Source organism: Trachypithecus francoisi, unplaced genomic scaffold (genome assembly GCF_009764315.1).
Source record: "Trachypithecus francoisi isolate TF-2019V2 unplaced genomic scaffold, Tfra_2.0 Lachesis_group9, whole genome shotgun sequence".
Classification (NCBI taxonomy): Eukaryota; Metazoa; Chordata; class Mammalia; order Primates; family Cercopithecidae; genus Trachypithecus; species Trachypithecus francoisi.
Genome location: NW_022681474.1, coordinates 63,587,618 through 63,716,388, shown reverse-complemented (window position 1 = coordinate 63,716,388; position 128,771 = coordinate 63,587,618). Strand labels below are relative to the sequence as shown.

At 41.0% G+C, this 128,771-nt stretch overlaps 1 protein-coding gene and 1 pseudogene across 1 annotated transcript; both read right to left on the bottom strand.

Annotated features, from left to right (window-relative positions):
* Nucleotides 1–29,466: 29,466 nt before the first annotated feature.
* KIF5B (kinesin family member 5B) lies at nt 29,467–78,254 on the bottom strand. The gene is made up of 26 exons (XM_033209705.1): nt 77,669–78,254; nt 70,147–70,234; nt 61,339–61,412; nt 60,283–60,387; nt 59,726–59,774; nt 59,122–59,177; nt 58,441–58,528; nt 58,168–58,292; nt 56,858–56,962; nt 56,409–56,554; nt 55,590–55,738; nt 54,712–54,905; nt 52,974–53,042; nt 51,100–51,306; nt 48,465–48,608; nt 43,702–43,890; nt 42,993–43,110; nt 42,065–42,126; nt 41,861–41,970; nt 40,060–40,161; nt 38,736–38,796; nt 38,548–38,619; nt 38,275–38,379; nt 37,363–37,579; nt 35,773–35,923; nt 29,467–31,754 (listed from the first exon to the last, which is right to left on the bottom strand). The coding sequence occupies exons 1-25, from the start codon at nt 77,792–77,794 to the stop codon at nt 35,793–35,795; spliced, it is 2,892 nt and encodes a 963-aa protein (XP_033065596.1). The 5' UTR covers nt 77,795–78,254; the 3' UTR covers nt 29,467–31,754; nt 35,773–35,792.
* Nucleotides 78,255–126,573: 48,319 nt separating this feature from the next.
* LOC117082434 lies at nt 126,574–127,365 on the bottom strand (annotated as a pseudogene).
* Between the last annotated feature and the right edge of the window lie 1,406 nt (nt 127,366–128,771).

The window sequence follows — 128,771 nt, the reverse complement described above, 5'->3', positions numbered from 1 at the left end:
CCAGCCACCATGTGAGTCAGTCCTGTAGAGAGGCCCACGTAAGTGAGCTTGGAAGTATATTTGCTGACACTGAAAATAACCAGGTATGTGAGCTTGGGAGTGGACCCTTCCCCAGTGTAGTCTTCAGATGAGACCGCAGACCTGGCTGACAGCTTCAGTGCAGACTCATGAGAGACTTAAGAGCCTGAGACACCTGGGAAAGCTGTTCCCAGAGTCCTGACCCAAAAACTAAGAGATCATATACATTTTTTAAAATAAGAGATAGGATCTTGCTCTGTCACCCAGGCTGAAGGACTGTAGCCCAATCATAGCTCACTGCAGGCTTGAGCTCCTGGGCTTGAGCAATCCTCCTGCCTCAGCCTCTTAAGTAGCTGGGACTATAGGTGCCTGCTGCCACACTGAGCTAATTTTAAAATTTTTTGTAGAGACAGGGTCTCACCACTTTTTGCCCAGGCTGGTCTCAAACTCCTGGCCTCAAGCCATCCTCCTGCCTCAGCCTTCCAAAGTGCTGGGATTACAGGTGTAAGCCACCACGCCTGGCCTCTAATTGTTTAAAGATCTGAAATGTATCACCGTGAAGTAAAGGTTCATATAAGGACCACGTGACTTGTCTCTGAGCTCTGTTTGTGCCTTTATGTGTGTGGGTTACCTAAGTACCTTTCTTGATGGAAAGGAAAATATCTCCAAGGGAAAAACAAAGTGGACTACATCCAATATGAAAAAAAAAAAAAAAAGTCACCAGGTGCGGTGGCTCACACCTGTAATCCCAGCACTTTGGGAGGCTGAGGCAGGCAGATCACGAAGTCAGGAGATCGAGACTATCCTGGCTAACATGGTGAAACCCCATCTCTACTAAATGTACAAAAAATTAGCCGGGCTGGTGGCGGGTGCCTGTGGTCCCAGCTACTCGGGAGGCTGAAGCAGGAGAATGGCGTGAACCCGGGAGGCGGAGCTTGCAGTGAGCCAAGATCGCACCACTGCACTCCAGCCTGGGCAACAGAGCGAGACTCCATCTCAAAAAAAAAAAATTGTTTACTAAAGCAAATTTTATTTAAAACCTGTTTTCTCCTTGACAGCAGCTTTACAATAAAATGAGATGTTTTAAAATTTATTAATCACATAATCTGGGTATAAATACCAGACTGATGTTGCACTATTAAAAATATAAAATTGTAACTTCTAGAAACCGAATAGGTAATAGAAATGTTGATTAACTTCAGCTGAAGTGCTCATACCTGCTGCTATTTTCAGAAATTAATAGCTACCCTGGGGCATTTTTAACTTACATACAACATTGAGTGGGATTTTCCTATGATGATTACCCTAATGTTTCAGAAAGTTCTAATTAACAACTAATTACCATTCCACCTTGTCATCACACGCCCTCAAGCTGCCGTTGTAACTTTATGTCTTCTTCTAATATGACAGAGCGAGGCGGCAATAAGTTCTGAAGGTGCTTTCAATAACTATGTAGCACAGGGAACAATATTCCATTCACTGTTACTTCTGTAAGATATAACTGTATCTAGACCATTCCTGAGCTCAATGTAGAACCAAAATAAAGGCCTTTAAAATGCCATCCTCCCTCTTGTAGGCTCCATGTTTTCTCACAAGGGACTGAAAGCAGGGCCCTTTACTTGGAATTCATTGGAATTCAATAAATACTTAGAATTCATTACTGCTCATTACTGGTTAAGTCATTTGCATGTAGTCAATTCCTTCATCTTCACTAATTCTCACTCATATACATAGAAAATTCTGGGTTTTGACCTATAATGACATTTGGTTTAGTTTAATGTTCGTTTCCATCCTTATTTAATTTTCTACTACTGTAGGAGACTGTTTTGAAGCTGTTTGGTTTTTGTTATTGTCCAGTCCTTTGAAGTCTTACGAGGAAAATTGTATGAATGAATATACACATGTTAATACAGCACAAACACACATCCTTATTACCTATAGGATTAGGTAAAACCCAACATTTTAACCCCAAGGTCTGCCACAGTGTTTGTGGTGGATGCTTTGCAGAGAGTATAGCACCAGCCTGTAGGACCTGGAGAAGAAATGGAACTGATACTCCCATATCCTCACCCAGAGTCCAGCACCTTGGCACCCCAGGCCTGGGCGGTTGAGATCGCCTTAGAGCAGTGCCAAAGCTCATTTGGTGCTCTTACGTGAAAAGGGAGTCCTTCTGTGCACCGCCTCCTTGATTTTACATTGGAAAGCCACGGTTTGTATTCCAACTCCAGGGAATTCCACAGAGAAATGGTTACTATGTGTGGTTTAAGGTAGAAAAGTCAATTTAAGGTAGAAAAGTCTTCTATGTACAACAGCAAAGAAGCCATAAAGGAGCAACTGATAGATTTTACTACCAGAAAAGGTAAAACATCTGCAAGTTAAAACAAAACACCATAAACAGAATTAAAAAGCAAATGAAAATAATGGAAGACATTTGCCAAATACATAAAAAAGGATTATGGCTAATGTTTTTAATACATAGAGCTCTTTCCAATCTCAGTACATATAATTAATTTTCTGATTCCTTTTCCTTTTCTAGAAGCATTCAAAATGGTCCAGCATTTGATATGTAGGCTATTCTATGATATAGCTGTAGGCTATCCTATGTAGGCTATCCTATGATATAGCTGCCAGTAAGACTAGAGTAGGCCATGTGAGGTGGCTCACACCTGTAATCCCAGCACTCTGGGAGGCCGAGGCGGGAAGATCACTTGAGCCCAAGAATTCAAGACCAGGCTGAGCAGCATAGTGAGACCTCGTCTCTACAAAAAATCAAAAAACTAGCCGGATGTGGTGGCATCACTTGAAATCTCACCTACTCGAGAGGTGGAGGTGAGAGGATCACGTGAGCCTGGAAGGTAGATGCAGTAAGCCAAGATTGTGCCACTGCACTCCAGCCTGGGCCACAGAGCAAGAACCTGTCTCAAACAAAACAAAACAAAAACAAAAACAAAAAAGACCAGGCTGGCCTGAGCCTCTGGTAATGGAATTGTTTAGCTTTATACCAAGAGGAGTGAGACAGCACCAAAATCTGGGTGTGGGATGTGCTCAGGCCGACCAGGAGAGGTTTATGCCGACCAGGAGAGGTTCGTGCCATGAGACCTAAAATTCTTAGCATGTTGTCTAAAACAAAAGCATGTTAGCAGGGCCCGTGGTGCTCCCATGGGCACTAAATGTATCTGTGACAAGATCAGTATGCTTTTCTTAGTGAGGAGCAGAAAATCACTGTGAAAGCATTGAAAGCTTGAGCACAGAGGCACAAAGCTAAATTTTTTTTTTTTTTTTGAGATGGAGTCTCACTGTGTTGCCCAGGCTGGAGTGCAGTGGCATGATCTTGGCTCACTGTAACCTCTGCCTCCCAGATTCAAGCGATTCTCCTGTCTCAGCCTCCCGAGTAGCTGGGATTACAGGCGCGTGCCACCACGCCTGGCTAATTTTTTGTATTTTTAGTAGAGACGAGTTTCACCGTGTTAGCCAAGAGGGTCTCAATCTCTTGACCTCGTGATCCACCCACCTCTGCCTCCCAAAGTGCTGAGATTACAGGCGTGAGCCACTGCGCCCGGCCCACAAAGCTAAATTTTAAATTAAAGTTTTTTTTGAATAATTAAAAGGTTTATAAAACAATTGTTTCTGGGCATATTTTCACCAAATGTAGATACATATTGGGGTGATCTGACTTGAAATATAGATTATATGTTGTACAAAGAGTACATTTTGGCCAGGTGCCGTGGCTCGTCACTGTAATCTCAGCACTTTGGGAGGCCGAGAGGAAAGGATCACTTGAGCCCAACAATTTGAGACCAGCCTGGGCAACACAGTGAGACTCCATCTCTACAAAAATTTTAAAAATTAAAAATTGAAAATGAATTCATTTTGGGGCATTATAGGGAAATAAAGGGAGACAGGCAATCCTCCTTTGGAGCAGCTGAACCTGAGGGTCAAGGTGAGGCCCTTAGGGTGCCCATTGGGTCAGAAGGGACTGCACACATGATATGAATACTAGCTCAGGCACTAATGACATTATCTGTGTAAAGTGCTGACCTCAGTGACCAGCACATTCACTTATTCAATTATTTATCAAATTTTATTCAGTAGCTACTGTGTACCAGATACTCTGCCAGGTGCCGGGGATACTGCAGTGAGCAAAACAGCAATCTCAAACCTCTCAGGGTTTACATTCTCCTAACACACAGTAAACAATCATAAAAGATAGCCAGCATTATACTCTAATACAAAATATGCAAAAACTAAAAGCCATGATAGCTTTTTTCACCAGGTAGATTGGCAAAGGTTCTCTGATGAAGATAATCACTAGCAGGTATGGGCCAAGAGTATAGGCACTTTGTTTTTTTGTTGTTTGTTTTTTTTTTTTTAATTTCTGTTTGAGACAGGGTCTTGCTTTGTCATCCAGGCCGAGTGCAGTGGCGTGATCACGGCTCACTGTAGACTTGACCTCCCAGGCTCAAGCAATCTCCCCACCCCCTCCTTCCAAGTAGCTGGGACTACAGGTGCATACCACCATGCCCGGCTAATTTTTTAGTTTTTGTAGAAACAGGTTTTTGCCATATTGCCCAGGCTAATGTCAAACTTCCTGGGCTCAAGCGATCCTCCAGCTTCACCCTCCCAAAGTGCTGGGATTATAGACATGAGCCACCATGCCCAGGAAAAAATAGGCACTTTATTTCTGGGGGCAGTGTAAATTGGTGCAAACTTTCCGGAGGGCAGGTTGACAGCATGTATTAGATGCTTTTACTCCCTCAATTCCACTTCTGACTTACTGTAAGGAAATATTCATGGATTACTCAATAGCACCTACTTGAGAAGGAAGTGAAGATGCCCAGAGCTCCCCGGTCAGACAGGTCTGAGTTCACACTAAAGCTGGTTCTGCCGTCTGCTTGCAGCGTGACCCTCAGATGAATTAGGGCATCAGCGCTGTGTGATCTTAGGCGAATTACTCCCAGCCTCCATGCAGCACGCTCCTCATCCTTAACACAGACATGGTAATAGCGTTTACCTTACAGGGCGGCGAATTATTCCCAGCCTCCATGCAGCACGCTCCTCATCCATAGCACGGACATGATAATAGCATTTACCTTACAGGGCTACTGTGAGAAGTAAATGAGATAATGCAGAAAACACTTTAGCATAGTGCCTGATGCATAGTAAGACTTCAGTATACTTAAGCAAAAGAAAAAAAAAGTATATGTTCATCCCAGCAGTATTTACAGTGATAAAAAGTAAAACAGAGGCCGGGCACAGTGGCTCACACCTGTAATCCCAGCACTTTGGGAGGCCAAGACGGGTGGATCAGGAGGTCAGGCGATCGAGACCATCTTGACTAATATGGTGAATCCCCGTCTCTACTAAAAATACAAAAAAAAATTAGCTGGGCATGGTGTCAGGCACCTGCAGTCCCAGCTACTTGGGAGGCTGAGGCAGGAGAATGGCGTGAACCCGTGAGGCAGAGCTTGCAGTGAGCCGAGATCGTGCCACTGCACTCTAGCCTGGGCGACAGAGCCAGACTCCATCTCAAAAAAAAAAAAAAAGTAAAATAGAAAGTACCTGAGTGATTTAAAATGAATACAGAGAAAAAGTTCCATACCACCACTAAAAATCATGTTGCAGTCCGTACCACCACTAAAAATCATGTTGCATATGAATAGTTAATGATATGGAAAATGATCACAATATATTGTTAGGTGAAAAAAAATTGGTTATAGCCTGGGCACAGTGGCTCATGCCTGTATTCCCAGCACTTTGGGAGGCCAAAGTGGGAGAATTGCTTGAATCCATGAGTTTAAGACCAGCCTGGGCAACACAGGGAGACCCCCCATCTCTACAAAAAAAAGTTTTTTTAAATTAGCCAGGCATGGTGGCACATGCCTGTAGTCCCAGCTACTTTGACACAGGAGGATTGCTTGAGCTGGGGAGGTAGAGGGTGCAGTGAGCCATGATCACACCACTACACTCCAGCCTGGGCAATAGAGCAAGACTCCATCTCAAAACAAAATAACATTTTAAAAGGTGGTTATAAAAAATATGTATAAAACAAGGAAAGTGAAGGACTTCTTCCAGTAGAACTACAATCCACTGCTCAAGGAAACAAACAAATGGAAAAACATTCCATGCTCATGGATATGAAGAATCAATATGGTGAAAAAAGCCATACTGCCCAAAGTAATCTACAGATTCAATGCTATTCCCATCAAACTACCATTAATATTCTTCACAGAATTAGGAAAAAAAAAACTTTGAATTTCATATGAAACCAAAAAAGGGCCTGTATAGCCAAGACAATCCTAAGCAAAAAGAACAAAGATGGAGGCATCATGCTACCTGACTTCAAGCTATACTACAAGGCTACAGTAACCAAAACAGCATGGTACTGACTGGTACAGAAACAGACACATAGGCCAATGGAACAGAATCTACAACCACCGGATCTTCAACAAACCTGACAAAAATAAGCAGTGAGGAAAGGATTCCCTGTTTAATAAATGGTGCTGGGAAAACTGGCTAACCATATGCAGAAAATTGACACTGGACCCCTTTCCTACACCTTATACACAAATAAACTCAAGATGGATTAAAGACTTAAATATAAAACCCAAAACTATAAAACCCTAAAAGAAAATCTAGGCAATACCATTCAGGACATAGGCACAGGCAAAGATTTCATGACAAAAACATCAAAAGCAATTGAAATAAAAGCAAAAATTGACAAATGGGATCTAATTAAACTAAAGGGCTTCTACACAGCAAAAGAAAGTACCATCCGAGGGAACAAACATCCTAAAGAATGGGAGAAAAATTTTGCAATCTGTCCAACTGACAAAAGTCTAATATCCAGAATCTATAAGGAACTTAAATAAATGTACAAGTAAAAACCAAACCAAACGACCCCATTAAAAAGTGGTCAAAGGACATAAACAGACACTTCTCAAAAGAAGACATTTATGTGGCCAACAAACATTAAAAAAAAGCTCAGTATCACTGATCATTAGAGAAATGCAAATCAAAACCACAATAAGATAGCATCTCACATCAGTCAGAATGGTGATTATTAAAAAGTCAAGAAACAACAGATGCTGGTGAAGCTGTGGAGAAATAGGAATGCTTTTACATTGTTGGTGGGAATGTAAATTCCCATTTTGGAAATTCAGTGTGGCATTTTGGAATACAGTGTGGCAATTCCTCAAAGACCTAGAACCAGAAATACTATTTGACCTGACAATCCCATTACTGGGTATATACCTAAAGGAATATAAATCATTCTATTATAAAGATACATGTTCACATATGTTCATTGCAGTACTATTCACAATAGCAAAGACCCAAATACCCATCAGTGACAGACTGGATAAAGAAAATGTGATACATATACACCATGGAATACTATACAGCCATAAAAAGAAACGAGATTATGTCCTTTGCAGGGACATGGATGAAGCCGGAAGCCATTATCCTCAGCAAACTAACACAGCAACAGAAAACCAAACACCGCATGTTCTCACTTATAAGTAGGAGCTGAACAATGAGAACACATGGACCCAGGGGGAACAACAGACACTGGGTCCTGTTGGCGGAGTGAGAAGGGAGAGCATCAGGATAAATAGCTAATGATGCATGTGGGGCTTAATAGCTAGGTGATGGGTGCAGCAAACCACCATGGCACACATTTAACCTATGTAACAAACCTGCATGTCCTGCACATGTATACCAGAACTTTAAATTAAATTTTAAAAAAGAATATGGCCAGGCACAGTGGCTCACGCCTGTAATCCCAACACTTTGGGAGGCCAAGGTGGGTGAATCACCTGAGGTCAGGAGATTGAGACCAGCCTGGCCAACATGGTGAAACCCCATCTCTACTAGAAATACAAAAATTAGCTGGGTGTGGTGGCAGGCGCCTATAATCCCAGCTACTCAGGAGGCTGAGGTAGGAGAATCGCTTGACCCTGGGAGGCAGAGGTTGCAATGAGCCGAGATAGCACCACTGCACTTCAACCTAGGCAACAGAATGAGACCCTGTCTCAAAAAAAAAAAAAAAAAAAAAGAATGTGTACAATATCCCAATTTTAGAAAAAAATATAGGAAGGCTATACTACGTATTTTCCACAATAAGCATGCATTATTTTGTGCTTTATACAAAGCCTACATATTATTTATAGCAGACATACATTGGGTTTTGCACGTCTGGCATTAGCCCACTTCCTTCTAACATCCTGGTTTTCTTATGTAGACTAATCCCTTCCCCTCTGCCAGAAAGGCGATTTTTGGCTCCCACATCTCATATCCACCTCTCACTTACGGAAGCCACAAGGCTTTGATCCCAGAGGCAGTGCTACAAGAATGGTGGATATTTTGGAGGGCATTGTGAGTGTCCTGGCAGCACTGTGGGTGGGGAGTGGGTGGGGTTGGTAATGTGACTCTGCTGACAGTGTCTCATCCTCTGGGACTTCCTTGGTCCTTGCCCTTTCCCAAGCCTGGTCATTCTCCTCCCACTGTTTTCATGAGCCCCTCTTAGCCTGTCAATAAATCCTTTCCTGCTCAAGTTACCCAGAATCTCTTTCTGTTGCTCACAACCAAAAATATTTACTAACAAGCTACTTTTAAAAACTGGAAAATTAATAAAGCAAGCTGTAGCAGCTATGGAGCCGTTCTTTGCAGGAATAGTCTAAACCCAGATGAGCCTGAGATGGCTCAGAGGAAATGCTAAATGACTGGGCTGCAAAACATCTGGTGGGAAACTAGAAAAATGCATTACATAACTTAAAAACTAATTGATGAAATTAATTCACTTATTTTTTTGACCATTTTAGAGGTTCCTAGATATCCAGTTGTTCAACATGATGTGACAGCTGATGATTGGATTTTTTTTGTTGCTTTTTGGAGACAGAGTTTCACTGAGTTGTCCAGGCTGGAGTGCAGTGGCGTGATCTCAGCTCACTGCAACCTCCACCTCTCTGGTTCAAATGATTCTCCTGCCTCAGATGCCCGAGTAGCTGGGATTACTGGCATGCACCACCAAGCTCGACTAATTTTTTTGTATTTTTAGTGGAGATGGGGTTTGACTATGTCAGCCGGGCTAGTCTCAAACTCCTGACCTCAAGTGATCCACACACCTCAGCCTCCCAAAGTGCTGGTATTACAGGCATGAGCCACCTCACCCAGCCATGATGATTGTTATTCTTTGATCTTTGTGATTTGAACTTATTTAGAATTTAGAATACAATGAGGGAAATGCTAAACTGAAATGGACAAAGACCTTCAGTATAGGCTAATGAACCACACACATACTAACTAGTGGGTACCAAAGCTACCCAATGTATTGCAATATGAGACAGTGGACTTTTAGCTATTTACTGTTAAAGCATGACCCCAGGAGAGCAATATGAAGTGTAGCTTTGTTGTTATGCCTTAACAATAGCAGACACCTGCACATATTCATCTGCCCTTAACTTGGGTAGCATGACATCATTTGTTTTCAAAAGCTTTTTTTGTGCCATCTGTTATTAAAATGATGACTGCTTTTGATACAAGGTTTGCAAGATGTCAGTCACCCATCCTCAGTCCTCGTCTTTATATTCAGGAGCGTCAGCTTCGGAAATCTTTTTTTTTTTTTTTTTGAGGTGGAGTCTCGCTCTGTCGCCCGGACTGGAGTGCAGTGGCCAGATCTCAGCTCACTGCAAGCTCCGCCTCCCGGGTTTTACGCCATTCTCCTGCCTCAGCCTCCCGAGTAGCTGGGACTACAGGCGCCGCCACCTCGCCCAGCTAGTTTTTTGTATTTTTTTAGTAGAGACGGGGTTTCACCGTGTTAGCCAGGATGGTCTCGATCTCCTGACCTCGTGATCCGCCCGTCTCGGCCTCCCAAAGTGCTGGGATTACAGGCTTGAGCCACCGCGCCCGGCGGAAATCTTGTAGTTTACCTTCTCAATTACTTTGCACATTTTATTCTGACTCTCGTGGCGATGATACTCTCCAAATGTGAGTCTGCCCCAAGACTTGGCCCAGTCTTGACACCTGGAGAACACCGCGCATTTAACAGGCGGTTATAATGCAGCTTTCTGGAAACAATGACCTTAAATATGATTTTCACTCATTATGCAGCCTTTCATAATTTGCCATCAATGTTGTTAAGAGCTATATGAAAATGAAATGTTACACAATTTTACTTTATATCAGTGCTGGCCAGGGGCAAGTGGCTCATATCTGTAATCTCAGTACTTTCAGAGGCCAAGGCAAGAGGATCATTTGAGACCAGGAGTTGCTCATCCTGGGCAACATAGTGAGACCCCATCTCTACAAAAAAGTACAGAAAAAAAATTAGCCAGCCATGGTGGCACAGGCCTGTAGTCCCAGCTACTTGAGAGGCCGAGGCAGGAGGATCCTTTGAGCCCAGGAGTTCAAGGTTATAGTGAGTTCAAGGTTACAGTGATTTCACTGCACTCCAGCCTGGGCAACAGAGCGAGACCCTCTCTCTAAAAAATAAATGAATAAAATCAACACTTCTCACATTTTTATGTGCATGTGAGTCACTGAGGATCTTGATGAAATGCAAATCATAACTGAGTAGGTGTTCTGGATGTCTGTTGCTATATAGCGGATATACCCAAACAAGTGCCTTAAAACAGCCATTCAATGATTAATCATTTATTTTGCTCACAAATCTGGAATTTGGGCAGGGCTTGGTGGGGTTATCTTGTCCTCACCTATGGTTAAACAGGAAAGTTTGATTCGGAGGGTGACTTGATGGCTGGGAACGGAAATCACCTGGAGGCTTGTGAACTCTCACTGTGGTTGATGCTGGTTGTTGACTGAGACCCAGGTGCGGCTCTTGACCACAAAACCCACAGGTATCCTCCCCATGGGGATGCTCGGCTTCTTTACAGCATGGTGCCAGGTTCTACCAAGTATCCCAACAGAGCAAGGTGGCAGTTGCATGGCATTTTTATGACCTCGCCTCAGAAGTCACATAACATCATTTCTGCCATACCCTATTGGGCAAGGCAGTCATAAAGGTCTGCCTTCCTAGGTTTAAGGGGAAGGGGTGTTGACCTCATCATTTAACAGGGGAGTGTCGACTTCACAGTGAAAGAAGAGCATGTGGGGAGGAACATATTGTGGCTATTTGGAAAGTATCGTCTGCCACCGTAGGTCTGGTGGAGCCTGAGACGTCTGAGGCTCTTCATTCACTTCTAACTTCCAGGTGACACCAGTGCTGCTCAGAGCCCTTTGAGCAGCAAAGGTCTAGATCACATAATGAAGTCAAATCTTATTACAAAGATTATTTTGGATTGTTTTGGAAGTGGTTAGAATACACATGCATGTATACATGAATATTATACATCTTCCTGAAAGATGCCATGTAAATTTTTCTCATTTTTTGTTTTCATCTTTTTAAAAATCACAACATTCCTTTAGTCTAATCTCATTTACTCTTCTTTCTCCATAATACTGTAGCCACTTTTTTTTTTTCTTGCTATGTTGTCCAAGCTGGAGTATAGTGGCTATTCACAGGCACAATCCCACTACTGATTAGCACAAGGGTTTTGATCTGCTTCATTATAGACCTGAGCCAGTTCACCCCTCCTGTGGCAACCTGGTGGTCCCCTACTGCCAGGAGGTCACTATATTGATACTGAACTTAGTGCAGATACCTGATTGGCACAGCTCTCTACAGTCCGTAACTCCTGGGCTCAAGTGATCCTCTGGCCTCAGCCTCCCAGGTAGCTGGGACTACAGCCATGTCATTGCACCCAGCAATACTGTACCCTTAAAGAAAGAGAACTACTTCATGTATCTTTGGTTAGATAAACTTGTTTCCAACATATAGCATTTTATACTGCGGATTTCATAAAATGTATTGACATTGGATTGTAATATTGTATTGAATGATTATTGAAATAAATATTGGTAATTGAAAATCACAATCTGTTTCTGAAGGGCAAAATTTGATGATTTTGTAGCCAGTTAGTGTTAAGTGAATTTATCTATATGACATTGATTTTTAAAACCTGGGGAAATTGGTTGATGTAGTATCAACATCATATAGAACCATTAACCACCTCCATGAAATAACAGGATGACTTCACAGGACACCCCTTGGAGAATCACAGAGGTTCATTCATTGAACTCATGATTATTGTATACCCTCAATGAGCTATATCTTGCGGTAAGTACAGGGGTTACCAAATAAACAAGATTCCTGCTCCTTCTAAAAGCTTACTTCTAGAGGGTAGAGTTGGAAGAAGCCAACTATGACCAAGTAAACCAATCGATCATCATTTGTCAAAGTATGGTCCATGGACCTTTGGAGGTTCTAAGACCCTTTCAGGGGGATCTGCAAGATCAGTATTATTCATGGGCAAAAGATTCAGCAAGAGTACAAATGAACAATGGAATTTAAGGGAATACATAGAGTTCACTGATTTGGTCTCAGATTCTACATTGCAACTAGCCTTTCAGAAAATACTACTGTCAGGTTTTGGTGTAATATCAAAGAAGAATATCCAGTTATTTGAAAAAGCCATGTCTCTCATTTCCAACCACACGTTGGTATAAGGCTAAATTATTCGGATATGTAAACCAAAACAAGATATTGCAACAGACAATACCAAAGCAGATGAGAATTGAGATCTCTGTTAAACCAGATATTAAAGAGATTTGCCAAAGGATAAAACAATACTATTCTTTTTGCTTAATTTTGTTTTGGAAAATTTATTTTTTATAAAATATGTCACTTGTGTTAGCAAATAATGACTTTTTATTATTTAAAAATCAATTAATACTTTTAAATTTTCTCAACTTTAATTTTGAATATGATCCACATGGAGAGATATAAACCACATCAAGAAAAGCTTTTTCAAGCTGGGCCTAGTAGCATGCACCTGGTTACTCAGGAGGCCGAGGTGGAAGTGACACAGGAGTTAAGAAGAAATCACTTAGGCAGATAGTAAGGGTATGGGAGACCTCGGTAAGGCTTTCTTTGTCATGAAAGGCAGCCCCGAATCGTTTTGTAACAAAGAGCAGCCTGTAAAGTTGAGCTGCAGACAGAGACAAGCAAGCTGGGAGCTTGCACAGGTGAATGCCAGCAGGAACTAGGGGACCAGACAAGTTCAAGATGGCGGCTCCATCTTCCCTTCTCTGCCCATGAGTTCTAGTCCAGCCTGGGCAACATAGTGAGACCCCCATCTCTTAAAAAGAAAAGAAAAGGAATCTTTTTTAAGATCTCAATAATTTTGAAAAGCAAAAATTTCCCATGGAGTGTTAACCATTCAAGCTCCTAAGTTGCATTACCCATACTCTTGGGTAGATGTTTAGGATGTCAGATCCCACGTCCAGCTGTGTGGTTTTATCCAAGTCCAGAAGTAGGAGGAGGAGGTAGAAACTCTGGGCATCTGGTTGGCCTGGCTTTGTAGTGGTAGCAAGAGGTGACGGGCTTTCTCTCCCAGAGCAACTGGGCTCAAATGGTAGAACTATACGTTAAGCAGGAACAAGAGGCTGAGGGTCTAGGAGGTGGTGGTGCTAAGCGGACCAAGAAGGAATATATCCTTATGTCCGATACAAGTATATCTTGGTTTCCTAATATGGCTTTACATTATAAGGCTTTATATTATTACTCTGGTGTTTTATTAAGGATGAGCTATATTTTTATATTTCATTTTGTGTTATTACTATGGCTTTGTATAAGGATGAACTATAAATTTTAAAAACTAACCTCTAATATTCTGCCTTTGGGCTATTTCCAACTCTTTTGCTTTATAAACACTGCTGAAATGACCAGCCAGTGCAACAAATATTAGGAAAATGAAAAAGATAATTGTAGTCGTGATTATGCACTGAAGACCATCATTAGAATGTAAGCTGCATCGAAGTATGGATTTTAGCCTGTTTTGTTCACTGCTGTATCCCCAGCACCTAGCATAGGGCCTGTCGTAGAATGTATGCTCAAAAAATATTTGTCAAACGTTGAAAGCAAGGTGATGTGATAGTGATTGTTGGGGGAGTGTTCGGGAAGTCCCTGCATTGAAGCTGAGAATTGAGTAAGGAAAAGTGGGAAGCTGTAGATGGAGGTTTCCAGGCAGAGGGAAGAGGATGTGCAAAGGCTGTGAGATGGAAGTCCGTTGGCATGTTCGAAAAACAGAAAGGTTTCTGTGCTGGAGGACAGTGAGCAAAGGAGAGAATAAGGGATGAGGGTGGAGGGGAGGGCAGAGTCAGAACAATAGGGCCTTGCCAGTCCTAATTATCATGAACTTCAAGTTTACAAGGCAGCTAAAAGCCGTGGTAGAATTTTACCAGGAAAATGACATTATCAATTTACGCTTACTCTGACCACCTCACACCTATTAGGATGGCTGCTATCAAAAAAACAAACAAAAAAGAATAAGTGTTAGCAAGGATGCGGAGAAATTGGAACCCTATCCCCCGCCAGCGGGAATGTGAAATGATGCAGTCTCTGTGGAAAACAGTATGGCAGTTGCTCAAAAAAGCAAAAAGAGAACCACCATATGATCCTGCAATTCCACATCTGTGTGTATCCCCAAAAGAATAGAAAGCAAGGACTCAAATAGCTATTTGCACTCATAGCAGCATTATTCACAATAGCCAGAAGGTGTAAACAACCCAATGTCCGTTGACAGATGAATACATAAACAAAATGTCGTCTCTCCACACAATGGAACATTACTGAGCCTTAAGAAGAAGAGAATAATTCTGATGTGTGCTACGACATATATGAAATTGGAGGACACTGTGCAAAGCGAAATAAAGCAGTCACAAAAAGACAAATACTGTATGATTCCACTTACATGAGGTACTTGGAATAGTCAGACTCACAGAGACAGACAGTAGAACTCTGTGCCAAACTCATAGAGACCAGGGCTGGAAGAGGCTGTGGAGTTATTGTTTAGTGGGTATAGAGTTTCAGTTTTGCAAAATGGAAATGTTCTTGGATGGATGGTGGTGATGGTAGCACAACAATGAAACGCACTTAATGCCACTGAACTGTGCATTAAAAATGGCTGGGAAGGCCTGGCACAGTGGCTCACACCTGTAATCCCAACACTTTGGGAGGCCAAGGTGGGCGGATCACCTGAGGTCAGGAGTTTGAGACCAGCCTGGCCAACATGGCGAAATCCTGTCTGTATTAAAAATACAAAAATTAGCTGGGTGTGGTGGCAGGGGCCTGTAGTTCCAGCTACTTGGAAGGCTGAGGTAAGAGAATCACTTGAACCCTTGAGGCAGAGGTTGCAATGAGCCGAGATTGCACCACTGCACTCCAGCCTAGGTGACAGAACAAGACTCTGTCTCAAAACAAAAACAAAAACAAACAAACAAAAAAAGGGTTAGGAAGGTAAATTGTATGTTAGGTGTATTTTGTCACAGTGAAAATTTAAAAACAAAAAAGCTTACTCTGAGAATGTTCGAGAGAAAAGTTTGGAAAGGGGTATAGCTGCTTATCAGTCATTATCTGCCCTTCTTCCTAACAGTATCCATTTACTCCTCTTTCCTAGCAGAGTGGGAAGTTCAAGCATCCAACCATTCCCCAAATGGCCTTGTGGCCTTTGTGCTCCAGGAAAGGATGATTCCAACCTCTTCAAGGGAGGTCTCACTGGCCTAGAGCAGTGGTTCTTAAAATGTGGCTGAGGGCCAAGCACAGTGGCTCACGCCTATAATCCCAACACTTGGAAAGGCTGAGAGGGGAGGATCTGTTGAGCCCAGGATCTTGAGACCAGCTTGGGCAACATAGTGAGACCCTCTCTCTACAAAATATACAAAAATTAGCTGGGCATGGTGGCACATGGCTGTAGTCCCAGCTACTTGGGAGGCTGAGGTGGGAGGACTGCTTGAGCCCAGGAGGTCAAGGCTGCAGTGAGCCGTGATTGTGCCACTGCACTCCAGCCTGAATGACACAGTGAGACTCTGTCTCAAGGGGAAAAAAAAAAAAAACCTTGGCTAAACATTCCTGGGATCTCTGAGATTCATTTAGGGGTCTGTGAGTTTCTGTTTTCCAACTACATATCCTAATGAGGCTGGGTTTTAAAAATGTGTATCTACTTCCACTGAGAGATTGGAGCAGATTAAATGCCAAAGCAGATATGAGAATCCAGCTGTCTTACATTAAGCCCAATATTAAAGTGATCTGTAAAAGGTAAAGCAAGGCTACTCTTCTTAAATGTTTTAATTTTGGAGTATATTACTATTTTTCATGAAAATGTTACTTATGTGAATATGTAACAGATTTCTTTCTTTCTTTTCTTTTCTTTTTTTTTTTTTTGAGATGGAGTCTCACACTGTCACCTGGGCTTAAGTGCAGTGGCACAATCTCACTGCAACCTCCACCTCCCGGGTTCAAGCAATTCTCCTGCCTCGACCTCCCAAGTAGCTGGGATTACAGGTGCCTACCATCATGCCCAGCTAATTTTTTGTATTTTTAGTAGAGACGGGGTTTCACCATGTTGGCCAGGCTTGTCTGAAACTCCTGACCTCATGATTTGCCCGTGTTGGCCTCCCAAAGTGCTAGAATTACAGGTGTGAGCGACCGCACCCGGCCTAGATTTCTTATTTTTAAATTAATAAATATTTCAAAAATTTAGTGATAGATATAACTCAGAAAAGCAAAGATTTTGGGGAATCCTCAATAATTTTTTTTTTAGGGTCTTGCTGTCACCCAGGCTGGAGCGTAGTAGGTAATCATAGCTTACTACAGCCCAGCCTTGACCTCCTGGCATCAAGCAATCCTCCTGTCTTGGCCTCCCAAAGTTTTGGAATTACAGGCATGAGCCACCACACCTGGCCCTAATTTTTGAGTCCAAATGGGTCCTGAGATAAAAATGTTTGAGGACCACTAGCCTAGAATAATCCTATCCCCTTGTCGGGTATTGGTCTGGGAACTTTCTTGTGGTCCAGTTCTGTCTACTGAGACAGGAGAGGGAATCTGATGGGAAGCTTCTGGAAAAAGTTTTTCCACTCCTAAGAGCTACAAAAAGAGAGACACTCTCTCTCCATCCTCTGGTTACCGATGCATCTGAATGTGATGAGGCCATCTTTCCACTGGCCTGAGAAAAAACACAGCACAAGCACTGGCAGTGCTGTTTTCAGATTTCATTATCAAAGTGATTCAGTGAACGTCTTTCCACGCAATTGAGCCTGCACATCTGTGTAGTTTTGGTAGAATAAATTCTTAGAATTGGAAGTGTTGGATGATGGGATATACACATTAAAAATTTTAATAAATATTGGCCAGGCACGGTGGCTCACGCCTGTAATCCCAGCATTTTGGGAGGCCGAGGTGGGCAGGTCACCTGAGCCTGGGCACAGAGGCAACCTTCAAACATGGAGAAAGCCTGTCTCTACTAAAAATACAAAAATCAGCTGGTCATGGTGGTGCATGCCTGTAATCCCAGCTATTTAGGAGGCCAAGGCAGGAGAATCACTTGAACCCAGGAGGTGAAGGTTGCAGTGAGCCAAGATCGCGCCATTGCACTCCAGCCTGGGCAACAAGAGCAAAACTCTGTCTCAAAAAAAAAATGTAATAGATATTGATACTGATAAGTTGTCCTCCCAAAAGTTCGTACCACTATAAACTTCCACCAAGTTACTTAACAAGCACTTATATAAAGCTTACTATGTGCTTACTAGACAACTGTTTTAAGCTTTTTACAAACATTTACTAATAGTGTAAGTGCCTATTTCCCTATACTTTAGCCAACTTAGTTTTTATCCCTGCTCATCTGATAAACAGAAAATACCTTACTATTTCGAGGTGCTTTTTTTTTTTTTTTTTACAATAAGATTGAACATTTAAAACATATTTTCTTTAAATTGTCTATTCATGTCCTTGGTCCATTTTCCTGTGGAGTTTTCATCTTTTTTTTATTTCTAAGAGCCCTGTGTGTATTAAGGATACTAGCCCTTTAATGTCGTACGTGTGACAAGTAAAGTTTAATAGTCACTTTTTCACAATTCCAGTATCTAAAAAGTTCTGAAAAGTTTTTTTTTTTTTTTTGTAAATTTGGTACAAACTCACTTGATAGCATGACCTCAATTGACATTAGGCCGTTTGTATTCTTTGTATATTTCACTTCATATAAAGAGCTGGAAGAAAAAACTTTTGCTGAAGAAAAACTTGTGTTTGATATACATAAATAACTGGTGGTGGTATATACTGTGTATTACCTTTTCTAAATTCTGAAAATTTACAATTTCATAAAACATTTGTCCCAAGGTTTTAGGTAAGAGATTGTGGATTTTATTCACCCACACGTGTGTCTTTGTTGGTTCACTTTTGGATACGCTGAGTTGTAGATGCCTGTGGAGGCTTCACCTGGATATGCCCTGCATGCAGTTGGATATATGAGTTAGAAATTTAAGGGGGAAATTGGGGTTGGAGAAGCAGATTTTAGATTTATATTTATCAGCATATAGATGAGAGTTAAAATCACGTGCGTGTATGTCAGAAAGCACGTGTTGCCAAAAGAATGGTGAGAACATGAGCGTTTAAGGGGTGAATGAGAGTCTATGATGAAGTAGGAAGTGAGGAAGGCTAATTGTGGAGCAGAAAAGTTGAATCAGACAGAGCAGAGGGGTGATCGATCATTCTGGACTGTGAACAATGACTATAGCTGAAGACAACACGGTAGAGGTTTGCTGGCTATGAATTCTCCATGGAGCTATTGTCAGGTATTAGAGTGAACTTAGCATTGTGGGGTGTTGGGAAGGAGTCAGGGAAGGGAGATGGAAGGGGATTTGAAGGTTGCCTCTGTGCCCAGGCTCAGGGATCTGGACCTCAACATTCCTTAATAATTAGGCACCAGCCCTCTTAAGACCTTTCAACAAAAAGGTCTTAAGACAACAAAAGAGAATCCTTTTACAGGATTCTCTCCTGTAAAAGTTCTGTTGAAGGGTCTTGGGCAGTTTCCCAGCCCCATAGATAGATCTCTGTAGGTCCAACTCTCTAGCAAGTGGTCCAGACCTTGAAATGAACCAGATACTATAATGAGTGTGAGAAGCAGTTGGTCCTTTGTGCAGATACTGGGCCAGAGGAGACAGGAAAGTGGTTTTGACTTCTTCCTGTTTATCCCTCCTGATGGGCCATGTGAGGACCCTTGATGGGAGCATTCAGGAAGTGTTAGTACTTGCCAATAGCCAGCCACTTTCAAAGGAGACAACTCTGGGACCTCAGGTCTGCCTTAGCCTGCTGGCTGCAAAACATTTACATTTGCTCTTCTGTCTAATAGAAGAAAAATCCATTTTTCATTTTCAGCTGAATGTTCTCAGCCTTAAAATGTGGGCCTTTGTTCATTCTAATTCGCCTACATCTGCATAAAACAGAAGTTCATTTTCAGAGCAATGTGGAGGGGGACCATGCACAATTCCAGTTATTGTATAGCAAAGCTATGCGCCTAACTTTTTATTCAGAGAGCAAATAATATATCCAAGATGTTATTGTGGGTGTTCTTCTGTCACTCATACTGGTGATGTCTTGTCTATCTCTGAAGAAACAATGGGCATTTATTTGGGATTGCTTAGATTTAGTAACATTCCTTTATTTTTCATTTCAAATGGCTCTTAACTGTGAAGTGGGGGGAAAATGAGTTAATTTCTTGACTATTTTAAATAGTTGTAATAGGTTCAAATTTTACCTCCAGTGGAAACAATTGAAAGTTTTTATGTTTATATTATTCTGGCAAGTTAATATGAACTAAAGAACATTAAACAAATATTTCAGTGCAGCTCATGAAACAAACACAGCACAAGATAGTAGCACTTCCAGTCCTGAACTGATTTCTGTGTATATTTCCTTTTACAAAATTGCTTCTTTTCCAACACTACTGAACTGTACCCTTAAAAGTGGTCAAGGCCGGGCGCAGTGGCTCACACCTGTAGTCCCAGCACTTCAGGAGGCCGAGGTGGGCAGATTGCCTGAGCTCAGGAGTCTGAAACCACCCTGGCCAACATGGTGAAACTCTGTCTCTACTAAAATAAAAAATTAGCCAGGCATGGTGGCCTGCGCCTGTAATCCCAGCTACTCAGGAGGCTGAGGCGGGAGAATCGCTTGAACCCAGGAGGCAGAGGTTGCAGTGAGCTCAGAGATTGCGCTGCTGCACTCCAGCTTGGGCAACAGAGTGAGATTCTGTCAGGAAGAAAAAAAAAAAAAAGTGGTCACAGTGGTAAATTTTATGTTAAGTGTATTTTACATTTTTTAAAAAAAGCTTCTCTTCCAAATCTTCAAACTTTGGAAGCATTTATTTGGTGAAGTAGTACAGTTGGCCAGGTGTGGTGACTTCATGCCAGCACTTCAGGAGGCCAAGGCAGGAGGATTGCTCGAGCCCAGCAGTCCAAGACCAACATGGACAACATAGCAAGACCCTGTCTCTACAAAAAATACAAAAATTAGCCAGGAATGGTGGCACACACCTGTAGTTCCAGCTACTTGGGAGGCTGAGGTGGCAGGCTCACTTGAGCCTGGGGAGGTCGAGGCCGTAGTGAGATGTGATGGCACCACTGCACTACTGCCTGGGTGAGATCCCATCTCAGAAAAAAAAAAGAAAAAGAAGTACAGTTGTCTCTCTATCTGAGGGGGATTGGTTCCAGGACTGCCCTACAGATACCCAATCCGCACATGCTCAAGTCTCTGATATAAAACAGCATAGCATTTGCATATAACCTACACACATCCACCTGTGTACTTTAGATCATCTCTAGATTACTTATAACAACTACTGCAATGTAATGCTAGGTAAATAATTATTTATTATATTATTTTAAAAATTGTATTATTTTTATTGTTCCCCTCCCCCAAAATATTTTTTCTTTTTTCTCTTTCAAGACTTTTTTTTTTTTTTTGAGACAGGGTCTTGTTCTGTCACCCAGGCTGGAGTGCAGTGACACAATCACAGCTCACTGCAGCCTCGACCTCCCAGTCTCAAGTGATTCTCCCACCTTAGCCTCCCAAAGTGCTGGGATTACAAGTGTGAGCCACTGCACCCAGCCTTTCCCTCCTGGAATATTTTCATCTGTGGTTGGTTGAATCCACAGATGTGGAACTCATGGATATGGCGGGCTGACTGTACTTCCCATAGCTGCTTACCATATTCAAAGGGGAGCTTGATGGCAAAATATAATCTGAGGCCCAAAAAGTCAAACAAGCTCTAGAAAACATCCTTAAAAAACCAGCAGTTCCTTTCCCACTTCACATTCTTTGCACTCGCCGGAAGTAACCACTTTCTCTGTTCTCATCTCCAGATCTCCAGTACTTCCAAATTATTCATGTTTAAGCATTATCGTCCCATCACTATGGGAGATGAGGACTAACTCTTTCACTACCATCAACACACACACACACCCCTCAACTCCTCCTCTTCCCAATAAAGGCGTATCGTGAATTTCGTTAATAATCCTTGTTTACATTTTTATGATGATGACATGTCAATCACAGCTGAGCCATGTAATTAGACTATTACTTTCCCTTTCTTGCTTATATGATTCTTTTGTGAATAGTAATTTTTCCTTAGTGTTCTTTGCACCAGTCATTTATTCCACCCTAAACTCTCTAGTTTTATAAATCTCCTCTCAAAAAGTTCAAATATATCAATTACTCTCCATTTTGTCTTGGAAGCGTCTCTGACTGGCTCCTGTCTGGACTGGTTGCTGTGTATGCCATCACCTTGGGGGTCCCGTTCTTTTGTATGCCCTGCATCTTCCTTAGTTTAGTCCCTTATGATGGTTGAGGAACAGCTTCCCGATAAAAGGTACGTAAGAAGTGACATGTTTGCTGGCCAGCACGGTGGCTCATGCCTGTAATCCCAGCAATTTGGGAGGCCGAGGCGGGTGGATCACTTGAGGACAGGAGTTTGAGACCAGCTTGGCCAACATGGTGAAACCCCCACCTCTACCAAAAATAAAAAATTAGCCAGGCATAGTGGTGCATGCCTGTAGTCCTAGCTACTTGGGAGGCTATGGCATGAGAATCGCTTGCACCTGGGAGGCGGAAGTTGCAGTGAGCTGAGATCACACCACTGCACCACTGCAACCTGTCTTAAAAAATAAGAAGTAACATTTTTGGGAACTAGTGTGCCTGGAAACCTTTTTATTCCACCTACCCTTACACTAATTGAGGGTGGAGATAACGTTCCCTTGGAATTTTAAAGATATCAAGCTACTTTTTTTTTTTTTTTTGCTATTTCAAGAAATTTTATTTATTTTTATTTTTTTATTATACTTTAAGTTCTAGGGTACATGTGCATAATGTGTAGGTTTGTTACATATGTATACTTGTGCCATGTTGGTGTGCTGCACCCATCAACTCGTCAACACCCATCAACTTGTCATTTACATCAGGTATAACTCCCAATGCCATCCCTCCCTCCTCCCCCCTACTTTCTTCTAATATCTGATGTTATTTGAGGCATTCAGATTCTCAGTCATTTGTATGACACTTTTAAAATTTTTTCTAGTTCAGGTATTCTTTGTAGTGAAATTCACAATGGCATGCCCTAGTGTGGGTCTGTTTTTAATATATTGTGCTGGGCATTGGAAAGCCATGGCTTTCAGTTTCACTAATGATTTCCTCTGCTGTTTCTTCTGTTCTCTTTATGGCATGCTTATTTTCAGACCTGAGGCCTTTTGTTCTGGTCTTTTCTTTCCTACTTTCTAGCTGTTCTTTTTGTACTACTTTGTGGGAGATTTCCTCAACTTCATCTTCTAACCCTTCTACTGAGTTTTTAATTTCTATTTTCAGGATTTGTTTTCTGAATATTCTTTTTTTCTTAGATGGCGAAAAACCTTACAATTTGAAAACCTGAGGATATTAGTGGCAGTTCCTTAAAAATATTTTCTTCTCCCTTCACAGTCCCACTTTGCTCAATTTTGGGTTGTGGGTTTTGATTCTACCTTTCACCCTAGAGGCATCCCTCAAATGGCTGGTGATCCTTGCCTGTCTGCGCATATTGAAGAGGAGGACAATAAACTGACTGGAAGCAATTGGCTCACAGGAGTAGGATTTGTTGACTGTGGCATTCCTGAAATTGCTGCTTCCTTAGAGACCCCCGATATCAGCTGCCAAATTTTGCACAGAATCTTCTCATCTCCTGGCTGGAAGCGTAAGCCTGGCTACCAGCATTCAGACGGCCAAGTAGGGGAAAGGGCTAAGCATTAAATATTCTGAATATAGGCTGGGCACGGTGGCTCACACCTGTAATCCCAGGACTTTGGGAGGCCGAGGCGGGTGGATCACCTGTGGTCAGGAGTTCGAGACTAGCCTGGCCAACATGGTGAAATCTCGTCGCTACTAAAAATATAAAAAGTAGCTGGGCTGGGCGCGGTGGCTCATGCCTGTAATCCCAGCACTTTGGGAGGCCGAGGCGGGCAGATCACGAGGTCAGGAGATCAAGACCATCCTGGCCAACATGGTGAAACCTCATCTCTACTAAAAATACAAAAAATTAGCCGGCCGTGGAGGCACGCATCTGTAGTCCCAGCTACTCAGAAGGCTGAGGCAGGAGAATTGCTTGAATTCAGGAGGCGGAGGCTGCAGTGAGTCAAGATTGTGCCACTGCACTCCAGCATGGCAACAGAGCAAGACTCCGTCTAAAAATTAAAAAAAAAAAAAAAAATTAGCTGGGTGTGGTGGTGGCTGCCTGCAGTCCCAGCTACTTGGGAGGCTGAGGCAGGAAATCACTTGAACCTGGGAGGTGGAAGTTGCAGTGAGCTAAGATCATGCCACTGTACTCCAGCCTGGGCGACAAGAGCAGAACTCCATCTCAAAATCAAATCAATCAATCAATCAATCATTCTGAGTATAAACTTACATATCTCCCTTTGTATCAACCAAGGTCCGAGGGAATTGCCTTACAAATGGATACAGAAAACTTTATAGGATACCCTAGGGTTAAGGAAAAGTACCCAAGGAAGGAACAAACTTGGATAGGGATGTCCCTCCCCAAGTTTGGGATTCAGATCTTGTGGAGGTGTGGCTGCAGCTCACTGTATGGCAGGGACATTTGCTGGATTGCCCTGGGTGACAGCCGAGTCAGTTACCAGAAACTTTCCTTTGAGGTGCATTCAGGCTGCCACTGGCAAGCAGGGAATCATGGCCAGGACGGGCAAGAAGGAAACACATCATGGGGGTACACATGGGCTGAGGCTGGCACACTCCTCCAGAGTACAAGGGGACAGAAAACTGCAGCCGCAAGCAGCGAGTGCCTCTCCAGGCTATGTGTGAACTGAGGCTGAAGGACAGGCTCAGAGGGAGCCACCTGCCAGCTAGCGAGGTAGTCACAGGGCCAAGGCCAGAGCTGCAAGCTGGCTAAGTGACTGCATACTCGGGTCACAGCTGGGGCTGAGCCATGCCTGACAACAGGATGGTAATAAGCAGCCAGGGGAAGCATGCCAGACCTGAGAAAAGTAGCCCCTTTCTCTCGTACTGACAAAGCTCAACTGTACAAAGCTTATGCTGACCATGCTATGGAGAAATGCTTAGAGGGTCCTGCTGAATTATCAGAGCAGGCTATTGTGTTAGTTTGCTAGGGCTGTTGTTAAATATCACAAACTGGGTGGCTTAAACAACAGAAATGTATTGTCTTATGGTTCTGGAGGTTACAAGTCCAAAATTAAGGTGTTGGCAGGATGGATTCCTTCTGAGGTCTGTGAGGGAAGAAACTGTTCAAAACCTCTTTCCTTAGCCTGTAGATGCCATATCTACCCATCATCTCCCCTCTATGCATTCCCTTTCAGTCATATTGGAAAATGATGACTGTATTTTAACCTGATTACCTCTGCAGTAATGAGGTTCAGTCCCCAGGAAGAAGGACCTTGCAGCAACCTGGTACAATTCCCCAGTCCTGCCCTCAAAAGAATGATGGCCATTTGTTCAGGTTACTGGACACTAGATAAAAGGGAACGCCCAAATATTTTGAAGGCTGTTGGATACAGGGTCTAAGCTGACATTGTACCTAGAAACCTAAAACATCATCATGGGGGGAACACATGGAGGTATGGAGTGCCAACTAAGTTCTACTTAGGCAACATATAGTGCTCACATACAAGCGGCATGTGCTCTGTGGATCCCCCTGCTGGTCATTTCCTTGTCTCTGATGTGTAACTAGAATTGACACACTTAGTAACTGGCATGATCCCTACATTAGATCTTTGGCCTGTTGGATACACGTTATCCTGTATAGTGACAAAGGCCAAACAGAAGTCTCAAGCTGCTGTGCCTGCCCTTCCCATAGACATAGACAGGGGTAGGTATGAGCAAAGGATGTGAGGATCTTGTGTGACATGTTAATGCCTACCAGACAGTATCTACTAGGGAAGAGGAATTTAACCAATGGTTGACATCAGCCAGTCTGTCATCCATCGCTGCAGTGCTGGTATAGTGAGTACAGGAATGGTGTGGTCAGTGGGAGATGAAAGCTATGCACGTCCAGTAGCAAGGGCTCCCACTTACAAAGCCTGATCGAATTACTGCTTCTGACTAACGTCCTACCAGCAATATTGAGTTCAATTGTTCCTTGAAGAAACCAACTATCAACTTGGTGGTGAGTACATTGAGTCTCCTGTCCCAGGAGGGTCTGCAATTTGTTCTAACAAAAATGTGAGTTTGCCTTTCTTGACCACAGGGCCTCAAGCAGCCACTGAGTTTTGTATGATCCATCAGCATGGGATCCCAAGTAGACTGACTGCACCACTGCACTCCATCCTGGGTGACAGGGTAAGACCCCATCTTTTAAAAAAGCTGACCAGGCATGGGGGCTCACACCTGTAATGCCAGCACTTTCAGAGGCCGAAGTGGATCACTTGAGCTCAGGAGTTTGAGACAGGCTGGGCAACATGGTGGAACTCTGTCTCTACAAAAATTAGCCAGGCATGATGGCACATGCCTGTAGTCCCAGCTACTTGGGAACCTGAGGCAGGAGAACAGCTTGAGCCTGGGGGACAGAGGTAGCTGTGAGACAAGATCACACTACTGCCCTCCAGCCTGGGCAATGGAGCCAGACTCTCTCAAGAAAAATTTTAAAAGCACTGGGCCAGGCACGGTGGCTCACGCCTGTAATCCCAGCACTTTAGGAAGCCGAGGTAAGTGGATCACCTGAGGTCGGGAGTTCAACACCAGCCTGACCAACATGGAGAAACCCTGTCTCTACTAAATAATACAAAATCAGCTGGGCGTGGTGGCGCATGCCTATAATAGCAGCTACTTGGGAGGCTGAGGGGAGAATTGCTTGAACCCAGGAGGCAGAGGTTGCGGTAAACCAAGACTGCACCAAGCCAAGATTGCGCCATTGCACTCCAGCCACGGCAACGAGGGAAACTCAGTCTATGTATTACCAAAAAAAAAAAAAAAAAAAAAGCATTGGAGGCCAGGTGCAGTGGCTCACACCTATAATCCTAGCACTTTGGGAGGTCAAGGTGAGTGGATCGCCTGAGCTCAGGAGTTCAAGACTAGCTTGGGAAACATGGCAAAACCCCATCTCTACCAAAAAACAAAACAAAACAAAAAAACAGCCAGGCGTAGTGGTGCATGCTTGTGATCCCAAGTACTCAGGAAGCTAAGGTAAGAAAATCACTTGGGCTGGGAAGACAGAGGTTGCAGTGCACTGAGATCGCACCACTGCACCACTGTACTCCAGCCTGGGTGACAAGACCCCGCCTCAAAAAAAAGAAAAAAGAAAAAAAAGAGAGACCCCATCTCAATTCAAAAATAATTTTAAAAATCTAATTCTCCAGCCATCAGTTGTGATAACTGTATTAATTATCCACCCCCATCCTAGTTTGCCTGCATGAGTGTATAAATTTTCTCACTAATTTCTATCACTCCTATATGCCCTTTTGCATCCCATTCCTTAGATGTGCTGTGATTTTTTTTTTTTTTTTTTTTTTTTGAGACGGAGTCTCACTCTGTCGCCTGGGCTGGAGTGCAGTGGCTGGATCTCAGCTCACTGCAAGCTCCGCCTCCCGGGTTCACGCCATTCTCCTGCCTCAGCCTCCCGAGTAGCTGGGACTACAGGCGCCCGCCACCTCGCCCGGCTAGTTTCTTGTATTTTTTAGTAGAGACGGGGTTTCACAGTGTTAGCCAGGATGGTCTCGATCTCCTGACCTCGTGATCCGCCCGTCTCGGCCTCCCAAAAGTGCTGGGATTACAGGCTTGAGCCACCGCGCCCGGCCGATTTTTTTTTTTTTAATTTGGAAAAAAAACTGTTTTCAGATTTCTCCAGGAAAGGAAAAAAATTAATACGAAGGCTCAGAGAGCACAGCTAAAAAATAAAATAAAATAAAAGCCAAAAAGGAAAAATTACAAAACTAGTCACTACTGGAAGATCGTAGTGATGCAGCTCATTTTGAAGCTTACAAATAAAGGGAAAGAAGCATTTACCTTATCTTTCCTATACAACCTACACACACACACACACACACACACACACACCCACCCACCCCCACTAGATGAACCAAGTAAGAGACCAAGTTTCTCTACTGCAGCCAACAAATGAAAAAAAATACTGTAATTCTGTATCCCCTATTTAATTGATGGATCTAGGCACTGACCAATAGTGACTAACAGTTCAAGAATAGACAAGTACACATTATGTGTCACCTGATGGAAGAATACCACCACCTATACTGTCCTCATCCAACAAAACAACTATCTGAATCTGATTATGTCTGTGGATCCGAAACAAATTTATAGGAAATATAAAGGCCACAGAAATTTGTTAAATGATATGAAAGGGATGCAACTGCAGTATCTAGGAAACTACAGGGCAAAAAAGTTATTTTCTTCATACATTGCAATGAAAAAAGATAAGAGTGGGACTCTTCATTAATATAAGAACTTCCATTGGATCTTGACTCAAACTGTTTACAAAAACTAAATATTTGAATATCAGAAAATTATAAATTTTTTGATGTGATAATGGTATTCATTGGGTATGTTTTAAGGAGTACTTATCTTTTACAAATACATACTGAAATACTTATTAAAGCAGCAAATGCCAGGCGCGCTGGCTCATGCCTGTAATCCCAGCACTTTCGGGGGCCGAGGTGGGCAGATCACGAGGTCAGGAGATAGAGATCATCCTGGCTAACACTGTGAAACCCCGTCTCTGCTAAAATAAATAAATAAATAAATAAATTAAATAAATAAATAAATAAATAAAATCAGCCGGGCATGGTGCAGGCACCTGTAGTCCCATCTACTTGGGAGGCTGAGGCAGGAAAATGGCTTGAACCAGGGAGGCAAAGCCTGCAGTGAGCTGAGATCGCACAACTGCACTCCAGCCTGGGCAACAGAGCAAGACTCCGTCTCAAAAAAAAAAAAAAAAAAAAAAGCATGTTTTCTAGGATTGCTTCAAAATAATGTGGGGGGGTTGTTGGGGGAAGATGAGTAGATTATGGATGAAACAAGATTAGCTACAGTTGATCATTGTTGACACTGAGTAACTGGTACTTGGGGTTTATTACTGTCTGATTTCGTATCTGCTTAAAATTTTCCACAATAGTGTAAAAACATATAAAGCCCAATGTACCCCAAAACAAGAAAAAAAAATTGCCACTTGAATTTAGGGACAATCTTTTTAAAGTTATTCTCCAGCTAGACCTGAAAGATCATTGAGGAAGTATCTAAAAAACAAACGTTAACAGGTGTTCTTATCCTAGTTAATAAAACCACCAGACTCAGATGAACAATGGGGACTAATCAAAGTAAAATATAGGTGACACTGGAAGGGCGCAGTGGCTCATGCCTGTAATCCCAGCACTTTTGGAGGCCGAGGCGGGAGGATCACATGAGGTCAGGAGTTCGAGACCAGCCTGGCCAACATGGTGAAACCCCATCTCTACTACAAATACAAAAATTAGCTGGGCATGGTGGCGCATGCATGTAATCCCAGCTACTTGGAGACTGAGGCAGGAGTCCTTGAATCCAGGAGTCCCTGAATCTGCACTTGAATCCAGGCGGTGAGGGTTGCAGTGAGCTGAGATCACACAACTGCACTCCAGCCTGGGGGACAGAGCAAGACTCCATCTCAAAAAAAAAAAGTTTTATATGTGAGACTGGTCATTCATTTCTAGCTCTACACATTTAATACCTGCTGTCCAAAAGACTGCAAGACCTTAGGAAACAAAATATACATAAATAGAATGATGTATCAGTCACTATTCTGTCAAGATATGCCTGAACTCAGTCATGTAAAATCAATCTAACACTTAAGTTTTAAGAAAGTCATTACATTTCAAAAAATCTTCCTCTTTATTTAAACATAAAACGCATTTACAGCATGCAAGTTAACTTAAAATTAAACGGTGTCTTCCCAAACCAAGTATTTGTGAATGTATCTTCAAGTACTGAAAATAAACCAACATATTCTACAGGTAGACTCAGACTCTTCTGTCACCTCATGTTAAGTGGAGTTAAGCACAAACTGAGAGTTAAGCACAGTAGTTAGTTTGCTTAAGTTAGGCAAATAATTTAATTAATCGCCATGAATAAATATTATTCTCTTTATTTCACTGAGTTTCTCTTCTGAACCATCTGTCAATGCCATTCAGAGGAACGTTAATATGTCCAGTCAAAAAGACACTGCAAATTGAAATGTGTCAATATCCTAGACGATCAGAAATTTTCATTTTTAAGAGTAAGTGCTGTGTTTAATGACCTACCATAGCAAAAAGCAGTTCACTGAAAACAAATTTATGAAATTCTTGGTACACTTTATGAAAGTCTGAAATTATAAATAGAAAAGAACCATCAAGATATTTTTAAAAACCTAACATTGTATATTCTGAACCACATGCTAATTAAAATTCATTGTTCATTACACAGCACCAATACCCATGATACATCTTACAAGAACGAAACTAACATATTCGGAAAAAAGAGAAAAAAAAATTCTGCTTCATTTACGAATATTGCCAAAGGAGGCAAGTTTTCAACTGAAAACAAAACATACAGATCTATGTGAACGCAGCCAAATGTTTCTTCATTTAGAAAACGATCATAAAGAGGTGGCAGCACTCTTTTTGCTTGTTAACTGTATTACTTATATCTGGCTGCACCAACATTTCATTTCGATTTTTGGAGTGTTTCTTCTGATCAATCCTAAAAGCAACACAATCATTTTAGAGGTTGCAGACTACAACAGCAAAGATTTTTGACTATTAAAAAAATAAATAAATAAATTTGTATTTTAAATCAAAATTATTATAAAAGTGGAAATTACAATAGTTAAGGAAATAGAAAAATAAGCCAATTATGATCTGAGTCTTCTGACTATGGCTCCAAATTTAATACAAATATCTGTGTATAAAACTTTTGCAAAAAGTTAATTCTGCCAGCCAGATCCTAACACAGAACTTTCCAAGTTTCTCTACTGACTAACCTTAAATCCTCATTCTCTGTGAATTTCTGCTAACACAGTTGCAGTCACCGCCCCCTACCATTGATGAAGCAAATAGTGAAATCTCTTTCCCTATTATTTTATAGTTTCCTAAAATAAGCTGTTGACTTACTTTAATCATCTGAGGAAAAACTGGCAAAAATACATATACACTTAGTACTAATTACAAAATTATGGGCTATGGCCAACAAAATAATTTATTTAATGATTATTAGTGACTTGCAAACAAATTACTATTTTTAGACTAAACAAGAAATAAATTAGTGTACAAATTAGTGTAGCAGGTTAAAAACGCCTCAGGGATTTCAGAACAAAATTGACCTATATATATTTTTAATTCATCATATATGTGTCCTGTTTCTTCATTTTTCTCAATTTCCACAGGCTATAAATTTAGGTCAGCCAATAAAGTACTAACAGTATAAAATTATGTTTAATCCTATAATATCTTAATTCATTTTACTAATATTAAAGATGACAAATTATTACCTGTCCAATACTTATATTAGCTAGCAGGCTCACCAGAATAAAGCGGAGTATTTTCATTCCATCAAGACTTGTTGAGTACAGAATCAGGAAAAAGAGAAATATAATTCCTTTTCCAAACTCTCTTAAACTAAGATCTGTTTTTGATACTTTAAAATATTTCTATTCAAAATAACTCGGCAACAGGCATTTCATGAGATAACAAGTAGCCTTGCTCAGTCTCAAATGCCTAGTTAGGCATTTGTAAGGTTTCAGTGCTCAAACAGTGGTTTTCAGGAGCAAACTTCAGAAACAAGTAATTTTAACCCTAATAATATCATTTCAAGGGATTTTAAAATACAGTACTGACTGGATATATTTTATGGGCATGTAGTGTTGTAAGTGGTAAAATTTAAAGACATTTAACCTAAATGTTCCATTTTCTCTTAAAAAAAAAAAAAGGAAGACGTTTTAATAGGAAAAGAAAAGAAGCAGTAGCAACTAGGTAATTTAAACTGAGATTAAAAAATAAACATAGACAAAAAACAAATACCAAAAGTACAGTCCTATAAGGTACAGTTAGCTTGGCACAGAGAAGACTAAATTTAAGACATGATAGACAAACTGTGTAATAAATAGGGCCACAGTTGTAAACTGTCCTTTTTCCCTCCTAAGATGCCAAAATTGCACTCTAGTTGTGTTGGGAAGCAGCAGAGTTTACAAGAAGAGTAGGTAGGAAACAGCTGTACAGGCCAGGTATAATTTATACATTTTTTTAAAAGTTATAATTCTACAATCCCAAGGGAGTAGAGGTTATAGTCATTGAATGACTGCTTGATACCATGTCCTCTTCATACTTCGATTACTTTTTAATACCTAAAAATGGGAGAAAGCACAGAGAGTAAATATGTTTAGTTTTACAAAACTTGTGTTTGAGATAATCATGAAGAATAAAACAAGAAAATAAAATATGCCAATAGTTTACAAACATTTTAGCCAACAGCTGTGGCTACTTTCCCCAAAATTACAAAGATGGCAAAATTAAATGAGTTGGTTTCCTTTTATTTACTGCCTAAGTAGAACTGTTTAGAAGCAGTAATGTTTAAAAGGAGGTCAGCCCTCCCTTTGTTTTTATTCTCCCCAATAAAGCTATGGGTAAGCTGATTTATGAATTATATTTGTTTAAAAAAGAAAAAGATGGCTAATCTTTTAACCAGCAGACAGTGGTCAGTGACATCCTTAAACCAAGCAACACTAACCAGCAACTACTAGTTATGTATACAGAAGCTTTAAAAAAAAAGAGGGGGAGAGGTGTAGAGGAACAGGGATAAACAAGAGGTGTATACAGTAGGAAAAGTAACAGCAAAATAATTCTAGTAGTATTAAACATCTTTGTATTAAACTGCCTACTTACCTATGCATTTAGAAAAACTCAACCTATTTAAAGTGCCATGCAAGGCAGAAGACCAGCCATGTAAAACTGGTTAGCTAAAAGTATTAGTATTACAAATGTCATCCTTTCCAAAAATAAACACAGTGACTTGAAATGTTTTTCTTAACATTAAAAAAATTTCTCGCCAGGCACGATGGCTCATGCCTGCAGTCCCAGCACTTTGGGAAGTCGAGGGGGGGCAGATCACCTGAGGTCAGGAGTTCAAGACCAGCCTGGCCAACATGGCAAAACCCCATCTCTAGTAAAAATACAAAAAACTTAGCCGGGCGTGGTAGTGGGCGCCTGTAATCCCAGCTACTCGGGAGGCTGAGGCAGGGAGAACTGCTTCAAAGCAGGAAGCAGAGGTCACAGTGAGCTGAGATCCTGCCACTGCACTCCAGCCTGGGCGACAGAGCAAGACTCTGTCTCAAAACAAACAAACAAACAAACCTCTGCAAATTATTTAACATTTAAACAATTTATCACTTAAGTGAATCATATACTTCCCAATCATGGTTTAAGATAGATTACAAGAGTTTGAAAAGTAAGAACCACTATCCTTGGACCAGCATCAAAACAAACCTGTAAATAACTGTATTTTTACATCATAACTTTCAAGTCTTGAAAACCTAGTTTGGCTGAGTTAGCCATCTCCCTTATGTGCTAACCTGGTGTCACTATACATGGATCAGCTATAGTTAATAAAAGTATGGTCTATCCTCTCTACAATGAGGTAAGTTTAAAGTTGACATATGAATTTTAATGTGAGGACAATATTCAAAAAGGGTAAACTTTATATCTATGCTTTGAAATCCCCTTGCCCAGCTCCCACTTCCAGAAAGGTAGGAAAAGGCTTGCATCTACTGAATACTGTGTGATGGGTAACATTTTAACTCGTGTAATTCTTTTTTTTTTTCCTTCTGAGACAGAATTTCGCTCTTGTTGCCCAGGCTGGAGTGCAATGCCATGATCTCGGATCACTGGAACCTCCACCTCCCAGGTTCAAGTGATTCTCCTGTCTCAGCCTCCCGAGTGGCTGCAATTACAGGTATGTGCCACCATGCCCAGCTAATTTTGTCTTTTTAGCAGAGGCAGGGTTTCTCCATGTTGGTCAGGCTGGTCTTGAACTCCTGACCTCAGGTGACCCACCCACCTCAGCCTCCCAAAGTGCTGGGATTACAGGTGTGAGCCACCGCGCCCCGCCAACTCATGTAATTCTTAAGAATGACTTCCATCTTACTAATAAAACAGAGTTATTGTCCAAAGGGGAAGAACACAGGAGCTATCTCTAATTATCAGGAAAACCAGCTATTGTATGTCTACTGATATTAAGTACTTATTATCTATGACATAACCTTGTCAAAAATGTTTATGCTGAGTCTAATCAGTGCTTTTGCATAGAAATAGAGGGGAGAGAGAACAAGGTGACTACACATAAGAACAATCAGACACAACATCCAGAAGGTGTTATACCCTCAAGACAACTGGGTCTACTCTTCATTAAGTCAATATCACTAAACAGGGTGCTCATTCAAGATCAGAAGAGATTTAAGGGATAAAACCAAATGCAAACAGCAGTCCTGAATTGTACTCTGGTTTAGACAAACCAGTTGTACAGGATAGTAAAAAAAAATTGGAAAAATGTGAATACGGAATGGCATTAAATAATATTAAAAATATAATCTTACTGGGTGTGATAATATTGTGGCTATGTAGAAAAATGTTGTTTTAGAGATTCATTAAATAGTCAGGCAATAAATCCATAATTTATTTTTATGCTGAAGTACTGTAAAACAAGTCAAAATGAGAAAGAAACTATTAAAAAGTTTATCTGCTCAAGTTCATAAAAGGAGTCAGGATTCCAACTTGGATGGAACTCCATAGTCCATGTTCTTTTCACTCTACCACTGTTTTAAATTCTACATTGTGTGAACGCATGTTTAAAATTGTTAGAAATGTGAATCCTTCAGAATATGTCTTAATTTTCTACTCAAATTTAGAGCCAGTATTATGCAAAATGTCCAAGTATAAACAAGCAACATTAAAATAAAGTTGCTTTAGTACTTGTCAGAAACAACTAATCATTTTGTAATTATCTACTATATTTTATTTCCAAAGCATATACACACATCAGGGACTTTCTGAAGAGTTAGAGTTCCTGCTATATGATGAATTATTAGGCAACCACTAACTAATTCAATCATGTTGTAGAAGAACGTGTTCTGAATATATTGCTAAGTTTAAAAAGCAGGCTATGAAATACAAAATTAGCCGGGCGTGGTGGTGCATGCCTGTAATCCCAGCTACTTGGAAGGCTGAGGCAGGAGAATCGCTTGAACCCGGAAGGTGGAGGTTGCGGTGAGCCAAGATTGCGCCATTGCACTTCAGCCTGGGCAACAAGAACGAGACTCCATCTTGGAGCGGGTGGGGGGAATGCAGGCTACGAAGCAGCATATGTAGTTAAATAGGTGGAGTGTATTAGAATAGTTATCAACAGTTTAAGCTTTTAAATTGAAAAACTAATACAGAAAGTTCCAGAAAGAGAGATATAGTACTCTAGACTTTTTTTCTAATTTGTGATTGTTTTATGCCCTATAAAGAACAGATATTACTCATACAATTATAAATAAAACTCAGAAATTTGTTAGTAAGCTTTGCTCATATGCAATTTGGTGCAGTCTTTCTAGAAACCAATGTGTTAGTATGTAGCGAGAGCCTTAAAATGTTCACATTTCCTTGTAACTGCATTTCTGGGAACCTCCTGGAAATAATCTCTAACAGGTTAGGGAATACAAGATGTTTCAGGCCGGGCGCAGTGGCTCACACCTGTAATCCCAGTGCTTTGGGAGGCCAAGGCAGGCGGATCACCTGAAGTCAGGAGTTTGAGACCAGCCTGGCCAACATGGTAAAACCTCGTCTCTACTAAAAATACAAAAATTAGCCGGGCATGGTGGCGGGAGCAGGTAATCCCAGCTATTCGGGAGGCTGAGGCAGGTGGATTACTTGAACCCAGGAGCCAGAGGTTGCAGTGAGCTGAGATCATGCCATTGCACTCAAGGCTGGGTGACAAGAGTGAGACTCCATCTCACCAAAAAAAAAAAAAAGTTTCAAATTTCATATATGAAAATTTTGGTTTTTGAAAATTTCAATTATGGAAAAAATTATATAATTACATGTCCAGCAAAAAGGAATGTTTATAAATCATAGTACATCCATTAGACTGAATATCAAGAGCTATTACAAATGGTCCAATGCTAGATTTCAAAACAATTAAGACCACAAATTTGAATATACAGTATGATCTAAACTATACAAAAAGATCAAGCTAAATTACCTTTATAATTGCTTAAGTTAAAAAAAAAAACATAACACTAATGTGAGAATTTTTTTAAAAATCAAAAAACCTATTTGACAACCAATTTTCCACAAACAGATATGAAAAGCCAGATATAAATAACAAACCTGTGGGTATGTATAAATGTTTACACTTGTTTGCCTCCTCCACCTCGCACTGCCACTGGCTGGCTGTTCTGAACAAATGCACCTCCTCCACGAATTGCACTTGGGTGAGTTGGAGAAGCTGCTGGATGTTGCCCGGGACGAATAGGTTTAGCTAATATGAAAAACAAAGACAGACTTTAGAATAAAGCTTAAGATGTGACTGCAATGACTGTTAAGGTTTCTTCTCCTATTCACGACAAATTCCCAAATGTTTTGTTTTTCTTTGCCTTTTTGTTTCTCCATCACTTTTTCTTTTCTGTAGCATCCTTTTCTCTAGGACCTATATAATTCTTAGCCTTTAAAAAAAATCTTTCTGGCCAGGCATAATGGCTCATGCCTGTGTAATCCCAGCATTTTGAGAGGCTGAGGTGGGTGGATCACTTGGGTCCAGGAGTTGAAGATCAGACTAGACAATTAAGGCAAAATCCTGTCTCCACAGAAAATAAAAAAATTAGCTGGGTGTGGTGGCATGCACCTGTAGTCCCGGCTCCTTGGAAGGCTGAGGTAGGAGGATCGCCTGAGCCTGGGAGGTTGGGGCTGCAGTGAGCCGTAACTGCACTACTGCAGTCCAGCATGGGTGACAAGCAAGACCATGTCATAAAAAAAAAAAAAAAAAAAAAAAGGCTAGGCACAGTGGCTCACGCCTGTAATCCCAACATTTTGGGAGGCCGAGGCAGGTGGATCATCTGAGGTCAGGAGTTCGAGACCAGCCTGACCAACAAGGAAAAACCCTGTCTCTACTAAAAATACAAAATTAGCTGGGCATGGTGGCTTGCACCTACAATTCCAGCTACTAGGGAGACTGAGGCAGGAGAATCACTTAAACCCGGGAGGCAGAGGTTGCAGTGAGCCAAGATCATGCCATTGCACTCCAGCCTGAGCAACAACAGTGAAACTCTGTCTCAAAAAACAAACAAAGTAAAAATAAAAAACAACAAAAAAACACTTCCTGCACCATTTTTTTTTTTTTTTTTTTGAGATGGAGTCTCGCTTGTCACCCAGGCCAGAGTGCAATGGTGCCACCTTGGCAACCTCCACTTCCTGGGTTCCAGCGATTCTCCTGCCTCAGCCTCCCAAGTTGCTGGGTTACAGGTGTTCACCACCATGCCTGGCTAATTTTTCTGTATTTAGTAGAGACAGGATTTCATGATGTTAGGCTGGTCTTGAACTTCTGACCTCAGGTGATCACCTGCCTTGGCCTCCCAAAGTGTTGGGATTACAGGCGTGAGCCACCGCGCCTGGCCACTAATGATTATTCTTAAACATTAAATCATTGCTGATGGCTTATTTTCTTGCAATTCTCTTGGCTTTAATAATATTGCTCTATATAGTTTCTCCATTCCATGACCATTCTTGCTTGCTTCTCTAGTTCTCATTTATCTTCTTGTTCTGCTAATGTGGTTATTCCTCTCTCCCAACAGTGCCACTCTTTGCTAAGTTAGAAAATAAAGACAGATGCACCATGACAACACATAAAATTCGGATTATGTTTTCAGCTAAATGAGCATTCAAATTGAGCAAGGTTTACAGATTTTAATGTGTTCTACTAACCAATCTGTGCAGAATGCCCTCTTCTGGCCATATTCTTTGACCTGACTGCTTCCTTTATGCGATCTACTTCTTGCTGATAACGTTTGCGATCACGAGATGCATTTTCTTTAGCTTCTTTCAGTGCTGATTCCAAAGCTTTCACTCTCTCAGCTGTAGCTCGAAGTCGCTTTTCCAACTTAGGAAGTTCACAGCGGAGATCTGCATTATCACGTACCAACTAAACGTACACAAAAAAAACAAGGATTCCAGATTTAACAGGATGATTTGAGAGAGTACCAGCATTTCATAATTGCTCTTTAGAAAAGAAGTAAAACAGCATTTTATATTGTTTCCCATTTATCTAATTTAGGCAGAAACACGCAGGGAATACATCCATCTCTACATATCATACACACATCTATTTATTGACAAAGGTATAGTTTCCTTTAATTTTTTAGGGGAAGAGTTGTTCTCTCCCTCTACTAAGCAAAGATAATACATTACAAGATAGTGCTATGTTTCTTCAGTAAGACAACTAATCTGGTGAAATGAAAACTGCTTCATTATATTTGACACACTGGGGTATTAGATATAAAAAGACCACTCTCCCCAAAAGACTATGCAGTATTTTAACTACAGTCTTGTTGTGTAGTAGAGATTTCAAAATTACCATGAATAAATTATGAAAATCCAGTCTTAAAATCCTAAAGAGAAAATGAGAATACATGTTTTCACTGCCTCTTTTGATAATAAGGTTGTTAAAAATACTAACTCCTCTAAAAGTTACTTGTGGTTTCTTTATATAATTTCTGATAAAATGGCTCAGGGTATAAACATTCCTGAGGACTCTGAAAGATTGAAATACTGACTTGCCAATCCTCGATTTTTTATTTTTACTATCTTGCAACTACCAGAAAATATACTCTTTAGTACCTGTTTGTGTACTTTAGTCAGCTGTTCAAGATTATTTTCAAGAAAGGAGATTTTCTGCTTCTGAGCAGCGCTGCCTCCGGTGTCATCAGAATCAATCTCGGCACTCTGAGGAAAGAGGTCAGTAAGTATTATGAAAATTTAAAAAATAAAAAAAATCTAAGCTTAAAATACAAAAATTGACATGACTATAAAGTTATTTCACTTTGAATACAAAGAATTACCTAGAAGCAAGCACCATTTATGCAAACACCCACCTCAGCATAGTTACGTTACCTTTTTAACTCTGGTAGCCAGGTCCTGAACAAAGAGTTTGCGTAGGTTGTGTAAAGTCTGAAGTTCTTTTGCCTTGGATTAAGAACAGTGATATTTTTGGAGTTCAGACTTTAAATTTAGAATAATGATGGTAGAAAAAAAACACACAAAATATTCCCAAATCCTATTTATTTTCATGTTTTTCTTACCACTGTCTCTTCCAAACCCTTCAAGTCTTGTCTTGCTTGTTCTCGTCTATCTTGCATAACCCTAACAGTAGAACAAAAATATATTTTCAAATTTTATTCTGTAAAATTGTACTTAGCATGAGAGTTGAATAAAATCTTTTGTATCTGAAAGGATAAATTCTTAAATAAATACAAGATGCCTATTTTAAACAATTTATCCATGCTGTCTTTTTTTTTTTGGACACAGGGTTTCTGTCCCAAACACTGCTCACTGCAACCTCAACCTCCTGGGCTCAAGTGATCCTCCTCACCTGTCTCCCAAGTAGCTGGGACCATAGACATGTACAACCAGGGCTGTCTGAAAATTTTTTGTAGAGACAGGGTCTCACTATATTGCCCAGGCTGATTCTCAAACACTGGGCTCAACTGATTCTCCTGCCTTGGCCTCCCAAAGTGCTGAGATTATGAGTGTGAGCCACTGCACCTGGGCGATTTCAAAAAATTTTCATATGCCTTCTAAAACAACAGTTTATTGTTATACATTCCATATATAGCAATGGAAGAGATGAAATAAAATGTGGCAGAATTCAAAGAATAAGGAATGGTTCTAATTTATATTTTAAAATATGCCACATATATTATACTGCTATTTATCCAAAATGATACTGACTCATTATAAACTGTCAAAGACTAAAATATTTTACATTGAAAGTATTCTAAACAAAATCACAGCTGCAAGTTAGCAGAATCTTCATAAAATCCACTCTGAACTGGTCCTGATGTTCCAACTATCCTAATAATATCACAGTTCATTTGCAAATTATCTCACAAACTCAAGGTATGTGAAAAATTATAATCATGAATTTTCTACCTAAGATTCTAGAAAACTGAGTTTTGAGAAAATAAGAAAAGGTAAACTATGAAAACCTCTGTTCAAAATGGCAAGGCTAAAAACCACAATGCTTTTATGCGAAAGAAAATTTAACAAAAACTCAGTTTTTGTGATAGATCTTAAAATCTTCTAAATTACTTAATATATTGTTTTAGGTTCATTTTTATGCTGGATCCTGAAGTAATATGGAGATAAAGAAACAGCAATCAGATTGATAAACAGAAATCTAAATCTTAACCACAATGAAATAAATATAAGACCTTGCTTTCACTAAAATACAAGTATATATTACAAGTATTTAGATATAAATCAAACCAACTCAGTGGATTTAAGAAAAAATCCTTTAGCTCATACAAAGTAAAACATGTATCCACTGGCTATATCCAAGGGTAATGCCTATAATTCTCTAATTTAGCTTTTATTTTTAAACTTTAATTAAAAACAATTACTCACGTAAGTTCATGTAATTTTCTGCTCTTTTCCTGATCTGTGGCTTTCAACTTCTCGTGTTCTACTCTTAGACGTTCCTGCTCCAACATCATTTTCTGATTTTGGCTGACAAAAGAAAAAAAAATTAACACAGTATCAATATCATAGTTTTCCCAATGTCATCATTAAAATTTCCAAACTTTTAAATTCTATAATCTCATCAAGGACTTTTCTGTTATCCTATTCCCCATGGAGGAAAAGAGGGAAGGGACCTGGCTACTAGCAGGCATACAAAATTTTTCATATTTTGGTTTGAAATCATGATTTTGTTCTCCTCTTTCATCTTCCCGAATCCTTATGCCTACTTCCATCAGGTACTCATAGTAAGACCTATGCCCCAAACCTCATCATTTTGTTGTGTTACTCTCTTCTGGTCCTTACTCAAACTGTTACAGACTCTGACTTCCATAAACTCTATGTATGTGCACATGGTTATGGAGGCAGGGAAACTGTCTTCTAGATAAACTAAGATGACAACTTAAAAAAAATAAAAAAACAAAAACCTTTGAAAATCCATAGAACTTCCAGAAAAGTTTTTCCCAGTTAAGAATTTTGAGTCAGGGTCTCACTCTGTCGCCCAGGTTGGAGTACAATCATAGCTTGCTTCAGCCTCAAAACTCCAACACTCCTCAAGTAATTCTTGTGCCACAGCCTCCTGGGTCACTGGGACTACAGGCATGTGCCACCATGCTCAGCTAATTTAAAACATTGTTTTGTGTAGAGGCAGAGTCTCACTAACATGTTGCCCAGGAGGGTCTTGCTGAACTCCTGGCCTCTAGTGATCCTCCTGTCCCGGCCTCCCAAAGCACTGGGGTCACAGGCCATCAGCCACTGCATGCAGCCAAGAATTTTTTTAAAAAAGGAAATTAGGCCAGGCACGGTGGCTCAAGCCTGTAATCCCAGCACTTTGGGAGGCCGAGATGGGCGGATCACGAGGTCAGGAGATCGAGACCATCCTGGCTAACACGGTGAAACCCCGTCTCTACTAAAAATACAAAAAACTGGCCGGGCGCGGTGGCTCAAGCCTGTAATCCCAGCACTTTGGGAGGCCGAGACGGGCGGATCACAAGGTCAGGAGATCGAGACCATCCTGGCTAACACGGTGAAACCCCGTCTCTACTAAAAATACAAAAACTAGCCGGGCGAGATGGCGGGCGCCTGTAGTCCCAGCTACTCAGGAGGCTGAGGCAGGAGAATGGCGTAAACCCGGGAGGCGGAGCTTGCAGTGAGCTGAGATCTGGCCACTGCACTCCAGTCCCGGCGACAGAGCGAGACTCCGCCTCAAAAAAAAAAAAAAAAATACAAAAAACTAGCTGGGCGAGGTGGCGGGCGCCTGTAGTCCCAGCTACTCAGGAGGCTGAGGCAGGAGAATGGTGTAAACCCAGGAGGCGGAGCTTGCAGTGAGCTGAGATCCGGCCACTGCACTCCAGCCTGGGCGACAAAGCAAGACTCTGTCTCAAAAAAAAAAAAAAAAGGAAATTAAATAAAGGATTTGGAGGAGACTGTGGTATCTATTTGCAATAATGGACTTAGGTTGGGGATTTTTTTTCTTCCTTTTTACTGAATAATTTAGAACAAAAGACCTAAAAAAAAAGCTTCAAAAATTTCACCTGGAATTTATAAGTTTTACTCATAAATGAGGAAATTCTTTATTTTCCCAGATAAAAATGTAATTTTGATGAAAACTGCAGGTTTCTAAATAAGAATATACTGTGTCCATCAGTAACTGCTTCTTTCCTCCTAACTAGAGAAGTATAATACTTACTCTTGAAGATCAGTAATAAATTTTTCTTTTGCTTCTACTTCATCTCTCAAACTACTGATCTGTTTTTGATGAGTTTCTCTGTGGCTTTGGATCTGCTGTTCAACAGCTTGCTAAAATTTTGAGGGGGAAAAGGTTGTTAAAGTCAGACTAATCAAAATTAATACTGATGAATTAAAGTCATTAGAAACGTGACATCAAACTTGCCTTAACTTCATTTGCAGTCTGAACTTTATTTAAGTGCTCCTTTTCCATTTCATGGACTTTCTCTGTTTGAATAGAGAGAATATAGAAGAGTGAAATAAGCCTTTAAGGTTCCTCATATAAACCAAGGAGCAAATGGATTTTACAATAAGCATTTTCCTTAGCAACATTCCACTTCAAATTACCCAAATGTCACCTGCTCTCCCAGTTCAATGACATGTAGACTAGTATACAAGTCATATCCATTGTGTTGGTATTATGTATTCCTTTGTTTATTTATTTTTTTGCCTAATCCAGAACAGTTAAGGGAATGGTAAAGAAATGAGGTAACTCCTAAGTCTCCTAAGTCCCCTATGTTAAGACACACACACACACACACACACACACACACACACACCCCTTCATAACTGTGGGAAATCCCCAGATTGGCTATTTCCATATTCAAACAAAATCTTAAAAAAAATAAAATAAAATAAAGTTTCGCCAGGCACAGTGGCTCATGCCTGTAATCCCAGCACTTTGGGAGGCCGAGGCGGGTGGATCACGAGGTCAGGAGATCGAGACCATCCTGGCTAACACGGTGAAGCCCCATCTCTACTAAAAATACCAAAAATTAACTGGGCATGGTGGCATGCGCCTGTGGTCCCAGCTACTAGGGAGGCTGTGGCAGGAGAATTGCTTGAACCCAGGAGGTGGAGGCTACAGTGTAGTCAAGATAGGGCCACTGCACTCCAGCCTGGGTGACACAGCAAAGACTCCATCTCGAAACAGCAAAAAAAATATGTTTCAAAGTAACATTAATATGTATGATTTGTTTAGCATTCCAAGTCAGCCATATTCCTACTATTCTGTCAGTGTGAATATTAAGTTTACTACAATTATACTAAAATAAGAACATAGATGTTAACTCATAAACAGTTGGGAGCTATACCTTGTGCTCGAAGCTGGACTAGTTCTTCACTGAGGGAATCGACAGATTCCTCCAGCTGTCTTTTCTTTTGTTCCACATTTTGAAGGTATTCAGTCAATGACTTAATCTTGGCTTCATGCTTTTGGAAAAAATACACTGATATGAAGTGGAAAACCTATCTCATGCGTACACTTTAAAGAATATTTGACAGTAAACATTTTATTATCTATATATGATAAACTTGGGAATATTTAAACCTAAAATGTTCAGGAGCCAATTTTGAAATGTTAAATAATTTAATCAATTAATTAAATGGTGATCATTATTTGCAAACTAAGGCACTGAAGACTCAAATATGAAATACTAATTTTAAAGATACCGCCATCTAACGTTATCATCTTCCCTCTTTGTGAAATTCCGATTGTGGTGAATGGCCCCATTCATTCAGTTGCCAAGCCAGGAAACTGGTTCCCTGCAGTTTTGCCCACCCTGGAATTCTGGAGTCTTTAACAAGTTACTACCAGTCATGTCTTTCTGGTAAATTTCTATACATAACCCACATTTATGCTAGGCAAATATAACTCAGTTAAATCATTCAAATTTACTGCAGCTAGACTAGGAAAAAAACAACTAAATATCACCTACAGACACACATTTTTCTGAAAACTTGTACAATAAATAAAATTTCTATGTGGCTGTTTCAAAAAATACATTTTGTTCTGTAACTTACTTGAGAGATACGAAGCTGACATGCTGCTAACTCCTTTTCATTTTCTTCCACTTTTTTGTTGCTCTCAGTTTGTGTGCTTTCTAACTGCTTGCAACGTTTCACCATGGTTTTTACTTCTGACTTCATTTTGCTAATGTAGAGTCTTGCAACAGTGAACTCTTCGTCTATCATGCCAGTTCCCTCGGGCTGCTGTGAGGAAAAAGTAAAATAAAAAATTAAAGCCAAAAAAATGTTCAATGTGTGTTTTCCTAATTAGGCTGTAAAATCTTTTTATAAAATATAATTTAGTATTACTCAATATTCATACAAAGTCTGGATCTTATTTTTTTCTTTTATTACTGTTTTCAATGAAAGGTAAATAAATACAGCTTACTTTTTGCTTTCCTTTTTTTTTAAACTGAAAATAATGTTAATACACGCCAACAAGAAAAATAAATAAATGTAAACCTAAGGAAAATACCAAAATATAACCAAACTAATAAATTCTGCCTCTTTCAATTTTTTTATTTCCTCTTTACAGGACCTCTTCAGGAAATTCACTGTTAATCATGTACATGTTCAGCTTAAAATTTAACAAGAGGATATTTAGGTGGCAGGGAAAGGATGACCTTTAAGCTCAACCAAAAGGAATTGTGGTCACTGTATATTTCTTAACTTTCAGAAAGAAATAAAACTGTCTTTGCAGATGATATGATTGACAAAGTTTACATGTACAGTCAAAGACCCTGCATAGCTAACACAATACTAAGGAAGAACAAAGTCACAGGACTTGACACTATGCAACTTACTGTAAAGCTATAATAATCAAAACAGTAGAGTGCTGGCAAAAGAACAGATAAATAGGTTAACAGAACAGAATGAAGAGCCCAGGAATAAAACCACAAAATACAGTCAACTGATCTCTGACAAAAGTGCAAAGGCAATTTGATGGAGAGGATAGTCTCTTCAACCAGACATCCAGATGTAAAACAATGAATCCTGGGTACAGACCTTACCCCTTTCAGAAAAATTAACTACAAATGGATCACAGACCTAAATGTAAATGCAAAACTAAAAGAAAACTTTTTTTTTTTTTTTTTTTTTTTTGTTGAGACGGAGTCTTGCTCTGTCGCCCAGGCTGGAATGCAGTGGCCAGATCTCAGCTCACTGCAAGCTCCGCCTCCCGGGTTTACGCCATTCTCCTGCCTCAGCCTCCCGAGTAGCTGGGACTACAGGCGCCTGCCACCTCGCCCGGCTAGTTTTTTTTTTTTTTTTTTTTTTTTAGTAGAGACGGGGTTTCACCATGTTAGCCAGGATGGTCTCGATCTCCTGACCTCGTGATCCGCCCATCTCGGCCTCCCAAAGTGCTGGGATTACAGGCTTGAGCCACCGCGCCCGGCAAGAAAACTTTTAACATAGGAGAAAATCTAGGTGATATTGGGTGTGGCGATAAGTTTTTAAATACAATACCAAAAACACAATCTATTAATGAAAAACTTGGTAAGTTGTACCTCATCAAAATTAAACATTTTTAGTCTGCAAAAGATGACAATTAATAGAGTAAAAAAAGCCACAAACTGCGAAATAATGCAAAGCACTATCTGATAAAAGACATATCCAAAACATATGAAGAACTCTTAAAACTCAACAATAGGAGGCCAGGTAAGGTGACTCACGTCTGTAATCCCAGTAGTTTGGGAGGCCGAGGTGGGCGGATCACCTGAGGTCAGGAGTTCAAGACCAGCCTGGTCAATATGGTGAAACCCCGTTACTACTAAAAATACAAAAAATGAGCCAGGCATGGGAGTGGGAGCCTGTAGTCCCAGCTACTCGGGAGGCTGAGGCAGGAGAATCGCTTGAACCCAGGAAGAGGAGGTTGCAGTGCCACTGCACTCCAACCTAGGCGACAGAGCAAGACTCCGTCTCAAAAAAAACAAAAACAAAACAAAACTCAACAATAGGGCCAGACACAATGGCTCATGCCTGTAGTTCTAGCACTTTGGGAGGCTGAGGCAGGCAGACCACCTGCAGTCAGGAGTTGGAAACCAGCCTGGCTAATATGGTGAAATCCCATCTCTACTAAAAATACAAAAATTAGCCAGGTGTGGTGGTGCACGCCTGTAGTCCCAGCTATTCAGGAGGCTGAGGCAGAAGAATCACTTGAACCCAGGAGGCAGAGGTTGTGGCAAGCCGAAATCGTGCCACTGCCCTCTAGCCTGGACGATAGAGCAAGACCCCCTCTCAAAAAAAAAGAAAAAGTAGCACTCTAACAGAGCTTATATATGATGAGAGGAGAAGAATTACTTGTTAATGACAAAAATACTGAGGATCCTTTTGTGTTTTTTTTTAAATCAGAATAGCTACTTGCAAAGATGACTTATTTTCAAAATGCTATGGTGGGAAATAAAAAAAAATCTATGGCCGTGCATGGTGGCTCACGTCTGTAATCCCAGCGCTTTGGGAGGCTGAGGCGGGTGGATCATGAGATCAGGAGATCAAGGCCATCCTGGCTAACATGGTGAAATCCTGTCTCTACAAATACAAAGAATTAGTGAGGCATGGTGGCATGTGCCTGTAATCCTAGCTACTCGGGACGCTGAGGCAGGAAAACTGCTTGAACCTGGGAGGTGGAGGATGCCAAGCACCACTGCACTCCAGCTTGGGCGACAGAGCAAGATTTCGTCCCCAAAAAAAAAAAAATCTAGTCATCAGGGAACCTGGATTTCATCCATCTGCCACTAAACATAAGCCATTTCCACTCTCTCTCTTTACGCTTTAACTTAAATCATAATTATTTGAACATAAAATGTAAGATTTTTCTGAAAAGTTGCAAATCTACAAAGCAAATTTTGAACATCATCTCTCTGGTGTTCTGTGATATAAAATAAATGTACTCTTCTATCGTAGAGATTTCTCTCCATCTCACATTACTCTACATCTCACACTACTTCACCATAAACAGGATAGGGCAGAAATGTTTAGACTGATGGTGAAGAGTAAGCAAGTCAAGTGGCCCGAAAGTGAGTCCACTGAATAACATAAGAAGAGTCATGAGAATCCTTGCCTCCATCAACAAACAGCAACTTTTATTTTGTTGATTTTATTTTATTCTTTTTCTATTTTTTTTTGAGACGGAGTCTCGCTCTGTGGCCCAGGCTGGAGCGCGGTGGCCGGATCTCAGCTCACTGCAAGCTCCGCCTCCCGGGTTCACGCCATTCTCCTGCCTCAGCCTCCTGAGTAGCTGGGACTACAGGCGCCCGCCACCTCGCCCGGCTAGTTTTTTGTATTTATTTTTAGTAGAGACGGGGTTTCACCGTGTTAGCCAGGGTGGTCTCGATCTCCTGACCTCTTGATCCGCCTGTCTCGGCCTCCCAAAGTGCTGGGATTACAGGCTTGAGCCACCACGCCCGGCCTCTTTTTCTATTTTTTAAAATACTTTTTCTTCATTTTTAAACTGAAGAATCAGTTAACAGCAAACAGCAACATCAAACAATACAACAGACGGAAATGTGTACTCCATATTGAAAACTTTTATTTCAGTTCCAACTCTGGTTAACAGACTGGGCTTTTTAGAAGGCTCTCAATATAAACTCAAGTGTATGCTCTCTTTGTTATTGTAATCAGGCTTTAATCAAAAAGGTAAAGTCTAAACAGCTACTGCAACATAGAAATCTTTCATGTTATATGCATGGTTTTTCAGTTAAGAGTCTTAGTTTTTTGGTCTTAGTTTTTACCAAGTCACATGCCTGATGCCAACAACCAATATTAGTATCCTTAAAAAGATTAGGACAAAGGAGTATAAAGAAAATATGGCAATATTTTGAAAACTGAAAACTCTGGAGCTCATTATTCTCTATTATATGTTTGCAATTTTTCACACTAAAATAAACAAGAATTAAGAAAGCAGTGCTCATCTTCTACTTATCTTTAAATATTTAAAGCAACCACAAGCCCATTCATTATAAATGTATTACCTGAGCTTTTTTTTTTTTTTTTTTTTTTTTGAGATAGGGTCTCTGCTGCTTAGGCTGGAGTGCCATGACACAAACATGGTTCACGGCATCCTTAACCTTCTGCCTCAGTCTCTTAAATACCTTGGACTACAGGTACGTATCACCATGCCCACATGCTCGGCTAATTTTTAAGTTTTTTGTAGGGACGGGGTCTTGCCACGTTGCCCAGGCTGGTCTCAAGTTATCCTCCTGCCTTGGCCTCCCAAAGTGCTGGGATTACAGGCTTGAGCCACTATATCTGGTCCCTGAACTTATCTTAATTGTTGTTCCAATCATTTCACTTATGGAAATTTACTAATGTAATTTCTAAGTGCCAAATCTTTTTTTTTTTTTTTCTTGAGACAGCGTCTTGTTCTGTTGCACAGGCTGGAGTGCAGTCGTGCGATTGCAGCTCACTGCAGCCTTGACCTCCCAGGCTCAAGCAATCCTTCCACTCCAGTAGCTGGGAATACAGGCACACGCCACTGTGCCAGGCTCATTTTTGTATTTTTGTAGAGACAGGGTTTTGCCACATTGCCCAGGTTGGGGAAAATGTTATAGTAAAGAATCAAACATGAGGTCCAATAAATGCCACCTACTGAATTTATCTATTTGGGTGCCCTTATTCTCTTGCTCCCTCCTGATCTATTTAACATGCAGTTAATAGCACCTACTACACATGACTGATTGTGAGGGTGAGATCATGAATACGAAAAGAACTTCATATTAGTAGTAAACAAAAGTACAAGTGTATACAGAAAATTGTCCTTAATATTTAGTTATTATATTTACCTTTACATCATTATTTCCCACAGCAATTCCTATTTCTGCAAGGTCTTTTAGTAAAGATGCCATCATCTCAGCTGCTCGTTTTTTCTGGTGGTTGGTCATTTCCTTAAGTTTCTGAAGCTCAGCATCTATACTCGCTAAAGTTGCCTAAGAGAACCCAAAACAAAAAGTATAGTTAAATCTGCATGAAAACTCAAATCAAATACTCATAGATGTTTCAAGTTTTACACATGGTTTTACAAAACCATGCCTTTTCTGCTTTCATTTTCTTGAACCATCTACCAAGTTTTGGGCTCCCAGCTCAAACTTAAAAAATATTTTAGACTTAATAGGCTATGGTAAAAGTAGCCACATTGTTTTCCATTAAGAGCAGGCAGTTTGTGTTATTTCACTGAATTCCTGAGATTGAATAATATTTTCTGTCTAAAAAATGGGAAGCCTCAAATTTAACTAGATTTGATTATCATTTATTACTATATTATGTCTTATCTTTAGAAAGTGAGTCAGCAAATTAACGTTACAATGACACTGTTTTCTAGATGGTTAGTACGCTTTCTTCATCTACTTTCTATATACTTATTCACTAGAAAGAATCCATGTGACAATACTATGATATAAGCAATTATCCAGATCATGATAAAGCAATATTATCTGAGTTTAACGACTATAATTATACTTCTCAAATCATAGCTTGCTTACCAGCTACAAAATCACCAAATTTTGAAAAGTCCAACCCAGTTTGGCCCACTTCAAAATAACTCATATCGCAGATTAGATACAAGATGAGCATCCCCAATCCGAAGTGCTCCAAAATCTGGGACTTTTTGAGTGCTTACATGATGCTCAAAGAAAATGCTCACTGAAGCATTTGGACTTACCAATTAGAAATGCTCAACTGGTAAGTATAATGCAAACATTCCAAAATCTGAAAAGCGTGGGGCTTATTTTTAATGCCTGTACTGTACTGTATTTTTAATGCCATTTATTGATTTTTCATCAATATCTTTTAGGAAAGATGCCATCATTCCAACTGCTTATTTCTTATGGTAGTTGATCATTTCCTTAAGTTTCTGAGTATCAGTAAAGTGTGTATCCACCCAGGTTAATCTACAATATGATATCAATTATCTTGCAAGTCGTATAATATAGCATGCTTCTACCATAATTGTTTAAATTACCATTTTCTCTAACAACTGAACAGCAACACTGTCTAAGCATATAAATAGATGCTAAACACTAGGGATTTCTAACTCCTATTATCAATGTAATGCTGACAGATTTCAGCTCCACAAGTGAAACATAAATATAGCTGTCTTAAAGACCAAAATCAGTGGCCAAGGACCACCTTTCAGAGTTGTAAGAAACTCCTGTTATTCTTTCATACAACAATTAGCTTTGTTAATAATGCAACTCAGTAAGAGTTAGTTATAATGGTGTCTTGGATCTCTACAGTACTGAATGTTAACTTGAAGCTAAATGTAACTTGTAGATTAAAAAGAGAAAAGGAACTCATGGGGCGCAGGAAACCTTTTAAAAGTGTTATTTTGTACTGTTGACTGCTTTCTTCTACACAAGCTAATGTGAGTGGGGAAATAAGTGGTGGACACGGGTCCTGAGTGCAACTCTAGATGCTGATTTCTAAACAAGAAGCTAGCATTAACCACAACAAAATCACAAAACAGCTCCTTCATGATGATGTTGAAACAATCACAGATATTATTTCTGCCATCACTGTTGGAGGCTGGCGATGTCTGTCCTGTATCAATTTTTAGCAAGTAAAAATCTCCATCTATTGGGGAACCACAACTACACTGTGCTAAGAAGGCACTGCTCCAGGTAGTGGAAATATAACAGTAAATAAAACATAAATTGTATTAAGTTACATATCCTCACATCTATTCCAAATAATTCACATAGTTGATTAAATAGCATTTTAATTTGTATTGCATATTTAATTTATTGTTTGAACAATCATCTAGGAACTTTACTGGGCAACTAGGAGCTTTAAATTATTTTTCCTTTAACATTAGTAATAACATTAGGTTCTACATGCTATATACTAAATTTTAAAAAATAAACATTAGGAGTAGCAAACATCCTTTAAAATAGCATTTAAATTAGATATTAACAGACCTTAGGAACTAAGATAACTGTCTTTCTCCACCTCTAAGGCTTCATATACAGAAAGAATGGAAGTTGAAACCCGAGTCCTTGAAAATTGATGTTATGGGCCAGGCGCGGTGGCTCAAGCCTGTAATCCCAGCACTTTGGGAGGCCGAGACGGGTGGATCACGAGGTCAGGAGATCGAGACCATCCTGGCTAACACGGTGAAACCCCGTCTCTACTAAAAAATACAAAAAAAAAACTAGCCGGGCGAGGTGGCGGGCGCCTGTAGTCCCAGCTACTCGGGAGGCTGAGGCAGGAGAATGGCGTAAACCTGAGAGGTGGAGCTTGCAGTGAGCTGAGATCTGGCCACTGCACTCCAGCCTGGGCCACAGAGCGAAACTCCGTCTCAAAAAAAAAAGAAAATTGATGTTATCGATATTTGACTTACATAGAAGTAAGTTACTCGAGTAGTTTTTAAGTTAAGAATACTTGTACTAAAGCATTAAAAAAGAAAACAAAACTATATCCTACCGATTTCTGATTCAGTTCATCACTAAGCAATTCATATTCCTTAGTTTTGTCTTCAACTTCCTGAGACTTCTGATCATAATTGACAGCAAGTTCTTCTAGGGCCTGTAAAACTTCTTTCACTTCTTCTTTAGAGGCATCATTTTCCGCTTGAAGGCGATTCAGCTCAGCTTGCATATTGTCTTGATCCCTTCTGGTAGATGCCAAAAGCTACAGGACAGAAAATAATTTATTTTCCCCAAAAGTATGCAGGTTTTAAAAAACACCCATGAAGCTTCACCATTTGCCAAGAACAAATGGAGTGAAATATGGATGGTATTCAGTGTGGCAACATTTATTCATTAAACAGATTTACTAAATGTCAACTATGTGCAAGCACTGTGCTGGATGCTGCAAGGCAGAAAGAAAATCAAAGACTGTATGTTTAAGGAACACAGTAGAAGAGAAGATAGGTACATGAATAAGTGCAATACAAGATAGAAGGTAAGAACCATAGGAGACGGACAGGACAGATAAAGTGCTTAGTAATACAGGAAAGGGTATACATGGAGAAGTTGGCTATGAGAGATTGATTGCAGTCACATGCAAATTAATGTAATAGAGGAAAACAGCATTCTACAAGAGTTGCTTAAAAATTTAGATTTGGGGCAAGCGGGGTGGCTCACGCCTATAATCCCAGCACCTTGGGAGGCCGAGGAGGACAGATCACGAGGTCAGGAGTTTGAGACCAGCCTGGCCAACATGGTGAGACCCTGTCTCTACTAAAAATACAAAAATATTAGCCAGGCGTGCTGGCGGGCACCTGTAATCCCAGCTACTCGGGAGGCTGAAGCAGGAGAATCACTTGAACCCGGGAGGCGGAGGTTGCAGTGAGCTGAGATCACGCCACTGCACTCCAGCCTGGGGGACAAGAGCGAGACTTCGTATCAAAAACAAAAACAAAACCTGGTATCAGCACAAAATCTGAACTGCAAGGACACAAAGAGACTGGTTAGGAGAACACCACAATCATCCACATTAGTGGCTCTCCTGTAGGGATAACTGGAAATCTGTGCGAGTGTTAATAATAGGGTAGAATGCTAATGGCATTTAGGAGTAGGGACCAGGAATGCTTAATGTCCTATAATGCAAAGGACAGAAAAACATAAATTATTCAATGCAAAATGTCAATAGTGCCCCTTAGAGGAATAATGCTATAGTTTAAACACAAAATGCTATAGTTGAAAGATGATCTGCCATCCTGGCTAACATGGTGAAACCCCGTCTCTACTAAAAATACAAAAAAAAACTAGCTGGGCGAGGTGGCGGCGCCTGTAGTCCCAGCTACTCGGGAGGCTGAGGCAGGAGAATGGCGCAAACCCGGGAGGCGGAGCTTGCAGTGAGCTGAGATCCAGCCACAGCACTCCAGCCTGGGCGACAGAGCGAGACTCCGTCTCAAAAAAAAAAAAAAAGAAAGATGATCTGACCAGGATTAAGTTCACCGACGGAGAGCATCTCCTTCTTACTGAAGCAGTCTTTGTCTTCACCCTACACACCACTCCCACAAAAAAATTTTAAAGGACTGCTTTTCAATTATCCCCCTGCTCTGCTAAGTGAGAAGGTAAAATGAGAATCCAAAGTAGGTGACAAGAAGAGAAAAGTCAAAAACCAGGATGAAAAAAACGATGGCAGAAATGAACAACAGATTTTATGTGGGTAGATATGACGAATGAGTAAAAACTCATTTTATCCATGTGACATTCTTATTCCCACAAAGAGAGTCATACCCAAAATTATACAACTATTAAAGACAAAGTCATACCCAAAATTATACAACTATTAAAGAAACCAAAACTATAAAGCTTTTCTGGAAGCAATATAAAAGGTACTCAACTCACCTCTTCCTGATCCAACATTTGCGTCTTCAGTTTCTCTACCAATTGACTTTGCTGGTTAATTTCTTCATCCTAGAATTTTGAAGTATCCAGTTAACCAAGTAGTTAACACCTGGTTCTAGCTGTTTCCCAATACAGGTTATAAGATTACTACTCCCCCAGAAATATTCAAAACCATTTCTCCAAATTCAACATTGCTTATTTTAATGTCTTTTAAGAAAATGGCAAAACAAAAGGAATTTCTTTCAATTATCAATACTTATAACGGTCATGTACTTCGAATCTGCCATCTCTGCTTAAAACACATTAAAAAATCAACTTAAAAAAAAATATTTTCAGCCGGGCGTGGTGGCTCACGCCTGTAATCCCAGCACTTAGGGAGGCTGAGGCGGGTGGATCACCTGAGGTCAGAAGTTCAAGACCAGCCTGGTGAACATGGTGAAACCCTGTCTCGACTAAATACACAAAAATTAGCTGGGCGTGGTGGCGGGCGCCTGTAATCCCAGCTACTCAGGAGGCTGAGGCAGGAGAATGGCATGAACCCGGGAGGCGGAGCTTGCAGTGAGCTGAGATTGCACCACTGCGCTCCAGCCTGGGCGACAGCGTGAGACTCCGTCTCCAAAAAAAAAAAAAAAAAAATTTCTTCTCTCTCTTTTTTTTTTTTTTTGAGATGGAGTCTTGCTCTGTCGCCCAGGCTGGAGTGCAATGGCCGGATCTCAGCTCACTGCAAGCTCAGCCTCCCGGGTTCACGCCATTCTCCTGCCTCAGCCTCCCGAGTAGCTGGGACTACAGGTGCCCGCCACCACACCCCGCTAGTTTTTTGTACTTTTTTAGTAGAGATGGGGTTTCACCGTGTTAGCCAGGATGGTCTCGATCTCCTGATCTCGTGATCCACCCGTCTCAGCCTCCCAGAGTGCTGGGATTACGGGCTTGAGCCACCGCACCCAGTCTAATTTCTTTACTGCTCTTGTTCTTGCTTTCCATTCTTATGTTCTTAATTTGCTATTATTCATACTATTGACTTTACTTCTATATGCAAAGCAGGAAGATATTATTTCCACTCTATTGTGTTTCCCTTAATCTCTTACATCATCTTTTATTGGAACCTTCAGAGCCCTGATTCTAACAGTTGGTATCATTAAGGCTCCCAATGACCCAATGCCAAATTTTTGTTAGAACAGGGATCCCCAAGTTCCCAGGCCACAGAGCAGTACTGGAAGCCTGTTAGGACCTGGGACGCACAGCAGGAGGTGAGCAGCAAGCGTTGCCACTTAAGCTCCGCCTTCTGACAGATCAGCGGCATTAGAATATCATTAAGAGTGCAAACTCTATTATGAACTGTGCATGCAAGAGATCTAGGTTACAGGTTCCTTATGAGAATCTAACGCCTGATAATCCAAGGTGGAAGTTTCATCCCAAAACCATCTCTCCCACCCTGGTCCATGGAAAAATTGTCTTCCCTGAAACCAGTCCCTGGTGCCAATAAGGTTGGGGGCTGCTGCCTTATAAAATTCTTTCAGCTTAAAAAGGGGGAAAAAAAATATACCCTCATACAGTTTCCACATAGAAATTGAAATTATGACTTATTTTGTTAATAATTTTTACAAGATTAACAGAAATCAAGGAATATGTATAAAGATCCTAAATGCCCACAGCACTAAAATACGAAAAATCAGAAAATAAAAACACTCATGTCAATAGTATCCTAATATAAAACAGACCTAAATCCAGAAATACCTACCTTGTCATCAAGCTGTTTGTATAATTTGGCAATTTCTTCTTCACACTTTCTTCTTTCAGCATCAGTAAAATTTCCCATAACTCCAATTGTGGTTGCTGGTTTATCATTGGTAATAGCAATATCTTTATCCACTGTGAAAGCTTCCAAGTTGGCTTTCTCTTTGTCAAACTGTTCATCAATAGGCACCGTCTCCCCTAAAATAAAAGTGGTTATATTATATTATAAATAAAAGTGATAAAGTGGTTAATAAGAAACGACATGTCTAAAACTAATTCCAATTTCATTTCTTTAAAAAAAATTTTTTTTTTTTTTGGAGACGGAGTCTCAATCTGTCACCCTGGCTGGAGTACAGTGGTGCAATCTAGGCTCACTGCAACCTCTGCCTTCAGGGTTCAAGCAATTCTATTGCCTCAGACTTCTCATTAGCTGGGATTACAGCTGCCCGGCACCATGCCAGGCTAATTTTGGTATTTTCAGTTGAGATGGGGTTTCATCATGTTGGCCAGGCTGGTCTCTAACTCCTGACCTCAGGTGCCCTGCCTACCTCAGCTTCCCAAAGTGCTGGGATTACAGGCGTAAGCCATTGCACTCAGTGTCGTTCTTTTAAACTTTTTATTCTCTGACTGTGTTATTTTCAAATAATCTGTCTTCAAGTTCAGATGCTTTCTTCTGGTTAATTCTACTACTGATGGTCTCTACTGCATTTTGCTCATTTTATTTTTCAGCTCCAGGATTTCTATTAGATTTTTAAAAATTATTTCGATGTCTATTAAATTTCTTGATCTAGTCACTTACTGATTTTGCTGAACTATTTCTACGTTTCTATGCTCTAAATCTGTATTTAACAAACTTAAGATGACAAATTCTTAAGTTATTACCATTACGCCATCTGTTGAGTTCATTTTCAAGCCACTGAATGGTGTTCCGCAGGATCTTATTTTTTTCTTTTTCTTTTTCATACTTCTTTTTCCACTGTTCTGCAGTTAATTCCACATTGACACAAACTGTGTTCTTAATTGTTTTGGCCCTAAGAGATGTAAATGGAGGAAAAAAGGGATGAGACTGAAATTATTTTTAATTTTATCTATATGGAATATATGTATATGTGGCTAAGAAATTTATTCTTGTCTAGTAATCTCTTAGACTAAATACTAAAAGCCACAACCTATGAGGTTATTTACAACCCAACTAAATTTGAGTCTGCTCCAAAATCCATCAATAGCTTAAAAAAAAAAATCAACAAACCACTAAAAATAAAAGACAAAGACCTGTATTTTTCTAATTTGTTTGCAAGGCTGAATTAAGAAATTACTGTTGAAAGTCAAAGACAGAATCATCATTACTGATTTTCTAATCATCTCATATAGATGTTAACCTGTCATGCATGTCTACAGGCCTAACACAGGATTATGTTTGCCAGGCTTTTACGTCATTATTTGAGTCAAATGCTTATTTTCTTTAATACCAAATTACAGCTTGTCACATAAATTTGACTAAAATTACATCTGACTTTAATGTGTACTAAAACTTAAACCAAGCAGTATCAAAAACAGACCCACCTTGTTTTATCTGTCATCAATTCAAACTGAGTGTGTCTAGCACAAAACAATATGTACAGGTTGGAATAACAGCTCACATTTTCCTACGTTTTATAAACAAAACCTACATTTAGGTTTTGTACTTTCTTAACAACAAACCTTTGGCCAAATAAGAGTGTAGATTTTGTTTCAGATTCATTGTATGATGATGGAGAGCAGCAAATTACAATAGTGGTTCTACAGTTGCCACCTAATGAATCTTGAAGGATTCTTGTCATTTTACTATCTCGATATGGAACATACGTCTGCATACAAAAACAAAGAAAGAAAACAAGACCAGTGGGTTCCTGTACAATAAAATGTTATAAAAATATGCTACTTTAAATAAATTAAAAGGTTATTTCAGTTAACTATTTGATATTAAAATGTGAACTAGGATATACATACAATATTATAAACTCCTAAAAGACAACTAACTTACACATACTGATTCAAACACAGTGAATCTCTCTCTCTCTCTCTCTCTCACACACCCATGCACACATATACACCTATATTTAAATAATGCCCCATAAGGTAACAGGGAGCTAGAAGACAAGTATACTCACACTACCCTCAGCCAAAGCAGAAATGACATTTCCAAGAGCAGAAAGTGACTTGTTGATGTTTTTAGCTTCATCCAGCACAGCACCTTCAGCTCCAGTTTTACTAACCTATACATAAGATTTCAAAAGAATGAAACAAAATTACAAAAATTTTCTATAAATTTTCTAAAATTTTCATAGGTCATCAATAACCAGTAAAAAAGAAAAAAGAACATGAAAAGCTTCATGATCTTATTTGCCAAGCATTTACTCTTAGGTACCACCATTTCTTGAGTACTACTCTTAAGAGTTTGATTAGAGAGACATCAAATTTTATCTGTAGTTTGTAGGTACTCTTGAAAATAACCGCTTTAAATGTAAATTTGTAGTTCATTAATCTGTTAGTCCCCTTTGCTACATTAGAAAAGACGAACCTTCTAAAACTGGCTAATGCATAATGTTGATGTTGTAACTATTAGAAAACAGAGACTGAGTTTAAACTCACTATATAAGCAAACCTGCTTCTTCTAAAAAAAAAAAACCCATAAAGTATCTAAATATGTATGTTGTGTGGCTTTTATTTTTTTTGAGACTGAGTCTCACTCTGTCACCTAGGCTGGAGTGCAGTGGCTCAATTCCAGCTCACTGCAACCTCCGCCTCCCGGGTTCAAGCAATTCTCCTGCCTCAGCCTCCCCAGTAGCTGGGATTACAGGCGGGCACCACCACGCCCAGCTAATATCTATGTTAAAGATAGGTCAGAACAATAAATTAGCAATGTTGGCTGAAGAAACAGCTTACGAGAATTCTCAACATTAGATAATCTTTGAAAGATGTATATAAGACTTCACAACAGAACAGAACAGATGTATCATTCTAAGCAGAAGAAACAAAATTAGCACAACAGCAAAAATGGTCACAGAGGTCCCTATTATAACAAACTTAATTTGATATAGACTAGAATCAGACTGTATAGAATTATAATAATGAAATAATCATCCAAAGGAAAGAAGCAAGTCCAACCAAACCAGAAAAGACTAATGGACAGTTACCAGTTTTAATAGGGACCCCACTGCCAACATGGATAAAATACACATCTTAAGTCACAGAAACTATTTATGAGTTGAACTAGACTATGGTCAAACAACAGTAACTTGGAACTGATTATTCAGTTGATGTCATCATAAAGCAATGGTATCAGCAGTTACAAATCTCTGGTTACCAAATCCAATTTGATAAGTTTTCAAGATGCGACAATGAATCCTGCATAACTCCCAATTCAAACTAAAGTTTACAAGGATGCTTAAATATTTATCAAAATACATGAAGACTTTACCTTTTCACTACCAGCTAAATCAACCAGATAAAGTTTTCCACTCAGCTTTTGTTCCGTTTGTGTGTTCTCTTGTTTTACATTAATAAGAAATATACTGTGACTCCTAGAGCTATGTTCATTCATATCTGCAAGGAAATTACACAAATATAAATAAACATGATTTCCTCTTAACAATTTCCCTAAAGAAATCTTATAACAATCTTATAATTAATCACCTGGATAAGGCTATTTTAAGCTGGTTTTAAATCCTAACCGGTATTATTTTCTACTTACTTGTAACTGCTACATGTCTGTTGGATTTTCCTTCATCTATGGTATCCATAACTTCATCTGGACTACATACAAAACGCTCTGTGCACCCCTGTGAAATAATTTTTAAAAAGACATTAATGTCTGGCCAACATGGTGAAACCGTGTCTCTAATAAAAATACAAAAATTAGCCGGGTGCAGTGGTAGATGCCTGCAATCCTAGCTACTTGGGAGCCTGAGGCAGAAGAATTGCTTGAGCCTGGGAGGTGGAGGTTGCAGTGAGCCACTGCACTCCAGCCTGAGCAACACAGCGAGACTCCGTATAATAAATAAATAAATAAAATTAATATCCTTTAAAAATGTATTACAGGAGCTGCCAGGCACAGTGGCTCAAATGCCTGTAATCCCAGCAATTTGGGAGGCAGAGGCAGGTGGATCAGGAGATCAGGAGTTTGAGACCAGTCTGGCAAACATGGTGAAATCCCGTCTCTACTAAAACTACAAAAATTTGCTGGGCGTGGTGGCACATGCCTGTAATCTCAGCTACTCAGGAGGCTGAGGCAGGAGAATTGCTTGAACCTGGAAGGCAGAGGTTGCAGTGAGCCAAGATTGCACCACTGCACTCCAGCCTGGGAGACAGAGTGAGACTGTCTCAAAAAAAAAAAGCATTACAGGGTTTTTCTAGACAATTGTACTATAAATACCTTTACATAGGGAACTCGGTTTTTGTCTTCATGAACTGAAAGGTTGGTCTTTGAAACTGAAAAAGAAAAATAAATATTAGCAACGTTCTCCTAAAACTAACACTGGATGTGAAATAATTCAATTGATAGGCTTCTCTGAGCAGCTTAACAGCAATAGTTGAACTCCAAAAAAAAATACTAAAACATTGCTCTAAAGCAGACCTTACAGATACAGTAGGAGATCTAAACAGAAACCAATGTAACAATACAGAATTTTAGGACCACTCCAACCTATACCACCCACATTTTATAAACAAGAACATTAACCGGGAGTGGTTCAATGGTTTGCCTAAGGACAACGTATCTAATTGAGAGCTGACAGAAGACTAGAACTCAGGGCTCAGATTATGTAACTCCCAGTCCAGTGCTCTAATTACTACTTAAGAAGTACCCATAAACATCGCTTTAAACAAGTTATTCTATTTAGAGGTATTCAACTAAAACTTTAGAAGAAAAAAAAATTCTATTTCCATAGAAATTACAAAGAAATAGTCTCGTGTCTACTATTAAAAAGGAATTAACAGATGCTATTTAAAACTGATTAACTAGCAAGAATTTAACTTACCATCTAATAGGTCCCTTATCTTATCCAAATATATTTCAAAATATGAAACCTAAAGGGCAAATTTAAAAAAACATCAATCAACCGAAATTATATAATAACTTACTCACATATTGAGGTCTGAGTGCTAGGCACTGTTTAGACTAGGAGAACAGTTATTAACATACCAGCCATAGTTCACATTCTAATGGGAAGATATAAATTAACCAAATTAGCTTAGTTATTTAAGCAGTCTTCCCACTGGACATAATTTACATTATCTTCATCTAAAATGAATTAGAATAGTTTTGTGTAGTAGGAACTTTCGAGTTCTGCAGTAAAACCACCTCCTTTATTTCATGTAAGAGGCTAAAGACTTAATTATTTAAGTTAGTTAACATTCCTGTTCATCTAATGGCAGATGAACAAGAAGCCAAGTTTACTAACCTGAATGATCTTTCAACTATGCCTTTCCATAAAAATAATTTTTAAAATTACTTTAAAGAAACTAGCATTTACTTTTTTTTAAGAACAGTATTCCTGCTGTAAAATAAAATACAAACATTCCTCAAGGAATTTACCTTAATATGAAATTCCAAATTTTCATCCATGGAGTAAATATAATTAAAAATATCTTGCACTATTCTTGGAATAATTCCCATGCCTTCTGGATCATGAAGTTTACCCTAAACAAAAAACAAAACTAGACTTCTTAGACAAATTATAAAACATGAAGTAAAAACAATGAGTTTCAATCTACAACTTACAGTCAAGAAAGGATGGGAACTGTGTTTTGTGGAAACGGCTCTGTAAATACCTAAAAAATCCAATTCAACTATTACACATATACATAGTACTGTACACATCAACCACATGGGTTACCAACAGATCTTAACACTTCATTTAATCACTAGATTTAGATTATCCATGCTTGTAAAAATGTTCATTGTAAAATGAACATAATCAAAAAGATTTTAGTTTCTTTCCATATAATTCTACATTGCTCCTCCTGCTTCAAGGCAAATTCATGCAAATACTAGGATATCCTTGTTCTCTATGATATGAAAATCAATAATATCAATCACACTAAAAGCAGCATTTACTTAATATAGTACAGTCAAATAAATGATAAAAACAGATGCTCTTTAGCAGTGGCAGAAAATCACAGGCTGTTTTCTAGAAGCAAAGCTATAGTGGGTCCACATCTATTATTAACAGCAGCACTGATAATTATGGCAACATTCTTATCAGAAGAGTAAGAGGTATTTTGAGGAAGGAGGAGCCAAGGAGAACAGGAAAAAGTTATTTACACTAAATAGAATCAACAACATATAAGCATTCAAAATTTCCCATATAACAGGGTGATAGAAAATTCTTGTCTAAAATGTTCATTATTTTATGGATATGCTAACTGATAAAACAATCTCAAATATAATCTCAAATACAGGTATCCCTTACTATTTAAATTCAGGAACTGATTAGATTCCAACAATGATGTTACATGCATATTATTAGTATGAGAAAAGGCAATAAAGAGTAAATTAAAATGTCTATGCATGGTGAAATAGTATCACAAATAATGAATGAATGCTGTATGTATTGCAAATTACATCTAAGCACAGATTATAAAATGTTACCTCCATTGTGTGTGTCTTCCCAGAGGATGTCTGTCCATATGCAAATATTGTTCCATTATATCCTTCAAGTACATCTATGAGAAAATAAGAGACTTTATAATTCAGGGGATTTTTTTCCTTAAGAAAGATTCATAAGAAATTACTTAAACTACAAGATGATAGGGTAGAGAAAAGGTTAAAAAAGAAGTTACTTAAAGAATGTTACAGGGAAATGTCAGATGTTTATTCTCAGTGAGGTATAAAAGACCCTAAAAGACACACAAAGACACACACACACCCTCTTTCTAATCCTTGCATACTAAATTCTGTACAATAAAATATTTGTGGGAGTGGCTGGGTGCAGTAACTCACTCCTGTAATCCCAGCACTTTGGGAGGCCAAGGCAGGCAGATCACGAGGTCAAGAGTTCAAGCCTGGTCAGCACGGTAAGACCCTGTCTCTACTAAAAATACAAAAAAATTAGCCGGGCTTGGTGGCGCACACCTGTTGTCCCAGCTACTCGGGAGGCTGAGGCAGGAGAATTGCTTGAACCAGGCAGGCAGAGGTGGCAGTGAGCTGGAATTGAGCCACTGCACTCCAGTCTGCGTGACAGAGTGAGACGCCATCTCAAAAAAAAAAAAAAACTTTAGCTGGATGTGATGGTACGTGCCTGTAATTTTAGCAACTCGAGAGACTAAGGCACAAGAATCGCTTGAACCCAGGAGAAGGAGGTTGCAGTGAGCTTTGATGGAGCCACTGCACTCCAGCCTGGGTGACAGAGTGAGACTCTGTCTCAAAAAAACTACCAAAATTATTTGTGGAAAGAGTGGCAAGAAAGATTCAGATTTTCTTTCTGCTAATATGAAAGACTCCATCAAAGTTTAGTACATAAAGGATTTATAAAGACATTAAAGGAAATATATAACATATATATGTTATAAAAATGTTATATATATGTGTGTTATATATATATGTTATAAATATATAACAATGGTAAATTTCTTTTTTTTTTTTTTTTTTTGAGACAGAGTCTCTCTCTGTCGCCCAGGCTGGAGTGCAGTGGCCAGATCTCAGCTAACTGCAAGCTCCGCCTCCCGGGTTTAAGCCATTCTCCTGCCTCAGCCTCCTGAGTAGCTGGGGCTACAGGCGCCCGCCACCTCGCCCGGCTAGTTTTTTGTATTTTTTAGTAGAGACGGGGTTTCACCGTGTTAGCCAGGAGGGTCTCGATCTCCTGACCTCGTGATCCGCCCGTCTCGGCCTCCCAAAGTGCTGGGATTACAGGCTTGAGCCACCGCACCCGGCCAACAATGGTAAATTTCTTAAAAATTGCTTAGATGACCCATCTAAGCAATTTTTCTGGACCCAGACTGCTTTCTGTGGTCAATTAAGAAACAAATTTTAAATTCCATTACTTATAATAAAGAATTTCTTCTATCAGCATGTATCTCAAATGTCATTACTCTACATTCCAAAGCTTTATGTGATCAAAAAGAAAAATGTCCTCTGCCAATTTACATACAGATGAGATTTTGAAAACGAGACTGACGGTTAATTAGTAGCTAATCCTCACAAACCCCTACCTTCCTCTTTATCCTACCCACGAAGTATAACACTCAGTCCTACCTCAAAATCAATTACCAAGAAGTTCCTATGAAAAATCAAAATCAATTACCAAGAAGTTTCTATGGAAAAAAAAAGTTATGAGACAGGGTCTCCCCTCTGTTCAGAGTGCCATGGCACATTAAATAGCTCGCTGGTCACTGCAGCCTCGACCTTCTGGGTGTAGTAAGCTGCCTGCTTCAGCTTCAAGTAGCCAGGAGTAGAGAGGCACATGCCACCACGCCTGGTTAATTCTAAAAAACTTTTTGTAGAGACAGGGTCTTGCTACGTTGCCCAGGCTGGTCTCAAACAACCCTTCTGCCTCAAGCTTCACAAAGTGCTGGGATTACAGGCCTAAGTAAGCTAAGCCCCTGCACCTGACCCTCCTATGAATTTTTTTTTCAATTTTTTTCCAGCTTCTGACATTAACATTTAAATATATTCCTTTATTAGGTCAAAGGGGGAAAAAAGGCAATCTTTTGATTTCTGGCTTTCGAGGATTTTGTTTTTTGTTTTTGGTGACAAGAAAAGTACTATGAAATTACATTCTATTCTAGAGGAAGTCAAAATAAAAAGAGAAGCCTCTGTTGGAAACAGCATATAACAGTGAAAAGTAAACCAGTAAGCAAGCCAATCCTTGTTTTTATTATTTTTAAAACAAAAAAAAACCCCCAACATTGGGCACAACTAACTAGATAATAGATTTCCTACAGAAACATTTATTAATGAGAAAAAAGACATCATTACTTACTTCCCTGGGAAGATTTTAAGAGACTCCAAACATCTGAAACTTTCCTTCAAAATCTTTTCATTTTTCAGAAGGAAAGCAAAATTATTTCATGTATCACATTCACTTCTTTCTCGAAACCAATTCCACAACCCACCCCCAAAATATCTGGGTAAAAGTCTCATCCTATGTGTTCTTACAGTATCTGCATTTAATCATAATACTTACCAATGAGTATTCTGTCAATTTACTTGTTTGTTTTACTTACCACCCTGTCAACTCCTCAAGGTCAGGACTGTGTTTAACTCCTAACACAGTGCCTGGTACTCCGGAGGAACTCAAATGCTTGTTGAATATTTATTACCATCATCAATGTACAGCATCTTTCTAAAGCCTCCCTCACCCTTTTTAATATACTTTTGTCATTCCTATGAGAAACAGAGGTGGACAACTCTCAATAAGTATTACTTCTTTCATACTTTATCAACAGAAAAAACATATTTAGCTAGTGAGATAACAGCTAAATATTTAGCTAGTGAGATCACGTTTTAGAAAAGTCACTTTGTATCTCTCTGAGCTTCAGCTGCCCCCAACAAAATGACTACTTAGGGAAAAGCTCTGAGAATTAGAAGTCATGATATGAAGTTACTATTAACATCTGAGAGCTTACAATGAGTCAGGTTCTAACTATTTTTTTATATATTATTCTATTTAATCATCACAAAACCCCCTGCACTGTACTATTTGTTTTTTGCTTTTGAGACATTCTTGCTCTGTCACCCAGGCTGGAGTGCAGTGGCGCAATCTAGGCTTACTGCAACCTCTGCCTCCCAGGTTCAAGCAATTCTCCTGCCTCAGTCTCGCAAGTATCTAGGATTACAGGTGTGTGCTACCACACCCAGCTAATTTTTGTATTTTTTGTAGAGACGGGGCTTCACCATGTTGGCCAGGCTGGTCTTCAACTCCTGACCTCAGGAGATCCACCCGCCTCGGCCTCCCAAAGTGCTAGGATTACAGGTGTGAGCCACCACACCTGGCCTGCACTGTACTATTATTGACGAGATGAGAAAACTGAGACACAGAGAGGTTCAATAAACTTGACTGTAACTCCACAGCTAGTAAGATGAAGTTGAGATGCAAATGCAAACAGACTTGGCTCCAGAGACCTGCTCTTAACCACTGTACTATATATTCAAGGAGCAGAGGAACCAAAATAAACACAAGGCAGGCTACATCTGGAAAAACCAAAGGTGAATACAGTGGCAGAGAGTTCATGTCAGGAAGTCATGGTGGAAAAAACAGGAACTCTACAAAGACCTGATGAGATGCTTATCATATAGTGGGCACTGAATAAATAACTACTTAACACAAGGGAAACAAATCACTCAGATTCAGAATTCAAAAGAATACAAGCGGATAAATCTTATTCAAAAGAAACAATTGTATCTAACAAATCTACAAATAGGGAATGGTAACAGCCCTACATATAATCAAATTATAAACTTGTCCAGACAATTATGAGCAAGTGCAATCTCAATGAACTTGTCAGTGACCCAGAGAGTACTATCTGCTTTCAGGTCATTACTAGCAACTTGCTCATCAAATCTCTATCTCAAAAGAAATTCCAGCTGGCCCATCATTCTGCTGATCTTTGCTTACCAACAATTTCTAACCACGGCTTCCCATCCAATCTGTTTAACAATGATTGTCCCAAGTACAACCTATCATGTATTTAATTGCTTTCCTGTCCTCACACCTCCCTAGGTACCTACCCCATGCCATCCTTCTCCTTAAATACGTGTATTACTGGTAACTCTGCCACATTCATATCCTTGTCCAGGGCAAGTCCCACCAGCTACTACATACAGTCTCCTCCAAAATGGTACAGAGCACTTGCGTGAAGATAAAAGGAAATCGTGGCCACGTGGTACTGACATAAATTATGAAGTTTGCATAGAAGAAAGAGATTATGATAGAAACCTTGTATTCTAACACTTGCTGGAAGTCTGATTTTGTGCAGTAGAAATAGCTGAGACTATGAGTTTATCCCAAATACAACCATGACTGATTGAATTAATAATTTCCTCTAAGAAGACAGAGGACACATGGCGAGCATGGTGGCTCACGCCTGCGATCCCAGCACTTTGGGAGGCCAAGGCGGGCGGATCACCTGAGGTTGGCAGTTTAAGAACAGCCTGACCAACATGGAGAAACCCCATCTCTACTAACAACACAAAAATTAGCAGGACGTACTGGCGCATGTCTGTAATCCCAGCTACTCAGGAGACTGAGGCACGAGAATCACTTGAACCCAGGAGGCAGAGGTTGCAGTGAGCCGAGATCGCGCCATTGCAGTCCAGCCTGGGCAACAAGAGCAAAACTCCATCTCAATTAAAAAAACAAAAGAAAGAAGAAGAAGACAGAGGCCACAATTAGCAGTTGATACTTGTTTTGTGTTTAACAACTCCTAGTGACTATTTTGCAGAAGAAGAAATTGAGATTTGGAAAGGTTAGGTAACTTGTCAAAAGTCACATAGCAAGAAAGTGGCAGAGCCTAGAATTCAATCTAGGACTGTCTGATTCCTAAGATTATACTCTTACCATATTACAGAAAAGGGAACTATTATCCTGAACACAGTTCCAAATAGTAAAGCAGGATGAAGAAGGGACTGAAATTTTGAGAAAAGGAGAAATTTCAGGAAGCTAATGATTTCACCTTAGAACTGCAAATAGTAACAAAGCAGAACAAAAGTAATAGATGCATGTATCCTAAATGTCAGGACAACAGACTTCATCTTCTTCTTTTCCTAAAGGTTAGGTACCACTTAAAAAACAATAGATTTTGAAAAACTTTGAGTATGCGCCTATTATTAAGAGACTATGTAACTAAGGATGTACGAGAGAGAGAGAGAACTCATCAGAACAGCATGAGAAAGATAAAAGTCCAGGATAAGTAACTCTTAGAAAACCAAAACAAAATAAAAACTAAGGCCCTAAGAAGAACTTTTAAAGTCATATTCAGAAAAAAAAAAAATGAATGACTGAATGAATGAACCTGCATTGCTTAGGAAAGACCATAAAATATTAACTGATGATATTATAATGGAGGCACTTCTGTTTACTACCATCTTCCACAAATATGATCCTCAAAACAGAACAACAGAATAAACATCGTTGAGAGAGACTTTAAGGTTGATGTGGAAAGTATGATAGCAAAAGAATGGCTTCAAATGAGCCCATTTCTAGTTACTAAGGAGGATTACATTCCAAGGATAAAAATCTCACAGCTACTGTAGATTAGTTTTAAAAGCCAAAGAGAACAAAGGTAATAGAAGACACAAATGTTACATACATTTTCAAAATGGGAAAAGCAATAGATTATGAAATAAGTATACCAAAATTTCATTAAGTAAAGACTATGGTTGAACTAACCTCATTTCCTGTTTGGATATGGTTATTCAATTGGTACTTTGGGCAAATACTAGACTCATGCACCAACGCTTGATAAAAGGATTCAAGTTTTTCATCATTTTCTTGTGAGTATGTTGACAAATTAAGGACTAGCCAACTGTATAGGTAGGAGGCTCTGAGGTCGGCTGAATACCCAAACAGTGTGATTTAAATAACTGCCAACAATCTTATTCATTTTAGAAGATTAAGCTAGGGACCATGGCCCATTAAGCACTTTATAAATGATTTAGAATCGTATTTTTCAAACTTCAATGCCTTTGACACTTTAATAGACTTATCAAATGTGCTGACAGCCAACTTACTAGATCCCCGGTAAGATACAAAAATAAAGCTCAAAATATGATTAAGAGCTAAAATGAACAAAATGGAATCTGCACCTTAAAGGTTTGCTCTCCGAAGTGCAAGTATGGGGTAGGGTTTAAAGTAGGCAGCAAGAGATACAAAAAAGACCTGCATGTTCAAATTGCCCATGAATTCACGAATCAGTAACTTTCTATTAGTTAGAAAGCTAATGTAATTTTAAACTGTACTGATGAGACAGAACTATGTCTCAATCAAAGAAATTGCGTTCTATGATAGATTCCTCTGGAAAACCACAGGATGCTTAAAACATGATGACCCTGTTCCTCTTTGCTGCAGTCATTTACACAATTACAGGTGTTACTTCTCCTTCATTTTACTAAGATTTCAGTACCCAGTTCACTCCCTCTCACCAATACCATTACTGCTGTAATACAACAGTATTGGTGGTTTCAAAGTCTGTAGCAGATAATCCTACTAAAATATCCTGGCCTCTCAGCTCCTCAACCAAATTTTCTGCAATCTTATTTATTCTTTCATTTTTATTTTAAAAACAGAGATGAGGTCTCGCTGTTGCCCAGGCTGGTCTCAAACTCCTGGCCTCAAGCAATCCTCCCACCTCAGCCTCCCAAAGTGCTGGAATTACAAGTGTGACCCACCATGTCTGGCCTTATCCTTCTTTACTACCTCAGAAGCCAACTCCATGACAACTCCTTTACCTTTTCATTACTAACTGCGTTGCTTCCAAAATCTCTATTTCAAGTACAGATAATACTCAACTTACAATGGGGCTACTTCCCGAAAAATGTATTGTAAGTTGAAAATACCTTAAGCTGAAAATGCATAAAACACATGTAACCTACCAAACACCATGGTTTAGCACAGCCTACTTTAAAAGTGCTCATAGGCCGGGCGCGGTGGCTCAAGCCTATAATCCCAGCACTTTGGGAGGCTGAGACGGGCGGATCACGAGGTCAGGAGATCGAGACCATCCTGGCTAACACGGTGAAACCCCGTCTCTGCTAAAAAAAATACAAAAAACTAGCCAGGTGAGGTGGCGGGCACCTGTAGTCCCAGCTACTCGGGAGGCTGAGGCAGGAGAATGGTGTGAACCCAGGAGGCGGAGCTTGCAGTGAGCCCAGACTGCGCCACTGCACTCCAGCCTGGGCGACAGAGCGAGACTCCATCTCAAAAATAAAAAATAAAAATAAAAAAAAATAAAAGTGCTCATAACACAGACACTGACCTACAATTCAGCAAAACCATCTAACACAAAGCCTATTTTATAATAAAGTGTCAAATATTTCATATAATTTATTGAATACTATACTGAAAGTGAAAAACAGAATGGTTGTACAGGTACTAGAGATATTGTTTCTACTGAATGTGTATCGCTTTTCCACCATCATAAAGTCGAACAATTTTAAGTTGTTCTAAGTCAGGGACTGTCTGTATTCACCTTCTATTACTCCATCCAGTACCCTGATTCCAACAAAGCTTTGACCCCACTGAGATCTACAACCCACTAATGTCATACCTTTTTTCACTGCCCTTTAGCCTCCCTCATATCCTTATTCCTGTAACTTAACCACCTTAGATCCCATGGTCCACCATTATAATCACTCCTTTGACTATTTCCTCAATTCTCTTGTCCCCCACTTCCCTCTTTTGTACTCAGCTAGCAAAACTCCAAATGGGCAAAAATTCAACTCTTTCAGCAGCTAACCTCGCGTGGGCCCTTAATACTGCCTGGCAATACTCTTACACTGCCTGAATCCATCCATTTCATGCCTTTTCCTAGAACCTCTTCCCCCTTCCTCATCTCCATGATGACTCTCCTCCCTGTATTAGACAATATGGAATTGATATAATGAGTACATCCACATTTTCCCTCCCTCACATCTATAGACCTTCTTCTATAACTCCACTTTATCTCCTGCTACTAGGATGAACATCTGTGCTCCTATGCTATCCTAATCCACCTACTTTTATACTGAATCTCAACTCCTCAAATGTGGTGAATGCCACAACACAGATTTTGCCTCAATCTAAGAAGCAGTTTTTAACAACTACAGCTGTAAAAAAAAGAAATAAATCATATCACAAAGTAATAGTCATTCCTTTGATTAAACAGATTTCTACAGTAACTGGAAGTAACTCCAGATAAACAACGAGTACTCTCTAAGCTTTAAAATTCAATGGTTTTAGAAAACATAAAATTATAAATATCCTTGTATAAGTTACAGTATTAACCGGAATGCACATACTTTTCTCACCCCTGGCAACCCTTGTTAAATTCCTCAAGGGATATAGGTAAGTCTTTGGGGAAGGAATAACAATGGAATGGAAGAATGACAGACTGCCATTTTCCACTACTTTTTAGAAATGTGTCTAGCCATTTTGTTTTCATTATCATGCTGTTCTCTTTCTAGAATTGCCACCTTGGAAACTCTACCAGGAATATCTAATAGAAATGCATCTCTCAAGAATAAGTGTGTAACATAGTTCTCATAATACCCTTAATTAGGTACTGTATATAATTAATCATGGAATTTCAGCAATAGAATATTTACTAATTGTATTTGACCTTTTTATTATTTAAACAACTTTCTTCTGCAATTAACTTAGAATAAAGGAGCATTAAAATGAAAAAGAGAAAGTTGAGTAAGTAGAAAAGATCACAAACTTATTTACTTATTGCTGAGACAACTCAGCAGGTTAAATATATTTACCTTTAACAATCTTCTTTGCACAGTCATTATACACTTGCTCTTGGGATGTGCTTGACTGGAACACCCGATCAAATGCATAAGGCTTGGACTGAAAAACAAAAAAGTGTTTCAACTATACAAATTAAAGGTAAAAGAACCTTTCTAACCTTTACAGATACCATCATATATTTAATCTTCAAAACAGTATACCTAGTATGCATAATTTAATATCATTGAATCTTTGAAATGGAAGGGATCTTAGGAATCACCATATACAAACCCATTAGAATAAACTCCAGGAAAACATGAATGGTCTTTAGTCTTTGCTGCAATCCCAGGGCCCAGTAATCACAACTGTAATTCCCAGTAATTATAATTAGCACTACTATGGCAGCCAAATATTGCTGAGTGATTTTTATTTTTTTAAATACTTATTTAAAGACAGGGTCTCGGTTCTGTCACCCAGGCTGGAGTGCAGTGGCACAATCACTGCTTACTGCCGCCTCAACCTTCTGAGCTCAAGAAATTCTCCCACCTTAGCCTCCTGAGCAGCTGGGACTAGAGGCATGTGCCACCATGCTATGTTGCCCAGGCTGGTCTTGAACTGTTATGCTCAAGAGATCCTCCTGCCTTAGCCTCCCCAAGTGCTGGGGTTACAGGTGTGAAACACCATGCCTGTCCTGCAACAGCTTTTCAAACATTCTTTCATTTAACAAATACTTATGGAATGTGAGATGACATGCTAGAATGATAACCAAGACAGATTCCCTCTGTGCTTTAGTGGAGCATAAGTAACAGTGGGGCAAACATTAAACAATTAAGTGATCAGAATTCTGACTCATACAATTGAGTGCTATGAAAGCGCAATGAGAGCATATAAGAGGAGAACCTAAGTCTATGGGAAAGCAGAATATCAGGGAAACACGCTTGGAGAAAGAATATTTAAGAATGGAAGAATAAGCAGCAACGAATTCATCATCACTCTTTCCAGTATTATCCATGAAGGATGAAAAAGGTTTCGTGTAGGAAAGTAGTCTAGGCATTGGGAGGATGCTTAAAGATCCTAAGGCAGAAAGAACAGTATAGAATGCAAGAAACCAAGGGAAGTTGTTAAGTTGAAGTACAAGGAGCAAGGATCAAATGCAAATATCAAAACAGTTAAAAAGACATCATCTTTTTCTGAAAACAGCTCTGATCTTCTGGACCCCAAAAATGATAAAATGATATTGGGGACTCCATGGACCACTCCTGGAGAACCACTTATATAGTCTGAGGAGCCAGAGGTATTGAAAAAAAATCAGTGGTGCCCATGCAAGTCAAAAAAAGATAATTTTCAAGGAAGGAGTGATTATGTCAAACATAGTTGGGAGGCTAAGACAAAACTAAAAAGTACTCAATGACAAAGGTCAGATTGGAATGGATTGAAAAAGAATGGGAGGTAACCAAGTGGAGCAGAAAATTTGCTGTATGTCTAAGAAAGTTTTTTTGTTTTGTTTTGTTTTTAAAGACTTGTAAGACCTGAGGAACTTTCAATGCTTGCAGGAACAATTTAATAATCTAGGAGAAAGAGTAGGTATCCGAAAACAAGAGGTAAGGGGTTCTATGTATTTGGAAGTATCTGCCTGCTCTCTAGTTTCTTCTGAAGGAAAGAAAGGAAGCTGGTCCCTAAAACACAAAACAATCACGACCCCAGAAAAAGCCCTTAACATTAGAAAACACTTTCTAGGTCTTAGCTGAAAAAGACCTACTACACTCCACATCCCCACCTCAAAGTCTGAAATAAAAGTAACAATGAACCAGACACTCCTAAAGCTGTTCCCAATTCCCCTTTCCCTTGCTACCTCCCAATAGGCTGGAAAGCCAAATACCTGCTAGCCTAGTCTCCCTGCAACTAGTCACATGACCAAGCTCTGAATAATACGAAGTGGTAGTCTGTTTGAGGTCTCTGAGAAGGGTGTTGTTATCCTGATAAAAAGGACCATCTCAGCTGAAACTACCCTTTCTCCTTCCTGGAATGAATGCCTGGAGCTGTAGCATCCATCTTGCAAATATGACAAATAGGATGATGAAAAGCAACAGCTAAGGATGACAAAGTATAACAGAGTGAGGAACCGTGAAGGACCTATATTCAGGCTTTCTGTTATGTGAGAAAAACATCCTCTTATTATTTAAGCCACTATTAGCTGTTGGTTTTCCCTCTAAAGCTGAAAGCATTACTGACAGATATAATAAGCTCATCTCACTTTGGCATCAATTTAAAATAGGCATCAATGTCTGATTATTCTTTAGTTATGACATATGTGAACATATCCTTTTCTTAGATGCTACTGAAACAATTAACATTCAATTCTACAGGTGTGGCTAAAAGAAATCTATTATTTTACTGCTGACACAAGATATATTCATGGTGAACAATTCTGAAAACAAATGTTAAGTACAATCAAATTAACAATCACCACCCAGAAATGAACCATACTAATAGTTTTTCTACACAAAAATAATTTTCCCTTCTCATTTATTCAGCATTCATTTAGTGACTATAAAGATATGAGATACTGTAGATGAGTAACACAATTTCAGAAATAATTAGTACAGACTGTAGTGTTCAAAGAGCAATAGAGGATAAGGCCAGGCAAAAACCTGAATACTAAGTTAAGCTGTATACTTGGATCTAACATAAGTGATCAAGTGATGTCAGCTGAATTTTATATATACATATATACACATGCGCGCGCACACACACGCACACACACATATATATATATTTTTTAAAACAGTCTCACTCTGTCGCCCAGGCTGGAGTGCAGTGACGCCATCTTAGTTCACTGCAACCGCTGCTTCCTGGGTTCAAGCGATTCTCGTGCCTCAGTCTCCTGAGTAGCTGGGACCACAGGCACGTGCCACCACACCTGGCGAATTTTTGTATTTTTAGTAGAGATGAGGTTTTGCCATGTTGGTCAGAATGGTCTCAAACTGACCTCCAGTGATCCACCTGCCTCAGCCTCCCAAAGTGCTGGGACTACAGGCATGACCTACGATGCCTGGCCTTAATTTTTACATCAATAGAAAATAGTGCTCCTAAACCATTTACCAAGAGATATGCCAGACAATAATGTAAACAGCTTCACAATAGTAAACAGTTTTAGTAGTAAAGCCTGCCTCAAAAGTACTTTATGAAGCTGCTTACTCTTGTTACCAACTCAAAGCAAATATATAAACTACCACTACAACCTTACTAAAATAATATAAATGGCAACTATTAAAAGGTAACACACAAACAAAAATAATTGAGACTGGAGTGATTATCTTTCTAAAAGTTATTGTTCAATAAAAATTAACTCACGTGCTTAGCATTAAGCTGACAAAACAGTCTTCTTATCTTGATTGCAAATCCAAATTATGATTTTGTAATATTAAGTAAGGCAAATGTTTTAATTAAAGATCTAGCCATAAATTAATGACTGACTCTGGCTTCCTGGAATGAAAATGGACTTTGTGATACATAAAGATTATTTCTAATGGTCTATAATTAAGGCATATCTATATTTTTCAAATAGATTAAACAAAGAAAAACTCATCTGGACATCTGTATTTTTCAAACCTGGTTTTAGCCTCAAAATTTACATTATGTAACTTTTAATCCCATGTATATTCAAAGATCCTCAAAGTTTCAGATTTCAATTTTACTAATAACTCCAAGTCACAAGATGCATTCACATCTGAATGTCGCTTTAAGGGGACACATCAAAAAGGAGTAAATTGATCTCGACTGCATACCTTAGGTTTCTTAAGGGAAGTGATTCCTGTTTTGAGTATGCACCAACCAGGCTGAACACCAAATTTGGTTATGAAGGACACCCTTCTGGCAGGGATATGTCTTTCTCTGGAATTCTGAATAGCCGATTATTTCAGATCACTTGGGAGTGTATTATATTAGATTTTCCTTAGTTAGACACTATAGTGGGCTAACATTCCACAACTGTAAAGGTATATGATGATGGTTCCTTCCCTCCTCCCCTTCATTTTTCCCTCTTAAGGTAATCAAGAAGGTCCAAACACCAAATCATTCACTTGAAAAGGGAGAATCTTGTTTTGCTTTAGGCGAGGAACTGGGCAAGATTATCTAATTAGTTTTATTCTCTTCTAATTTCTCTGAACTACCACAACTTGTTTTTGGAAGCCTTTACGGTGTACCATATAAGGAATAATGATTTGTAAAGATACTTAATGATGCAAATAACCATATTCTACTTTCATGGTTCATAAACAGGTGTAATTTTTTATTGATTTTTCCTCCTGGTGTTTTTAGCAAGCTCCTAATTTTTTCTATCATTTTTTTTTCTGGTGTTTTCAGCAAGCTCACTTCAAAGACATAAACTGTTTCCCTTGTCCTCCTTGTTTTGCAGGTAACAAGTTCTCTAATTTAAAGCAAATAGTTTATATCACTTATAGACTTTCTTAAAATAATTCATTTCATTCAATGTTACATTTATAACACTTCACCAAGCACTTAATTAAAAATAAATTCTGTATTAAAGGCTGTACAGCATACAGAGAAACACTATGAAATTGAAAGATTTGCCTGCCATGGTGTCATATTAAAATCACTGATTACATGAGTAGCGGGAAAAAAGTTTGGACGAAGTATTAAAAACTGAAGTTAGAAGAAAATCAGAATCCTTAAAAATTACTTTCTCCATGAGCACTGATTATGCTTCCAACATCATAAACTAAAATATTCTTTCAATTTTGATCTAAATAGAAGATTGTGTACAAAATATTCTTAAATCATGTTTTTAAAAATTGAGTTTTAAATGCTGCATTGCAGCAATTCTCTCCTAAACCATTCATTATGAATCAGGATTAGAAACCAGAAAAAAAAGAAAAAAACAAACCGAGAAGATTTTACCCAGAGATTTTCTAATTCCGCTCCTCTTGGCTGCTCTTATAACCATTTACAAAAGGAAGTAATTCATTTAAAAAACTAAACAAAAATATGAGACCTCAGTAATTAATGTCGTTACTATAGGCAAGAAACTAGTTTCTGAAAACAATGAACCAAAACATGTTGCCTTTCATTTTTTAAAGCTGTTATTTAGTTGTAATGTATTTTTGCTTACACTTAAAAAAACAACAACAAAAAAAAAAACAGGCCGGGCACGGTGGCCCACACCTGTGATCCCAGCACTTTGGGAGGCCGAGGCACGTGGATCACCTGAGGTCAGGAGTTCTAGACCACCCTGGCCAACATGGTGAAACCCCATCTCTAGTAAAAATACAAAAATTAGCTGGGCATGGTGGTGCGTGTCTGTAATCCCAGCTACTCGGGCAGCTGAAGCAGTAGAGTCGCTTGAACTCGGGAGGCGGAGGTTGCAGTGTGCTGAGATCACCCCACTGCACTCCAGCCTGGGCAACAAGAGCAAAACTCAAAAAAATCTCAAAAAAAAACAATCAACCAACCAAAAAACAACTAAAATGCTTATCAGTTTACCTAAAGGTTAACTGTTCATTATACATTCAAAAACCAACAACCTATACATTTATTCCTAATATTATTGTTTATATAGAGTACTGAAATTTTGAAACAGAACTTATAAGCAACTTTTTCCCAATGGAAACCTAGAATAAATGTATGTTTCCTTTATTCATTTTCCTTTAGTTCTTTCTTCATAGTTTATGTCATATCTGGGCCTCATCAAAGGTTACCTTCTAATCTTAACACATTTTATGAATCCTAAATTTTAGCATTCCAACAAAAAGAATCATAGTGATAACTACAGATCTGTGTAAACACAAAATCTGAAGAAATAAGACATTCTTAAGACAAGTGTAAAAGGAAAAATAGGTTTGTTATGTGCCAACCACTGCTGAAGCTGATCAGGTACTGTAAATTACAAAAACTCTTAAGAAACTAATGGCCTCAAGTGTGACAACTAATCTAGGCCTTGAAAGCCTCCAGACTATATGCAAAATATACCATCCTAAAGGAAAAGGATTACTGCGCTTAACTACTCCTACTCCGCCTCTGCCGGCCTATGATGTCATTTACACAAGAGTTTTTCTTGTGCACTTGTTAACAAAGAACTGGCCTGACGGTCTTTACACAGTAATAGTTGGCAGTTGTTAGTGACCTAATGACTTGCTTGCCAAAGGCCTACCAAGGAGCTAAGACATTCATTTTTCGGACCTGAACTTTGGAGAAACTTTCACATCAAAATCCTAAAGAACTTTAGTCTGTCTTCAGTGTCAATACTTTCAATCATCCTTGTCCCATCTCCTGTGACCTCTGCCCTATTTCCAAATTAAATAGCTCCATACAGTTATTAACTACAGAATGACATTAGAGGGAAAATTAACATATTAAAATTTCATACTACGGTACCTATGTAGAAAGTTAGTTCTACTACATAGCATTGCCAAGAAAGACCAACATAATTTAGTCACAGTTCACTGTTTCGTATGTCATACTTTACAATTAATTTTTAATCTCCTTCAACTAGGAGTGCTATTTTCTCAGACCTTTCAATACCAGAGATCAGACTAAAAAACCCTCACATTCTGGTCTCACTGACAATGATCACTCAACTCTAGTTATGTTTTACACTACAAAAAAACAGTATCTCACTATTCTTGGGATTACCAAAGATCAATTTTCTTCAAGATAGACCTTAATTGCAGAAGTATGAATCTAATACTGGTCAATTTTTACCTTTTTCATAAGCTTGTTTTTATAATACTTTGATATAAAAACAAAAAGCTGGTATTTTTCCTAGGCTGTTATACCATAAAATCTAGCAAGAGTGCGATTTGTCTTTCGGAGTACTTATCTGACCCAACCAAAGTCGGCTAGGTCTGCTAGATTTAAACAAAATTGATCATTCCGATTAAAAAAAAAACAAACAAAAAGCTCAACTATTTCTTTCTACTATCATCCATTTACCATTTGTAATTGTTAACATGAAAAGTCATTCACCACTCAAACATGGTGGGTGAAAGTTTGAGGTGTAGATAATATTTGTAGCTGTTTGGTGCTTTTTCCTTCTCCCAGGGGAAACAATACGGTTCAAGGGCTGGTTATGTTTCTATAAACTAAGTATCTTTACTAAAGTATAATACGGCTTGTCTCAGAGCTCAATGTCCCCAGCTGAACTTTATATAAGCATTACATATTTTCTGAATGGCAAATTTGGGGTTAATCCAAAACACCAACAGTATCCGTAATTGCACACACAGAAACGCAGACAAACGTGCACTGAACTTGCTCCCCGGACGTTCCTCCGTTGCCCCAGGTGGGGGAGTGTCCAGGGCTGAGGCTGGGCGCCTCCCGAATCCCGGCGCCGAAGATTGGGGTGGGGGCGATCCCGGAACGCACGCGAAGCTGCGCAGTCTCCCTCCACTGGGTTATCTGAACCGGCAAACCCCGCCGAGGAGGGCTGGGGACACCGCTGCTCCCTTTCAATTCTGCACCCTGCCACTTTCCTAAACTCTCTGCACAGCCCGGCCCGAAGAAGCGGGAGGAGGGGTGCCGGCGGGGGTCACTCACCGCGATCACGACCGTGTCTTCACCCTGAAACTTGGCGATGTACTTGTCGCCGCGATTCACCTCAGACTCGTTGAGAGGTCTGAAGCGACACATCACTTTGATGTTACACTCGGCTAGGTCCGCCATCTTTCTCGCAGCCGGGGCCGGCGGCCGGGAGCCACTCCCGGCTGCTCAGTCTTGCAGGGAGCGCGACGGGGCTGAGGGCCTGGGGTCGCTAGGGCCCTGAGAGGCCAGCTACGGCCCTGAGAGGTCAGCTGCGCCGCGCAGCGTTTCCCCGGGCGGAGGCGGCCGGGGAGCCGGGACTCGAAGAGCCGGCGCCGGCAGCCGTTACCCTAAGGCTCACTTCCGATCCATCATGGCAGCCATGGCGGCGGCGGAACCGGGGAGAGCGTCCGCGGCTCCTCAGCGACGCCCTCGACGGCCTGGGCGTGCTGCGGAGTCTGGCGAGGTTCTGGGGGCCGGGAGAGTGGCCACCTTCTTCCTCCTCGCAAAGAGCAGACCGGGCCTACCCGTCCGCCCGCTCTGCTGTCCACTGACCGGCTGGCCGGCTGCTGCCGGATCACTCCTGAGGCCGCCGTTGGGCGACTGGGCGGCGTGGGAGGAGGAGTGCGCAGGCGCGGTGGGCCGGGAGGCCCGGCGACCAATCGGTGCCCGCGCTCGCACCCGGTCGCCGCGGCCGCGCCGCCGGTTCCGCCACCACTCCTGGCCCGGAGTCGCAGATTCAAATTTTACAGCACTGCCCGTCTCGCAGAAGTGCCTGTGGACACAGGGCGGCAGCTCCCAGTCGCCATCCCAAGTCGCCGAAGAATCCCCCAGCGCTAAGGCAGACGTATTTAGCTTTCTTTTCTTTGGGGGAGAAAGGGTTTGCTTTAACTACTTAATGTCGTTTGTTTAAGTAAATCACTAGGCTGGTCCGGGTGCGGTGGTGGTGTTTGCAACCAGTTGATGACAGCCAGAGATTTGTTTCTTCTCCACTCCCACTGTGTCACATGACCAGCTTTAAAATTAAAAACATAAAGTACTATATTCCTAAAAGGAAGTGTTGCTTTCATTTTTTTCTGGCGGCGGGAATCATTCCTGGCCTACCTTTTTAGAGCTCGTTGCCAGAAAAGAGATTTCAATGAAGGGTAACTCTTTCCTGAGAGTGGGATGTGGGGAGACAGGAATAAGAAAGAAAAAGGAAAATTTTCCTGAGGAATGAAGAAGGTTGCTGAAGAAATGTGGAACAGTAGGGTGAGGAGGGGGAAGAGCCCTCAGCCTGCCTCACACAGCACCTCTGTCACTCCATCTGCCCAGTGCCTTGCATCCAGCCCGCACCCTCGCCGCCCCCACGCAGTTCAGCGAATTCCCGCCACTTCGCCGGCAGTGAACATACGGAACTCATCAATCCCAATACTGGAGGAATGACTGACCTGGAGCATAAAGATGGTGTTTATAAAAGGCCTAGGTAAATTTGTGCATTACATATCCAAGGAAAACCACTCCATAACTGACTTTGCCTTCTAGTTTTAGAAGATGAGTACCATAAAATTCCACGGGGAACTGGATCTGAGGAAGTGGCTCTGAGGTGCTGTGGAAGAACTGCAGTAACAACTCCTCCCCCGGTCCCCAATTTCTGTTCCTAAAACGAAGGATTGAACTATGAAAACCTCCAGGGCTCCCTGTGCTCACCCAATCATCCTAATACCTCCAGAAACAAATTCAAACTTCAACAGATTCAGGTTTATTAATCCACTGCCTTGAAGAAGAGCTCAAGCTCAAGGAACCTTAGAGCATCTCACCAAACAAAAGGATAGATGGAATTAACCCGGGGCTTTCTGGGAGGTGTGGAGTTCTGATAACATTTCAGTGAGGCAGTGTTTTGAGAGGCCCCAAGCAAGGCAGAGCTGCAAGTAAAGGCATTAACATCAGACCTGGCCGGGCGTGGTGGCTCATGCCTGTAATCCCAGCACTTTGGGAGGCTGAGGCGGGCGAGTTACCTGAGGTTGGGAGTTTGAGACCAGCCTGACCAACATGGAGAAACCCTGTCTCTACTAAAAATACAAAAGTAGCTGGGCATGATGGTGCATGCCTGTAATTCCAGCAACTCAGGAGGCTGAGGCAGGAGAATCACTTGAACCCGGGAGGCGGAGGTTGCGGTGAGCTGAGATGGCGCCATTGCACTCCAGCCTGGGCAAGGAGAGCGAAACTGCATCTCAAACAAACAAACAAACAAACAAAAATCAGGTCTGGACTACAGTGGACCCCAGATTCTGTTTCTTTGAATACTACAGTTAAGATGGATGGGAAGGGTTGTCTTCAGAAACCCCTTTTTCCAAAGCTCTTCACCTGACTTGGAAGTCAAGGCTGTTTCTCTATGTCTTAGGTTCTCCAACTAAGAGTGGAATGTTTTATTCTTACTGATATAATTTCAAGCAACAGTTTCTAATAGTCTATGATCTTTGTAGAATCGGTTTTCTCAGTAAGAAATCAGTAGGCTAGGCATGATGGCTCGTGCTTGTAATCCCAGAACTTTGGGAGGCTGAGGCAGGGGAATTGCTTGAAGCCAGGAGTTCGAAACCAACCTGGGCAACAGAGAGAGACCTTGTCTCTACAACATAATAAAAGTAATAAAATTAGCTGGGCGTGGTGGTGTGTGCCTACAGTCCTAGCTACTACAGAGGCTGAGGCAGGAGGATTGCTTGAGCCTAGGAGCCAAGGCTACACTGAGCTATGGTCATGCCACTATACTCCAGTCTGGGTAACAGAGCAAGACCTTGCCTCAAAAAAAAAAAAAAAAAAGTAAGTAGGTAACTCAAGGAGTTTGTATGACACTTTATAAATGTAGTATGTCCTTAAGAGAAATACTCTTTTCTGCATACCTTTCAGCTGACTTTACACTCTGTCTGTTAGTCCAGTGTAATCAATGAAGGTAGAGTCTTACTTTGTCACTTTTTCAGTCCTAGTATTCTTTACCTGGTTCCTTCATCATATCTATATCCTGTCATCCTTATCTACAATTGCAGAAAAAGTCAGCACTCTCCCTCTCAAAAACTAATTTCTCAGTTGCATTCAAAATTCTTTCCAACTTTGTCCAATACCTGGATCTTACCAATGGCCACCATCTTATTCCATCTTTGATTTCTCCCTTTTCTTGGCTTCCCTGGAGAAAAAAGGGAAACAAATATGCTCAGCCACCTATCTTTAAAACAACAATGAAACCTAACACCTTCATTGGTTCCTGTTGACTAGTTGCCTTCTGTCAAAGATAAAACAAGCCAGACGCTAGTTAAAGTGGTATCGACAGATTTTAATGCATAACACACTATTGCAATGGGGAAAATAAGCCAGAGTCAACAGAACTCAACTTTGACTTGTACAGAGGTAACTGGACGTTTTAAAGGGAGCACAGAGAAATACAAAGGGGGATGAGCTGGAGCTCAGTAGAGCCCGGGAAGTGAAAAATTGCAAAAAGCAAGAAGTGGGGGTTGGTCCACATGGAACCCATCTGGGTTTGCTAACTGATCCTTATGGAGATTAGGCTCCTGCTCTCCCACAGAACCTAGGAGACAGGGACCCTATCTTCAGGTATTGGTTGGAACAAACAGTATCTTTTCTGTAGTCTTGAATTTTCTCAGGAAGCCACTTTAAAGGAAGTAAGGGTCATCCCAGGAATGTGACCTTAAGCTGTTAAATTATGTTCATGTTTTGTTCAAGTCTTTATAGGCCACGGTTGAGGCCTACCCAACAAAGGCTCAGAGGAGCCTGACTGGAGTTTGGTCAAGGGGAGAATCTTTGCCACTTCTTGCTGCCATTTAGTGGGTGAAATTGACTAGAAGGGAGTGTGGTTGCTCAGAGGCAGTTCCATCCAAAGACAGCAGTGGCTATGCAGCTTCTACCACGCGAGAATTGTGGGCCCAACACTACAAAGTTTTCCTTTTTCCAGAAAGACATAATCCAGATTTCCTTAAAACTCTCAATTTTTAACTTCAATTGGCCATCAATTTAAAAATAATTTAAATAATGCATGAACTAAGTAAAACATCCCTGTGGGCTGGATGTGGCAGGTGGGCCTCCAGTTTGCAACCTTTGAGCAGGATGTCGTGATGAGGGCTCTGTCCCCAGCCCTGGCTCTCTTATCGCTGGGCTCACTTTAACAATTGCTGGAGTCTCTTATCTACAACTGATGTTTTCATCTGTGTGACACTGCCATCTCTCCAGCTGCTTACAGGCTACCTTGTGTAGAATGCTGTACCGTAACCTCAAATTTAGCATTCCAGAAATGAAACGAATTATCCGCCACTCCCTGCCAATATTTAATTCATGACTGGTATCAGCATTCTTCTATACTTCCAGGCTAAGAAAGTTCCAATCACCTGTAATTCTATTCTTCCCTTTATCCCCTATACATGCAAAAAAGAAACATGGTAGTCTGTATTTGAAGCTCCTGAACTTCGACTCTACCATTCCCCTATGTTCCTCAACTCAGAAGACCTGAGGATTGATCGATCTAGAGCAGTGAGTTTCAAATTCTACTCCATGGAAACAGAGGTTCCAAAGAGGTGACTGAGGACACATCATGCGTGTGGGCGGGGAAAGGAGGTAGAAGGAAGGGAGTGAAACTCTGGGAACCTCTGCTACCGAAGGTCCTGGCCAACTTCTGTTGCCTTTCAACCCCTGCCTCTCTCCTCTTCCTGCACAACAGATTCTGGAAGCTCAGTCTTCATAAAAATAAAAACCAGAGGCTGGGTGCGGTGGCTCACGCCTGTAATCCCAGCACTTTGGAAAGCCAAGGCAGGTGGATTGCCTGACCTCAGGAGTTCGAGACCAGCCTGGGCAACACAGTGAAATCCCATCTCTACTAAAATACAAAAAAATTAGCTGGGCGTGGCGGCGTGTGCCTGAAGTCCCAGCTACTTGGGAGGTCGAGGCAGGAGAATTGCTTGAACCCAGGAGGCAGAGGTTGCAGTGAACCAAGATCGCAGCACTACACTCTGGCCTAGGCAACAGAGTGAGACTCATCTCATAAGTAAATAAATAAATAAATAAATAAAAGCCAGAAAGGGAAGTGTCTGCAAGAGCTTTCCGCTTTCAGACCTGACATACATACTTTTCCTGGGAAAGAGAGCACAAAAAGCCTGAATGTTATCACAGAACCAGGAAGGAGAAAAATGCTATGGAAAAACAAAATTGTTCTTAACATTGTCCTGTCACACTACTAAAGAATAATGGTATCAGGCGATAAGGGTTTAAGAAATATTTTCGGCCGGGCGCGGTGGCTCAAGCCTGTAATCCCAGCACTTTGGGAGGCCGAGACGGGTGGATCATGAGGTCAGGAGATCGAGACTATCCTGGCTAATACCGTGAAACCCCGTCTCTACTAAAAAATACAAAAAACTAGCCGGGCGACGAGGCGGGCGCCTGTAGTCCCAGCTACTCGGGAGGCTGAGACAGGAGAATGGCGTGAACCCGGGAGGTGGAGCTTGCAGTGAGCTGAGAGTCGGCCACTGCACTCCAGCCTGGGCAGCAGAGCAAGACTCCGTCTCAAAAAAAAAAAAAAAAAAAAAAAAGAAATATTTTCATGGGGAAGCAAAAGACTGATTTTTTAAAACCTGGTTAATCCTAGTAATTCTTCCAAATATGGAACAGACTGCCATTATTCAGCATTAGCAGTGAAACAGCAGGTTTCCTTGAGAGCACATTTCGAGACTTATTAGCATAACTTTTTCCTATGGAAATGCAAGTGGTGCTTTCACCTATACAGATTAAGAACATTAAACCTCCACTGTGGGCTGGGCTTGGTGGCTCAGGCCTCTAATTCTAGTACTTTGGGAAGCCTAGGCAGGAGGATCACTTGAGGTCAGGAGTTCGAGACCAGCCTGGCCAACATGGTGAAACCCCATCTCTACTAAAAATACAAAAATTAGCTGGGCATGGTAGCAGGCACGTGTAATCCCAGCTACTCGGGAGGCTGAAGCAGGAGAATCACTTGAACCCAGGAGGCAGAGGTTGCAGTGAGCTGAGATCGTGCCATTGCACTCCAGCCTGTCCAAGAAGAGTGCAATTCCGTCTCAAAAACAAAAAAAAAATCTCCACTGTGGAAGTTAGTCTCTGATGAACTGTGCCTTCCTGGGTTCACACTTTTGCGCAGCCTCTCTCCTTAAATCTTGCATGGTTGGCCCTGTGACTCACTTGCAACCAATGTATGTGGCAGAAGTGTGACACCACATGCTATCTGAGACTAGGCAAGAAGAAGTCTTGCAGCTTCCACCTTAGTTTCATGGAATACTCTAGGAGCTCTGAACTGCCATCTAGGATAACCAACCACCCTGAGACTACCATGCTGGGGAGGCCATATGTGGGCATTAAGCAATGGTCTCAGCTGATCCCAGCCTTCCCTCCAGAGACCAGATTTGTCAGTGAAGCCATCTTGGATCATCCTGGCCAGCACACCCACCAGTTGAATACCAGTGAGTAATTTCAATTAACACTCTTGGAGTAGAAGAATCACCCAGCCGAGGCCTGTCCTAATTCCTGACTCATAAAATCATGAGATATAATAAAATGGTTATTGTTTTCAGCTGCTCCATTTTGAATCATTTGTTACATAGCGGTAGATCCCTGGAATGATAACCTAAAACGTGGAATTTAAAATGTTTCTCGCCTGTAATCCCAGCACTTTGGGAGGCCGAGACGGGTGGATCACAAGGTCAGGAGATCGAGACCATCCTGGCTAACATGGTGAAACCCCGTCTCTACTAAAACTACAAAAACTAGCCGGGCGAGGTGGCAGGCGCCTGTAGTCCCAGCTACTAGGGAGGCTGAGGCAGGAGAATGGCGTAAACCCAGGAGGCGGAGCTTGCAGTGAGCTGAGATCCGGCCACTGCACTCCAGTCCGGGTGACAGAGCGAGACTCTGCCTCAAAAAATAAAATAAAATAAAATAAAATAAAATAAAATGTTTCTCCTGGAAATAATCCTGTCAAATGCTACTTATATGTAATAAATGTATTAGAGTGGGCTATATTCTAAATTAATTATGAATTAAATGGAGGGAATCTAAGAACATCACCACTGTTTAAAAATAAATGTACTTATTTATTATAAGTACATTTATAAAAGTATGTTTATTTTTCTTACTACTGTAAGAAAATTTATTTTCTGTTTCTAGTTGAAATGACCGGAAATGGGCTTTTGGAATAGAAAATTATAGCATTTTATTTTCAAATCTGTATAAGACACACCTGCTCTTTTCTAGCTCCAGGACCCCATCCTGGTCCAAGGCCTCACTACTTCAGGCCCAGGTTACTACGGGAGGTCTCAGCCTCTTTCCCATTCGAACATTCAGTAACTATAGGTTGAGTTCCCACCATGGGCCAGATGCTGAGGTAGACTGAAGGAATACAATAGTGAAAAAGACTAAACAATTCCTCCCACATCCACTGTTTTGCATGGAATTTTCAGATTAAGTCTCCTAAAGCATTACCTTTATTACGTCATTTCATTACTCAAGAACCTATGACAACACCCTTTTTCCTACTCAAACTAATTCAAATTTCTCTGCTTGGATTCCAAGGCCTTATTCTAGCACTGACTCCCCATTACATAATTAGGGTGTTCCACTGCTCCGTGACTTACATTCTTAACTCCTGAAAACTGGTCTTTTCATGGTCCTTCATTATAATTTGCTAATTTCAAAGTCAATCTGATCTGCCGCGTATGTCTCTCTCCTTTGTGCTTATCTACATCCCATCCATCTTTCCTCAGGTTCCACCTTCTGCGAGTGGTTTGTACCACACGGAACTATTTCAGAGGTCAGAGTGAAAACTCCTACGTGGTATTTAATACTATAGTTTTATTTATTTATTTATTTATTTTTAAATTTTTTTTCAGATGGAGTCTTGTTCTGTCGTCCAGGCCGGAGTGCAGTGGCACTATCTCGGCTCATTGCAGCCTCCACTCCTAGGTTCAAGTGATTCTCCTGTCTCAGCCTCCTGAGTAGCTGGGACTACAGGCACCTGCCACCACACCCGGCTAATTTTTGTATTTTTAGTAGAGACGAAGTTTCACCGTGTTGGTCAGGCTGGTCTCAAACTCCTGACCTCAGGTGATCCACCCACCTCAGCCTCCAAAAAAGTGCTGGGATTACAGGCGTGAGCCACCGCACCTGGCCTTATTTTTAATTTTTTGAGACGGGGTCTCTTTGCGTTGCCCAGACTGTTCTCAAACTCCTGGGCTCAAGCGATGCTCCTGTCTTAGCCTCCCAAGTAGATAGGATTACAGGCACACATTATCGCATCCAGCTTCGTTTAATTCTTTAGAACCTATATATTTTTTCTATTTTATCAAAGAAACACATTCATAGTTTAAAAAGTGAAAACTACACTACAACCCTGAAAAATAGAAGTTCTGTTTCCACTCAATCCAACCTCCATTTCTGTTCTCCAGGGCAACTACTTTAAATCTTTTAGCAATTTCTTCTAGTATTTATCTCCATGTTTCTAAATAGCATGATTTTATTGCTGCTTTTTGACTTATGAACTATTATTACTAAATGAGGTTATAGCTCCTTTGCACTAGCCTCCATCTGAATCAACATATTTTCTTCTCTTTATCTTCTCAATATATATTTCTATCAGTATTTTAAGTTAAATTAATATTCCCAGCTTAGCCATATAGTGCACTGTAATTACGTTGCCTACCTTGTACAACTTTTTGGTTTTCTCTGGATTTAAAAATTGCCTAACTTTTTCTACCAGTTTACTCTTAACACATTCCAAATAGCCACCAGCAGTATAAAGCTAATCTTGATATTTTGAAGGTATTGCTCCTTTTGTTAAGTCTGATTCCGAGTCCTAATCATTTGTATGTGATCTGAATTTTTCTTCCAGGCAGTGTTTAGTCTCTTTTTGTCTACATTTCTCTTTTCTTTCCTATTTCCCATTTCTTTGTTTTCTTGTTCTCCTTTTAGAGATATTCTCCTAACTTTATTTTCAACTCTTTTCTGTTGGTGATGTGTGTGTGTGTGTGTGTAATTAGGAAGATAGTATCTCCTGGATGGACTGGGCATGATGGCTCACAACTGTAATCCCAGAACTTTGACAGGCCAAGGCAGGAGGATCACTTCAGCTCAGGAGTTCAAGACCAGCCTGGGCAACACAGCAAGCCCCCATCTCTACAAAAAATACAAAAAACTAGCTGGGCATGGTGGTATGCACCTATAGTCCTATCTACTTGGGAGGCTAAGGTGGGAGAATCGCCTGAGCCTGGGGAGGTCAAGACTACAGTGAACTGTGATTGCGTGACTGCAGTACAGTCTGGGCAACAGAGCAAGATCCTGTCTGAAACAAACAAAAAAATGTCTTTGATGTGCTGATCCCACCCTATGGGTGTGTGTGTGTGTGTGTGTGTGTGTGTGTGTGTGTGTGTATAAAACTCTCTGAACCCTTAATTCTCCAAATGGATGTTTTTAATGAAATGTTTCTATTCACAGACCAATATGTTCTCTTGTTATTCAGATTATATATATATATATATTTTTTTTTTTTTTTGAGACAGAGTTTTGCTCTTGTTACCCAGGCTGGAGTGCAATGGTGCAATCTCAGCTCACCACAACCTCTGCCTCCCGAGTTCAAGCAATTATCTTGCCTCAGCCTCCCAAGTAGCTGGGATTACAGGCATGTGCCACCACACTCAGCTAATTTTGTATTTTTAGTAGAAAAGGGGTTTCTCCATGTTGGTCAGGCTGGTCTCAAACTCCTGACCTCAGGTGATCCGCCAACCTCGGCATCCCAAAGTGCTGGGATTCCAGGTATGAGTCACTGCCCCCGGCATGTTTTGCTTTTTATTTTGTTTTTGTTCTCCAAATTTTCTCTGGAGTCTGTCACTCATGTCAGAGGATTTCCTCACATAAGTGGTGGGCCTTGGTATTCTAACAACTTGAGTGAGAAACTAAAACATGTGTTGGAAAACCTTGTGCATGTTGGTAGTGTTTAGAGATTAATGGGTTTCACCACGGTGTGATTGGGCAGAAACTAGCCATTTCATTAGGGAAATTCTAAATGTCTTTTTTATTTTATTTTTATTTTTATTTTGAGACAAAATCTCACTCCATCATCCAGGCTGGAGTGCAGTGGCATGATCTCGGCTCACTACAATCTCTGCCTCCTGGGTTCAAGTGATTCTCCTGCCTCAGCCTCCCAAGTAGCTGGGGTTACAGGTGCGTGCCACGAGGTCCGGCTAATTTTTATGTTTAGTAGAGATGGGTTTTCGCCATGTTGGCCAGGCTGGTCTCGAACTCCTGACCTCAGGTGATCCACCCGCCTCAGCCTCTCAAAGTGCTGGGATTATGGGTGTGGGCTACTGTGCCTAGCCACTGTTAATTTTTTTCTTTACTGTACAGAACTTTTTTAGTTTGACATAATCCCATTTATCTAAAAATAGTTTTGCTTTTGTTGCCTATGCTTTTGGGGCCATATCCAAAAAAATAATTGCCCCTACCAATGTCATGGAGCTTTCCCCCTGTTTTCTTCTAGTAGTTTCATAGTTTTGGGTCTTACATTTATATCTTTAATCCATTTTTAGTTGGTTTATGAATGTAGTATGAGATAAGGGTCTAATTTCATTCTTTGGCATGTGGATACTCAGTTATCCCAATACCTTTTATTGAAGAGACTATCTTTTCCCCATTGTGTGTTCTCGGCACTGTTGTCGAAAATCAGTTGGCTATAAATGTGTGGATTTATTTCTGAGCTATTTATTCTGTTCCACTGGTCTATGTGTCTGCTTTTATGCCAGTACCATGCTGTTTTGGTTACTAAAACTTGGTAGCATATTTTGAAGTCAGGTAGTGTGATGCCTCCAGCTTGGTTCTCTGCTCAAGATTACTTTGAATTATTTTGTGGTTCCATATGAATTTCTAGATTTTTAAAACTTTCTCTTAATATGAAGAATGTCACTGGTATTTTGATAGGGATTGCATTGAATCTATAGACCTTTTTGGGTAGTGTAGACCCAATGTCGTTTTAAAACATTTCTTGTGAATTGGTTCGTTTCCCTAGAAAGGAATTATCTTTTTTTTTTTTTTTTTTTTTTTTTTGAGATGGAGTCTTGCTCTGTCGCCCAGGCTGGAGTGCTGTGGCGCGATCTCGGCTCACTGCAAGCTCCGCCTCCCGGGTTTACGCCATTCTCCTGCCTCAGCCTCCCGAGTAGCTGGGACTACAGGCGCCCGCCATCTCGCCCGGCTAATTTTTTGTAATTTTTAGTAGAGACGGGGTTTCACCGTGTTAGCCAGGATGGTCTCGATCTCCTGACCTCGTGATCCGCCCGTCTCGGCCTCCCAAAGTGCTGGGATTACAGGCTTGAGCCACCGCGCCCGGCCCTAGAAAGGAATTATCTTATTTTTTGCCGGGTTTACATAAGTCTGGCAGCCAGTTTTCTCAGAATGATGGGGTTAGGCAATCTTAACATTCAGTTTGTAGGTTTTATTTCCCTGTTTTCAGTAAGGCGACTCACCCCGTCTTTGTGTATGTGGTGTCCCTGAGTCCACAGCCTCCCTGGTTCAACTTCTCTAGAGAGTGAGCTTCCTTCTTTCTGTTGTGCTGGGGGAGAGAACAGTCTTCTGACACTTTTGGTGGGGGTGGGAATTGCATTTCAACAGATCTTTATATACATTTTTAACTAAACCCTCCTATTTTCAGCTCTACCCTGCACCCCAGCCTCCTGGTGCCTACATTTCCCGAGGCTTTCTGGTGTTCTATATAGATAATTAACTTACTTCTTGACATTCTGCCTGCAAGCTTAGGTTTTTAGCTTTCTCCAGGCTATTTAGGTAGTTACACATTTCCAACATTTTGTTGAAATCCTGTTTGCTGATGGTCTTCTTTCAAGTTTTCTTTATGCCGTGGCTTTAGGCTTTGGTATTTTGTTTTTTTGGTTTTTTTTTTTTTTTTTTGGTTTTTTTTGAGACAAGGTCTTGCGGTACTACCCAGGCTGGAGTGCAGTGGAGCAATCTCGACTCACTATAACCTCTGCCTCCTAGGCTGAAGCGATTCTCCTGCTTCAGCCTCCCTAGTGGGTTGGATTACAGGCCTATGCCACCACACCTGGCTAATTTTTGTATTTTTAGTAGAGATAGGGTTTTGTTGTGTTGGCCAGGCTGGTCTTGAACTCCTGGCATCAAGTGATCTGCCCGCCTTGGCCTTCCAAAGTGCTGGAATTACAGGCTAGGCTTGAGCCACTGCGACCGGCCTGGTATTTCTTTACTAACGTATTAGTGGAGCTTCAAGGGGTTTGAAGAGAAATGTGAATGTTCAACCTCCCATATTTAATTTGCCACCGTTTGTGTCTGAGTCTCTAGTTTAATTATGTTGTCACCCCAAGAATATAAGTTACTTGAGGGCAGTAACTGTGGCTCATTTCCTTCAACAATGCTTAGCTCAGTGCTCAGGATCTCACGAATGCTAATATGTCCTCTGTACTAATTGAAATTGGAATTCAATGAGTGCCTATTAATTAACATGCTCTGCTCAAAAGGTGGTGGGATACCAATATGAACAGGGTCCTGTTGAAAAAGACCAGGATTCTGTTGGGGAGTTAGGATAGTAGAAACCATAGGGATAGGTTCTATGAAAGCAGGGCCATGAGAGCACAAAGAATGGATAGTTTGGAAAACTTTCCTGACCATTTAAAGTTGATATCAAGGATGACTGTCAAGATGTTTAACAAAACTTGCCTCTCTGTGCAGAACGTTAGGTTAAATGTACCATTGGTTGACCAGGCATAGCAGCTTCCCTCACATATTTTTGTATTTTTTATTTTTTTTAGAGATAGGGTCTTGCTCTGTTGCCCAGGCTGGAGTACAGTGGCTCAATCACAGCTCACTAGAGCCTCAGGATCCTAGGTACAAGTGATCCTCCTGCCTCAGCCTCCCGAGTAGCAGGAACTACAGGCATGTACTACCATACTTAGCTAATTTTAAAATATTTTATAGAGACAGGGTCTCACCATGTCATCCAGCTGGTCTCCAACTCCTGGGCTCAGGTGATCCTCTCCCCTTGGCCTCCCAAAGTGCAGGAATTACAGGTGTGAGCCACTGCTCCCAGCCTCCTCATGTCTTCAGTGACCAAGGTTTCATTCTTACTCAGCAAGTCCCCCGATATTAATAATTATAAGGTGAATGGACATAATTGAAAAATAAACTGGAGAGCCTCTCCTATTTATTCATATTTTTACTGTGATTTGACAAGCTAATTGATTCTATTTCTAAAAAACAAGACTTGTTTACATTTTACATTTTTTCAGACTCTTTTTTCACACTCCTTTGTCTTTCTTTTTTTTTTTTTTTTTTTTTTTGAGGCAAAATCTTACTCTGTTGCCAGGCTGGAGTGCAGTGGCATGACCTAAGCTCACTGCAACCTCCACCTCCCGGGTTCAAGTGATTCTCCTGCCTCAGCCTCCTGAGTAGCTCAAACACTTGACCTCAGATGATCCACCCACCTCGGCCTCCCAAAATGCTGGGATTATAGGCATGAGCCACCATGCCCGGCCTACAGAAATTAACATTTGTAAAGCCAAGTCCACACACCTAGAATTAAGCAGACAGATCCACAAGAAAACTGGCAGGAATGTTATCACAACCAGTGCATTCACTTAAACCCAATTAATAGAGTAGTAATGTACAATGACATAAAAATTTTTATCATTATTAATACTATTTTGAGATGGACTGTCACTCTGTTGCCCAGGCTGGAGTGCAGTTGTGTAATCTCAGCTCACCGCAACCTCCATCTCATGGGTTCAAGTGATTCTTGTGCCTCAGCCTCCCCAGCAGCTGGGATTACAGGAGCATGCCACCACACCTGGCTAATTTTTGTATTTTTAATAGAGATGGGGTTTCACCATGTTGACTAAGCTGGTCTCACTCAAACTCCTGACCTCAAGTGATCTGCCTGCCTCAGGCCTCCCAAAGTGCTGGAATTACAGGCGTGAGCCATCGCGACCGGACAACTTGATTTTTAATACAGTAAGAACTATCAGTTTGTGCCCTTCCATCAGCTGCTTTTTTCTTTATCAAAAATGAAACAAAACCAAAACCAAGTGGCTGATAGTTAAATTGAAAGGCAGACAACTTGAAATTCATTTTCAGCAAACTCTTTCCCAGAGTTCAGATACTTCCACCTTCTCTAAGTGATAGGCGTAGTAAACTCCTCCTAGATGTGTTTCTTTTTTTTGAGACGGAGTTTCTCCCTTGCTGCCCAGGCTGGAGTGCAATGGTGCAATCTTGGCTCACCGCAACCTCTGCCTCCTAGGTTCAAGTGATTCTCCTGCCTCAGCCTCCCGAGTAGCTAGGATTATGGGCATGTGCCACTACGCTCGGCTAATTTTGTATTTTTAGTAGAAACGGGGTTTCTCCACGTTGGTCAGGCTGGTATCCAACTCCTGACCTTAGGTGATCCACCCACCTCGGTCTCCCAAAGTGCTGGGATTACAAGAGTGAGCCACCATGCCCGGCTGTTTGGTTTTAAGACAAGGTCTCACTCTGCCACAGGTTGGAGTGGAGTGGCTTGATCATGGCTCACTGTAGCCTCGTCTTCCTGGGCTCAAGCGATCCTCCTGCCTCAGCCTCCTGAATAGCTGAAACTACAGGCACATGCCACCACACCTGGGTAATTTTTTAGATTTTTTTTTTTTTTTTTGAGACGGAGTCTGACTCTTGTCACCCAGGCTGACGTGCAGTGGCGCAATCTCAGCTCACTACAATCTCAGCCTCCCAGGTTCAAGTGATTCTCCTGCCTCAGCCTCCCAAGTAGCTAGGACTACAGGCGCCCATCACCACACCTGGCTAATTTTTGTATTTTTAGTAGAGATGGGATTTCACCATGTTAGCCAGGCCGGTCTCAAACTCCTGACCTCAGGCATCAGCCCACCTCGGCCTCCCAAAGTGCTGGGATTACAGGAATGAGCCACCGTGCCTGGCCAGATTTTTTGTCGAGACAGAGTCTCCCTATGTTGCTCAGGCTGGTCTTGAACATCTGGACTCAAATGAGCCTCCCTCCTCGGCCTCCCAAAGTGTTGGAATTACAGGTGTGAATCACGGCGCCCAGCCCTAAATGTGTTTCTTAGCATTGATGAATCTTTGGAATATTGAACCTGGATGTGTCACAACTGTCCACCCTCTTTTCAGTTCTGCTTATTACTGTCACTCCAAAAGTTTAGGAATCAAGACAAAAGTATTGATTTATATTATATTGATATACCTATTTAGAAAGATAGTATAATTTTCTCTCTTATTTTGGAGGCCTTGAAGTGTTATTTAAAAGTATAGTCTGACGTTTTATCATAGACATCTTATAGACAAAATTAAAATAGGCACTTTAAATCAAGATGGTGATGTTTCTTTTATCCTAATTGTGTTCATGTTGTAACATGTCTATTGCAGCTAAGCCTTTTGCAGGAATGTACTACCTTAATCAGGACAACTGCAGCCTCACCCCTGGGTTTCAGCTGCACAAATACTCAAAGTAATCATTAAGTTATTTAATATGCAAAATGTATAAACACCCTTTTTACAAGGGCTCTGTTCATTTTCAAGATCCTGGAACTTTAAATATATCATTTGCGGGTGGTAATTGAATAGTACCAGCAGTAAAATAGTGTTAGAATAGCTTGCTTGCTAAATGAACCGATTAGGCATCAAATCTTTTATTCGCAGCATTAAAATGGGTATGATTGTTGGACATTTCTGCAAGTGATTTGTACTCAACACATTTGCAGTTAGCAGTTCTAATGCTCATGAGATGAAGGAGCTGAGTTTCCTGTTGATGAATGGGGAGACCATGAACAGGAAAACGTATTTCATTCAGATAAATAATAAAAACAAAGATTAAAGTCTTTGGAAAGAATCTTTGTGTGTGTGTGTGTGTGTGTGTGTGTGTGTGTTTAGGATGGTTCATTCTGAAGAATCTTTGTTAGTAAGTAGTTCTTTTATGGGTCACACTTCATCTTCTTTGATGTACTCTAAAGAGTATTTGGATTTATGTCTTTTTTTTTTTTTTTTTTGAGACGGAGTCTCGCTCTGTCACCCAGGCTGGAGTGCAGTGGCCGGATCTCAGCTCACTGCAAGCTCCGCCTCCTGGGTTTACGCCATTCTCCTGCCTCAGCCTCCCAAGTAGCTGGGACTACAGGCGCCGGCCAACTCGCCCGGCTAGTTTTTTGTATTTTTTAGTAGAGACGGGGTTTCGCCGTGTTAGCCAGGATGGTCTCGATCTCCTGACCTCGCGATCCACCCGTCTCGGCCTCCCAAAGTGCTGGGATTACAGGCTTGAGCCACCGCGCCCGGCCGGATTTATGTCTTCAAAATAAAGAAAACAGTTATTATGCTGCATAGAGGGCTTATCTAAGCAAAGACAACATGCACTCCTGTTTGTGGAACGCATGCATTTTTGTATTAGTTGTCTATGTAATACACAGTCTCTATAATACACGGTGATACAGAGAATATTTGTGAAGTATCCACTTTACACCTTCCGTTATACTGGAGGAAAACGGAAGATCTGTACAACACTTTTATTCAGCTTATTCTTTTGACTTTTAGGATTATGTAAATTTAAAAAATGTTCAACTAACCCAGGAGGCTGAGCCTGGCCTACCAAGGAAGATCATTGCATAGCAACTGCCTCCCTTCACATGGCTCCACCTGATAACCCCAAGATCTGGGCTGTTCTAGGTATTGCTCCATGTGCCACAACAAGCCCTTAGCAAGAGAGCCTGTTTCCCTTAAGAAGCAATACCAGGAAGGAACCTTGATCCCTCCGCCTCCCTGAGAGTGGACCCTCATCTCTCCTCACCCTCCGTTTTATTTCTGGGAATTAGGGCTTAGTTTTGAACCCTCGCAAGGTTGTTTTTACTAATGCCCAAGCCCCTTTACCCCTCTCCCTACAGGTTACACAGGGGAGACCCGGGCCTCGGCAGAAGACTCTGCTGCCACAGTTCCGAATCATTCTGCTTGCCAAATATGTCATCTTCACCAGTTGACTGACCCAAGTTTAGGAGCATTGATACTGTTAGTTTAAAAAACACATATACAAAAACTCTTGTGAATATCCTTGTTATGCTAGAGAGGAAGGCACATCTCCCTCTATGGCTCTGCGCTGGGGCCTATAGTAGTAAAGTTTACTGTCCTTTTTTGCCTCCCCTGGAAATGACAGGCATTACTCTCCTATTGGCCTCCCTTCCCTTTATAGAAAGACCAAGCAGGCTCCACTGGCCAAGAGGTAGAGTATTTGGTGGTCTGAGTTCTCAGTAATTTGGAAAGTTAAGAGGTTGGTTCCTGTGTCACCTTTCAGTTAGTGTGGGAAAGGAAGACTCCTGTTTTCCTGAGATCAGTGCAGTCTCAGGCCTTTGTCAGGGCTCATGAATCAGAACTGAGACTGGAGGGAGAGGCATTTGGTGTGGCCTGGGAGGGTGACCGGGGGCAGCAGAACAAAAGAAGGCAAGGTTGTTTCCCCTATGCTGGTCCTGTGTTCAGGTGTGATGCACAGGATCACCCGTGCACTGCCCTTGATGATCAAGGTTGGGCCTTAAGTGGATGAGGGAGGCAGGTTCTGGGTTCCTTGCCTTTTCAGAGCATGAGGTCAGCTCTGTATGCCTCCTTTTCCTAGCTGGTATTCTAACTAGAAGCATTTGTCAATTCCTTTGCCTCCCAGATGACAACACACATTCATTTTCCAACCTTCCTAACATCTTAAACCTTTCTTCTAGAAGAACTAGAAGATAGAATTTGCTTTGATTCTCTCAGGCAATGTGCACAAGCCAGGTCTTCTGTTTTCTGTTACTCTACCCACATTCTTGCCTTCTCTATCCAACTGTGAAAGTGAGGGGAGGCTCCTGTCCCTTCTTTTAAAGTCCCCAAACCTGGGAGCGCATAGGTACTAAATCAAGCAGTACAATTTGTAATTAAGCAACTGCAGTGTTCACATGTTTCTTAATGTGTCGTCTTTTCAATGGTTCTATGTTAAAAGAAGAATATTTGTTTTAATAGTCTATCTGATTAAAGGAAGCCCCTGTGGCTTTGGAGGCATTGTGCCCATGGTCCACCAAAAAAAAAAAAAAAAGTTCAACTATACTAAAATGTATATACCAATGTGTATCATATAATGGAACAAAACACACTTTGATTGATTTAGCAGTCAAAATGGAAACTCTAAGTGCAGTATCCATAATTCAAACACAGCCTTTTCATTTTATGATTGGTGTGCTGAGAATAAGCACATGACTTACCAGAATCAAAGTACAATGTGTGTCCTGACAACAAAATCATCAAATCAATATGTGAAAGTAGTTCAAAGTATCAGTTGCCAAATTTGATTCCCTGTGAAATAACTTGCTCTCCTTTTTCAGGGCTACAAGGAAAATGTATATGAGACCTGGCTAAGCTCATGGTAGAAATTTTTGCTATCTCTTTATGCACATACACTTTCACTCAAACATATATATACGTAATATATGTAACATTTATACATATATCTATAATGCATATATATGTGATGTATATTATATGTATATACAATAAACTTGGATCAGTCCATTATTTCTACATCACAATTTCTCCCCCACCCCAAAACCTGCTCACCCATCCCATTTGTTACAGCCTTAGAAAGCACAAACAGCTACAAACTTCGTTCCTGCAAGTCCAAAGTTATAAGCAAGTCTTCAAGGGAGCTCTGTCAGCCCTGAATAAAATCTAAGACAACCTCATAGCACTCATCATTAAGTTTGCTTATTTGTAATCAACAGTCAGTGTGACAACTGCTTTAGCTCAGCTAAGAAGGAACAGGGAAGTGGACAGATTTCAGACTCAGCTGCTTGGCTGTTTCCTCCAATGCTTCCAAGACTGATGTCTTCATTCATGTATTCTTCATTTAACCATTTGACAAGTATTTATTGACCACCTACTAAGCACCATGCCCTGGGATTATAATAGGAGGAAAAATAGACCTAGACTCTGCTGTCATGGAACTTAGAGTTCAATGGAAAACACTAGACTGTAAGGCTAATTGGGATAGAAATCTAATTTTTTTTAAAGAAACGGACTTCAGCACCATTTATTAAATCATTCGTTATTTCTCAAAACTTTGTGATGCTACTGTCATACAACAAGATTCCACATATTCATGGGTGTGTTTCTGGACTTCTAAGATGAAAGTTTCTACGATTCTATTAATCTATTTATATAGTCCTTCACCATATAAATTTAAAAATTTACAGCAAAGTCGAATTTTACAGTGATCACCTATATACCTGCCGCCTAGATTCTACAATTGACACTTCCCTATCATTTCTTTATCATGTATTCACCCAGCTATTTATCGCTCTGTATATCCATTGATTCACCTTTTTTTGGTACGTTTCCAATTAAATTGCAGACATCAATACAATTTTCCCTAAATATAACACTATACTTTAAAAATTATAATTTCACAGTAAGTTTATAGTTTCACTGTTATCCCAAATGAATTTTTCAATTATATAGCTCAGAAAATTTGATAAAGCAATTTCCTATTAAGATGTTGAAAAGTCAGGGCCGGGCGCGGTGGCTCAAGCCTGTAATCCCAGCACTTTGGGAGACCGAGACGGGCGGATCACGAGGTCAGGAGATCGAGACCATCCTGGCTAACACGGTGAAACCCCCGTCTCTACTAAAAAATACAAAAAACTAGCCGGGCGAGGTGGCGGGCGCCTGTAGTCCCAGCTACTCGGAGGCTGAGGCAGGAGAATGGCGTGAACCCGGGAGGCGGAGCTTGCAGTGAGCTGAGAGCCGGCCACTGCACTCCAGCCCGGGTGACAGAGCGAGACTCCGTCTCAAAAAAAAAAAAAAAGAAAAGAAAAGAAAAAAAACACAAAACCGGGACCTCAAAGGCTTGTATGGTGAAGGGAAAATGCAGCAGAGATTCCTCTCGAGCCCGGGGTCTCCATTCTAGGCCAAAGGGAGAGAAAGGAGCTCAGATAACTCTACCCTGATTATCTGGATCTTGGGATCCTTACAATTATGAGAAACTTACAATTTCAAACACTCCGCTTCATGTTACCAGAAGGGGAGACTTAGGTTTTTCTCTGAGAGCAGGCTGTTCCTTTCTTTCTTAGTTTTTGGAAAAACAGGATGGTAGAGTTTTTGGTAAGAAAGATTCTATTTTGTAATAAAAAGATCCAACAAAATGAGTTATGCTGTTCTGCATAGCATTTCGAACATTTGTCTTCATTGCAGGAGTTATATTCCTGTAAATTGATTTCCTTAGGATAATATTTCTTTCTTAAATACGGCTTTGCTCTTTGCTGTCTTTGAAAATTATTGATTATTCGTATAGATGTATATGTGTACTGTGTGTTTTCTTGTTTAAAGATCAAAGGAGCCGGGCGTGGTGGCTCACGCCTGTAACTCAGCCCTTTGGGAGTCTGAGGCAGGCAGATCGTAAGGTCAGGAATTAGACACCACCCTGGCCAACATGGTGAAAACCCATCTCTACTAAAAATACAAAAATTAGCTGGGCAGGCGTGGTGGCGGGTGCCTGTAATCCCAGCTACTTGGGAGGCTGAGGCAGGAGAATCACTTGAACCCCGGAGGCAGAGGTTGCAGTGAGCTGAGATTGTGCCATAGCACTCCAGCCTAGGTGACAAGAGCAAGACTCCATCTCAAAAAAAAAAAAAAAAAAAAAATCAAAGGACCTGGCACATAATGAGTACTCAGTAAAAGTTAATCATTATTAATAATAAGAATACTAGACTTCAATCAGTCATATAGGATGAAGGTTCAGATAATTTATATTTCAGCATAAAGGGAAATGAAATCTCACATGGTGAGGACATCAGGTAGGCTGGGCAAGGTGGCTCATGCCTGTAATCCCAGCACTTTGGGAGGTCTAAGCAGGAAGATTCCTTGATCCTAGGAGTTTAAAATCAGCCTAGGCAACATAGTGAGGCCTGTCTCAAAAACAAACAAAAACCAAACCAAACAAAAAGATATCAGGTATATCTGAGACACATATTATTACAAAACATTAGTATTGTGCTTTCTAATTATTGTGATTATTTAATTTTCCAGAGAAATAAATGCAAACTAGTGGGAAATTATCTTCTCTTTATCACGTATCCTGACAGCTATCAATCACTCTATCCATACATTGATCCACCTTCTTTTTGGTGCATTTCCAATTAAATTACAGACATCAGTACACTTTTCCCTAATAACATTATACTTTTAAAATGATTATAATGTCATGGTAAGTTTTTTGTTGTTGTTGTTGTTGAGATGGAGTCTCACTCTGTTGCTTAGGCTGAAGTACAGTGATGGCTCACTGCAACCTCCACCTCCTGGGTTCAAGTGATTCTTCGGCCTCAGCCTCCCCAGTAGCTGGGATTACAGGCGTGAGCCACTGCCCCTTGCCTTTAAGTGTCTTTTGTATTCGGATAAAATGACTGGTAGCTAGGGGACCCATTAGAACTTGTAGCTCATTCCTCAACCTCCAAGGAGGGGAGAAAGGCTGAAGGTCAAGTTGATCACCAACAGCCAGTAATTTAATTAATCATGCCTACGTAATGAAGGTTCCCTAAAAGCCCAAAATGACAGGGTTGGGGAACTTCCAGAGAGCTGAACACATGGAGGCTCCTGGAGGAAACTCCCAGACTCTTCTCACGTGCCTTACCCTGGGCATCTCTCCTGGGCTCTTCACCTGCATCCTTTGTAGTATCTTTTATAATAACTGGATGAATGTAGGTAAAGTGTTCCCCTGAGTTCTGTGAGCCATCCTAGCAAATTAATGGAACCTAAGGAGAGAGTTGTGTGGAAATTCCAATTTTTTAGCAGGTCGATCAGAAGTATAGGTGCCAGACTAGTCCTTAAGATTGGCAACTGAGGTAGGCACAGTGGCTCACGCCTGTAATCCCCGCACTTTGGGAGGCTGAGGCAGGCGGATCATCTGAGGTCAGAAGTTCGATACCAGCCTGGCTAACATAGTGAAACCCCATCTCTACTAAAAATATAAAAACGAGCCAGGCCTGGTAGCAGGTACCTGTAATCCCAGCTACTCGGGAGGCTGAGGCTAGAGAATCACTTGAACCCAGGAGGTGGAGGTTGCAGTGAGCGGAGATCACACCATTGCACTTCAGTTTGGGAGACAAGAGCGAAACTCTGTCTCAAAAAAAATAAAAAAAGATTGGCAACTGAAGTCACGCGTAGGCTTAAGGGATCTGATGCTGTTTCCAGGCAGTGTCAGAAGTGAATTGAATTGGCCGTCAAGGTGGCACGTGCCTGTAATCCCACTACTCTGGGAGGCTGAGGCAGGCGGATCACCTGAGGTCAGGAGTTCAAGGCCAGCCTGGCCAACATGGTGAAGCCCTGTCTCTACTGAAAATACAAAAATTAACTGGGCATGGTGGTGCACGCCTGTAATCCCAGCTACTGGGGAGGCTGAGGCAGAAGAATCGCTTGAGCCCAGGAGGCAGAGGTTGCAGTGAGCCAAGATCGTATCACTGCACTCCGTCTTGGGCGACAGAGCAAGACTCTGTCTCAAAAAAATAAAAAAGAAAGTAGGAGAAAGCATTTTGTCTTTTCATTATCATTATTATTTTTTTTTAGAGACAGGATCTCACTCTGTCACCCAGGCTGGAGTGCAGTGTTATGATCTCGGCTCACGCCTGTAATCCCAGCACTTTGGGAGGCCAACACAGGAGGATTGCTTGAGGCCAAGAGTTCAGGACCAGCCTGGGCAACAAAGTGAGACCCTTGTCTCTACAAAAAATATAAATAAAAAACAAAAAGAGGAACTTCTGTCTATGGAATCTCCATTCTCCTTGTCTGCCAAGCTGTGATCATCTAACCACTTATTTCTGTGAAAACCTAACTCCAATATTGCCCACAGAACAAAAAGACTGATGTAGTATGAAAAGTGGGAAGAGGGGATAGTCTAGGACATTTCCTGGGAATGGATGACGCTGGCATTGAGAGACCAGAGCAGGGATGTAGTCATGTTTACACATTTTCATGGCCACACGTACCCTGGCAACCTGAGGGTCCACATGCCCTTGTGAAACGCCTCAAAGTTTCACTCTTTCAGTGGAGGCTGGGAGAAGCAGATCCCAGTCCACCCTCTGACTCATCCCTTGGCATTTCTGCCTGATTTTGTGTCAGGGCAAGCCTCAAGGGAATTCCGTCTCTGCCGAGCCACTGGCTGCTTTGACAGCATAAAGGTCATGGTGGATAGAAAGCTTTTCTCTTTCATTCACCTTTCCTTTAAACCATGAGCACAATTCCAGTTCCCCTTCTCATATATTCATTTACATAAGTCAACATGTCTGTATATACATGTGGAATATTTGTACCTCTAAACTCTTCTGATTCAAGCAGCAGAGACAGAAAGAAAAAAATTTAAGAAAATAAAAGAGGGTCGGGCACAGTGGCTCACGCCTGTAATCCCAGCATTTCGGGAGGCCGAGGTGATCACAAGGTCAAGAGATCGAGACCATCCTGGTCAACATGGCGAAACTGTCTCTACTAAAAATACAAAAATTAGCTGGGCATGGTGGTGCATGCCTGTAGTCCCAGCTACTCAGGAGGCTGAGGCAGGAGAATCCCTTGAATCCAGGAGGTGGAGGTTGCAGTGAGCCGAGATTGCGCCACTGCACTCCAGCCTGATGGCAGAGTAAGACTCCATCTCAAAAAAAAAAAAAAGAAGAAAAGAAAAGAGAATAAAAAAGAAAATAATAATTTTTAAAACCTTTAGTGCGGTGGTATCCACAAATAAGTGTACTGTTTAATTAGTTTAAATTAACCTACCAATGAACAGATATCTTTTTTTTTTTTTTTTGAGACGGAGTCTAGCTCTATCGCCCAGGCTGGAGTGCAGTGGCCGGATCTCAGCTCACTGCAAGCTCCGCCTCCGGGGTTCATGCCATTCTCCTGCCTCAGCCTCCCAGGTAGCTGGGACTACAGGCGCCGCCACCTCGCCCGGCTAGTTTTTTGTAGTTTTTAGTAGAGACGGGGTTTCACCGTGTTAGCCAGGATGGTCTTGATCTCCTGACCTCGCGATCCGCCCGTCTCGGCCTCCCAAAGTGCTAGGATTACAGGCTTGAGCCACCGCGCCCGGCCGAACAGATATCTTATAGGTACGTTATGTACAGGGAAGAATGAGGAGTTTTTAACTCCAAGTTTTGAAATTCAAATAGCCAAAATAAAAAGCAATAATCAATCAAAATAAGTATGTGGCTAGGCACAGTGGCTCATGCCTGTAATCCCCACACTTTGGGAGGCTAAGGCGGGAGGATCACTTGAGCCCAGGAGTTTGAGACCAACCTGGGTACAAAGCAAGATGTCGTCTCTACAGAAAAATGAAAAAAATCTGCCAGGTGTGGTGGTGTGTGCCTGTAGTCCCAGCTACTCAGGAGGCTGAGGTGGGAGGATCACTTTAGCCTCAAAAGTTGAGGCTGCAGTGAACTATATTTGTACTACTGCACTCCAGTCTGGGTGAGAGAATGAGACTGTCTCAAGAAAACAAAAATAAAAATCAGTAAGTTAGGAGGGAGGATTTTAAGAATAAAGATATGGATTTTAGACATGTTGTGAATGAGATCTCATGGGCCCACCCTGCTTGTTCATTAATGTTGGCTTAGTGAGGACCCAGGGCTGGAGATTGGATTTGGGGAGTTCAGTTCCACAGGAGGCACAGTAGAGGACAAAGAATATGGGAGGAGAAGACCAGAAAGTTGAAGGTTGCAACTTCCAAACGTAAGTTAAGAAATTACCTTCCCAATTGCATTGCATCTGTGGCCAAACCTGTGAAACACGTATGCTTTGTAATGGTTTCTGCTCTGAAAAACATTTAAAAACAGTTGCTTCCTTGAATAGAAAAGTTCAGAAATGACTATCTGTAACAATAGAACAAAGGAGTATGTTTTTGTAATAGAAGAGACGATCAGTGGGATATGGATTTCTACGGCTTTGTTACTAGACATTCTGAGCCCTTGAAATTTGTGCAGGCAGTCCTCACTTCACACAGTCGTGTAGCACCATAAGAACGACTGTATAGGCCAGGTGCGGTGGCTCACGCCTGTAATCCCAGCATTTTGGAAGGCTGAGGAGGGCAGATCACCTGAGGTCACGGGTTTGAGACTAGCCTGGCCAACATGTTGAAACCCCATCTCTACTAAACATAACAAAAATTAGCCAGGCATGGTGGCATGTGCCTGTAATCCCAGCTACTGGGGAGGCTGAGGCAGGAAAGTCGCTTGAACCCAGAAGGTGCAGGTTGCCGTCAGCCAAGATCATGCCACTGCACTCCAGCCTAGGCGACAGTGAGACTCCATCTCAAAAAAACAAAACAAAACAAAACAAAACAAAAAAAATGACTGTATAAAGCCATGCAAAGCAATGTTAGCTATGAATGGGAAAAATTACAATTGTTCCATAACCTTTAAAAAAGTTTGTCAGAACAGTGAAAACTCTCTGTCAGCTATAAAGGTATAGGAAAATGAAAAAAATAGTAAAATTAATATTTAATTTAAGTTAAAACATTAGAAACATTACACAGTAAAGTGTCTTATTTCTTTATAAAAAAATTATGAGGCATAGTTTGTACGGTGCTTCTCTCTTTTCTCCATGTAACTTACAATATGGAGTGAGAATGTTTTCTGTTGTCATGTGCCTTTTTTTTTTTGAGATGGAGTCTCACCCTGTATTCCAGGCTGGAGTGCAGTGGCATGATCTCAGCTCATTGCAACGTCCACCTCCCAGGTTCAAGTGATTCTCATGCCTCAGCCTCCGAAATTACAGGTGTGTGCCACCACACCCAGTTAATTTTTGTATTTTTAGTAGAGGCAGGGTTTCACCATGTTGGCCAGGCTGGTCTTGAACTTCTGACCTTAAGTGATCCGCCCACCTTGGCCTCTGAAAGTGCTGGAATTACAGGTGTGAGCCACTGTGCCCGGCCTTGCCATGTGCCTTTCTAAGTTTGGGTCAGGTTCTGACATTTTATCCTTTGTGCTTTTATATTGTGCAGTGTCTCCATGAGTTCCTTTAGTGTAAAGTTTTTTTTTTTTTTTGCCTCTGTGACATCCTCATTCTTTCTGTTACTTTGCTTTTCTCATTTGAATTATGTCACCTTAACTAAGTTGAAGGGTCTAATGGTAGCAGAGTCAGCATTCCCACGGACAGCTATTTCTCCTCCTCCTCCTCCTCCTTCTTCTTCTTCTTCTTTTCTTCCTCCTCTTCTTCTTTTTCTCCTTCCCCTCCTCCTCCTCCTTCTTCTTCTTCTTCCTTTTCTTTCTTTTCTTTTCTTTTCTTTTCTTTTCAGACAGCAAGGCTGGAGTGCAGTGGCATGATCTCAGCTCACTGCAACCTCCACCTCCCCAGTTCATGTGATTCTCATGCCTCAGCCTCTGGAATAGCTAGGATTACAGGCGTGTGCTGCCACGCCGGGCTAATTTTTTGTATTTTTAATAGAGATGGGGTTTCACCATGTTGGTCAGGCTGGTCTTGAACTCCTGACCTCAAGTGATCTACCCAGCTCAGCTTTCTAAAGTGCTGGAATTACAGGTGTGAGCCACCATGCCCAGCGACAGCCACCATGCCCAGCTTCTATAGCTCAAGTGTTCACTATTCTAATTTCACTTCCAGAAGTATCACTTCTTGTTTCTTTGCTCTATTTTCATCTTTGCTAGCCAATTCCTTATTTCTATTATCCATTTGTGTAAAATGTTGTGTGAATTTATCCCTGGGAGGCAACACATCTCCCCATTTTGCCATCTGTAGATGAACCGAATAACAGATGTGCAGTGACCAAAAATGTACAGACATGAAAATAAGTGATGTGACTGGCCACTGATCACAGTGCACATCAGTTACTTATGTAGTGATTTGTGGACTGAAGACCTAGTGGCAAAGTCTGTACTTTATGCAGTTGCTGACTCTGTATTGTAAGGCATGGAATTGAAATTCGAACCAGGTTGTTGGGGGACTGTTGTTATTTAACTAAACTGCAGGAACTGAAATTCGGGTCTGTAGGAACTGCAGAATGAGAACTTTCTGCAATCTTTCTCTTGAAAAGACTTCTTGGGATACAAGTTATGTTTAGCCACTTTGTAAAGTGCTTTGGAAACTTCAGATTGAAATGGTAAGCACGGAATAGATACCATGTGGAAAGGAAGCTCTACAATGGCAGGGATTAGACAGATCCTAATAAGTTGCTGGGTGCTCAGGAAACAACAATATACATCTATCCTATGGAAATGTTATCAATAATTACAGTCATTGACAGTCTGTCATCCCAGTATCTGTCTGAGAGTCCATGACTGTAGGTGACATATACAGGAACATCCAAGGTATTAATAATAGCTAGGAGTGTGCAAAATGCTATATTTAAGCAACCATTTCTAGAATCTTCTTTGCTTTGTTAATTTAATGAATGAATAATATAACATGTCCACTGGAATAATGTGAATTCTCCCTTCTCCAGGTGAGAAGCTTACATTATTAATTACAGAATAAAAAATGCCAAGATTTCACTGATAAGCGAGAGAATCTCTAGAAGATACAATTAGCTTCAAAGTCACTTTTTTCTCAAGGTCATTGTCTTATAGAGTTCTGATTATCACACAGGTAGAAAGAATCTAAATCTTTAAAAATAATATATGTTAGGTTATAAATGCTACAAAGTAGGTTAATGATTAATCTATAGATAATTGGGCTGGGCGCAGTGGCTCATGCCTGTAATCCCAGCACTTTGGGAGGCTGAAGGGGGTGGATCACCTGAGGTCAGGAGTTCAAGACCAGACTGACCAACATGGGGAAACCCTGTCTCTACTAAAATACAAAAAAGTAGCCAGGCATGGTGGCAGGTGCCTGTAATTCCAGCTACAAGGGAGGCTGAGGCAGGAGAATCGCTTGAACCCAGGAGGCAGAGGTTGCACTGAACCGAGATTGTGGAATTGCACTCCAGCCTGGGCGACAAGAGCAAAACTCCATCTAAAAAAACCCAAAAAAACAAAAAACAAAACAAAAAAAACACTATAGATAAACGAAGAAGCCCTTGTCTTTTTTTTTTTTTTTGAGATGGAGTCTTGCTCTGTCGCCCAGGCTGGAGTGCAGTGGCCGGATCTCAGCTCACTGCAAGCTCCACCTCCCGGGTTCACGCCATTCTCCTGCCTCAGCCTCCCAAGTAGCTGGGACTACAGGCGCCTGTCACCTCACCCGGCTAGTTTTTTGTATTTTCTTTAGTAGAGACGGGGTTTCACCGTGTTAGCCAGGATGGTCTCGATCTCCTGACCTCGTGATCCGCCTGTCTCGGCCTCCCAAAGTGCTGGGATTACAGGCTTGAGCCACTGCACCCAGCTGCCCTTGTCTTATAGGCAATTTAAATTTGCAAAGGTGTTTACATAAATCTACTTCAGATCTTTCCAAAGTCATCAATAACATCATCTGTATTAGAATCAGTATATTGATTGACGGATTGACTGCTCCTTTGGAAAAGGGCTACCCCATAGGCAGTGAACCGAGAGTCGTCTACTTTCGCTTTATTATGTAGTTTTGCACCTGTGAATGTTTACGAAATGCTATCTCACAAGTAATGACTGACCACAAGTTTTCTATGCATGCTAGTCAGAAGTTATCACCTCCACTCTCTGCGCAAATTTTAATTTTTTCCACTTTCTTCTGGATGTTGAAGCTGTCACTGAAAACTTTCTAAAACTTTGACTGTTACTGAATCTCATGCATAGAATTTTGTGACCATCTGTGCAACAGAATTTCTGTGTGCTTTGTCTACCAACCATATGCTCAGTTTGAAACAGATGCTGAGAGGAATACAAAATCAATGGGAAAGCCACAGGCCTTGGGGACGGAAGGAGGGTAGAAATGACTGGAGGGTGGTGGTCTTCAGCTTTCCACACCCCAACCCACCTTACCTCTCCTGACGCAAGCTCTTTGTCCAGCCAGTGTAGACGACAGAGGGTCACTCCAGATTGGCAGGGCAGCATAAACCCAGATGGAGAAAGTGATATGTGTGGTGTGCTCAGTGGACTGAGAGACTGACTGATGGTGGAGAACATCAGAGAATTAAAAGCTGACAGGTAATGTGGGGTTAAACCGAATAAATAAATAAATGTAAATTAGGAACTTCTCCACATCCTAATATGGGGACTGAAGAGTGGGGAGAAAGGAAAAGGGAAGGAGAGGAGAAAGATTAAGGGACCACTTAGAGTAATGTTCTTTAATTAAAAAAATTTTCAGGCCAGGTACAGTGGCTCACGCCTGTAATCCCGGCACTTTGGGAGGCCAAAGCAGGAGGATCACTTGAGGCCAGGAGTCCAAGGCCAGCCTGGGCAACATGCCAAGACTCAATCTCTACAAAAAATTTAAAAAATTAGTCGGGAGTGATGATATGCACTTATAGGCCCGGTTACTCGTGAGGCTGAGGTGGAAGGATTGCTTGAGTCTGGGGAGGTTGAAGCTGCAAAGAGTTTTGTTGTTGTTGTTGTTGTTGTTGTTTTAGATGGAGTCTTACTCTGTCACCCAGGCTGGAGTGCAGTGGTATGATCTTGGCTCACTGCAAGCCCTGCCTCCTGGGTTCAAGTGATTCTCCTGCCTCAGCCTCCCCAATAGCTGGGACTACAGGCACAGGCCACCATGCCCAGCTAATTTTTTTGTATTTTTGTAGAGATGGGTTTTCACCTTGTTGGCCAGGCTGGTCTCGAACTCCTGACCTCAAGTGATCCACCCGCCTCCACCTCCCGAAGTGCTGAGATTACAGGAATGAGCCACCACATCAGTCCTGCAATGAATTATGATAGCGCCAATATACTCCAGCCTGGGTGACAGAGCGAGACCCTAACAAGTAAATAATACAAATGTTCAAAAGCAAACATGGTGGGGTGTGTCTTATCACTGATCAGAGCAACCAACATATAACACTTTGTCACATAGTCCCCATTTCTCTTTTCTCAGTTTGTCGACCAAAACTGAGCTCTTCTGTGGCAGCCATGAGAATGTCTCAGTTCAGCTGCAGGGATCACGACTGAATAAGGGCCCAGCTGCCAGACCTGAAATCCATGGCTCTGGGGTGCCATTCCCTTAGGCTGCTCCCAGTCAATGACAGTGCAGCAGGGATTCTGGGGAGACCCGTTCCTAGGAGACAGGAGGCTCCTCTGACCACCAGTTTTGGCCTGGGGACTCCTTGCCAACTTTGTTGGATGGACTACATGGTGGTCTGGGACACCTCTACCAAAGATTCTCTCTCTCTGGTTCAAATTTGCCTGTGGCTTGAGTGTTTCCCCAGATTTCTCCGGCCATGCTCCACTTTCCTTCACGAGTCATTTTCCTTAATAAAACCCTTGCACATTTTATCCCATCTTGGCAGCCACGTCTCAGTGCATCTGGACTAACCCATCTTCCAAAGGCAAATTTGTTTCTATTCTCTTAGTTTTCCGTGTCGCCTCATTGGAAGAGACGGGGAGAATGTGAAGATAATGGGATTGCAGACATCTGGAAGAATTTTACTCTAACCACGAAGGATTCAAAGCAAGTGTTTCCATTGGAAAACACTACACGAACACCAACACAAAAAGATGAGTCGGGCTAGGCACAGTGGCTCACGCCTGTAATCTCAGCATTTTGGGAGGCCGAGGTGGGTGGATCACCTGAGGTCAGGAGTTCGAGACCAACCTGGCCAACATGGTGAAACCCCATCTCTACTAAAAATACAAAAATTAGCCAGGCGTGGTGGTGGGCGCCTGTAGTCTCAGCTACTGGGGAGACTGAGGCAGGATAATTGCTTGAACGTGGGAGGCAAAGGTTGCAGTGAGCCGAGATCATGCCATTGTACTCCAGCCTGGGCAACGAGTGAAATTCTATCTCAAAAAACAAACAAACAAACAAAAAAACACGAGGGTTGCAGTTGGGTGCTTGGGGATTTGGGAGATACAGAGTTCAGTAATCCTCTTTGTAGTGATTCCCAAATTTTGTTGGTATCAACATTACTTGTGTGTGTGTGTGTGTGTGTGTGTGTGTGTATTTTGAGACAGGGTCTTGCTCTGTTGTTGCACAGGCTGGAATATGGTGTCACGATCATGGCTCACTGAAGCCTCAACCTCCTGGGCTCAATTGATCTTCCCACCTCAGCCTCCCGAGTAGCTGGGACTACAGGCTTGTGCCACCATGCTGGGCTATTTTTTCTATGTTTTGTGGAGACAGGAGTCTCACTGTACTGCCAGCTGGTCTCAAACTCCTGGCTCAAGCAATCCTCCTACCTCAGCTTCCCAAAGTGCTAGGATTACAGGTGTGAGTCATGGTGCCCCACAAATGCATGTACCTGTTTTAAATGCAGATACCTGATTCCTTTCCATGTTCACACCCCTACTCCAAGACCTACAGAAATAATCTCCAGAGGTGGAACCCGGGCATAGGTACTTTTAACAAAATTGCTTTGTGATTCCAATTTACACCAAAGTTTGAGAATCAGTGGACACCACTGCCCTGTTGCTCCAGAAGTTGTTTTCTTAGGAGCGATAATGATTCAAAACCTTCTGACTAGTTAGTTTTCTCTCTTTCTCTTCAAACTCGTGCCTGACACTTGTGCCACCTGATTCTTTGGGACCTGAGATTTTTTAAGATAGATGCAGTATGAAAAACTTGGCTTTTTATCACTTGTTTGTTCCCCCAACGTTATGCATACACCTAATTATCTTAAACGAGGATGAAGAATCTCATCCTGGCCAGGCACAGTGGCTCGTGCCTATAATCCTAGCACTTTGGGAGGCCAAGGTGGGTGGATCACTTGAGGTCAGGAGTTCGAGACCAGAGTGGCCAACATGGAGAAACTCTGTCTCTACTAAAAATATAAAAGTGAGCTGGGTGTGGTGGCGCATGCCTGTAATCCAAACAACTCGGGAGGCTGAGGCAGGAGAATCGCTTGAACCTGGGAGGCAGAGGTTGCAGTGAGTCAAAATTGCACCCACTCTGTCTGGGTGACAGAGTGAGACTGTCTAAAAAAAAAAAAAAGAAAGAAAGAAAGAAAAAGAAAAAACTCATCCTTATCTCTTACGTCTTCAGATTTGTAGGTTTCATGTCAGATTTCCTTAACATATGGCACACATGCATGTATTTTCAAATAGTTAATGCATACCACCGGTGTTTTACTTTGAACATGTCACTTTCTAGAGAAATACTTACTCTGGCTTCTAGAAATTGGCCTATCTTGCATATCTCTTCCACAGAGGTTGCCACATTTGAGGTCTTGATAGAAGTGGAGCAGAGACCAGGCACAGTGGCTCACGGTTGTAATCCCAACACTTTGGGAGGCCAAGGCAGGAGAATTGCTTGAGGCCAGGAGTCGGAGACCAACCTGGGCATCCTAGAGAGACCCCCATCTCTACAAAAAAATTGGGAGGGTTGCTTGAGTCCAGGAGTTCAAGGCTGTAGTGAGCTGTGATTCCACCACTGCACACCAGCCTGGGCAACATAGCAAGACATGCAGGTCTTACATTTAAGCCTGTAATCTATCTTTAGTTATTTTTTGAGCAAGACCCTGTCTCTGAAAAAAAAAAAAAAAAAAAAAAAAGAATGGAACAGAGGAGACAAGTTCTAGCCATCTTCTCTGTTAACTGTAAGATCTAGGTGGATTAAATGGCAAGGCCTCCAGACTAAAAATTTCCCTTGAGTAGCAGGAATGGAAACATCATCGACTCAGTAATGTGAAGTTACAATTTCCCACCAACCTTTCCTTCTAACTTGATAAAACTTACATTCTGGCCGGGCGCGGTGGCTCAAGCCTGTAATCCCAGCACTTTGGGAGGCCGAGACGGGTGGATCACGAGGTCAGGAGATCGAGACCATCCTGGCTAACACGGTGAAACCCCGTCTCTACTAAAAAATACAAAAAATTAGCCGGGCGAGGTGGTGGGCGCCTGTAGTCCCAGCTGCTCGGGAGGCTGAGGCAGGAGAATGGCGTGAACCCGGGAGGCGGAGCTTGCAGTGAGCCGAGATCCGGCCACAGCACTCCAGCCTGGGCGACAGAGCGAGACTCCGTCTCAAATAAAAAAAAAAAAAAAAAAAACTTACATTCTGCACAACAAATATTCCTAAATTCAAAAGATCTTAGGTTGCTCAAATATAGTTCATAGTCCTTTTTTTTTTTTTTAAGTATGAGCTGAGCTCTTACAATATTTTGGTCTTTGTTTTGGGTTTTGTTTTGTTTTGTTTCAACTTTTAGGTTCAGGGGTACATGTGCAGGTTTGTTACATGGGTAAACTGTGCCACTGAGGTTTGGAATATGAATGATTCCATTACCCAGGCAGTGAGCACAGTTTCCAACAGGTAGTTTTTCAGTCCTTGCCCTCCTCCCACTCTCCTGCCTCTAGTAGTCCCCAGTGTCTATTGCTGTTATCTTTATGCTTGTGTATACTCAATGTTTAGCTCCCCCTTATAAGTGAGAACATGCAGTATTTGGTTTTCTGATCCTACGTTAATTTGCTTAAGGTAATGGCCTCCAGCTGCATCCATGTTGTGTTGCAAAGGACATAATTTTGTACTATTTTATGGCTGTATAGTAGTCCTTGGTGTACATGTGTCACTTTTTCTTTATCCCATCCACTGTTGATGGACATCTAGGTTGATTCCATGTCTTTGCTATTGTGAATAGTGCTGCAATTAACATACAATTACATGTTTCTTTTTTGTAGAATAATTTGTTTTCTTTAGGTACCTACCTAGTAGTAAGATTGCTGGGTTGAATGGTAGTTCTGTTTTAAGTTCTTTGACAAGTTACGGTGGCTGAACTAATTTACATTCCCACATTCAGTGTATACGTGTTCCCTTTTCTCCAGAACCTTGCCAACATCTGTTATTTTTTGGCTTTTTAATAATAGCCATTCTAGGCCAGGTGCAGTGGCTCACACCTATAATCCCATCACTTTGGAAGCCAGAGGTGGGTGGATCACCTGAGGTCAGGAGTTTGAGACCAGCCTGGCTAACAGGGTGAGACCCCATCTCTATTAAAAATACAAAAATTAGTCAGGCAGGTGGTGGTGACTGTAATCCCAGATACTTGGGAGGCTGAGTAAGGAGAATCACTTGAATCCAGGAGGTGGAGTTTGCAGTGAGCCGAGATCTCGCCGTTGCACTCCAATCTGGGTGATAAGAGTGAAACTCCATCTCAAAAAATAATAATAATAACAATAGCCGTTCTGACTGGTATGAGATGGTATCTCATTGCGGTTTTGATTTGCATTTCTCTGATGATTAGTGATGCCAAGCATTTTTTTCATATGTTTGTTGGCCACATGTGTGTCTTCTTTTGAGAACTGTCTGTTTATGTCCTTTGGCCCATTTTTTAATGGGGTTGTTTTTTGAACTGTTGAAGTTCCTTATAGATTCTGGAAAATAGAACTTTGTTGGATGCATAGTTTGCAAATATTTTCTTCCATTCGCTAGGTTGTGTGTTTACTCTGTTGGTAGTTTCTTTTGCTGTGCAAAAGCTCTTTTGTTTAATTAGGTCCCACCTGTCAATTTTTGTTTTTGTTACCATTGCTTCTGGGGACTTAGTCATAAATTATTTGCCAAGGCTGATGTTCAGAATAATATTCCCTAGGTTTTCTTCTAAGATTTGTATAGATTTACATATTACATATAAGTCTTTCATTTATCTTGAGTTGGTTTTTGTATATGGTGAAATGTAGGAGTCTACTTTCATTCTTCTGCATATGACTAGGCAGTTATTCCAGCATAATTTATTGAATAGGGAATTCTTTCTCCATTGCTTGTTTTTGTTGATTTTGTCAGAGATTAGATGGTTGTAGGTATGTACTTTATTTCTGGGTCTCTATGTTGTCCCATTGATCTATGTGTCTGCTTTTATACAGTATCATGCTGTTTTGTTTACTGTAGCCTTGTTGTATAGATTGAAGTTGGGTAGTGTGATGCCTCCAGCTTTACTCTTTTCACTTGGAATTACTTTGTCAATTCAGGCTCTTTTTTGGTTCCACATGACTATTATAACAGCTTTTTAATTCTGTGAAAAATGATGTCGGTAGCTTGATAGGAATAGCATTGAATCTGCAGGTTGCTTTGGGCAGTATGGCCATTTTAATGATGTTGATTCTTCTGATCCATGAGCATGAGATGTTTTTCCTCTTGTCTGTATCATCTGTAATTTCTTTCAGCAGTGTTTTGTAGTTCTTCTTGTAGAGATTTGTCAACTCCTTGGTTAAATGTATTCCAGGGTATTTTTTTAATGTGGCTATTATAAGTGGAATTGCATTCTTAATCTGCCTCTCAGTGTGAATGTTCTTGGTGTCTAGAAGCTACTGATTTTTATACATTGGTTTTGTGTCCTGAAACTTTACTGAAATCATTTATTAGCAATAAGAGCCTCCTGGTGGAGTTGTTAGGGTTTTCTAGATATAGAATCACATTATCAGTGAAGAGAGACACTTTGACTTCTTTACGTATGTGGGTGCCTTTTATTTCTTTCTCTTGCCTGATTTCTCTGGCTAGGACTTCTAGTACTGCATTGAATAGGAGTGGTGAGAGAGGGTATCCCTGTCTTGTTGCAATTATTAAGGGAAATGGTTCCAGCTTTAGCCCAAACAGTATGTTGGCTGTGAGTTTGCCACAGATAGTTCTTATTATTTCGAGGTACCTTCCTTCAATGCCTAGTTTATTGAGGGTTTTCATCACGAAGCGATGTGGGATTTTATCAGAAGCTTTTTCTGCATCTATTGAGATAGCTGGGCATAGTGGCTCATGCCTGTAATCCCAGCACTTTGGGAGGCCAAGGCAGGTGGATCACCTGAGGTCAGGAGTTTGAGACCAGCCTGGTTAACATGGTGAGACCCTGCAGGTCTCCACTAAAAATACAAAAAATTAGCCAGGGATGATGGCACACATCTGTAATCCCAGCTACTCAGGAGGCTGAGGTAGGAGAGTCACTTGAACCTGGGAGGCAGATGTTGCAGTGAGCTGAAATCACGCCACTGCACTCCAGGCTGAACAACAGAGCGAAACTCCATCTCAAAACAAAAAAAGAAGCTTTTTCTGCACCTGTTGAGTGAGATGATCATATGGCTTTTTGTCTTGGTTTTGGTTTTTACACGTATGAGCCATCGGCCCGGTCTTTATTTTTAACTCTGTTTATGTGATGAATCACATTTGTTGATCTGTGTATGTTGAACCACAAATCTGCATCCCAGGAATAAAGACTACTTGATCATAGGGAATTGACTTTTTGATGGGTTGCTGGATTCAGTTTATAGCATTTTGTTGAGGATTTTTGTGTATATTCATCAGGGAGATAGGTCTGTAGTTTTCTTTTTTTTGGTTGGGTTTTTGCCAGATTTTGGTATCAGAGTGATGCTGGCTTTGTAGAATGAGTTAAGAAAGAGTCCTTCCTCCTCTACTGTTTGGAATAGTTTCACTAGGATTGGTACTAAGCTCTTATTTGTATGTCTGGTAGAATTCTGCTATGAATCCACCTGGTCCAAGGCTCTTTTTGGTTGGTAGGTTTTTTTTAAGTTACTCATTCAATTTCAGAACTTGATATTGGTATGTTTGGGGTTTCTATTTCTTCCTGATTCCGTCTTGGGAGTTTATGTGTTTCTAGGAAATTATCCATCTCCTGTAGATTTTCTAGTGTGTGTGCATAGAGGTGTTCATAATCTTACCTAAGGATCTTTTGTATTTTCTGTGTGATCAGTTGTAATGTCATTTTTGTTGTTTCTGATTGTGCTTATTTGGTTCTTCTCTCTCTTTCTTTGTTAATCTAGTAGCAGTCTATCAATCTCGATTCTTTCAAAGAAACTGCTTTTGGTTTTGTTGAGCCTTTGTATGAATTTTTGGGTCTTAATTTTGCTCTGTTCTGATTTATTTTCTTCTGCTAGCTCTGGGGCTAGTTCATTCTTTTTTTTCTAGTTTCTCTAGGTGTTATGTTAGATTATGAATTTGAGATACTTCTAAATTCTTGATGTAGGTGTTTAGCACTGTAAACTTTCCTGTTAACACTGCTTTACCTCTATCCCAGAGATTTTGGTATGTTTTGTCTCTATCTTAATTTATTTCAAATAATGTTGAAATTTCTTCTTAATTTCATTGTTTACTCAAAAGTTATTCAGAGGCCGGGCGCGGTGGCTCAAGCCTGTAATCCCAGCACTTTGGGAGGCCGAGACGGGCGGATCACGAGGTCAGAAGATCGAGACCATCCTGGCTAACACGGTGAAACCCCGTCTCTACTAAAAAATACAAAAAACTAGCCGGGCGAGGTGGCGGGCGCCTGTAGTCCCAGCTACTCGGGAGGCTGAGGCAGGAGAATGGCGTAAACCCAGGAGGTGGAGCTTGCAGTGAGCTGAGATCCGGCCACCGCACTCCAGCCCGGGCGACAGAGCGAGACTCCGTCTCAAAAAAAAAAAAAAAAAAAAAAAAAAGTTATTCAGGAGCAAGTTGTTTAATTTTCATTTAATTCTGTGGTTTTGAGCGATCTCCTGGTTATTGATTTATACTTTTATCCCACTGTGGTCTGAATGTATGGTTGCTATGATATCAATGTTTTTGAATTTATTGAGACTCGTTTTATGGCTGTGCATGTGGTTGATCTTGGACTATGTTCTATGTGCTGATGAGAAGAATATACATTCTGTGGTTGATGGGTGAAGTGTATCTATTTGATCCAACTGGACAAGTGTTAAATTTAAGTACAGGATTTCTTTGCGAGTTTTCTGCCTCAGTGATCTGTCTAACACTGTCAGCAGAGTGTTGAAGTCCCCTGCCATTATTGTATAGCTGTCTAAGTCTTTTTGTAAGTCAAAAAGTGCTTGTTCTATGAATCTGGGTGCTCCAATGTTGGATGCATATGTATTTAGGATAGTTAAGTCGCCTTGTTGGATTGAATACTTTATCATTATGTGGTGTCCTTCTTTGTCCTTTTTTACAGTTTGTTTAAAGTCTATTTTATCTGATATGAGACTAGCGACCCCTGCTCTTTTTTATGTTTCTGTAATAGATCTTTCTCCAACCCTTTATCTTGAGTCTATGAGTGTTGTTATGGTGAGATGGCTCTGTTGAAGACAGCAGATGAATGGGTCTTGTTTTTTTACTCAACTTGCCACTCTGAGCCATTTTTTTTTTTTTTTTTGAGACAGAGTTTCACTCTTGTTGCCTAGGCTGGAGTGCAGTGGTGCTATCTCGGCTCAGCACAACCTTCACCTCCCAGGTTCAAGTGATTCTCCTGCCTCAGCCTCCCCAGTAGCTGTGGTTACAGGCATGTGCCACCATGCCCGGCTAATTTTTTGTATTATTAGTAGAGACAGGTTTTCGCCATGTTGGCCAGGCTGGTCTCGAACTCCCAACCTCAGGTGATCCACTCACCTCAGACTCTCAAAGCACTGGGATTACAGGCATGAGCCACTGCGCCTGGCCACTCGGTGCCTTTTAACTGGAGCATTAAGACCGTTGATATTCAAGGTTAATTAATTTGGTCTTTGAATGAGGGGTACAGTTTTCAATGTATTTGGGAGGGTTTTTGTTTGTTTGTTTGTTTGTTTGTTTTTGAGACAGAGTCTTGCTCTGTCACCCAGGCTAGAGTGCAGTGGCATGATCTTGGCTCACTGCAACCTCTGTCTCCTGGGTTCAAGAGATTCTTCTGCGTCAGCTTCCCCAGTAGCTGGGACTACAGGCATGTGCCACCATGCCTGGCTAATTTTTGCAATTTTAGTAGAGACGGGGTTTCACCGTATTGGCCAGGCTTGTCTCAAACTCCTGACCTCATGATCTGCCCCCCTCGGCCTCCCAAAGTCCTGGGATTACAGGCATGAGCCACAGCACCCAGCCAAGTTTTTTGTTGTTGTTGTTGTTGTTGTTTTTATAAAAGTAGTTCATGATGGCTGGATTCCTTTTATGTAGTACACATCCATGATGGTATACTATCTGATTACCTGACTAAACTTTCTTCGGGAAATTCTCTGGTCTATGGTTTCTTTTTTTTTTTTTTTTTTGACAGAGTCTCACTCTGTTGCCCAGGCTAGAGTGCAGTGGTGTGGTCTCTGCTCACTGCAACCTCCACCTCCTAGGTTCAAGCAATTCTCCTGCATCAGCCTCCCAAGTATCTGGGATTACAGGTACCTGCCACCACGTCTGGCTAATATTTTGTATTTTTAGTAGAGATAGGGTTTCACCATGTTGGCCAGGCTGGTCTCGAACTCCTGACCTCATGATCCCCCCACCTAGGCCTCCCAAAGCAGTGGGATTACAGGCGTGAGCCACCGCACCTGGCCCTTCTGTGGTTTCTTATTGTCTCAGGTCAAGCACACATTTCCTCCATGTGGTATTTTAGAGTGTCTGAAATGTGTTCTCAACCATCTTTATACGTTTTGCTTCTTCAGGTCCCCTTATGTAGCCCATCAGAACTGCTTTCTATTTCCAAATGTTCTGTGGCTCACCACCTCTGTGCCTCTGTGTCCCCCATGTGGAAGGTTCTGTCTCCATCTCTTACTCCACTGATTCTTCAAGTCCAAGTTATATAACCCCCACAACCTTTTGTATGGTACTTTAGTGCAAAATACCTTATGTTAGCATAAACTGTGTATTTGTCACATTCAGTTATATTAGACTGAATATTCTTAAAGAGTAAGAATCAGTTCTTATCTATCCTTTAGACTACTCGGATCAGCACAGTTTATTTAGTAAAATTGAATACCTTCAATCAAAGCCTCCAACCAGCAGTGACAGACTCAGTATCAGTACTTAAAAAGTATCTGGTTGCTGAAGACAACAACCATATATCTATCGTTGGGGTAGCTGGGTGCAAAACCAAAAAAGGAAAGAGAATAATACTTTCAAGTACTTACTATGTACAGTGCATTATTATGTCCTTTTATATAATTCAGTCAGTCAGTCATTTAACAAACATTTATTGAGTCTCACTAGCGCTGTGCTAGGAGACGGGAATATAAAGATAAAAAGTCGTAATCCTTGCTTTTAAGGCACTAATAATCTAATACAGCAAGTACATCAATGAATTCAGTCTAACATGATGGAAGCAATGATAGAGGACACATGAAGTGCTTTGGGAACACAGATACGTTCAATTATCTAGGCGGCCAATTCCTTCCAGAGGAAGTATCCTTGAGATGAGCTTTGAAATACAAGAAGTCAGCTAGATAAGGAAATGGGGAAGGGCATTCCAGGGACAGGGAAAAGTATGCACAAAGGCCTGGCAGCATGAAATACCACCATGCTTGTGGGAGTGGGGGTTATGGCAGGAAACAAGACTACAGAACTGGGCAAGGGCCAGGATATGAAAGACCATGGGGATAAGTTTAGGTTTTCCTGAAAGGTAGAGGACATCTTGAAGGCTTTAAAGCCAGAGAGTGATGGGATCAGGTTTGCCCTTTAGAAAGGCCCCACTGGCAGTGACTTGGAGAATGCGTTGGAGGGAAGACAGGTGGACTAGTTAGAATAGACTAGTTAGAATGCTTTTGCAGTCATCTCACAGGGAAGTGATGAGAGACGAAACAAATGGGAATAGAGAAAAAGAAAGCAATAAGAGAGGGAGACTAGATTCCATGAAACTTGGAGGTTGTTTGGACGTGGGATGGGGTTAAGAATGAAGAATCTAGGATTATTCCCACGCATTGCCTTGGATGATGATACAACTCAGACTAGGGTGAGGGAGGTGAGGCACTTGCCTCAGACACAAAATTAAGGGGGATCTCCCAAAACTCAGCAAGATAAATAATATTTTAATGCAATATTTGCAAAATTAAAATGACGGCAAGAGTCCGGGTGCAGTAGCTCACGCCTGTAATCCCAGCACTTTGGGAGGCCAAGGTGGGGGGAATCACTTGAGGTTAGGAGTTCAAGACCAGCCCAACCAACATGGTGAAACCCCATCTCTACTAAAGATACAAAAATTAGCCAGGCATGATGGTGGATGCCTATAATCCCAGCTACTCGGGAGGCTGAGACAGGTTGCAGTGAGCTAGGATCGCACCACTGCACTCCAGCCTGGGCGACAGAGTAAGACTCTGTCTCAAAAAAGTAAATAAATTAATTAAATAAGTCCAAGAAAATCCATGATGAACAAAGCATCAAAATTTTAGGAAAGAATGTGGCTGTGCTTGCATGATCTGGTTTCACTCGCCTCGCCCTAACCCTGGCCCTGAATAAGAAAGGTGTTGTTAATCCATTTTCACTGAGAAAACCGCAGTCCAGAGAAGTAAAATTACTAACTGAAGGTCACACAGCCAGCAAATGCCAGGATCCAGGGCCCTCACCCCGGGAGCGCATAAGGCAGTGCCTCTCTCCACTGCGGCACGCTTGCAGGGCTGAGGTCCCCTGGCTGCAGTGGTGAGTGCTGTGCTGTCTTCCTTACTTGCTGTCCACTTTTAGCAAATAGTGACTATGTCAATAAAGGGAGGTGTCCTCAAACCCTATTGTCTTGAGTTGAGTTTAGCAGTAAAACAAACAAAAAAAGTCATATACAAGCAGAGAGTTAAGTGTACAAGTTACAAAAGTAATAAAATCTTGGGCTAGATGCAGTGGCTCATGCCTGTAATCTGAGCACTTTGGGAGACTGAGGTGGGAGGATCACCTTAGCCCAGAAGTTTGAGGCTGCAGTGAGCTGTGATTGCATCACTGTGCTCCAACTGGGGTGAAAGAGCAAGACATCGTCTCAAAAAAAAAAAAAAGAGAGAAGAAAAGTAACAAACAAAGAAAAAGAAATCTTTGAGAGCCAGTCTGGACTCAAATAGCAAACATCAATTTCTGAAGTTTCTGAAAGCATGGAATCAGCAAATACAGAATTGATCATGCAAATGATGACCCATGGTGTCAGTACACATGCATTAAGTATAGTTACTTGGAATCAATACAATCGAAATAAGTAAGTATATGGGCACTTTGGCACTCAGGTCCTTCATCTCAGAATTCCTGGAGGTTCCACTCTGCCACCAGATCTCAGTTGGCATCTGATATGGTTTGGCTGTGTCCTCACCCAAATCTTGTATCAAATTATAGTTCCCATAATTCTCTTGTGCTTTGGGAGGGACCCACTGGGAGATAATTGAGTCACACGGGCTGTTCATGGTAGTGAATAAGTCTCACAAGATCCGATGGTTTTATAAGAGGAAACTCTTTTTGCTTGGCTCTCACGCTTCTCTTGTCTGCCACCATGTGAAATGTGACTTTCACCTTCCACCATGATTGTGAGGCCTCTCCAGGAATGTGGAACTATGAGTCTATTAAATCCCTTTCTTTTGTAAATTGCCCAGTCTCGGATATGTCTTTATCAGCAGCATGAAAACAGACTAATACAGCATCTGTGGAAAACAAGTAAACTTTCTTTTAACTTGGTCAATTCCAGAGATTTTGAGCTCTCAATTCAGACATGAGCCCTGCCAACGCCTTTAGACAGAGCTTCCCTCTGCAGACTACTGCGAAGAATGTGTTTTGTTTTTGTTTTGACACGGAGTCTCACTCTGTCCCTCAGGCTGGAGGGCAGTGACACAACCTTGGCTCACTGCAACCTCTGACTCCTAGGTTCAAGCAATTCTCCTGCCTCAGCCTCCTGAGTAACTGGAATTATAGGCACATGCTGTCACACCCAACTAATTTTTGTATTTTTAGTACAGATAGAGTTTTCCCATGTTGGCCAAGGTGGTCTTGAACTCCTCACCTCAAGTGATCTGCCAGAATGCGTTCTAAGTGGCTCTGAGTAACAAACTTCCCAGTGTTGATGATGGCCCAGTACATGACCTAGACTGATGACAATTCTCAGCCCAAATTATGGTGGCTTTAGCCACTGCAAAGCTGTATAAGGTACAGAATAGCACTAGTTACGTATGTTTTCATATTTCTTTTCTCTTCGTGGTGTGAATCAACTATAATGCACTAAAAGATTATTTATTTACTGCTGTAATTTTGTTTTCCATTATAGCTATTGCTTCCCAAAGTCAACGTAAAAATAGTTTACTACTGGTAACTTGCTTGGTTAACCCAACTTACGGAATTTATTGGTATAGTAAATGTTTTATATAAACAGTTTTTGAGGGCACAGCACAAGTCAAAAGTCCACAGAGGCAATGTGACTTAATTTCTGGAAAATTAAGAGTTTCATGAACATCTAAGAAATGAAATAGATGAACATATATTTAATGGTTAGTGGCATTAAAATCAAACATTAAGGCTAATTGCAATGTACTTATCTCACTTGACCAGTTAAAATGGTTTTCAACTCGTAAAATTCTGCCTTTGAGGTAAGATTACAACATGTAAAAGTTTTTCAGTGTGATTTTAACCAACCTAGCCATTTATTTAGGACTAAGACCATATTTTTGATCAGGGACATTTTGTCTTTGTTCAAGTACAGTTGTAAATTTGTTTTATTTTGAAATATTTTAACATAAAAAAAAGTTTAGCATGTCATGTTATGGGCACCTATTCAGCAAAAAGCCCCATTTAAGTTGTAAACTTGGTATAACTGAAGCTTTTTGTGCACTCCTCCCCATTTCATTCCCACTTTTCCCATTGGGTACTGACATCAATCCCAGTTATTCTTGCTACATGTTACTTGTATCAGTCCATTATGATACTGCTATGAAGAAATACCCCAAACTGGGTGATTTATAAAGGAAAGAGGTGTAATTGACTCATAGTTCTGCATTGCTGGGGAAGTCTCTTACAATCATGGTGGAAGGCAAAGGAGAAGCAGGCACTTCCTTCACAGGGTGGCAGGGAGTGCATGCAGGAGAAATGCCAAATGCTTATAAAACCATCAGATCTTGTGAGAATTCACCCACTATCACGAGAACGGCATGGGGGGAACCACCCCCATAATTCAATTACCTCCACCTCGTCCAACCTTTGATACATGGGGATTATGGAGATTACAATTCAAGATGAGATTTGGGTGGGGACACAGAACCTAACCAGATCATTCCACCCCTGGCCTCTCCCAAACCTCAAATCCTTTTTACATTTCAAAACCAATCATACCTTCCCAACAGTGCCCCAAAGTCTTCATTCATTCCAGCATTAAACCAAGTCCAAGTCCAAAGCCTCATCTGAGACAAGGTAATTCCCTTCCACCTATGAGCCTGTAAAATTAAAAGCAAGTTAGTTACTTCCTAGATACAATGGGGGTACAAGCATTGGGTAAATGCACTCATTCCAAATGGGAGAAATTGGCAAAAATGAAGGGGTTACAGGGCCCATGCAAGTCCAAAATCCAGTGGGGCAGTCAAATCTTAAAGCTCCAAAATCATCTCCTTTGACTCCATGTCTCACATCCAGGTCACGCTGATGCAAGAGGTGGGTTCCCATGGTCTTGGGCAGCTGCACCCTGTGGCTTTGCAGGGTACAGCCCCCCTCCCAGCTGCTTTCACAGACTGGCGTTGAATGTGGCTTTTCCAGGTGCATGGTGCAAGCTGTTGATGGATCTACCATTCCGGCATCTGGAGGACAGTGGCCCTCTTCTCACAGCTCCATGAGGCAGTGCCCCAGCAGGGACTCTGTGTGAGGACTCTGACCCCATATTTCCCTTCCACACTGCACTAGCAGAGGTTCTCCATAAGGGCTCTGCCCGTGTGGCAAACTTCTGCCTAGATGTCTAAGCATTTCCATACATCCTCTGAAATCTAGACAGATGTTTCCCAACCTCAATTCTTGACTTCTGTACACCCACAGGCCCAACACCACAGGTAAGCCACCAAGGCTTGGGGCTTGCATCCTCTGAAGCAACATCCTGAGCTTTACCTTAGACCCTTTTAGCCATAGCTGGAATGCAGGCCACCAAGTCCCAAGACTGTACAAAGCAGCAGGGCCCTGGGCCTGGCCCATGAAACCATTTTTTCCTCCTAAGCTTCCTGGCCTGTGATGAGAGGGGCTGCCAAGAAGACCTCTGACATGCCCTGGAAATATTTTCCCCATTGTTGTTTTTTTTTTTTTTTTTTTTTTTTTTTTCAGACGGAGTCTGGCTCTGTCTCCCAGGCTGGAGTGCAGTGGCCGGATCTCAGCTCACTGCAAGCTCCACCTCCCGGGTTTATGCCATTCTCCTGCCTCAGCCTCCTAAGTAGCTGGGACTACAGGCGCCCGCCACCTCGCCCGGCTAGTTTTTGTATTTTTAGTAGAGATGGGGTTTCACCGTGTTAGCCAGGATGGTCTCGATCTCCTGACCTTGTGATCCGCCCGTCTCGGCCTCCCAAAGTGCTGGGATTACAGGCTTGAGCCACCGCGCCCGGCCTTTCCCCATTGTTTTGGAGATTAACATTTGGCTCCTCATTACTTAAGCAAATTTCTTCAGTGGGCTTGAATTTCTCCTCAGAAAATGGGTTTTTCTTTTCTATTGCTTTGTCAGCCTGCAAACTTGTCAAACTGTTATGCTTGGTTTCCCTTTTAAACATAAGTTCCAATTCCAAACCATCTCGTTGCAGATGCATAAAACTGAATGCTTTTAAGAGCACCAAAGTCACATCGTGAACACTTTGCTGCTTAGAAAAATTTCTTTTGCCAGATACCATAAATCATCTCTGTCAAGTTCAAAGTTCCACAGACCTCTACAGCAGGGGCAAAATGCCATCAGTCTCTTTGCTAAAGCACAGCAAGAGTCACTTTTGCTCCAGAGTAAGTTCCTCATCTACATCTGAGACAGTCTCAGCCTGGCCTCCATTGTCCATATCACTATTAGCATTTTAGTCAAAACCATTCATTCAACAAGTCTCTAGGAAGTTCTAAAATTTCCCACATCTTCCTGTCTTATTCTGAACCCTCCAAACTGTTCCAACCTCTGCCTGTTACCTAGTTCCAAATTCACTTCCACATTTTCAGGTGTCTTTATAGCAGTGCCCCACTACCTTGTTACCAATTTACTGTATTAGTCCATTCTCACACTACTATGAAAAAATACCTGAGACTGGGTAATTTAATAAAGGAAAGAAGCTTAATTGACTCACAGTTCCGCACTGCTGGGGAGGCCTCTAGAAACTTACAATCGTGGTGGAAGGCAAAGGAGAAGCAAGCACCTTCTCACAGGGTGGCAGGACAGAGTGAGTGCAAGCAGGGGAACTGCCAGACACTTATAAAACCATTAGATCTCATGAGAGCTCACTCACTATCACGAGAACAGCAGGTAGGAAACCGCCCCCATGATCCAATTACCTCCACCTGGTCCTGCCCATGACACATGAGGATAATGGGGATTACAACTCAAGATCAGATTTGGGTGGGGACACAAAGCCCAACCATGTCATTATCCCTCTGAACTGTTGGGTACATTCTTTAATGACCAGGGGCTTTGGGATGTGGAGAAGAATACTCCTAGCTATTTGTACTTTGTTTAATGCTCAGATTATTAAACCTCATATATCTAATATTTGAAAACTAAATTTTCTTGAACATTTAATAATTAAATTTAATTAATTACATTTCCCCAAACAATTTTAAACTGTAATTACAAATATACTTATTAGTATGGTTGATTGCTAAGACATTTCAAACACCTCAGATGGTGTATGTAAATAAAACATATAAATGATAATAGAACGTATTATTATACTGAAATTATTTTTGAGACATCAGAATAACGGGCTAACTTTATTATGTTTATAGTTATTTTTATACCTTTTTTGGGTTATAGTTATTTTTATTTTAATAACAGCTTGTGTTTTCATAACAATTTTTTGATACATTCCCAGGATTGCAGTAATCTTACCAGATCTAAAAGAAAAATACTCCATAGAACAGCCAAGATTGTAAGATGTGGCTTATCAAAGATTATTCTCCAGAGCACAGGACTTGAGGGCTTCTTAGGTGAGTCAAATCTGATCCCTGGTCATGGGGGCTGAACTTCTTGTTCATAGTAAAGCTCCACTTAACATCTCAGTAAAACTTTTCAAGATCATTTTTAGCCTGTGTTTTAGTTTTTGCAACTTGCTATCATCCTTCAAAATAGTTTACTTTGAGCAGGGAACGGAGACTCATGTCTGTAATCCCAGCACTTTTTTCTTTCTTTTCTTTTCTTTTCTTTTCTTTGTTACATAGGTATACATGTGCCATGGTGGTTTGTGGCATCCTGTCTCCTAGGTTTTAAGCCCCGCATGCATCAGGTATTTGTCCTAATGCTCTCCCTCCCCTTCTCCCCCACCCCCGACAGGCCCCGGTGTCCGATGTTCCCCTCCTGTGTCCATGTGTTCTCATTGTTCAACTCCCACTTATGAGTGAGAACATGTGGTGTTTGGTTTTCTGTTCCTGTGTTAGTTTGCTAAGAATGATGGTTTCCAGCTTCATCTATGTCCCTGCAAAGGACAAAAACTCATTCTTTTTATGGCTGCAATCCCAGCACTTTGAGATGCTGAGGTGGGAGAATCAATTAAGCCTAGGAATTGGAGGCTGCAGCGAGCTAGGATCACCCCACTGCACTCCAGCCTGGGCGATATAGTAAGACCCTGTCTCTAAAACACAAAACAAGCAAAAATCCAAATCGTTTACTTTTTCTTTATAGTCCTGGTTGGTTAGTGTTAGATAACACGTTCTGCTATTATATATTCACCTGGTCTGTTTTCATATTAAAACCCTATTCATTTCTTGCTGTATTTCACTATAACCTATAGGACTATCAAGAAGTTTCATTACCTAGGAGATGCACAGTTAGCTTTCCTTTTTAAGACATTTGACACATTTGTCTCTATTGAACTATTTTTTTGCATCTTATGTGTAACCAGCTGCTGTGATTGTTAAACTCCTATCTTCCCTGCTGTTGTGTGTGACCACTGGGGACAGTAATTCTTCCTGTCTTTTGTATAGTCTCTACAATTTCTAGGACTTTTTAACAGTGTTGTATTCAACATTTTTCTTATACAGATAGAAAGAATTACACATCCATACTTGATTAATAGGTAAAAACTTAAAGAAAGAAAGAAAACACACATGCTTCCTCTTTTATTTATTAAAATCAATACAAATAAAACATATTTCCTTGTAATCACTCTTTTTTTCCAGTACATTACCTTTTGTATAATTTAGGCTGATGTTCCTTTTTCAGGTATCATAAACCCTTGGCCTTTTATAGATTTGATTTGTTCTAAGTTTATTAACAGTAATGTTTATTGTTCATGATGGGAAACCATTTAAGTAAGTTGCTTTGCCCTGTAGCATTGTTCTGGCATCCTTAAAGACATTCTGACTTTTTGGCAAGACATGAAGTTCCAAAAACCATCCTGATTTTTCTTGCTGCAAGACATGGAATCAGCTGTTCTCTAGGAGTCCTTCTCTTTTTGGTAGGCAGTAGTATTAGAAACCAACTTATACTTATATCTATCTGCATAAGAAAAATGTTGAATACAACACTGTTAAAAAGTCCCAGAAATTGTAGAGACTGTACAAAAGACAGGAAGAATTACTGTCGCTAGTGGTCACATACAACAACAGGGAAGAGAGGAGTTTAACAATCACTGCAGCTGTTATACATAAATGTGCTGCTGTTGCCATGGGACCAAATTCAAGAGTGATAGAGCTAGAAAAAATATTTTTTAAAGCCAAAAGCTTATACTGATTTTTCCATTTAAATACATGATGTTACTCTACTCTACTTTCCTAATAGTAGAAAGTTTTATCATTGCCTAACTGAATAAAGCCATTCCCTGCCACAAGAAGGAAAATTTCTAACCGCTGAACATTTATTTCACCAAAACTCCTCCCAGGAAATATAAGTTCCCCACAAATAACACATTTTGATTTACTATTCTATTTAATTAAACAAGTACATAACTGAAGCATTCTGAACACAGATGCAGGAGGACTTAGGTGTCAGGCTGAAGATCACTTATGTCCTTTTTTTTTTTTTGGCTATTAATCATGCCATGTTATTTTTAATTATGTACAAAGATCTAACATGTCACCCAGGGACCATTTCACCCACTGCTCTGTTTGGCCGCCAGTCTTTTGTCTCTCTCTTCAGCAATAGTGAGGCAGATACCCTTTCCTCAGAGAAGAGAAATTCATGGTTTGTTGCCCTTGCCAATAAGTAAAATGTTGGAAATTCAAGCGGTAAAGCTGTTGCCATTGGCATCTTTCACGTGAACCACGTCAAACGATCCAGGGTGCCTCTCTGTGTTGCTGATCACACCAGTTCTTCCCAGGTTAGCACCTCCAGTCACCGTACACAGCTTACCGGCATCAAACTTGATGAAATCAGTAATCTTGCCAGTCTCCAAATCAATCCGAATGGTGTCATTCACCTTGATGAGGGGATCAGGATAGCAGATGGTGTGAGCATCATGAGTCATCAGATGAGGGATTCCTTTTGTGCCCACAAAGATTTTTCTCACTTTGCACAACTTGTACTTGGCCACCTCAGGTGTAATAAGATGTATATCAAAGCGACTCTTGGTGTCATAGATCAGACAGAAATTCTCTCCCTTCCTGTCAATGCTGATGACATCCATGAATCCAGCAGGGTAGGTTATATCAGTTTCAGACCTTGCCATCCATCTTAGTGAACGGCTGCATGCAAATCTTTACTTCATCTCCTGTCAGGGCATACTTAAAGTCTTTTCCTTAGGAAAATGATGAGGGGGAGACACTCTCTCAACTTGTGGGGGACCACTGGATGGACGAGGAGCAAACATACTGGACAATGTATCCAGCATCCAATGCTTTGGAGCTGCTACCTGCTTCAGATGCTTCTTGGGACTATGAGTCATGGCTGCGTTAGGCAAGGAAAGAGGATCACCTATGTCTTAACCCTTTCTTTTTGCAATAATAGAATAACTAAACATGGGTAATTTATAAAGAAAAGAGGTTTATTTAGTTGGTTCTGCAAGCTAGGAAGTATGAGAAGCACGGCTCCAGCATCTGCTTGGCTTCTGATGAGGGGCCCATGGTAGGTTAAAACATGATGGAGAGGCGGGGCGTGACGGCTCAAGCTTGTAATCCCAGTGCTCTGGGAGGCCAAGGTGAGCAGATCATTTGAGGTCAGGAGTTCGAGACCACCCTGGCCAACATGATGAAACCCTGTCTCTACTAAAAATATACAAAAAATTAGCTGGGCATGGTGGTGTATGCCTGTAGTCCCAGCTACTCGGGAGGCCTAGGCAGGAAAATTGTTTGAGCCCAGGAGGCAGAGGTGGCAGTAAGCCGAGATCGTGCCACTGCACTCCCGCCTGGTGACACAGCAAGACTCTTTTTCAAAAGAAAAAAAAAATGGTGGAAAGGTCAAAGGTGAAGTGGACATGTGTAAAGAAAGGCAAAACCTGATGTCCCGGCTTTATAACAACCCGCCCTTCTGAGAACTAATCCATTCCCAAGAGACCTAATCCAAGACTAATCCAAGAGCTCACTCACTACGGTGAGAACAGCACAAGCCATTCACGAGGGATCCACCCCCATGGCCCAAACACCTCCCACTAGCCCCACCTCCCAACGCTGCCACTTTGGAGATCAAATTTCAGCATGAGTTTTTTGGGGAAATAAACTCAAACCATACCCATATCATAGCAATCTACAAAATCATGAAAGCCATCAGGGTTGCCATAACTACACTTAAATTATTTTAACTCTGTTATCTAAGGATCCCAGGAACACAAGCAATAAAAATTTTCACTCAAAGACTTTGCAGAGGAGTCTCAATTCTCATTTAAAGCTTTAATGTCATCATAATGTTGGGTTCCTTAGCCATCCTAAAGGCTGTATGCTCTGAAGCATTTACTTGTTTCTTTTACAACATTAAAAATGGAACACTTCCATTTTTAGGGCAAGCAATTTATTTTATTGGAATTTCTTGGGTAGTCTCCAGCTGTGCAGGCCAAGTGACTTATCTGGGGGTCACAGACACATTCTGAACTTGTGAGCTCTCCATTTCTGAGTCGATCAGAGTGGAAACTCTATTCAGCTTGTTAACACACATTTAGTGAGTCTCTCTTATACACCTGGCCCAAATTTATATAGGAAATAGAAGTTTGGAAATGAGAAATGTTTGTTTCGTTCCTTTAAGCCACCTCTAAGAGCTAGACTAGCCTTTCAGATCAAGGACTATATATCAAGGACTGTACTTCTAAGAGGATCAGCTCAACTCCTGAGTGTTGCATGGGAATGGGGTCAGTCCTAGAGA

Coding starts and splice junctions, on each gene's coding strand:
- KIF5B (XM_033209705.1), bottom strand. CDS start 77,794: ATGGCGGACCTAGCCGAGTGTAACATCAAAGTGATGTGTCGCTTCAGA. Junction 59,178..59,725: donor GATAAGGGACCTATTAGATG/GTAAGTTAAATT, acceptor TTTCTTTTTCAG/TTTCAAAGACCAACCTTTCA. Junction 55,739..56,408: donor ACACTCTTATTTGGCCAAAG/GTTTGTTGTTAA, acceptor TACATCTCTTAG/GGCCAAAACAATTAAGAACA.